The sequence below is a fragment of the Cynocephalus volans genome, chromosome 8, assembly GCF_027409185.1.
Source record: "Cynocephalus volans isolate mCynVol1 chromosome 8, mCynVol1.pri, whole genome shotgun sequence".
NCBI lineage: Eukaryota > Metazoa > Chordata > Mammalia > Dermoptera > Cynocephalidae > Cynocephalus > Cynocephalus volans.
In genome coordinates, this window is record NC_084467.1 from 59,831,872 (window position 1) to 59,976,050 (window position 144,179).

Below are 144,179 nucleotides of genomic sequence, written 5' to 3' on the forward strand. Positions count from 1 at the left end.
ATATTTTCATTTAATCCAATGCAGTATTATGTGGCGGTCGAAACTCATGTTCCAGAATCGGATAGTCCTAGATTTGAATTGCTTGTTTGCCAATTTTTGCTTAAGCAACATTAGTCAAAGTAAGCCTAAATTTCCTCATTTCGATAATTATGGAGCCTACTCAGCAATGTCTCTGAGTGATAAAATGAAGTAATGTGTGTAAAACACTTGGGTTATCCTGATAGGGAGTCAATTGATAAATAAATATTAGCCAGTGTTGTTATTATCATTTACTTCTGAAGCTGTAGTTATTATAAGCCTGATTGTATAGGTAACAAAACCAAGTTTAAAGATTTTCCATAACTTGAAAACATGTGAAATAAAATGTAGAATTCAAAACCTGGTCTAAATCCAGAAATGTCATGTTTTCTTATCACTTTTTTCTTGTTTGTTTTTTGTATCTTCCTCTTTATCAACACCTAAGCAAAATACTGTTGGTTTCAGAATGGTTATTAAGAACAGCCTCTCACTTCCAGGCAGGAGGCTGGTTGGTAATTCTGTATCCTGGGTGGGTTGAAACAGAAAGATAATAATTGCTCTCTCATACATTTTGACTCCTGTTGCTTTTCACATGATATTGTTAGATAGACCAGTGTTTTTATTATTAAGTAGATTTTGTTTTGCAAACCCAGCTGCCTCCTTTCTCTATGTCTTCTCTTTAAGAGAGAGAAGAGGGAGAAGGAACCAAAGTGGGTCAGACAAAAAGCTGAATGTATAGACAGACAGTGGAGGAGCTCTGCACTGGGTCTGAAAAGTCTGGACTGCTTTCTGTCAGACTTCAGAGCTAACATTTTTACTGTACAGGAGTACCCCCTTAAACATTCCAGGACCCTCAGTAGAGGCCTGAAACCATGGAGAGTACCAAACCCTATACATATGATAAAGTGTAATGTATAAATTAGTCACAGTAAGGGACTAACTACAATAAGTAATAATAAAAACGAATAATTATAACAATATGCCAGCATCACTACTCTTGCACTTTGGGGCCATTATTAAGTGAGATGAGGGCTACATGAACACAAGCATTGGAACACCTCAACAGTTGATGTGATAACCTAGACGGCTACTAATCTACTAATAGGATATCATATGCAGCCTGGAGATGCTGGACAAAGAGATGATTCACATTCCAGGCAGTCAGAGAGGGACAACACGAGAAATCATCATGCTATTCACAATGGTGCACAATTCAAAACTTATGAATTGTTTATTTCTGGAATGTTCGATTTACTATTTTTAGACTGCACTTTAGACTGAAACCATGGAAAGCAAAACCACCAATAAGGTACACCTGTACTACTTATGCTGCTGCTTCTTAAGATAAACAATATTTATCATCTACTTAGAAGCAGCATAAGAATTTAAAAGCGGTAAGTAAGTGTTGCACCAAGCAAAGAGTTTAAAGAAAAATTCAGGTTCAGATATCAAAGAGAGAATGTACGAATAGCAAGTTTAAGGGTTAAGGGTCAGCATTCTAATGACCATTCTAGTGACCCAGCTACACTATTTTCCATCCTGTCCTTTGGGAGCAATTTCCAATCCGGCCATAGTTATATTATTCAGATAGATAGATAGGTAGATAGATGCATAGATAAATAGGTAGATAATTTAAATTGAATTGTTTCTAAGGTTTGGCACTTTTTTTTTTTTTAATTAACAGTAAATTTATTTCCTTTATTTATCTCAAGGCATGCCAGTATTTTGGCAAGCATGTTCCACTTCTATATATATCATTTTGTGAAGCCAGGTGAAAAAAACTCTAGCTGATTCCAATGCTATCAGTGCAAGGACCCACTTTTAGAAGCAAAGTTATGGAAGTTGCTCTGTTGAAGGGTAGGATGGGTGGCAGGAAAATTGGAGATAATTGTCATATTCTGAGTGAGGGGTGATGAGAAACTGAATTAAGTGATTGAGAAAAGACAATGTTAAAATACCTGCAAGCATCAGGCTAGATTAATGCTTGGAAGTTAAGAAAAAAAAAAAAAAGAAAAAGAAAAAGAAAGGAAGAAACTTAGGATGAAATCAGAGCTCAGCTTTGATGACAGGTAAACAGGTCTTTAAAAGAAAGGTAAAAATAGTAAGAAGTTGAATTTTAAGGGTTATGAGATCATAAAGGTCATTCAGATGAAAGTGAATTATATATAGTAAACAGAATTTTAAGAAATGCTATTAAAATATTGAAAACATATTTAAGCATTTAAAAACTTTATCACATACCTTCTATGTACCTCATAATAGCTCCTCTCCAGCAACACTTAGAGATATCATTATTATTATTTTTATATTTAATTCATAGTAAAATTTAGTATTAGTATTTTATTTTACTTTTTCCTAACAAGTTACTTTTTTTTTGATTATGAATATATTCATGCGTACAAAGCAGACCATCACAACCCGTGTCCAAGATGTGATGATCAGATCAATACTATCAGTATGCCCATTACCACAAATTGCCATTATTTCCCCTGTCTTCCATCCAACCTCTCCCTGATCTCCCTCCCCCTCCACCCCCAGCTACCCAAGGTATGTTCTCTCCCTCTACAAGTCCAATGTACCATTGTGGTCCTTCTTTCTCTTTCTCTCTGAGTTTCCTTCTTTCTCTCTTAGATCCCACTTATGAGTGAGGACATGTGGTATTTTTCCTTCTGTGCCTGGCTTATTTCACTTAACATAATTTTCTCCAACCTTATCCATGTTGCTGCAAATGGCAGAATTTCATTACTTTTATGGCTAAGTAATATTCCATAGTGTATATATACCACATTTTCCTTGTCCAGTCATCCGTTGATGGACATTTGCGTTGGTTCCATGTCTTGGCTATTGGAAATAGAGCTGCGATGAACATGGGAGTGCAGGTAACCTTTCAACGTTATGATATCCATTCCTTTGGATATATACCTAGAAGTGGGATTGCTGGATTGTATGGTAGCTCCATCTATAGTTGTTTGAGAAAGCTCTATGCTGTTTTCCATACTGGCTGTGCAAATTTACAGTCTCACCAACAGGGTAGGAGCATTCCCTTCTCTCCCCATCCTCACCAGCATTTGCTATTCTCAGTCTTTTTGATTATAGCCAGTCTAAGTGGGGTGAGATGATATCTCAATGTGGTTTTAATTTGCCTTTCCATCATGATAAATGATGTTGAGCAATTTTTAAGTACCTGTTGGTCATTAGAATGTCTTCCAAAGTGTAGCATTTAAAAAAACTTAATTGAAATTGTTAAAACTAGTATTTTGAGTCTGTCTGAAGCTTTTATTTTTATTCAAAGATTTGTTTTGCCTTAATGTAAGGTTGACCACACCAATATAATTATAATTTAGTTTGGTTATTGTTGGAATACTTACAGACCAAAGTTTTATATAATGGGTTATATTTGTTTTAGTTAAAAGGTTGTCCAGAAAAGGATTGAAAAACAACCACCTTAGCTCATTGCTTTGATATTATCATAATCAAGCAGCATTCATTCCACTTAGGCCGTGTCAGGCATCCAGATTGAGGTCAAACATTCAGTTAATTTGGATGAGCCAGGGACATTGCAAATACCACCTCCAATCGCAATTCGATTTTAGCATATTTTTCATCAAAGAAAGTGAATTTTACCCTGATTTCTCATATTTCAGGACACCAGCTGTTCAGTTATTCTAGTTCATCCATTTTTTTTACCAAAATTCAAATGGGAGATTTTAATTATGAATATAAATGAAATATGCACTTTATTTTAATTATGGCATTCTATTGACATAGTCTTAAACAAGGCAGCACAACCTTAATCAACACATTTCCTTATTTCTGTCACAACCACATTTCCAATATTAATCCTACTGAACTGGGAATAGAAAACAGTTTTGCACTGGTTATCAGAGCTTTCTTTACCACTGTTCTCACTTTCCATATGGAGGACCTTAACTACAGACTCTAGGAAGCATTCTAATAAAATGAATTTTCTAATTGATGTAACACTTTTTATGTGTTTTTTCTTGTTGAAAAATTTAACAATTATAGTATATTTGTCTTCCTTGCTAGTCTACAAAGTAAACATGAAAACAAAATTTCATTGCCTCTGATTAAGAAGCCAGGACATTGTTACAAGTTTTGTGACAGTGAACAAGGCATTAAAACTCTCTTATTTTCAGTTCCCTTATCTACAACATCAGAGTAAGACAATCTAATTCTCAATCTAATAATTGAGATATCAAGTAAGATAGTAAGCGTATTTTATAAAACTGTAAAGTCCTGTTAATTATAAGTAGTAACTTGTGCATTTAGCAAACATTAACTAGACACAAACTACATGCCAGACATTGTAGATATGAAGATAAAAAAGGCAAAAGCTCTTCTTGTAAGAATCTCTCAGCCTAGTGAAGACATGAAAATGTAAACAAACACAATATATTTAATGCAATATGACAGGTAACACAATAAGGTGTGCACAGGGCTTTGAGAGTACAGAGATGAGTGCGTAGCTACATCTGCCAAGAGGCTTACTCATGGAGATCACTGAAAGGAAGAGTAAGAGGTGTTCATTGAGTTAACAAGGTAAGATGAACAGGATGTTTAACAGTACAGAAACTTAAAAGGGAATGCTGAGACTTCTGGTTCCACCAAGATGGATCAAGCCCATTCTTCCTGGGTCCATCTCCTTACAATTAAAAATGCTTGGACCTAACAGAGTAAATACACATAGGAAATCTCTGAAAGGTAGAAAGAAGAAGGTGGACAGTCAAGGGAACTTGGGATTTGAGGAACGAATCAGTGATGAGCTCCCTGGATTTCTTCATTGCCTCTCATACATCCCAGAGGGTGCTGCAGACACTTCCAACCCAGATCGACCAATCAGCACAGAGAAAAACAGTATCAAAAAAAGCTGCTTTCCCCTCGTCAATAGACAACAAAAGGGTGGCCTAACAATAGAGAATATTTTTGGCAATTCCTGTCCTGCTCCATCCTAACACCAACTGGTAAAACCACAACTCCCCCTACCCCACATCCCACTCCCTGTTGTTTGAGTGCGACTCCCTGCTTCCACCACGGAAAAAGGCAATGGTCCCATTCCCCTAGCAGATAGTGTCTACAGAACAGAGTGGGAAACTGAACCACATGGTGCTGCAATTCCCTGATCAGGATAGTGTCAGCAGAGCCCAGTGGCCAGCCGAGCCTCTGCTGCCACTCGTCAACAACAAGACTTAACTAGAGGGCATGAGACAGAGCTAGTCTATTAGGCTGACAGAAGACTCAATGGGGAGTCAGTCCTCTACATTCCTCTTCCATGGTTCCAGCAGGGCCCACCAGGGAGTTTTTCTTACAATCTTACTTGGAAACAGTGATGCAGTGCACTATGCTCCACTTTCACTGGGAAGATATCAGCAGGGATGATGGAAGAGTTGAACTTCCACCCCACTCATCTGCAGTAAGACAATGCAAGTCTCCATTTTCACACAATGATCTGAGTTTTTGTGTCAAGTAATTAGAAAAAGAAGAGCAAAATAAATCCAAAAAGAAGAAAGGAAATAAAAAAGATAAGAGAAGAAATCAGTGAAATAGAAAATAGGAATACAATAGAGAAAATCAATGAAACCAAGAGCTGATTCTTTAAAAATATCAATAATACTGATTAACCTATAGCAAGGCAGACAAAAATAAATGGAGAGAAGATACAAGTCACTAATATTAACAATGAAATGGGAGATATCAATACACATATGACAGTCATTAAAAGAATAATAAGGGAATACTATGAACTTCATGCTCATAAATTTGACAACAGAAAAAATGAACCAATTTCTTAACAACTATAAGCCTCCAGACTAAATCAAGATGAAATAAAACAACCTGAATAGACCTGTGACCATTAGATAAACTAAATTTTATTTTAGAATCTCTTGAAGAAAAATATATCCAGGCACATATGGCTTCACTGGAGAATTCTATTGAAGTTTTAAGGAAGAATTAACACCAGTTTTACATAATTTCTTTCAAAAATAGAAGAGGAAAAATTTTCCAACTAATTTGATGAGACTGGTATCACCCTGGTACCAAAACCTGATGAAGACAGTATAACAAGAAAAAAACTACAGACCAATATCTCCTATGAACTCCTTTTAGATGCGTAAATCCTCAAAAGTTTAGTCAACAGAACCTGATAATGTGCAATCTGTATTCTGAAAATCACATGATGGTATCAACCAATGCAGAAAATGCATTTGACAGAATCTTATACCCATTCATAATAGAAAAAACTCTCAGCAAATTAAGAATAGAGGGAAGCTTCCTCATTTGATAAAGAACAATGGCAAAAATCCTGTAGCTAGCATCATATTTCATTATGATAAACACAATCTTTTTCCTTTATAATCAGGAACAAGGTGACGCTGTTCACTCTCACCACTTTGATTAAATACAGTGCTGGAAGTTCTGGTCACTGTAATACGACAAGAAAAAGAAGTAAAAAATGTACAGTTTGGAAAGGAAGAAATAAACCATACCTATTTCCAGATGACATGATTATGTAGGAAATCCCAAAGAATATATAAGAAAAAAAAAAAAAAAACCTCTTAGAACTAATCAGTGAGTTCAGCAAGGCCAAACGTTGATCAATACCAACACTTACAAATCAATAACATTTTGTATTAGTCCATTTCTGTTGCTTATAACAAAATACCTGGAACTAGGTAATTTATAAGAAAACAAAATTTATTGCTTATAGTTTCAGAGGCTGGGAAATCCCAAATCCAGGGAGCACATCTAGTTGAGTACCTTATTCTTCACGGCAAAGCAGGGTGTCACATTGAGGATGGCAGAAGCAGAAAGAGAGCTAACCTCTTCACTGGCTCTCCTTTTAAAGCCCTAAGAAGCACATGCATGACTGCCAGTAAGCCATCAATGGATTAATCCATTTATGAGGGCATGGCCCTCACAATCTAATCACTTATTTAAGGTCTCACCTTTTAATTACCGTAATATGATTTCCTTCCCTCTTAACACTGTCACAGTGGTGGTTAAGCCTCCATGAGTTTGCAGAGACATCCAATCCATAGCACATTTCTATATACTAACAATGAATACGTGGAAACCAACATAAAAACACAATAGCATTTACAACCACTCCAAAGAAAACATTTGGGTACTTTGGTATAAACATAGCTAATCGTGTACAGAGTCTGTACTCTGAAAATTATAAAATGCTTATGAAAGAAATCAAGGAATAACTTAAATTAATGAAGGTTAATACTGTGCTCATGGGTTGAAAGGCTGAACATAGTAAAAATGTCAATTCTCCCCAAACTTGTCTATAAGTTTAATGCAATTTCTACCAAAATGTCAAGAAGGTCTTTTGGAGACATTGACAAGTTTATTCTAAAATGTATATGGAAAGGCACACTCTCTAGAATAATTAAAATAATCCTGACAAAGAAGCATAATGTGGAAGAAAAGGAATCACTCTGATGTTTGGGCCTATTAAATAGCTACCCTGATCAAGACAGTGGGCCATTAGTGAAGAAATATATACTTATATCAATGATATAGGACAGAAAATCCAGAAATGGGCCCACACAAGTACAACAAAATGATTTTTGACAAGAAGTAAAAGCAATTCAATGAGAGATGGAGGGGAAGTTTGATCTGAATCCAATGATATCCAATTTCTTTTCTTTATTGTGTACTCTCATAGTAAATATGTTTAAGTCCCAAGATTTGTGGACTTATTTAATTATTTATAAGTTGGATATGTGTTCTATTGTACAAACATTATGAAGAACATATACAAACTGTACAAGTTTTTAGTATAAGATAAATAAATGCAATCAGGGAATCTGTTATTTTATTTCGTCACCCTAATGGATCATATTGTATACCCTTGAGATGCAATTACCTCAATTTGGTGATGGTCACTGTAAACAGATACCGGTAAAAGGATTCAGTTTTTTTTTTTCTTTTTGTTTTAGTATCACATTTTATTCTATTTTTTCCCCTGAAATCACTGCCCTGAAATAGTACAAAGGACTGAATAATGTAGGTGATATTCTTACATTGTTAGTCAGAGCATACCACTAAGTCTCTAGAGAATATTTTCTGTGTTATTAATAGTGAAAACTTAGCCATTTTCCATAGACATGAGAAATGTTAAGAATCTTGAGCTTGAGTGTGCTTATTATATTTAAAATATGTGTGATAAGTTTTGTAGTGCTAAGAGTGAGGAAAATCAAAATGCACTTTTAAAATTTTCTCCTAACCAATCTTCCCTTACACTATATTCATTGTATTTCCCTGCAAAAAACATTGCGATTGAAAGCTGTAACTTCTTCACAGTGTGCATATATGTGTGTATACTTTTATATTTAGTACTGCTGAAAGATGACGAGGACATGTAATACTAAATATTTTGCCATAAAATGTTTATGTTCTATGTTTCTTTGTTCTTTCTGTAGCTTATGAAAACCACACATAACAAATAATCTAAGAGGTCTTCATAAAGACAGGACAAGCTTGTTTTATTGTATTTCTCCTATGACTTATAGATATACTTTGGCACATAAATGTTAAAAAGAATACTTTGTATGTTGAGTACAACATGGTCAATAACAAATACGCCAAATGTAGAATGGAGAGCACAAAGAAGAATTTCCAACAAACACGGTGAAATTTTTGGAATAAATATGTTACCAAACAACTATCTTTAAAAGCCAAGAATTTTAACAAAAACAAAAAAGTCCAAATAAAGCAAACGTACTGTCTACTGTGAATCCAGTAAGGAGCTTATCCCCTTGCCACAAATTCTGGTGAAAACTCATTTGGTACAGAATTCTGGACAAGAAGGAAGGATGCTGATAACCAATGTACAGCTCAGTTGTTAGTGGGCATGATGCAGTATTATGAGGAATAAGTGAAAATGGTCTACTGACACCTATAGATTTTCACAGATGAAGGCTAAAAACAAGAGTGGGCTTTGGGGTAGAATATGAAGGACCACACTTCAAATCACCAGTACAGGCAGGGCTAGGAGAGAAATCACATTTATTATCTGACCCAAACTTCTTGTCAGAAAAAGTAAGAGATAGAGGTAAACTGATCAAGAGTAACTACCCAGAGGTAAATTATATTTGAGCCATGAAGTAAAAAGCTTTATTAATCATGAAGCATCTTTCTAACTTAAATTTTCAGCGAGGCAACTGGTTCACTCAAAATAAAAAGAAGAAATTGAACTCTAAGGCACTCACCATTGGTGGGAATGAAACACATTCCAAACTTATTGGGACAAGTCTGATGATCACAGCAATGATTTTAGAGAAAAAAATAAGTAATCTAGGCTTCATTGCCCACGGACCCAGCTCCTTAGACCACCAACAGGCAACTGAAGTGCTGAACAATGAATTTATGACATTGGTTTCTGACATTCTCAAGAAAGCCTTACCTAATACTGGAGAAACACCCATCAGCCTTAGCTTCACTACATGCCGTCTTCTCTATAGCACTTATCAGCATTTAAAATTATCTTGTGTATTTATTGTATTGTCTTAAGCCCCACACTAGAATGTATCCTCCTTGAGGGCTAGTCTGCTGCTGTCTTATTAATCTTTTACCTCCAGAGCCAAAATTAGTGCCTGGCACAGAGTAGAAATTAAATAAACATGTTTATTGATTGCACTGATGAACATAAGGAGAGTCAAGGAGATTCTATCTGTATTATTTTGTGACAAATAAACTTCTACTTAAGTAGAAGTTACCTTATTTAAACATAAGTAAACAAAAGAAATAGAACCTAAGCAAAAATTTGACAAAAAAAGTTAAAAGAAATATATACATTGCAATTAAGGAAACTAAAGAAAACACAGATTTTATGAAGTAGAAGTTATAACAAATTAGATGAAAAAACTAAAACAGAATAAGAAAATAAAGAGAACAATAATGATAGTGTAGAACTTATATACAAGCCAAAGAAAAGGAAGAACCAGTCAACTTTTCAGAAGACCAAATTAGTGGCATAATGTGAAGACTACAGAAAATTGCAAATAATACACTAAAAGCAATTAAAAAAAAGATAACAGCTAAGAGACACAACAAATATCCAACACAAAGATTAATGGTATGCCTAAAGTAGAGAACTGAGCTAGTAAACAAGAAAAAAAAATTCAAAGTATAAATGAAAGAAAATTTCCTGAGATAAAAAATGGCATAAATCTACATCTCTAAAGGACTCACTGAATCTACTTGTCATACAAAAATAAAGAGCAAACATTGATCGTTACAAATTCTATTTAAGTTGTAAATTTTGTATTTAAGATTTATATTTTATATTTTATTATTTTATTTAAAATGCTATACTTAAAATTATATTTAAAATATATTTCTTATCTAATAAGCATTTAGCTAGAAGAACTAGATCTCCTATAAAGGAAAAACTAGAAGGCTGACCTCAGATTTCTCTTTGGCAACTTTAGATGTGGACAAAGAAGCAGTGCTCAAAGAAGAGGGGTAAGAGTACACAAACCCCAACCAGACTGTCATTTACACATATTGAAACATTCCAAATATACCAGAACTCTCAAAGCATCACCCATGTATCATCCTTAAAAAAAAAAAAAAAAAGAAAAGCACTTAAAGCAAACCAGTCAAATGAGAAGTGAATCAAAATAAAAAATAAAAAGTTTATAAATAGTAAAATCATTGTCCCAATCTTGACATTTTTAATCTTTGTTTTGAAACTCAAAACTGCTCAATGCCTTCTTTGTTCTTGTCAATCTCTGCCTTCCCTCTGATGCAATGAGTAGTTTGACGGGTAAACAGCCACAGACCAACAAGAAAACACAGAGGGGAAGAGAAGAAAATTCTGCTAACAGTTTCTGAATATCCCACTTCACATGCATTTTGGGGAAAATTTTCTGACTCAGTCTCCCTGTTTACAGTTCTTTAGTTGATCTTTTTCTTCTACTAACTTATCTATTGATTTTTTTTCAGATAGTTAACATTTTGATTTAAAGTATTTCTAGTTTATAAGTTACACACAGTAGCCTCAGAAATACTCTGCTATATCTTCATAAACATTATTTTTTGCTTATTAGTTTTATTAAAATCAATGCTTAGTTTGCTATCACTCTTTCTGGTGACTTTTTTTTTTTTTTTGAATAGTCAGTGATTATTAGTTATCTTCTCATATGTGTATTGAAATTCTCTCTTTGCCTACCTGTGTAGAACTAGTGCTTGTGAAGGATTACCGGGAGAGGCAGGCTAGCAGTTTGTCTTTAGTTTGGGTGCCACCCCTTTCTGCTAGAATTTTTAGCTAATGTGGACACTATCCATTTCCCCAGGTTGCAATGTACACTTTTACTACTTTAAACCCATGAGCAAATATCCCACCTACTCCACTCAGGCAACTGAGAAAAGAAAGGAACAACCAACTGCTTTAAATGTAGCTCACCAAGAGATCAACCTAATGCTCTGAGCTCAGTTTCCCAAAATCAATTCCATCACCTCAGGACTCTATTCCTAATATTCTCTTCTTTCTATCTCAGGAGTACCTCAAAATTTCTGGTCTAGTGTCCTTGCTGACTGCATATAAGCAGAGTAAATAGTTAAAGTAAAATAGGATAATGAGATAAGAGGCATTCAATTTCCCTGGGCTCAGCTTACAGGACATGCCTCTGGGTTACAAGCCATTTCCCCAAGGTTCCAGGCCCCTCTTCTAGGACCATCCCTACAGAAAAGTTACTGTCTAATGACCTATTTTCAGCACCAGCACAAGGAAATTGAAAACTCAGGGGACTGGCTTATGTGGATCCAGCTTCATGGGCATGCTCAGTGGAGAGGGGTTGTATAACCCTGGTAGCTGAATGACCTTTCACTAGGAGTGCTAAATAATAGCACGTAATATTCTTGGGGTTTTTTTAAATCATAATTGATTATACATATTTCTGGGGTTCAATATTGATGTATGTTGATCAAATCAATATTATTAGCATACAAGTTATTACAAATTGTACTTATTCTTTATGCCCCTTATCCAATCTCTCATCATTCCCCTCCTTCCCCCCTCCCACCTCTGATACCTGTAAATTTCTTCTGTCCTCCTGAAAGAGTAATGGTTACTCTGCTGATTTGTTGCCTAGATGATCTGCCCAATGCTGAGAGGTGTGTTCAGGTCCTCCATTACTATTATAGACCACATGCTTCTTCTATCACTCTGGAATGGGCTTTGTGGAGAGAGAAATCCTCTTCTTTTCTTTGGTCTCCACTGGTGACTTTCTTGTCAGTGCACTCAAGTGGCTGGCAGGCCATCTGCATGGTGGTTGTGGCATCTAGCTGCTTTTGTGGCAGCCATGGCTACTGTGGCTGTCATGGGCCACACACTTGAAAGTGGTGTTTTTGGCATGCTCCTTGCCTGGTTGTGGGAGGAGGGGTCAGTCGCAAGATCCACCTGTTCTTACATTCTAAGTTGTTGTTGCAGAACAGTAAGGTGGGAGGGGGTGGGGGGAGGGGGCATGGTTGAGGCCTGTGGCAACCCCCCATTCCTGCAGAGGAGACCAGGAACTTCCTATGGTGGCTTGGTCATTGCTGGGCTGAATGCAGATGTTAGGGGATATGGCTGAAGACTTCGATCCCCACCACCCTGGTTTGGGAGACCAGGGGGTTTCTGGAGGTGGTTCAGTGATCATCACTGGGCTGGTTGCAGATGTTGGAGGGGTGTGGCCATAGCCTTCAGCCCCCACTGCCCAGCTCAGGAGCCAGGGGTGTTTCCTGTGGCAGCTTGGTGGTCATTGCTAGGCTGGTTGCAGGTGTCAGGAGGGTGTGGCCAAGGCCCTCAGCCCCCCACCACCCAATTTGGGAGCCCAGAGCACTACCCGTGGTGGATTGGTGGTCATCACTGGGCTAGTCGTGAGTGTCAGGGGGATATGGCTAAGGCCCCCACTCCTTCCTCCTCCCTGTGTTGGCAGCCCAGGAGGCTTCAGGTCCTTCTAAGATTTTTAGGTATTCTTTGGTGAAGTGAGACCTTTACTAGTTAATATCAAACTTTGTCTCTGGTCTGTGGGTATTTTGTTTTTTCTCTCAGTTCTGTGTTGGATTATTCACTGTTCCTACTACTTAAACTCTGCTCTGGAACTAATTTGTTTTCCCTTGGTTACTTCTAAAATGGGGGAACTTCCTGTGGGGACCAGCACTTGAGCCCTGTGGTTGAGCTAAATTGCTGCTTTGCTACTGATTCCCCAGGGAAGGCTTTTTGTGCAGCTCAGGTTTTAATGGTTGATTTTGTAGGTACTTCTGGGTCTCCTGAGATCTGGTGCACCTGGGTTGTGTAGAAACTCTGATCTGGAACTAAGTCTTTTCGGCAAACTGCACCCCTGCAGTTCTATATTCCTGACCAGTCTACACAGACTGATCCTGCACTATTGGAGGGGGCAGATCAGCTGTTCATCTGTGACCCAATGTTCCCCCAGTGGGCCTGTCTCCTCCACCACCTATGCTCCAAACACTTCCCATGGGACGGGGCATGCACTGGTCACTTGCAATAATTCACCAACCACTGAGTGGCTCCTTTTTCCTGTTGCTGTGACTCCACTTCTATGTGAGTCCATGAGGACCCTATTAGTGGTCTTACTGGCCTGAGGGCCACCAAGGCCCTTTTCTCCCCTGCCACCTCCAAGCAACTTCATACGAAGGGCACAGCTGTGGCTTTTGCAGCTCCTGCTCTATGTGCTCACCAGCTCTAGCCTTGAAGTGGCCAGGGTTCGAAATGGTAGAAGCAACCCTTTCTTCCTCTCATCTTGGCTTCTCCTGCCTTCATGAACTCCATAAGAATCTCCTCCTCTTCCCCTCAGCTCTAGTGGCCCCAGCTTGGCTGTAGTCACTTTTCAATAGTTGTAAATTGATTGATTTGTGTGAGAGAATGAGGCTGGTGACTTGTCTATTCCACCATCTTGAAGAGAAGCAAAAGAGCACAGAATATTCTTGAATGTGTTGGGTGGAAGTGATAAAATTTGACCAAAGAACGTGTGCCAGAAAGAGACCACTGAGCTTGTGCAAGACTAATGTTCTGGAATGGGGAACCACCCCCTTAATTGAATATTCATTAGATAGTGAAACGATAAAAGCTGAATCCCAGCAGAAGGCACAGTTGTTGCTCACTTTCCTGGGGCCATCCCACACCTCACTGGCAGAGGTGTGTATACTTATTTTGTATCAATCTTACTTTATCATGTGGCTGCTCACTCTCTTGAGCCAGCCTGCACTCTGTACTAAACTTTAAGTATGCATTTCTTACTTTTGTGTTAAACTTGATGTGGGCCCTGCTCAGTCTCTGGAGCTATGCCACACTCTCTGTGGAATCTGTATCTCTTAATCATTATAATAAACTTGCTCTCACTTTCCACTGTGACTCTGCTCTTGAAAGATCCCAATCAGAGTCAAGACAGGATGGGTTGAAGTTGACTATTGGGCCCCCAAAATCCCCTCCTCCAGCGTTAGTCAGAGAAGACCTTTGGGGGAGCTGGGATTTGAACAGAGACCTGAATGAAATTAGTTGTAATATCTTATTTAACATTATCTATTATTGTATATCTGGGAGGTTAGTATTCCAGGTAGTGGAAATAGCAAGTTCATAAGCCCTGAGAGAAGAATATGCTTGGCTTGGTCAAGAAATTTAGTGGGTCTGGAGTGCAGTATGATAATTATTTCTTGGTGGAATTGAGGAAGGAAAGACCATGATGGTGTCACAGTGTAATGAAAGTGATGGATATATACCCATATAAAAAGAATACAAAACAGAATAAGATGAAAATAACAGAAGGGCATTAATTACATCCTAAGTGAATATAAGAATGGGAGAGATTAATTCTGATGAGGCAGATCAGGAAAGAATATATGGAAGACCTGGGAAGTGAGCTGACCTTAAAGAAAGGGATTTATTTCTTGTTAATGTGAAAGTGTGTTTGTTTATTGACCTTAGAGCATGACTTAATTAAGGGCTCAAACATTTGTGAAGTGTTACTCGTATCTGAGTAGTCTTAGAGGTCCCACCACCATGAAGGCATTGAAACCAGCAGAAAAGGGTAATGGAAGGTGGTGGACGTTGCCCCTTCCTAATAAGGACAGGACTTGAAAATCACACAAGTCATTTTTACTTACATTCCATTGGCCAAAAATTAGTCACACAGTCAACTTTGGTGCCAATGGAGACTCGGAAATGTAATCTTTATTACATGTCACACTCCACCTAGCTAATATCTCTGTTAATTGGGAAGAGGGAAGAGAAAACATAAAATAAAATTGGCAGTCTATACCACACTTTCTAAAAAGAAACCTTAATAATGTCAATAACAGAAATCTGTTCATTATAACACTGTTTAAAACTCAACTGATATATAAGTTTGAGTTCCATTACCATTTAAAGATACGTTAATCATGGAGTGGTGCTAAGCCCATCTTTTATTATGTTTAGCTTTAGGTATTACATGGAACATCATCTGACTGGTTGAATTGTTGGGCTAATCGATTATAACATAAGTTATTTGAATTAAGTAGACATTCTACGTCTAAACAGCAAATACTTCATAGGTTTCCTGTCAGATTCCATATTACATTGAATGAAATTTTTATTATTCTATTTCTCATCACCCTCTTGGATTTTTATATTTACCATTTATAAGGGTCTCTCTTCTCTTTCAAATTAGATGGATATGCATAGTATATGAAGCAATCTATATTTATATTCCTTGCAAAGGCCAGAAGTTGACTGAACATATCTAGAAACTGCTCCTGCCAAAATGTAGTCGTACACATCATGAATACATTATTGCTGCTGCAGCATCTGCAATGCATTTGGCACAAACTGCTGCAGACTTTCAGCAGACTGCAGCAAATGGCAGATATATGCTGCTCTTTGACTCCAAGGAGAAAATACTGCATATTTTTGTGAAAGCATGGTCTCCAAATTTGTGTCTGCTGCAACAAAACACAAATGCCAGATATTATTTCAACAGTTGTGATTGTTTTTATAGATGGAAGACTAATTTTAATAATTCTACACATATACTAATCTGTAAAATAGTTTATTGTCCTATATTATTAATGATCTCAAAATGTAGATTCTGAATGGACCTTAAATGATGTAAATAACTGCTATTTTCTCCTACTTACATTGTCTATATAACAACAAATAGTCCGATAGTTTAATAAAAATAACAGAATGAAATAGACATTCTATTAATTGAGTAAAAATTTTATTTTTGAAGATGAAAGCTTTACAATTAAAGTTTAGTAGTCAAGAAATGATTACATGGAAATCACTCCTAATTTACAGAGTCCCCTGACCGAGTTTATTTTGAAAAACAAATAAATAAAAGCTATAGTTAAAATCATTGAAAAGATAAAACATTGCACGATAAAAGATAATGCTGGGGATGGAACAATCGAAGAAGAAGTTCTTGAAAATGTGACAACCAAAATAAAAATACTAAAAGAAATAGTTAAAGGTGTTGGGGAATAACATCACCTAGAAGGAGAATGAAAATGAGAAGATATCAAAAATAGGAAGAAAAAGGTAAAAAATTGAACACTGAATGCAGAGAGTCATATTTCTGAATTATAGAAGTTCTTGAAGGAATAGAGATAAAGAAGGAAGATATTTTCAAATAATTAATAAAAGAAGATTTTCCAGAACCAAAGGACATGAATCTCTGCATGTATCAGACCCAACAAGGGTGTAACACATTGAATGAAAATGATTCATATCAAGGAAGCATTATAAAATTATGTTATGGATACTGAGAAGATTCTAAAAACATTTAGACTGGAAAAACAGGTCAGATACAAAAATAAAGAAGAAAAAATGGTGGATTTCTCAAGCGCAATTCCAGCTACTAGAAAAGGAGTTCCAGTGTAAAAGATTATATCTAACCAAACTCTCAATCAATTGTGTGGGCCAAATTTTCATACATGTAAAGAGTAAAAATGTTACCTCTCATGTACTTCTTTAGTGATCAACAAATGGTGTGCTACAGCAAAAAAAAAAGGAAATAAACAAAGAAAGAAAGGTCTGGGCAACAAAGAAGAGAGGCAAAGAGGATTTACAATATAAAGATGAAGAAAATCCCTGGGTGGCAGCTATTCACCAGACCAGAAAGAAATCTGTCCAAATTGAAGCAGAAAAAACTAAGTTGTATGAAGGATGACTGGGGTGGGAAAATGGGAAGGAGTGAAGAATAAAAGCATGAAAATGACAGATCATCTGATGTTTGGCAGTATTTATAACTATTACTGCAAGGCATTTGACATACGTGTTAGAGTATTTAGAAAAATGTAGCAACGGACACATGTGACACTAAGCAAATGAATAAAATGTAAAATTAAATGTTCTTTAAAAAATGAAATATATTCATAGCATACCATTTGGCTCATTTGCATAATCCTAGTGATGTTAATACTGACCACTGATTTCACCAAAAATTATGATGTAAATATATGGGGAAGATGAGAGATGGGATGTTAACTCATCTAAACTCTTAACTACTATCACAAAAAGTTTAATAGATTCTGCCAAAATTAATAAATCAATAAAGAGCATAATATGAACAGTATTTAGAAATATGCTTGTAAATATCAGAACTAGCAGCCTAAAATTGGAAAGTGGCTGCCTCTAGAAAACATGACTAAAAGATGGAGAGCAGGATCTGGACACAGATTTTTTTTTAAACATAAGGGTAACTTTATTATATGGGCAGGATTCAATAATGCACAGGTAGAAAACAAATTGATGCCTTCACTGCACTTTCAAATATTATCCTCAGTCATCTTTTTTTTTTTTTTTTTTTGGAAAACCTTGGGTAAAATTTCTTGGGTAAAAAAAAGTAGGTACTATAACTATTTTAGGTTATTCTCAGGCAATAAAGTATTCTCTGGTCATTTTTCAATCTAAGCATAGTAACTGCATTGTCCAGACTCAGGTCATAATTGCAGAGATCCATAGTTTTTCCTATATAAAAGCTTTCCCCGATCCTGGCTGAAGATAGTTTTAGGCTGGGAAGCCTTCAGTGAAGGCTGAGGGTGGTGGGGGGAGAGCATAGAAGGCTTCTTCTCTATTAGTCCTTTTCCTTTTTCCTAACCCTCGGATTTCTTTCTCTTATGGGTAAAGGCACTTTTGTGGGTTTCTCAAGGATTCTTTTTCTGGGATTTCCTCAATTTAAAGCTTGTTTGCTGAGGACTATAATGACTCTCCACTTGTTTCTCGTCCTTTTAGGATGGTACCTTCAGTTTCTGAATCCAATGACAGCACCTTCATCCTTTAAGATATACTATTTTAACTTAACTCCAGGCCATCTACATCTTACGGGCTCCTGGAGCTCATGGAAAAGACTCACATCCTGCCAGCCAAAGTGGAAACGCAGCGTTTTTACAAGACAGACCCTCTTTTTGCCCTGCTGCCAGGCAGGCAACTCCACTAACTAATTTTCACCTTTAGCCTTCCCAGATGTGAGTCACTATCAGTTCTCATGTCCCTTTAAAACTCAAAGACATGTGCAAGTTATCAGACCCCTCTTATGTGTCTTGACACAAGGGGAGACATCCTTTACCCTCCACTTTGTAGAGGTAAAAACCACATAGCACATGACAACACTCCCCAGGAATCCTTTCTTCCACCTCTTCAGACCCCGTCTTACTGCGGGATGTGGGTGAGCATCAAGGCTGGAAGAATCAGTTGCACCACTGGGTAGTCTGTACACACAGGACTACAGGTGACCAGCTTGAGAATACAGGGGTCTTTGGCAACTATTGTCTTGATCCTGGCCTTTAGGCATCAGCTGAAACTAGAAAAGAAGTTGCATTTTAACACCTGTTGCATTAGCTCTTTGGTATGACTTTTTAAAATATGTGCATTTATTATTTGGATCAAAAAATGGAGGTTAATTTTTCTTAAAAACAGGAAAAGTAATGATAACACCACTATATAAGCTAAATAATAATTTGTAACTCTTAATCTTTTTGGCCAGGTTTCCCGGTAAAGGAAGACTTGGAAATACTACATGTCATCATGTCAGCAAGCTTCAGGTAAGATCCATGGGTCTTATCTGCAAAAGTCACAAACTGAAATGCTCACAAGAACCAGACAGAAAATAAACATACACAGAGTAGGGTAACTGTGCTATAATAGGAAATATATTTGGTCTTTTGTCCCCAGTTCCTGGCACAACGCTACTAAAATCTTTAGAATGGCCTAAGTGACAGGAGTGACTTTTGTTATTCATAACAAGCTCCTTTATATCACGCTTGAGTTTATCGGTGACTTAAAGTGGGATGCCTAGATAACCTCAGGATGGGGCGGGTCACTGGAAAGACGATGTGATTAGCGGTGGGAACTTTCAGCCCCACAGGACCTCAGGGGATTGGAGAGGGCTTGGAGATTGAGCTCTATAAAATCTCTTGAACAAAGAGATTTGAAGAGCTTCCAGGTTGGTGAATGCATACACTTGCCGGGAGGGGGGTGGACCCAGAAAGGTCATGGAAGCTTTGCACTTCACTCCCCCCACCCGATACTTTGACCTACGCATCTCTTCCATTTGAATAGTATCCTGAATAGTATCCTTTTCCTGAATAGTATCCTTTATAATAAAATGGTAAACAGCAGTCAAGTGTTTCCCTGAGTTCCATGAGCCATTCTAGCAAATTATAGAACCCCTAATTTATAGCTGGTGAGTGGCCTGGGACTTGTGACCGGCATCTGAAGTGGGGGCAGTCTTGTGGGACTGAATCTTTAAATCTGTGGAATCTGCCAATAACTCCAGGGAGTTAGTTAGTGTCAGAATTGAATTGCACGGTTGGGCACTCAGCTAGTGCTGGAGAATTGCTTGGTATCAGAAAAGACCCCAGAGTAACCTTAACAAAAACTTCAGTGTGAGAACACTGAGTGGTGGCAGAAAATGGGAGCAGGAGGGTGGGGGCAGATTTGAGAGTCTGCATAGTCTAAAGCAGGCAGCTACTACTGTTTCAGTTGCTTACCACACAATGATTTAAAATATTCCAATTTTAAATAAAAACGAATTTTATGTGGACTTTAAAAAAAACAAACAAACTGGCAACTAATGGAAAAACATCCAAAACATTTTTACATTTTTAAGGCAAATTTGTCTGTAAACTAGATGCAATATATAGACAACCTCTAGACTACAGATTTCTTTGCACAATATCTGTTGTATATCAATGCTGTTAAATAGGGGAATTATTTCCCGTGATACTGTGCACTTTCTCTGAGACTGTTAGCCCTCAATTACAGAACCAACAAAACCAAGGTCAATAACTTAGTCCATTCAATCATTTAACAAATATTTATTGAGTGCCCATTTTATACAAGGTACTATACAACACAAAGAAATAAGACAATATGAAGATCTATGACTATAAAAAACTTCCTTTGTGTAAATATTAGGGTTAGAGTCCTGAGTCAGATAGACAATGTATCATTGATCAAATGTATATAAAAAAAATACCTGTAAGAAATAAAAAGCCCTTTAAAAAGAAGTCACGAATGAAAGTCGAATATAATCTTGACCCAAGTATAGTATAAAAAGACAGTAGATTCTCATACAGAAAAGATCAATCATGCTATTGGTGACAATATTACTACAAGTCTTTAATGCTGTTGGAATTGGGTACACGCAGAGGTACATTTTCTTTTAAAAAGCGGTGGAAATCAAGAGCTTCTTTTATATCTTTTAGAAACCTATCTCTCTCAGCCTCTCAGTTGCGAGAGGCAAAAAAAAAAAATTCTCAAAATGAAGCTGCCTCTGTACCTGGGAACCAACATATATACTTGATACATCAGAGTACCAATTTTAAGTTCTTTGCTTTTCCCTGTATTTCTAGGACTATGGAGACAAATTAAATACAAATCCCTTCAATTCAGATATGCACAAAACACACACATACATCATTTAAAAGACAGTTGTGCGCTTCATAAATATTTTATTGCTGTATCTTTTAATATGTTACTTTCTCATTTGTTCCCATTTTTTCTTCTATGAAGCTCAAATAAAATATGACTAGTTTAAACATCAGAACGTTATTTGTAGATATTCAATACACATCTTCTATTTATAATAGGAGTCTTTTCCAAGTTTACTACCTCAAATCATGTAAATAAATATAACCACCAGAACCTCACTAGACACAAAAGTAATGGATTGTGTGTCTGGTTTACTTCCTCCTTTTCCCCAGCTATTTAGCTTCATCTAATTGCTTTCTAACCTATTGTGACAATGCTCTCAGTGCTCTGCCCATGTTCTCTCACACCTTTTTATCTGTTTTCTATGCCTGATCGCCTGCTGGTATGCTTTCTCTCCCAAGAGCTAGCAGTTAGCACCCATGGATCTGTGTTCACAGGTTAGCCTCTGGCTGCTGGAACCAGCATTGTCTGAGCACAAGCAACACTATATGTGCCCCCTCAGTCCACCACACTCTAGTTTCAGTGGGCAGCCTCTCACCAGTGACAGACATGCACAGGAGTTCAAAACTCCTGCTGTCTTCACTCTGACCAGGATGCCTCCAAGATCATACCTACACTATGAACAGAATTTTCCTGTGAGATTAAACCAAAGTCAACTTTTGTGGAATTTTGCCCCCTTGCTTGACTTTCTTCCCTTACTGGTCCCACTTTGTAAATCACCTAGCAGTTTGTACTATTATTCTAGGTTTGCCATAACAAAGTACCACAAACTGGGTGGCTTAAACAACAGAAATTTGTTGTGTCACAGTTCTGGAAGCTAAAGGTGTATGTACAGTTGCTTCCTTGTGAGGGTTGTAAAAAACATTCTACTCCATGCCTTTTTTCTAGTTTCTGATGTTTAATAGAAATCTTTGGTGTTCCTTGACTTGTGGAAGCATCAATCTGATCTTGGCCTTCTGATCTTGGTGTTTGTATTAGTCCATTTTTGTGTTGCTATAACAGAATACCTGAGACTGGGTAATTTATAAAGAACAGGGTTTGTTTGGCTAACGATTCTGGGACAGCTGCATATGGTGTGGGCCTCGGCTGCTCCTACTCATGGCAGAAAGTAGCAGGCAGCCAGCAGGTACAAGCAGATCACATGGCAAGAGCAAAGCAAGAGAGAGAGGGGAGGTGCCAGGATCTTTTAAACAATCAGCTCTCGTGGGAACTAATAAAGAGAGATCTCACTCACTACCATCACTCCCCAGGGAGAGCATTAATCCATTCATGAGGGATCCACCCCCATGATTCAAGCAGTTCCCAACACTGCCATATTGGGGATATGATTTCTACATGAGTTCTGGGGGGACAACACTTACAAACTGCACCAGCATTCTTCCTGTGTACATGTCTATGTCTAAATTCCCCTTCTTATGAGGACACCAGTCACATTGGATTAAGAACCTAAGTCAATATGATCTCATCTTCACTAATTTTATCTGAAATGACCTTATTTCCAATCAAGGTCACATTCACAGATATTGGTGGTTAGTACTGCAGTATCTTTTGGGGGGACACAATTCAAACCAAAACAAAATTAGTAAGTAAAATAAATACTAATTAAATGATGATAAGGGCTATGAAGGAAAAATTAAGTTGGGAAGGAACCAAGTAGAGTTGGTATGTGTGTGTCTAGGGGTGAGAGAAGATGCTTATAATAACAGTTTGGTCTTGAAAGACCTCACTGAAAAAGTAACATTTGAATAAAGGTCCGGACACAATGTGGGAGTGATCCATGAAAACATCTGAGGGAAGAGCATTACAGGCAGAGGGAGTAAGTAGTGAGAAGACCCTCAGGTAGAAGTTGGCCTGGAATGCTAAGGAGCAGAAAAGAGGCCACTTTGCCCAAGCAGAGTGATGGAGAGTTAAGGTGAAGAGAGATGGGTCTAGAGAGGAAACAGTATTCAGAGCACATAGAGCCTGGTAGGCTATTGTAAGAAGCTATTGTAAGAGTTTATTCTGAATGGGATGGGGATCTACTGAGTGTCACTGAACAGAGAAGATTTATAGGGTAACTAACATAGATCATACACTTCAACAAGTTGCTCTGCTGCTGTGCTGAGAACAGACTGAATGGGGGCAAGGATAGAATAAGCAGTACCAGTCAGAAGGCTATTGCAATAAGCCAGGCAAGAGATGAAGGTGGCTTGGACTAGGGCATAGAAATAAATATGCAAGCTGTTCATAATCTGAAGGTATGTTTGAGATAGAGTCAAAGGATTTGCTAGATCTTTGTTTTTAAAAAAGATTAGATGTCTTCAAAAATGCAACGTTTTTTCTGTTTGGTTCTCTCAACTCTTCCATCCTCAGTGGACTAGCTGCGTCTTCAAACTGCTCTTCTCATGGTAGAAAAAAGATGACTTAATGCTTACTTGGTAACATCCAGGACAGAATGACTGCTTTTCTTTGCCATTGCCAATAATGTCCTAAGATCTCCTTGGAATGAAATAACATAGGTCACGTTCACTATGATCAGGTAAATATTTTTTATCAGATGGCTCAGTCCTGGGTTATAGACCGATCCCTAAACCATTAACTATGGCAGAAAACATAGAATTTCCCAAATTGCTTCAGTATAACTGTTGGTCATGGGGTGGTCAACAACACTGCACTAGCATGGTGGCTATAAAATGCAAAAGAGGTAAAATAGACACTGGCAAAGCAACCACAATGTCTTCTACAAACACAAGTCTGTGGTCTAAGAATGGTTTTCAATCCATTGACCTATTGTTTCCTTAGTAAATATGAGGAAGCCATCACAATAAAGTTCATTAAAATCCCTTGAAATTAAAAATTATTAAAAAAAGTGATAAACATCACAGTGAATAAGCAAGGTATATTCATCTAGATCAATCAATGATATCTTTAAGTCTCTCCTTGGAGAATTTTCAATCCTCCAATTATGAATGTCTTTCTCCCTTGTTGACCACACCTGGAAGAATGAGAAATGAAGAGCCTAATCTGCTCTAATAGTTTAAATGAAGATTTTATTGTTTGTACTTAACAGACCAATAGGCAAAACATCAGAGAAGGCCGATTTAGTAGTAAGCCTTGGCCTTTCCTGGTTATGCTATTTTTGTATTCATAAATTTTGGCCTTACTAAATATTCAAGTTTAAGAGTTACATGAAGCATCAATATCATCTTTGATTGTGTCATTCTTCTTTAAGATGTTGACAGCCACTGTTAACACAAACCTAGAAAATGAGAAGAACTTTAGATAATCCAGAATTACAATATTACAATCCTGTTTTTGACCAAAAACTAAATTTCCATCTGAAAACAGCATCATTTGGTTTGGATACCTAAATTCTACGTTCGTTTAGTTCCTCTGTAAATCTCAGTTACCTAAACAATTCATTATACATTTTTCTACTCCAATTTATCAGGTATCAACTCCTTTTATTCACACAATTGTATTATGATCCTCATAAGCCATCCTGAAGATTCTCCACTGCCAGAGTTACCATAGTGGTTAAGAAAGAATAGCACCACCACTAATAAAAACAGCAATTGCTAACTCATTCACTATTAACAATACACCAGTCACTCTTCTAAAGTCTTAACACATTCAACTCGTTTTATTCTCACAATCATATTATGATCCTCATTCTACAGATGGAACTGAGGCACAAAAAGTTTAAATAACTGGCTCGGAATTGAAGCCAGACAGTCTCACTCCAGAGTCCAAAATTCTAACTGCTATACCAGTGGGGGAAAAAAACCCTTGTATCTATTTTATTATTTATTTCTTTAAAATTTTAAGAGAGTTATCCTAAATGTGGTGTTCCTAATTCCAAATCTAGTATAAAACATCTAAGCAAGAATGCTAAATCTAACATTTTTGAATATTTTAATGTGAGCTTTAAATCACTGACTTAATTGATTTTACCATGTAAAGCAACCACAGCACAAAAAAAGGAATTTTCCAACAAATCCATTTTGTTGTCTAAATAGACACAACTTGATCTAGTCAAATACACAATAATTAAATGTCAGTGGGAGGAGGTGGGACAAGATGGCAGATTAGAGGTGCCCAGGGTCCATTTCTGCCACAGAAAAAGACCAGAACAGCTAACAGACAGCTAAATATTGACAGGAGCATCTGCGGGAGAGCATAGGAGTGCAGCAGGCAACTGGTGAGCACAAAACCCAGGATGGCAGCATAGAGAGGAGAGAGAGGCACATGGCCTCAGCCACCACATCTCCAATGCCAGGATTGGCACAGGAGGAATTTTTCCTTGTGGCAAAAAGTAGGCAGAGGATCCACACCAACCCTTACCCTCACCACAGAGACCCACAGGTCCTTTGGCAGGATAACCCCAGTTCCAAGTTGGGGAGTGGCCTAGAATATACAACACATTCTTCAAGAAGAGTAGAACAAAGTTGTGCACTCTCCACTCCGCAACCTCATGACCTAAACCATGCAGGACTGTGCCATCTTGAAACCAGAGCCAGAATGCACCCTGTCCTGGGGCCAGTAGCCACAGTGCTTCCCCGGCCATAAGGCTCTACCTTCGACCCAGTGCACTCACATGAGAGGCTACAATGCCCTGATCCTAGCAGCTTGAAGCCTGGGTTCATGGCATCTGTGACTCTAGTTCTGCAGTCTGGGAAGGCAACCCTCTGAACTGATGCACACTACATCTGCTGCCCAGAGGTCAGACGGGAAGACCCTCCTCAAGCTGACCACACCCCATTCCTTCCCCTACCCCTATCCTCACCAGCTGACTGAGTTGTCTGCACCTGAGCACCCAACCCAGAAAAACAGCTCACTAGTCTTTACCCTAAAGAAGGCACCCTCGGGCCAGTGGAAATAAAGTTCATCCACCCCTGCAGAGAAGCTGCCAGGTGATTCCTTCTTGAACAGTCCCATCTAGTGGCCTTGCCAATAGTCTCAGAAGTTGTTGCACCAGCCCCCTCACTGCAGGCCTGCCTAGTGTCCCTGCCCACTGCCCAGAAACAGCTGGTAAGGCTACTTAACTGCAGGCTTGCCTAGAGGCCCCGCCCACTGCCCAAAAGTGGCTGGATGGGTCACTTCACTACAGGCTTGCCTGGCAGCCCCACCCACTGCCCCAAAGGAGGTGGACAGGCCCCTTTACTGCAGACCTACCTAGTAGTCCCACCCACCACCCAAAGCAGCTTCACTGCAGGCCTGCCTAGAAGCCCTGCACACCACCAATAAGAACCTGGATAGGCCCTCTTACTTTAGATTAGCCCCACCCAGTGCCCAGAAGCACCGGATTGGGCCCTGTCACTGCAGACTTACCTAACAGCCCCACTAGCCACCCAAAAGCTGCTGGACAAGTTTCTTCACTGCAGCCCTTCCTAGTGGCCCCACCCACTATCCAAAAGCAGCTGTACAGGCCCCCTCACTGTGGCAGTACCTAGTGCATTGCCCATTTCCTGAGAAGTGGCTCACAGCTGTGTCCTTGGCAGACCAGTTGCTGAGCCATCAAGGGAAATACAACCTTACATTGGTCCTCAAGAAGTGGCACAGCAGAAGGGCCACAGGCAGACCCACACTCAGCAATCTGAGCCAAAGAGCATTCATTCCCCAGCTCAGAGAAACAGCTCAGCTATTATGCTCCTGGATGACCTTCCCCTGAGTCTCTGAGCCATCACTTGCACACACATCCAAGTAAAAAAAATACCTTGGCTAATTTGCCCCTGGTGGGTCCATGCCAGGTCTTAGAAGCGGTGTGGTGACCCTGCCACTGGCAAACCAGCCAAGGAGATATTGACACAACATATGTCCACACTCCCAGCCTAAGAATAAATCCAGCAATCACATTCCCGGTGAGCCAGCTCCTGAGACAACTGGCCTACAACATGCACGTGCACACCCCCAACCTGCAAATCAACTCAGTGATACCTCCCCCAGCAAAGCTATGCCACTGCCACCACAAACCTCCAAAGCATAGGTCTCTGTGTCACTTGTGGACATAATGAAAGTGGATTACAGCTGAGAAATTACACAGAGTTTATACTACCACATTCATCCTCACCAAAGCCATTGCACTCTACCCAGTCAACATCCTAGGATATATTTGCAGGTGAAAGTCTTTCCCCACATAAGCACTCTACAAAACTCAAGGAGATGGCTGTTTTACCACATGCACTGATATCAACACAGAGAAATGAAAAACAGAAAAAACAAGGTAGGATCACACTACTAAAAAATCAAACAAATGCTCCAGCAACTGATCTTGAAGAATCAGAAACTGCCAACTTGCCAGAAAAGGAATTCAAATTAATGATCTTAAGGAAACTCAATGAGATACAAGAAAATACAGACAAACAGTTCAATGAAATCAGAAAAACAATTTATGATCTGAATGAAATATTCACCAAAAAGATAGATATCACTTTAAGAAATCAAACAGAAATCTTGGAATTGAAAATACATTAAATGAAATAAAAAATACATCTAAGAGTTTCAACAATGGACTGGAGTAAGCAGAAGAAAGAAGTTCTGATCTTGAATAGCAGTTTTGAAATAACATAGGAAGACTAAAAAAGATATAAAAAAGTGAACAAAGCTTACAAGATCTATGGTATACTACTAAGTGAACAAATATTTGAATTATGGGCATTCTAGAAGGAGAAGAAAACAGAAAAGATTTTGAAAACCTATTTAATGAAATAATAGCTGAAAACTTCCCCAGTCTTGAAAAAGATATGAACATCCAAATCCAGAAAGCTCAAATGTTCCAAGATAGATTCAACTGAAGTAGGTCATCTTCAAAACACAGTGTAGTCAAACTGTTCACAGTAAAGACAAAGAGGGAATTCTAGAAATAGCAAGAGAAAAATGTCAATTATAAAGGAATCCCTATTAGACTAACACCAGACTTCTTGGCAGAAACACTAGAGGCCAGGAGAGAATAGGATAATATATTCAAAGTACTGAAAAAAAAAATGCCAGTGAAGAGTACTATACCCAGCAAAACTATCTTTCAGAAATGAAGGAGAAATAAAGTATTTCCCAGAAGAGCAAAAATTAGGGGAACTCATCACCACCATACTGGCCTGTTGAGGACTATTTAGGGGAGTTCTATATGTAGAAGAAAAGAACAATAAAAACCATCATGAAAACACCTGAAAATATAAAACTTACTGGTAGAGTAGATATGCAAATTAGAAAGAGAAAGGAACCAAACTTTATCAATATAGAAAACTACCAAGCTATGAGGATAAACAATAAGAGAAGAAGAAAGGAACAATGGATACCCAAAACAATCAGAAAACAACCAACAAAATAACAGGAATAAGACCTCACATATTAGTAATAACCTTGAATACAAGTGGATTAAATGCCCCGGTTAAAAGACATAGACTGGCTGAATGGATCAGAAAACATGACCCATCCATATGCTGTCTACAAGAAACACACTTTATATACAAAGATGCACATAGACTGAAAGTGAAGAGATAGAAAAAGATACTCCATGCAAATGGGAAACAAAAGCAAGCAAGAGTAGTTATACTTATATCAGATAAAATAAACTTTAAATCAAAATCTGTACTAAGAGACAAAGAAGGGCACTATATAATGATAAAGATATCAATATAGCAAGAGCATATAACAATTGTAAGTATATATGCACCCAACACCAGAGCACCCAGATAAATAAAGAAGATATTATCAGACCTAAAGAGAGAGAGAGACACCAACACAATAGCAGTTGGAGACTTTAACACTCCACTCTTTGTATTGGACAGATCATCGAGACAGAAAGTCAACAAAGAATCATCAGATTTAAATGGCACCATAGGGCCAGCCCCATGGCTCACTCAGGAGAGTGCGGCACTGGGATCGCCGAGGCTGCGGGTTCGGATCCTATATAGGGATGGCTGGTGTGCTCACTGGCTGAGCGCGGTGCCGGCGACACCAAGCCAAGGGTTACGATCCCCTTACCGGTCACAAAAATAAATAAATAAAATAAAAAATAAATGGCACCAAAGACTAGATGGACCTAACAGACATATACAGAACATTTCATCTAATGGTTGCAGAATAATCTTTTTTTTTTCATCAGAACATGGAACATTCTCCAGGATTGACCATACATGCCTTGTTTTGAAGTGTGTCCCCCAAGGTCCATGTATTGGAAACTTGACCCTCACTATGATAGCATTAAGAGGGTGGGAAATCCTATTCTGGTAATTGAAAGGTGGGTCCTTGAAGAGGTGATTGGATTGTGAGTACTATATGATCATGAACAAATCAATCCAGTCTTGGAATAATTGGAATGGTTCTGGTGGTTTTTAAAGGAGAGTGAATGAGGAGGTTACTCTCTCTCTCTGTTCCACCATTCTGCCATGTGAAATCCCTGTGCCATCATCCCCAAAAACAAGACCTTCACCAGATGTGTTCCTGGGGCTTTGGACTTCCCAGCCTCTGAAACTATAAGCAATGAATTTTGTTTCCTTACAAATTACCCAATTCAAGGTATTTTGTTGTAAACAATAGAAATGGGCTAATACAATATGTTAGGCCACAAAATAAGTCTCAACAAGTTCAAAAAAATCAAAATCATACCAAGTATTTTTTCTGACCATAATGAAATAAAACTAGAAATCAGTAATAAGAGGAACTCGCAAAACTACACATATACGTGGAAATTAAACAACATGCTCTTGAACAGCCAATGGGTCAAAAAGAGATTAAGAAGGAAATAAGAAAAATTTCTTGAAATTAATGAAGACAAAAACAAAACATACCAAAACCTATGGGATATAACCAAAGCAGTATTAAGAGTAACGTTTTTAGCAGTAAAGGCCTACATCCAAAAAAATAAAAAGATTACGAATAAATAGCCTAAAAATTCACCTGAAGTAACTAGAAAAGCAAGAACAAATTAAACCCAAAATAAATAGAAGAAAAGAAATAATTCAAATCCAAGTGGAAATCAATAAAATTGAGAACAGAAATACAAGAGATTAATCAAACTAAAAGTTGGTTCTTTGCAAAGATAAATAACATCAACAAACAATTAGGCAGACTAACAAATAAAAAAGGAGAAAAGACCCAAATAAATAAGACCAGAAATGCAAATGGAGACACTGCAACAGATAGCACCAAAAAAAAAAAAAAAAAGGATTATCAGAAACCATTATGAAAAACTTTATGCCAATAAATACAAAAGCCTGGAAGAAATGAATAAATTCCTGGACACATATGACCTGCCAAAATTGAACTAAGAAGAAACAGAAAATCTAAATAGACCAATACCAAGTAACAAGATAGAATCCGTAATAAAAGTCTCCCAACAAAGAAAAGTACAGAACCAGATGGCTGCACTGCCAAATTTTACCCAACATTTAAGGAAGAACTAATACCAATAAATCTTAAACTATTTCAAAAAATTGAAGTGGACAGAATTCTTCCAAACTCATACTACAAGGCCAGCATTACCCTGTTACTAAAATCAGGCAAGAACACACAACCAAAAAAGAAAACTACAGGCTAATATCCCTGATGAACACAGATAAAAAAAATCTCAATAAGACACTACCAAACTGAATCCAACAGCACATCAAAAAGATTATACACCATGATCAAGTGAGATTTATCCCAGGAATGCAAGGTGCGTTCAACATACACAAATCAATAAACATAATACATTACATCAACAGAATGAAAGAAAATAAAAGTAATTATCTCAATAGATGCAGAAAAAAAATCTGATAAAAGCCAATGTCTCTTCATGATAAAGACTTTCAACAAATTATGTATAGAAGGAAAGTATCTCAATACAATCTCAATATATAAATAATGCTATATATGACAAGCCCAAGTTAACATCATACTGAATGGAGGAAAGCTGAAAGCTTTCCCCCTAAGAACTGGAAGACAAGGATGCCCACTCTCCCCACTTCTACTCAACATAGTACTGGAAGTCCTAGCCAGAGAAATTATACAAGAAGAAAAATGAATAAAGGTCATCCAAATTGGAAAGGAAGAAGTCAAGTTGTTCCTGTTTGCAGATAATATGATTTCATATAAACAAAAACCCAAAGACTCTATCAAAAAACTACTAGACCTGATTTAAAAATTCAGTAAAGTTGCAGGATACAAAATCAACATACAAAAATCAGTAGCACTTCTGTACATCAACAACAAGCAAGAAGAAAAAGAAATCAAGAAAGTATCCCATTTACAATAGCAATAAAAAATAAAATAAAATATCTAGGAATAAATTTAACCAAGGAGGTGAAAGATCTCTATGATGAAAACTATAAAACACTGATTAAAGAAATTTAAGAAGACACACAAAAAATGGAAAGACATCTCATGCTAAAGAATTGGAAGAATCAATGTCACTAAAATGGCCATGCTAACCAAAACATTCTACAGATTCAATATAATCCCCACCAAACTACCAATGACATACTTCACAGAAATAGAAAAAACAAGTCAGAAATTTATATGGAACAACAGGAGACCTTGAATAGCCAAACTAATCCTTAGCAAATAAAAAAATGGGGGAATCACACTCCCTGACTTCAAAGTATACTTCAAAGCTATAGTAATTAAAACAGCATGATCCTAGCACAAAAATATACACATGGACCCATGTAACAGAAGAGAGAATTCAGGGATAAATCCATGTACCTACAGCCAACTGATTTTTTGACAAAGGAGCCAAGAACACACACTGAGGAAAGCATACTCTCTTCAATAAATGGTGCTGGGAAAATTGGAGATCCATATGTAGAAGAAAGAAACTAGACCCCTGTCTCTCACCACTTACCAAAATCAACCCAAAATGTATTAAAGACTTAAACATAAAACCTGAAAGTACAAAACTACTATAAGAAAACATAGGGGAAACATTTCAGGACATAGTATTGGGCAAAGATTTTATAAATAATACTTTGGAAGAAAAGGAAACAAAAGCAAAAATTAACAAATGGGATTATAAAAAATGAAAAAGCTTCTGCCCAAGGAAAGAGGGAAAAGACAACCTACAGAATGGGAGAAAATATTTGCAAACTGTTCATCTGACAAGGGATTACTAATATCCAGAATATACAAAGAACTCAAACAACTCAACAGTAAAATAATAATGATAATGATGATGATGATGATGATGATGATGACAATAATAATAATAATAATAATAAAACAGTACGAGGATTTCTCAAACAACTCCGATTATAACTACCATATGATCCAGAAATCCCACTACTACTATTGCTACTGGAAATCAAAAGGAATAGAAAGGAATCCAAAGGAATAGAAATCAACAAGTCAAAGGGACACCTGCACTTCCATGTTTATCACAGCTCTATTCACAATATCCAAGAGTTCTAACCAACCTGTACATCCTTCAGTGGATGATTGGATAAAGAAAATGTGATGTGTATACACACACACACACACACACACACACACACACACATATGTGTATACATATATATACATATACACACATATATATACACATCACACTTTATCCTGTACATATGTGTGTATGTATACACACACACATACACATACATACATACACACACACACACACAATGGAATATTACTCAGCCATAAAAAAGAATGAAATTTTGCCATTTGCAGCAACATGGATGAGCTTGGAGAAAATTATGTTGAGTGAAATAAGCAAAGCACAGAGAGAAATACTACATGTTCCTACTCATATGTGGAAGCTAAAAAGTTGATCTCGTAGAAGTATAGAGTAGAATAGTGGTTAGCAGAGATTGGTGGGGAAAAGGGGGAGAGAGGGAAGCAGAGAGGGTGGTCAGTGGATACAAAATATTAGAGAGATTGGAAGAATGGTATATAGAGTTCTATAGTGATATAAGGAGACTACAGTCAAACAAAATATTGAGTATCTTTGAATAGCTAGTTGAGATAATGTTGAATGTTCCTAACACTAAGAAGTGACTAATGTTTTTTTTTTTTTTTTTTTTTTTGTCTTTTTCGTGACCGGTACTCACCCCGTGAGCGCACGGGCCAGTCCTATATAGGATCCGAACCCGCAGGCGGGAGCGTCGCTGAGCTCCCAGCGCTGCACTCTCCCAAGTGCACCATGGGCTCAGCCCAAAGTGACTAATGTTTAAGGTGGTCGATATACTAAACACCCTGATATGATCATTGCACACAGTATGAATGACCCAAATATCATATTGTATTCCATAAATACATACTATTATCATGGGACAATTAAGAAAAATAAATTAAACTGATAAAGAGAAAAAAAAGAAAGATAAATAGAGAGTAGAATAGTGATTACCAGAGGCAGGGAAAGGGAGGGAGAAGGGGAGGATGGGGAAATGCTGGTAGAAGTGTAAAAGTTACAAAGGTACAGTTAGTTAGGAAGAATAAGTTCTGGGGCTCTAGGGTCACAATAGCTAATAATATCGTATTATATATTTCAAGATAGGCAGAAAAGAGGATCTTGAATGTTATAACCACAAAGAAATGGTAAATGTTTAGGTGATGGATATGCTAACTATTCTGATTAGATCATTATACAATATATGCATGTATTGAAACAGCAAGCTGTACCCCATAAACATGTACAATTAAAAAATATATAAAAATATATATATATCAGTGGTAATTATTTTGTTAAATTTCAGGACTTTACTTTTTATATTTCAATATGTTGAGTAGAATCAGCGTATTTGAAAAGGTGCTAAGTAATATTTTTGTCTTGGTTCAATGGTTTGAATTTATTTCATCTTTTAAATAAGGAGCAAAAACTAGATTATTTCTAATTTTGCTTCTAGCTCTTATATTCATAAATAGAAAATTGATAAAATATCTGAAAAAAGGTTTTTTCTATAGCTTAATTCTGCATGTAGTTAAAACATGATCATATTAAAAAGTCCAAAGGCATCTGAATTTCTACACTAAGACATTTCTCTCTCTCTCTCTCTCTTTCTCTCACTATATATATATATACACACACACACACATATATATATGTGTGTGTGTGCATACATATGACACACACATACATACATACTGTTTCAGATAATATGATACTTGAACAAATAGCCTTCTCTATCTCAGACAAATGACTACAGGCTAAATTTCCACAGGCAAAGTTAGAGTGAATCTGTTAAAAAACATAGTTTCATTGATATTCTAAAAAGAAGTAATATTAGACAGCTTTATGGTTTTAAATCCCAATTATGGTTCTTCTCTTTGAGTCAAGTCAATTTAAAATATAAAGCAAGTTTAGCTTCTTGACATAGGGCACAAAAACATCAGACATAGTTTTTCTTTTTCTTCTATATAGTTCTTGTGAAAGTAGTTACTTATCATATATTCACTTTGACCCAAGGGCTTTGGTCACATGTTAGATCTCAGAACAGATAAAACAGACATAACACACAAAATAATGACAGAAAATCTGGCTTTCTCTGATATGATTTTCATACATTATAATATTCATTGAGGGTAATGAATCCAAATTTCAATACACAGAATAACACTCAGGTTATCTGGACAGTCTCACCTGAACTTATAAGCAGCCTTTTGAAGGAAAAAAAACTGTATTTGGAATGTCTTGGATAATGATCCTGCTTGTATCGTTGGCCTGTGTGTACTTCATTTAATCTCATCTTTGGTTTCCTTATCTATAAAAACAGGATGCAGATGACGCTTACCAACCAGAGCTGTTGTTATGAAGTCTCTAACAAGCTAAAAATATATGATCTTTTTAGTAAATGAATACAGCAAATGAATACAAATTTCCTTCCTAAGCACTAGATCTGTACATCTATCAGCTGTACAACAATGGAACCAAAAATGATGTTAATTAAGCATTATTATGTACCAAGATTCAAAAAATGAAGACTTCCTACATCATGGAAGACTGAGGTATCATGGAAAGGCATCCTGTTTAAATATATAGAAATATATGATAAAATAAAGCAATTTTATAATTCATAAACTGGAATGGGAGAGATGAAAAACTCAGGTGACAGAAAAGGAGTAGCTAAATGACATTTTTTTTTTTTTTTTTTTTTTTTTTTTTTTTTTTTGTCGTTTTTTCGTGACCGGCACTCAGCCAGTGAGTGCACCGGTCATTCCTATATAGGATCCGAACCCGCGGCGGGAGCGTTGCCGCGCTACCAGCGCAGCACTCTACCGAGTGCGCCACGGGCTCGGCCCTAAATGACATTTTTAATAAGGATATTAGTTGACGCTGTGGGAACTTAGGGAGGCTTGGGGCCAAATATAATTCCTAGCAAATATAATTGCTATCTGTTTGTAATTTTAACAAATAGCAGGAAGTAGGAGATGAGGCCTTGGATCAGGGTAAGGTGAGTATCTGAAACCAAGATGCTTACCCTGTAAGAGCTCACCCTGCACAATAAAATAGGGAAAGAAAAGTTTCTGTGTCACCCTGGGTCTTACACGGTTTGGGGGTTCTTATTGACACTACTTACCTGGAATAGGAATTTTAAGCTTTGAAGTATAAATGTTGGTCCAAGACCAGTAAGCACAGAAGATAAGCATGGAAGAATATTGATAAGCCACTACCACATATAGGAAACAATTCATCACGAGGGAAAACTAGCAGAAAATATAAACAAAAGAATTAGCAACTGAAGAACTCACGATAAAGAAACCTGCAAGAGAAAAAACCATTCCCCTTTAAGGTAACAATAGTGGCTAAGATTTCTTTTATGCTTACTATAAGTCAGGCACTCTTCTACCTGTTTTACACGAATTAAATTATTCACTTTTTACAATTACATGTTCAAAATAAAAACAACTTGAAACAAACTACAGGTTGCCTATGCAACATGTTATTTAAGAATAAGAGTGGCATTTATATGGACAGCAGTAGTCACAGAGACCAAAAAATATTGGTAAATATTCTTTTAAATGCCATAGAACAATAATAAATCAATCTAAAATTTTGTACCCGAATAAACTGTGTACCAAGAGTGAAGAAACAAACACATTTTAGACAAAGCCTAAAACAGTTTGCCGCAATAGACCCCACTTGAAATCACTAAAGTCTATATATTAATACAAAGAAATTCAAATCCAGAAGAAAAGAATGTGAGATAAGAAATAATATTAAGGCTAGTAACTGATATTGGCAAATCTAAATAAACATTGGTTGTGTAAAACAATAATAATGATGATGACTGACTTGAGAGTATAAAATCAAGTTGTAACAAAAATGCTGGATATCAGCATGGAAAACGGAAAGAGGAATTAAAATGTTCTAAGATCTTTGTAGTTTCTGGAATAAGCCAATAATATAGATTAAGAATAAACTTTATTAAATTAAATACTCACAAAAAACATGAAATGCATAAACTTCAAATCAGTAGAGGAGAGGAAAAGAAAATGGTTATGAACACAACTTGACTAATCCAATGGAAAGTAAAAAAGTAGAAAAAAGAAGGTAAAAATATGGGGAAAATAAAGCTCAAGTAAGATGTTAAATATAAGTCAAAATATATCAGTAGTGACAATAGATATAAATGTAACCAACTTGTTCATTAAAAGACTGTTTCAGATTGTATTAAAAATATTAAAATCCAGCTATATGCAATTTAATAGGACATCTACTACTATTTCAAGCATAGATGGAACATGTAGACATAGACAGAAGTTGAAAATAAAGGGTTGGAAGATTCCATGCCAGTCAAATACTAGTAGAAAGATGTGTGGTTTTATTAATACCAAACCAAACTGACCTAGTGACAAAGAAATTATTTGGGTCAAAGAAGATTACTAAATTACTAAATATGTTGAATAACAGCCTCAAATGCATAAAGCAAAAGTTGACAAAATTACAAAAAAAAATTATGATTAATTTATCATCATAGTAAATACAGTTATCTCAGTAATTGATAGATTGCACAAACAAAAAATTAGTGAGGAAATAAAAGAGTTAAACTAAATAATTATTGACTAAAACACTGAACACATCATTTAGAGAATCATTCTTTTCAAGCACATATGAAAGGTGCTCAAAATTTGAGTACTACTAAAGTATAAAGAAAATCCCAACAAAATCAAATAAAAATTATAAATTCAATGATCTCTGGTCATAAAACATTCTTAGAATCAATAACAAAACACCCCCTAATCCTTACATGATTTTTTTAAAAAGGAAACCATATTTCTGAATATCTTTTTGAAATATCTTAAAGAAGAAATCACAATGCAAATTGCACAATGACTATGAATGAATATGAGGGTACTTCTAAAATTTCATGGAAAGATTCATATTTTCTTTCAATTCTATTTTTCCATGAGCATTTATGACAATAGACACTAAAAATAAAACCTTATGAGACATATTACAAAAACCCATAGCATTAAAAAGTAAAGGAATTGAAAATTAATGAGCTAAGAGGTTAATTCAAGAAAATACTAAAAGAACAAAGTAAATGGAAATAATGAGACAAAGAAAATAATTAAGATATATGTGAAAAGTATTGAAATAGAGCATAAAATAATGAAATTAATGAAAGCAAAACCTGGGTATTTAGAAACACCAATAAATAGGAAAGTTGATAAAAACTAGGGCTGGGGGGAAGAGAGGAATAAATGAGAGAGAGAGGGAGATAATTATTAACATTTGGAATAAAAATGGACCCATAAATACAAATCTGATAGACACTATAAAGATTATAATACTATAAAAACAAAAACAAAAAAATCCAATAACAGTAAAACCTCCTTTCTAGATTGCTGTCCCCACAAATACCTACATTGCTTGCTCCCTGACTACATTTGGTCTTTTCTCAAATATGCCTCCCAACCAATTGGTATAGGTTTATAAATGGAAAAAAAAATATTATTTCTAAGTGATATGACTCCATATAGAACTAGTAGAATCTACAAACTCTTCAAATTAATAACTAACTGAACTAATAGCTAATTACTAATTAGCAAATTTCTGGATATGAAATTAATAGCTAGAAGTCAATAATGATTCCCATCCAATACCAACATAAATTGGAAAATATTTTTTAAAGAAATAGTCATGTTCACAATATAAAAATAATCTGTAAAGAAACTAAGAATAAATCTTAATGATAGGCAGTATCATGAAGCACATGAAAGAATATCTAAATTTGTCTAGCAATCTAACCTACTCATCAGTAGGTAGACTCACTCTTGCTAAAAGGTAAATTCTCTCCCAATTGAGCTTGTACATTCAGTATGGTTCCAGTCAAATTTCCACTGGAGTTTTTCAGTGACTTTTGAAAAGTTTAACCAAGAATTTGTATTTAGATGAATGGATAGACCACAATAGCCAGGAATATTTTGAAGTATAATGAAGGAGAACTTGTCCTATAGATATTAAAACTCACTCTATTTATGTTATTATAGATGCATTTGATATAGAGTCACTTGTAAGAGGGGAACAGAAATGGACACAGAAGAACAGGAGAACTTGATTTATAACAAATATTAGAGATCATTAGGAAAAAGATCAAATAGTCAGTATATGGCACTGGGGAAACTGGCTATTGTGAGATAGCAATGAACTATTGCTATTTTCTTCTCATTTCTAGGAAAACTCATCTAGAACAAACTTTGGTCATTTTCAACCATGGTACTCTCTAAGTCTTTCATCATACAGTGCTTCCTCAACTTGTAATTTTTTTTACCTACCAATATAGCTCTTTCTGGATGTCACCAGGCCCTTGACCCTCCCATTTTGGTATCCATTTGATTTGTCCCTTTCTGACCTCAATTTCTTCCCTTGATTTCTTGGTTGATTACATGATACTCTCCCACTAACACACTCAGATCTTTCAAACTCATGTGCTTGTGTGTCTTCCAGGTGGAAAAATCCCAATCTTGCATCAATTCTGCAGCTGGCCTTCTCTGATCCAGGCACTAAGTACTGCTCAGTAAAAATTACGGAACCCTGAACATTGGTGCCACTATAGATTCAAATTTGTGGGCTCCAGTCTCACCACTTGATCACGTTTTGTAGTTAACCAGTACTTTGGTCACCTCCTTTATAGAACTTTTCAGACCTTGACTATTTTCCTCATCGTTTTATCGAACACCCTATCCTAGTTACTTTCAGCAAATATCTTTCCTTCCTGCTTTAACTAATATTTCAGGCAGTCTGGCCTGAAACACCACGTCTTCTCTTCTCTCCACTTGGAAACACTGGGACATTTATGCACATGTGCACTTCCTTTCTACCTGCCTCAGGGGCAGAAGTGGCCCTGATCATTTTCCCTTTAGTAATCTTGATCTGACCCATATTTGTGGCCTTTGGGAACTTGCGCCATTCTCTTTTCTCTTATATCTTCAATAGCTTCCTCTGAATAACTAATTTCCCTCAGTGTAAACATGTCCTTGTCTCACCCACCAAAGCACATGCTTCTCTTCAATCTCCCCCCTACATCCATGGCCTTTTCCCCCTCAATTCTCAATTGAGCTCCTTGGCACAAGCAATGACACTCACTGCTTCCATTTTCTTACATCCCACTCATTTTTCAGCCCTCTCTATCTCCTAAAACAAACAAACAAAAGCTTCTTAATATTTCCAGAAAATTCTCCATTGACCATTAGTGGTGCATCTCAAGTCCTCATCTTTCTAAACTTATCTCCAGTATTTTACCCTGTGGTCCATTTATTCCTTTTTTAAAGTCTCCAGTGTTGACCAAAAGTTGAGCAAATTTATCTCTTGAAATATTCTTCTTGTTAAAAGGTTTCTGTGACCAAGTTTAAGAAGAAAAAATGTATTATAGATCTCTTTCTTGCAGATCCTCATATACATTATCATATTAAACTGTAAGAGGATATATTTTTATTCCTCTATCATAAAAATCATGTCCATTACCATCTTTTCATTATTACAGCCTCAGGGAAGGAAGGATAGGATGAATATTTTTTCTGAAAGGAATATACTATGATTTAGGAAAATTCTTGGCCAAATCCTGGGAAGGTAGAAAATTTGCTTCTTCCAACCTCAGCTGAAAGTTAGAAGGAGAAGAGATCCTGAAGCAGAGGAATTAGGCAATAGATTATGTATGTCCTGATCTTTCATATCCAGCCTAAAGTAGCTATTTGCTTTGTAGATGAAGTTAATTCAGTTGCAGAAAGGCTATTGCCTCACTAGTTTTAGTGAAAAGAACACCCTGCAGAATAATTCTGCACAATCAGAGGCAACCACATTAAGTCAAGCCAATAGCATTGTACATTTAGACAAAGGCTTAACCATGGTTACCCACCAAGAATGTCAACTCCGGCTTGCCCTGCTGTTTAGTAGGTGTCCCTGTGTTCCCAAGTGCCCTTCAAGGGGCACACAAAGCAGCTGGTTAGTGAGCTTACCATACAAGTTGCTGTGAGAGGGGAAAGTAACCCTACAGCTGCAGATTAGAGTTCAGTTAGGGTACATCCAGACCTCAAGTGCCAGGGAGAACTAAGATGAGGCTGAGTTAACAGGGAGGAAAAGAGGACCTGGCCAAGCTCAGAAAAAAACCTAAGCTCACCAGCTGCCAGCTTGGGCACTAAATGTCAGCTACAAGTGTAATGACCAAGTGGACAAGGGAATAATCAGTAGAGTCCAAAACAGACACCCTGTGGATATAAAGCTCCCTTTCTACCATGTGTAGCTTCACAAGAACACAGTAATCTCCCCTAGAAATCCAAATACCATTTTGGGGAAGAGCAGGGGGAAGTTACAGAAACTAATTTAAACTGAAAACTATTATAACTAGGTTTTTATTAATTTTAAAGTTTTTTTTAATATAAAAAGCAACTTTCCAACTACCCTAGTGAGGATGAGTGAGAAGAAATAAATTTGAAAGTATAAAAACGTTACACATTTTACATTTTCATTGATTGTACTGTCAGTAAATTTTAGAAAGCATCAATAAATTCTCAGAAATAAATATGACAGAACTCTCTTTCTTTCTTTTTTTTTCTTTTTTAATGCCCATTAGCATGCAGTCAAAGAGATGCTCTGAAAAGCATATTTGGTTATTTTCTGCCCCACAACTTTGTTTTCATGATAATGTATTCACAGTTTCTGAATTACTCAGGTTTCTCTAGAGAAACAAAACAAATAGGATATACACGTCTCTCTCTCTCTCTCTCTCTCTCTCTCTCTCTCTCTCTCCATACACACACACACAAGTGTACTTCAAAAAGTTCATGGAAAGATTTGTATATTGGTATTATCTTTCAATTCTATTCTTCCACACACTTTTTGAAGTTCCCTCGTGTGTGTGTGTGTGTGTGTGTGTGTGTGTGTGTGCGCGCGCGCGCGCGCACGCGCACGCGCGCTCTACCCCTTCCTTCTGCTTCTCTATCAGTAGAGCACCTACAACACTGTGAGGCAGTCATCTGCTCAAAATTCTACTTCTGGGCCTAGAATGATTCTAGAATGTTCCTGCTTTTTGAGAGCAAGAATATTATTACAGTTTTTAGTCTTAGCATCTATCACAATGCCAAGAAGAGAATGAGGTTACAAATTTTTTTTAAAGCTACACTGAATGTGCAAGTTGAACTGGCTGACTTTATAAAGTTTCAATAGAGCAGCAGTTCTCAGATTGTGGTCTGTGGACCCCTGCATGTCTACAGGAATCAACAAGGCCAGAACTATTTTCATAATAATACCAAGACATTATATGCTTTATTCTTTATTTTGTAATTTCTACTGGTGGTGCAAAAGCAATGGTGGGTAAAATTGCTGGCTTTTTAGCAAGAATCAAGGCAGTGGCACCAAACTGTACTGTCAGACATTGTATTTCACTACACACTCTCATTTTAAAAAATAAAATAAAATGATAATAATGGAATGTCAATTTTACTTAAGAGTGTCCTTGACGAAAAAATAAAAATTATGAATTTTATTAAATATCAACCTTTGAATACACTCCTTTTTAATATATCCTGTGTGACAAAAATGGGAAGTATGCCAAAACATTTCTACTGCATAACAAAAAGTATTTGAATCAAAAAAATAACTTGTGTTATTGTTTAACTTGCAAGCTGAAATAACCACTTTTTTTCACAGAATACCATTTTAATTTGAAAGAATAATAGATATGTAAACTGTATTTATTCATACTTGAAAATTTGGCATACAGTTTCTCAAAAATGAATAAAGTAAGACTGACATCTCAAGGACAATAACTGACAGTATTGTTGCCTGTGATAAAAATTAAGCTTTCAAGTAAAAATTAGAATTTTGGAAAACTTACGTTGGCCTTCATGAGCTTGACAGCTTCCCAATACTTAAAGACTTTTTTGATAAGATCAGTGGCAATATTAATAAATATTTCATAATGAAATATGCCAACATTTGGAAGGTCAGAATAAGTTAGTGAGCCAATATTTTCAAATGAACATGCATGATGGGACAGAGTCATGCCTGGGTAGAAGATCCATTCAAAATTCAAGAGAGACCAATGGATTTTGTCATAACAGAACACATTGACATGGTTCAATTCTGTATTGCAACTACTTTTTATAAAACTACCACTTCTCAAATTTTAGTGTAGTATCAAGGAAGACTATGCAAAGTTAACTTAAAATACTCCTCCTTTTTCTGCTACGTATGTATGTAAGAATTTTATGTTTATATACTTCAATCAAATAACATTTAATACAGATATAGCAAATATAATAACCTAGCTGTCTTCTATTAAATCAGATTAAAGAGATTTACAATAAGGTAAAACAATGACTCTTCTTACTGAATATTTTAATTTGAAATATATAATTATTTCTAATAAAAATATGCTATTTATGTTAACATGCAATGGACTTATCTGCATGATTTGAATAATTAATAATTTTTTTAGTTGTAATTTCTAATATGATAAATATGGATAAGTGTAACCTACATTATAAGGGCTCCTTATGGTTCTCAACAATTTTTTTAAAGTGTTAAGGGTCCCTGAGACCAAAATGCTTGCAAACCACTGCTATAGTGGTTGCAAACAACTGACATAGAATTATTTTTAAGATTTTTAAGTTGATAAAATAATTTAATTATTCATTTAAAACTATATTTAAGGTAATTGATCCTGTATCCCTTCATAGTCAATTAGGCCACTGATTAGAGAGGGGCATGTAGTTATTTAGACCAGTGGTCAAATCCTGGCTCTATCATGGAGATACAGTAGGAGCAAGAAAGAAGGGAGGATATAGATGTCTGTTAAGGATGATAGAGTGCATTATTATTCCCAATTATTAGTTGCCTGTGAGAGGATTTGACTTCCCTGCCTCATTGACATCCGGATTGATCATGAAATCTGCTTTACCCAATGAAACGTGAGTAGAAGTGATATGTGCCAATTCTGACCAAAAGTTTTAACTGACATCATGAAGTTCTGACATCTCCTTTATTCCTTTTCCACAAAGAACCACAGGTCTCATACAGTGCTACTCCTTCAACTTGGGTCCTAGAATGAGGAGGAGATAAAACAAAGCTATATGAGCAATGTAACATAAGCAAGAAACAAAGCATTGTTCTTATGACAGAACAACCTAGCAAAAGCTGATCGATACACCAGGTCACTAATAGTGCTCACCACAATATTCACTGTTGATATAGGCAATTTGATAATTAAATATTCTAATGAATAAGAAAAATCATACTATCATATTTTAATGTAGTAGGCTCTTGGTGAATAAGAGATGCAATTGACTTTCTTACTCATCCTTGCCTATCCACTTCTTCCTTCTTTTTATTGGAACCTCATTTTTATTTAGGTGTAATAATCCTTACCATGCAGCTCAAACAGTTCAGGAAAAATATTCTTATTTCTTTGCTCTGGGATAGCCCTCATTGCTCTAAGAGTCTCATTCCTCCTTGTCTGGAATTGGTCAAAGAATGGGCAAGTGTCAGTCAGTTCGGATTGCTGTAACAACGTGTGATAGACTGGGTGGCTTATAAACAACAGAAATTTATTTCTCACTGTTCAGGAGACTGCAAGTCCAAGATCAAGGTGCTAGTATGGTCGGGTTCTGGTGAGAGCCCTTTTCCAGGTTGCAGATTGCAATCTTCTCGTTGTCTCCTCGCATGGTGGAAAGAGGGTGAGATGGCTCTCTGTTTCCTTTTATAAGAGCATTAATTCCATTCAGGAGGGCTCCTGCCTCATAACTTAATTATCACCCAATAGCCCCACCTCCTAATACTGTAACATTGAGGATTAGAGTTTCAACATGAGAATTTGGGGGGAACACAAACATTCAAACATTTAGTCCATTGGATCCAATTTCATCCAATAAGAACCATAAAAATGTTTGGTAAAAGCTTCTAGAAAATTGCTCATAACATTTAAAAGAGAGTTATAAAAAGTATTTCTTCCTCTCATACCACATGCCTATATATGAATAAGAGAGACTATGGTTTTAATTGCTACTAGCAACCTCCCAATAATCTCGGTGCCTGTGAGTATGGATATAGGAAGAACCTGTGTCTTTGATGACATTGTCATATTTTTGATCTCTGAAGCCAAAAGCATCCTAAGTGCCATAAGAAAGGGATAATGCCTGTATATAGACAATCAACAATATCTGCCCCTTACCATCTCCTATATGAGATGTAATCTAACCCTGTTTCTCCTAAACATCTCCAATAATGGAATTCTAGTAAGCAGAATCTACACTCACCACTTCGGTTAATAAGAATTGCTTCCACCTACTTCAGAAGACAAGCAGGTCATTAGTGCCAACTAAGGGGAACAGGAAAACTAGTATAAAAATTGGTGTCTCTACAAATCTGTCACCTGGGCATAATATAAAAGGTGACCTAACTCAGTGATTTGACACTTGGTTACTTAACAAATAGTGCACATTTTTTAAAAATGACATTTTAGCATAAAGAATTAGAAATGACACACTACCAAAATGAAAGGTAGTTCTAATGAAGAGTAGTGCAGTTGTAAACCTACATTGGTAATGGATATATAGATAAATAGATAGACTTTTTAAATGTTTTAATTTCCCTCTGGACTAGCACTGGTCTTCATTCCAAGAGTTTAAGAAGTAATATATGAACAAACTGAGGCACTGGAGAGCAAGATTTAAAAGAAATACAAATCTCTTTGTACAAGTTATTGAATCATTTCTCTCTCAATTTCACTCCTGGTCCCCAATTAAAATAATCCAACTTCAGTGGTCTCATCTTCTAAGTATCTTTTAATCTGTTATGTTGTCTTGCTCTCAAAACTTATTTATTTAGTCTATTAGCATTTATTGAGAATGTATTGCATGTAAAGCACAGTGAGAGATGTTTTAGGAACAAAACAATGTGTAGAACCAGGTCTGTTCTGTCAATTACTCTCCTCATTTTCCAATTCTGTTCCTCAGGTTTTCAAGGTATTAAAACATCTTGTTTAAAACTTATCAGAGAAAAGGAGAAATTTTCATCTTAATTTTCTTGTTTGTGTTCTCTGTGAATTTCTCTTTGTTCTAACAGTGGGCATCTTCTTTGCCACATTTTAATTTTTTTAACTTATAATGGTGGCTTTACAATTCCTTCTGTTATTTGTTTTCATAGCGTTTCCTCCTTCATAGCACTGATGATAAGAATAGGTAAATTATGGCTTGGTGTCTGTCTTTCCCATTAGCCTAAAATCTGCATCAGGACACAGTCAGGTACCTGCTAGTTCATCATTGTATTCCCAGTACCAGGAACAGTTTCTCAAACATTATTAGACCTTGGCCTTTTGTTGAAGGAATAAGTGAATGAATTCATAATGCTATTCCATTTTTAACTTAATTCTCCACTCATCAGTGGTTGATCAATATTAATGCAACAAATGTCTATTAAGCAAAGATAAAATGAGCACATACTACATGCCAGGCAATGGAGAGAAAAAGGCTGTGATCTCAAGAAGTTTGCAGTAAAGTGAACCCTATTTAATCACATTTGAAAACTTGATTCTGATATTTAAAACTAGCAATAAGGGTGCCTAATGTTGTTAACCACTCATTCATACTACTCCCCAGACATTATTTTTCTGTCAGTATTTGAACAGAATGAAATTGCTTTATGTCAAAGTTATATAACACTTTCCTGTTAAAACGTCAGGCAGGGAATTGAGAAGCTGGAGGGAAAAGTTTGAAAGAGGAAAGAGTCATGCAAATGGTGTTCAGGGCCATTTATGATGTCAGGTGCTCATGGAGTGGAAGTTGGGGAATTGAAAGCAAACATACATGAAAAACACACCTGAACTATCAAAATAATCACAGTTACATAGATAATATTTCTTTCTACTCAAATATTAAGATTGATGAGAATTTTTAACTAATGTTTTACATTTGGAAATGTATTTTTGATATTCTTCTATTATCCTACCTATGCTTTAAGCACCATCTCTCCTAAGAAGTCTTCAGAAATTCCTATAGCTAAAAGTAATCTTACCTACTTTACAGAATTGTTAGGAAGAGCAAAGGAAAAACATATGCCAATGTACTTTCTGAAATGTAAAGATTTAAACAACCATTAGTTCTTTCATTCCTCAATTCAACAAGTATTTATGGATCACATACCATGTGTCAATATTCTTCCAGGCAGTAGTTAAGTAAAAGACAAAAATCTCTCATGAGGTTTAATTTACAATGGAATAAACCAACAATAAACAAGACAAGTAAAATATATTTAGAGTTAAGTTTTTAAGAGAATTTAAGCAGAAGAGGGTGATATGAAGTTGTTCATGTGGTTAAAATTTACATAGGATGACTATGAAAGGTTAAATTAAGAATGTGATCTTTGATTAACAACCAGTTAATAAGAAGAAGAGCATTATGGAAATTTAGCAAAGAAGCAATCCAGGCAGAGGGAAGAGAAAATACAAAATTCCCTGAAAAGGAATTGTGTTTGGAATGTTGGAGGAATGGTGAGGAGACCAGTGTGTCTATAGCAAGTGAGTGAGAAAAGATACGTGGATCATATAAGCAATTAGTTACCAAATATAACAATCTATATTAGTATTTAATTTTATAGTTAATAAATACATATTTTCTTCTTGAGCCCTCACAGTGCACTTTAAGGGTACTTCCTTAATGATCCTTATCATTCTTTCCTTTGTAATGATGGCTTTTCTTCTTTATTAGGTCATAGTCATCATTTTGTACCTTATAACACTGTATTAAACAAATTGCTGTGCATGAAAATATGAGAATAAAATCAAAATCACTGAATTGACTTTTATTGCTGTTTTCATCACAGACAAATGGCACAAACTTGGCTCCACCTCATGTCAGCCACAGCAGGATTCAGTGAAATTTTACAGGTTTTCTTTAGTTGGAGTCCAAATACCTGATGAGTGACCGTGTGTGGATATGTACTTTTCCAAATTTTGTTTGGGACAATTAATGTTCTGTATAAGTTCCTCAGAGGGTACTTATTCATCGAATAAGTCAACAAATGCAACTCAATGACTATACGTGCCAAGCATTGTGGGGATGCAGAGGTGAACATGATAGCCATTATCTCCGCCCACATAAAGCTTATACTCTAGTGGTATAAACAGTTGTTATCTGTAGTTGTGGTGCTTCTGATATGAACATGATTGTTTGTGCTTCTAGATTAAATTAACATTTAAATATGAAGTATAAATAAATATGAAGTATATAAATAACATATAGATAACTATCATTTACAGAGCCCTTATGATGTGCCAAACATATGTGAAGCACTTTATGGGTATTATTTTATTTAATATTTATATAATCTAGAGAAGTAGGTATCATTTCTATTTTATAGATGAAGACATTAAGGCACGGCCAGTTTTAAAAAAATGCTAAAATTCACAGTGTTTAGCAGAACCAGGATTTGAACTTAGATCTGCCTGACTTCAATGCCTTATTCTTAACCTCATAGACAGTGTGTTCCCAGCTGGTTACCTCTTTAGTGTGTCATCTGAAGTTTTGCATTTATTAATTAATTTTGTATAGCAAAATATGGCAGGGAGAAGTATGAGTTAATTTCGGACTTGTCATATGAGTTTCCCAACAATATCTAAGGACTATAAATGTCTTACAACATCCACATTACCAGGTATATTGAAATAAGCTGTGATATTGAAAATGCGTATGTGAGTAACCATAGTTAAAGAGGGCAATGAAGATTGTAAGTAGGACCTAGGGATCTGCAAAGAAACCCCAAGGATATTAAATTTTAGTGAGGGTAATACCTAATTATTCCAATTAGCTGTTCTTTCAAGGCTCTTTATACATTCCTTCATAAATACTTTTTAGTTGATTGGATTAATTTTCAGACTGTAGTTTAAAGCAATGTGTTATAAATTGACAACATATCTTTTTTAGAACTACAAAAAACTCAATGTGCTCTTCTGTCTCATGAAGCAGACGAGAACTGCCAAAAAATGTTAAAGGAAATGTTTATGTCAAAGTCTTATGAGAAGGTTAATAATTCAGTTTCTCAGATATGCACTTTGTCCCATGTACAACAAACATAATCTAGTCTCCATTCCCAGGCGGAGGACAAGGATGGAGCATATTCTCATAGTCTCTAGAACACAGAGTCACATTCTGATATGAGTATTCTCCACAGGTGCACATGCACATAGGAGCTTTGAGATTTCCTGAGCTTTGTGAGATATATAGAAAACTGCTGCTTGGATTACTAGACAGTGGGTAACTTTCAACATAAATTGGCAAAGACTTAGATATGTCGCCTCCTTTATTAAAATTTCCTTACTACCCACTTTTGAACTTATAAAATACTTCCTGTTAATGTATTCATATAGAACTGGTCATGTTCTGCCATAAATTATTACTATTTTTTCATATGTACAACCCACGTGTAAGTTGATCATAGTCACAGGCTGATTTTTCTCAGCCATCCAAAAGCTAGTATATAGTCTGTTCAGCCTTCATTGCTCACAATAAGAAGTCTAAACACAATCAACATTTCCTCAATTTATTCCCTTTTGCAAAGATTTGATGAAATCATGGGGCAGAATCACATTTTGGTATTTAACTCCCACAGTCTTAACTATGTGATTTTCTTCCATAAACTGACTCATTCCCTGAGATCTCTTCTATAATTCTGTACCAAATAGTATCCAGAATCCTAGGTCTCTACTTTTTTGATTTTGTTTTCATGTCTATTGTCAGCAATTACCACTGCCCACTTTATTTTGCAAAATAGTGTACCCAGTGTCACCTTCTAACCTCAATTCTGATATCCATGCCCATTCCAGTCCTCAGGAAAAAAGTAATAATAATAAGCAATTCCAGTTGCTATAAACAATCACATCCTAGAAAACAGTGATAGTTACAAATAATTTTCAGAGATTTGTATATATTTTACTCCCCTTACCGGTGTGAACATACTTCAAGGGTTTGCACTATACTTCATGTCATCCATAGTTTTTTTTACTAGGTAAACACACTAATAAATGTTGTTTGGCTTATTTTGCTACCGTAGATCATCTATGAAAATAAATTAGTAAAAGGAAGATTTCCTTATCTCCAAAACTTCTAGAAATAGGTATATCATTGGGTTTTTATATTACTGAATAAATAGAACCCAGTCCCCATTTTTGTCAGGAGTTTCTCAAAAACATCTCTGTGAAATCACTGGACTTCATCTATGTGAAGCTCCTGGAGGTGAGTGACTTGGTCTATTTCATCTTCATTGTGAAAGGTCATGGAATTGAGAAGTATGAATCAATAGACAGTAATGGATGAGTTTTATGAAATATATGATAAAGATAAGCAAACATGCACAAGTGCTCTGCTATGTTGTGAGGAAAGTAGGATGGGGGGGGGAAACAGGAAACAGGAGTAGTAAGGGGACCTGCACATGTTCTGCCCATGTTTATGAGCTTGTCCATGTTGCACTTTGATTTCTCTTGCCTGAGAGATAAGTTATGCAAGTTTGAGGCATAAAACCTTTGGCTCTTATGATAATATCTTCAGAAAACAGCTGTACTGGAAACAGTACATCAGAGAGCAGCTGACTGGAGGTAGAAATAATGGACTCCTTTTTGGAAAAAAAAAAAAATTTAAATGGAGTCTACCTTCTGAATGCAAAGAAATCTCAGCATCACTGGGGCAACATACCAGATATTTGCATCAACTGTATAGATTGCTGAATAAATCTCACCATGTGGCTGGAGGTTTTTATCTTCCTTCTATCCTTTTTTTTTTTTTTTTTTTGTCTTTTTGTGACCGGCCGCACTGCGCTCAGCCAGTGAGCGCACCGGCCATCCGGCCATCCTTATACCCGCGGCGGGAGCGCTATTGCGCTCCCAGCGCCGCACTCTCCAGAGTGCGCCACTGGGTGGGCCCCCTTCTATCCTTTAGAAGACTCAAATGACCAAGCCAGTCACTAGATAGTCAGGTAGTCTTAATATTATAATTTATATTCTCTATCACACTTAAGATGTTTTGCACTTAATGAATCAAACATCATTTTATACAATTAACCATACACTCAGTAGAAGTAGAGTTTGAAAACAGAACTCAAAAAAGCTGAAGTTTTATAGTCAATCAAAACTTCAAGAACTATAGTTAGTTTTGTAGGAATCAGGGAATGGCCTGTAATTTCAAAGAAAAAAATTAGGCATACTAGTGAGTGAAGGAAAAAACAATGGTGAAAATATAAACAAAAAGGAATTTTTACTTAAATCATTTTTGTGTAAGTTAAAGTTACAAAGACATTTTTTTCCTTCCTGATCTACTAGTTTCTTTTATTTTTATTTTTATTTTTATTTTTTTTAAATTTTATTTTGTCGATATACAATGAGGTTGATTATTGTGGCCCCCCTTTACCGAAACTCCCCTCCTCCCTCCACCCCCTCCCACCCAACAATGTCCCCTCTGTTTGCTTGTCGTATCAACTTCAAGGACTTGTAGTTGTTATGTCTTCTCCCCCGCCCCCCCCTGGTTTTTTTGTGTGTGTGTGTGTGTGTGAATTTATTTATTTATTTTTAGCTCCCACCAATAAGTGAGAACATGTGGTATTTCTCTTTCTGTGCCTGACTTGTTTCACTTAATATAATTCTCTCAAGGTCCATCCATGTTGTTGCAAATGGAAGTATTTCATTCGTTTTTACAGCTGAGTAGTATTCCATTGTGTAGATGTACCACATTTTCCGTATCCACTCATCCGATGATGGACATTTGAATACACATTGTGGGTAATATATGCAGGCAGTTCAATTTTAAACTAAGGAGTTTTTAATGTAATAACTCTGCTACCTTTATAAAATTTTGATTTATTTTTGGAGAATTGAAATAATCTCTTTAAATTTAATGTTAGGATAAGTATGGAAATCTTAAATTAACCAGATATGTACTTTAGAGAAACAGGAATATCCCTAGACATATTTAGAGATATTCAATACCTAAAGGTTAAAAATGAATGGTAAAATCATCCTGGTCTTTTTAGATATGCTTTTAACATTATAAAGTACTATGTTAAGCTTTAGAAAATAGTGTCTGCATCCTGATCCAGTATCTATTTAGATAATAAAAGTAAAAACCACTTCCACTAGATTAATACTGTAAATAAATTGCATTCATAATTATTTTCATATTACCTATTCATTCTCAAAACTATCAGATTCTTATTATTTTAAAATACTTTTTAGTACATAAACAACTAAAGAGAAACAAATACTATTCATTTTTAATTGAAATCAAATATCAAGCTGAAAATAAAATGACTGACAGTGAACTGTATTTAATTTTCTTTTATGCAGAAGCAAACACACTAAGTAACCCAAGCTCAGAGAAACTGATCTATGTCATTTTCAAGCAATGCAACTAAGAAAATGATATTGAGTTGAAGATTATACTATGTGCACTGTCAGTGTCTGATGGGAAGAATAAGACCCTTTAGGTGTATCTCTGTAATGCCAAATTCCTATCTGAACACAAAAAACATTCTTTTAACTTAGCTGAGTGAAAGTTAGTTTATTGATGTGGTTTAAATTCTGGAGGATATCAGAGAATCTCAGATCTGTGACCTTTTATTGGGAGAAATTAGGAGAAGAAGCTAGGTGTTGGAATAGTGGGAATATGTAAATGAATAGGGGAAATTTAACATATTTTCTTTTTACTACTAAAGTCTCATGGGCCTTTACTAAAAACTGATTTTCTATATGGAAGATTTTGATATTTATATTGATACCTTATTTCGTGTTATTTTTTGCCACAGGTAGAAAATATGAGGAAACAACAAAATCTTGTCCATTTATAGATAATAAGGCAAATCCTCTGCATTTCAAACTTTCATTATGTTGACATAGAGATTAAATAAATGAAATGTGTTTGTTTATTAGATTGGAAAAATTTAAATGATGATCGTTACCCTGAATCCACAGTCACATGAAAACAGGAATTCTGATACACAATTGGTGAGGACATAAATTGGTGTAACACATTGGGAAGGGAAGGTACCACCCATCACATTTTTAAAAATGTATAGTTTTTATAATGTCAATAATATTTCTAAAAATATATGCAATAAAAGTCTTACATAAGAATGCAAAGACATGCAAGCATATGCAAGGATATTCACTGCAAAACTGTTGCAATGGTGAAAAATTTAGAATGCACCCAATGGCCATTAATAAGAAAGAGTTTACATAAATTATGGTATCTCCATGTAATGGAGTTCTCTGAAGTCTATAAAAAGAATGGGATATCACTGCATTAGTACATTTTTCCCTCAGTATCTATAAGTGATTAATTCCAGAACCCTCTTTGGATACCAAAATCCACATAAGCTCAAGTCAGTGATATAAAATGATCTAGTATTTGCATATAACCTATGCATATCCCCACCTTGTAAATTATAAATCATCTTGAGATTACTTGTAATTCCTAATACAATGTAAATGCTATGTAAACAGTTGTTACGCTGTATTGCTTAGGAATAATGACAAGAGAAAAGTCTGCAGATATTTAGTACAGATGTAACAATCTTTTTTTTAAAAAATATTTTTGATCCATGTTTTGCTGAATCCATGGACACAGAACCTATGGATATGGAGGGCCAACTGTACTAAAATAGAAGGATATTTCACAATCCTTTGTTTAGCAAAAAGTAAATTATAAGGTAGCATATATAGCAAGAATACATTTCTGGGGGCTAAAATTCATAGTATAGCTCTATGTTACTATATACTGAGAAAAATTCAGAAAACACCACCACATTAATAACCATGCTTACTTCAAGGAAAGGAATTTCAAGGAAGAATACTTTCATATTTTACCTTATAAAGTTTCTGCATTGCTTGATATTTTAACAATAAACATATATTACTTCTGTGTTCAGAAAAAAATGAAAATATAAAAAATGTTCCACAAAGAAACAATTAGGTAATTTTCAATATTTTCTTTAACAATGCCATATTGCTATTCTTTTTTATCCATAATTTTCTAGCTTATTGAATTCTCTTTCATGTCTTTACCAAAGAGTCCCAAAAGAGCTAAATTTGCTTAGTTTTCTACCTTGCAGATTTCAGATTTAAACTCTTAATTGTCATATGAATGTTCAGAACACCTTTTATGATTCAAGATGTTTATGCATACTGCTATCTGGAGAGAAGATTTTAATTAAATAATAATCATTAGTGCCATCCATTAGTGTACCCTATAATAAAAAATAACACATTTTGTGTTCATCATCTAACTGATGGAGATAACTGATATTTGAAAGAGATTTTTGCTTATGATGACCCTGAAAATATATTAAGGGCACAAAAACCCCCCCAAATATGATTTTGTTGTTGTTGTTTCACTTAGAAGCTATCAGTCAGTAAAGTTACCATTATGTCCTTTGTTACAACATCATGATGACAGGGCTTTTTCCACTGCCACCTCTTATAATAGCATGCTCTACAGAAAGGAAATATACAAAATGCTACTTAACCTAACTTCAACATTTTGACACCAAAAAAATTACCTCAAAAATTATAATGTAAATGGATAAAATAATCTACTTTAAAAGTGTGGAAAGCTAAATATCATGAAAATACCTCTAGGATAAAACATATAGAAATACGGGATGAAGTAACAAACTTACATTTTTTTAGTTTTATGGGCAATAAACTTCCAAAAAAAGAAGAGGAATCCTTTGAGGTCACCAGTTAAGAGAAAACAGGAAACCACAATAGCAAGAAGGATTAAATATGCAACTCCCCTAAAGGAATTTGCCAATTTCAGTAATCTAGAATTTGTCTATGAACAGGCAGCTGAACAGGATACCAGAACTCTAGCCTAGGAAAGATGAGAATTGAGTGAGACTTTACTTGAAGGCAAGGCCCTTGAAGGGTTACATTTTCACTAAATGGTTAATTTAGAAAATATCTATCCTCCTGGAAAATAGAGATTATAAGGCACATTGTCTGGTTCAACCTTGGTCCTGGGTGGGGAAGGCCTTTTCTAAGGATTCATAATAATGGGCATGCCCTTTTCAATGCTTGGGGCTTATTCATGCGATCTGGGACATCCACAGCTAAAAGTTGAAATGACGTGGGTAGCTAGCTCCCTGGAGCACCTGGAAGAAACAAAAACAAATCCTTACTGGAGAGAAAAAAAAAATAAGGGTTCACATGATTCCCATAGGTAAATCCAACTGAAAATGAGCTCAAAACCCATGAAATTATGCCACCATGAGCAAAAGTCAGGAGAAAATTAACCAGCACATGAAATTAGGCCCAATGAACTTCAGATTTTGAAATTAGATGCAGCATGTAATATAAAGAATGAATCAAAAACACGAGCAAGAAACATGATGCTTTCAGAAAATATCAGAAAATATTGATATATAACTAAATAGAACTTCTTGAAATTATAAATGTAATTAGTGACATTAAAAACTCAACGATGTTTAGATAGCACATTAGATAGTTAAGGGAGAATTAATTAGTCAACTGGAAGATAAAGGCCACAAATTTACAAAAAATATAGCACAGAAACAGAGAGGAAACTATAAAAGATAAGAGATATGGAAGGTAAAATGAGATGAAGACAATATAGAGAATGGGAGGAAACAAAATATAATGAGATAGAGGCCAAATTTTTATCCTCTAGTGGCATAAAAAAATAAATTAAAATAACAGGAAATAAAAGGAAAGGAAATCCTATGTCTAAATACATAATATTTCAAAGACAAAGAGAAAAGACTATCTCACCAACCACCAGAATGAAGGAATGATTTGCTACAAAGAAATGACAGGCTGACAGCAGATATTTCAACAGCAATAGTGAAAATAGAACCCATGAAATAATATCTTCAATAAGTTGTCAACTACCAAGTTTGAACTGTACAGCAGGTAACTTAGTATTCAAAAGCAAGGTTAAGAATAGACATTTCCACCTAGCCTGAAATTTTGAAATTTTAAGTTTGTATAGATTATAAGCTATTGGGTGAAAATCATAGGGGAGAAAACTTAACTGAAATAAAATGTTATTCTGAACCCAAGTGAACATCTACTTGTTTTATACTAACCAAACACTGCTTTTTCTAATGACAAAATTGAAATGTTTTCAAAGAAATAAACTAATGGCAAGTAGTACAGTTTCGCATCAATTATTTTTATTATACAACAGTATGAAGTCTTTATCCTGAGCTTTGATTAGATTCTATGCTAAACATTACAATTTTGGAACATATTCTGGTGGGATTTATATACTGAAAAGCATTTCTCTGGCCTTGAAGTGATCAAAATAGTGACAACTAACCAAAAAGTGCGGGGCTCCTCACTACAATAATGTCCAAATTACCCTATCCTGTTTTTACATAAATAAGTCATTTAATAAACTCATCAAATTGGAAAGACACTCTTTCCTAGGAATTCTCTTTCTGTACCAAAGCAATTTCCTGACACTCTAATTGAAGTCCCAAGACTTGAATTATGAAAGAAAACAATTATAGATGAGCCAATGTGACATTATGATATTTTCCAAAACAAGGCACCACTCCAGCAGTGATTTTAAAAAGTAGAACCATTAGAAGAATTTAATTATAGCTAATTTTTTAGTTATGCATCTGGAGGGACGACAAGCACAAAGCAAGGAAAAAAGCAATAAATATTCTTTTGTCGTAACTTCTAAGAAAAAGATCGTTGATGTGTCTATTCTGACTGGTTTAGCACAGAAACAAATGAATATTTACAATGTACAGATTCTTGGATTAAAGGATTATGTTATCTAAGGGAAGGAGAGTGCTGTATACATTCTGGAATACGTGCACATGTTGTAATATGAACTTTGGTCAGTTGTGCAGTTTGGATTCATATGAGTATATCTGCATACCACTGGAAGTTTATCTGTAGTCGCTCTCATTTAAAAAAAGTCTCTAGAAATAAACACCCATTTCTCACTTTTAAAAATAATTCCTAACTCCTCAAATTATAATATACTATATTAAATTTTAAGAATATGAGATAATACAATTTTAGAATTAGAAAAACTTCAAGTTGCTTTAACTACTCAATATTAGTTTTAGAATGAAGAAATGTTTTAAAACACTTTATATAGCTATGAAACTCCCTAGATATGATAAAAATATTTTCAGAAAATTTTTACACTGTTGGTGAACTTATTTACATTATTTTCTTAAAGATATTTCATTCTTCTTGTCTAGTCTTTTGTACTCAGATTTTATCTAAGATTACCTTCATGTTGGAGTACTGTCATGATAAATTTAGTCTGAAGTTCTTGTGAGAGAGAATTGCCAATTGTTATAGCAGTACACAGAACAAGGTCTGGTGTGATCCAATGACTTTTTAAGAGATCTGTGATGTGAGAAAAACTAAACCAGCTATCATGAATCTTCACCATCTTAAGAATTAATAGCATAAAAACAAGGATTAAAAAAGTCAAAGACATTTTAACAAACAATAAGATGACCCTTCTTGCTCTCCCTGTATAGCAATACTCATTATGAAGTTACAATAATCAGGACAGTTTTCAATTTGTATAGGATAGAGAGACCAATAGGAGCAATTACACAGTACAAAAATAAACCAATGAATTGTTATATGATAGACTATACAGCAGTACTATCACTTATCATATGGGGAAAAATTGGAAAAATAAACAAAATTAATCCGTACCTCACACCATATGGATAATTAATTTCAGATGTTTTGAAGTCTAAAAGGAAAAAAATTAAGTTATATAGCTTTAAGGATACAATATAGAAAAATATATTTATAACCTTGAGGTAGTAAAGATTTTCTTAAACTAGATACAAAGCATGCACCATAAAGTACTGATAAAGTTAACACTATTAAATTAAAGCTTCCTTTCATAAAAATACACCATATAGAATCAAAACCAAAGATGAGACATAACAAAAGATTCAAATACAGGACACATGCACATATACACAGATCAAGAAAACCCAACTGAAAATGAATACAATATATAATTAACTAATTCATAATGGAAATGTGAATGGTAAACAAACCTATGAAAATGTGCTCAACCTCATAAGTAAGCAGGAACATATGAATTTAAACCATAATAAAGTACCATTTCACACCCCTCAGAGTGGACAACATAAAAATGTCTAATAATATCAAATATTACCAGGGTGTAGATCAGGAAAACTCTCACAAATACTAGTAGGAATGTAAACTGAAAAACTATTTAGTATTGAAGTTATTATACTCTTCAACCCAGAAATCCACTCCTAGGTGGTATATATACACTAGAAAAACTCTTATACAAATACATAAAGAAATAGGAACAAACATGTTCATTAACAGCATTACTTATAATTGCAAAAATTGTCATCAAAATGTGAATATGATAAGTTCCTACAATTGACTATCATAAGGCAGTAAAAATTAGTGAACCAGAGTGACATACATCAGATGAATTGTTCTCTCAAACTTAATGTTGATTTTTTAATAATTAAAAGCAACTTGCAAAATAATACATACTGTATTATATCATTTATGTAAGGATTAAATACGCAAAGCAGTACAAAAAATATTGTTAGCAGTACAAGTGTACAAAGTTTATGAATGTACAAAAGTACAAATAAATACAAAATTTATAAATGAGGTTACCTGGGGGTACGGGGAGCGTTAGAAATATAGGAGAGGAGGCTTCAATAATATCCATAATGCTTTCCTTTTTACGGTGCCTGGTGAATCCATCAGTGTTCATTGTATTTTTTTGCACATGTTAAATATGGAAATTAATTTTAAAAAATCATTATCTAAATTAATTAAAATGCACAATAAAGAAGCATCTCTTTAGCTAGAACAGATTGTTAGTCTGAGAGGTCAGTTTCACAGTAAAGGCCATCTAACAAATTCATTTGAAGAAAAATCTTATTGACCTACTCCCACTTCCTATTCAGAACTTCTCCCTTGCTTTTTGAAAGCTAACTGCAAGAAAGCTGCACTCTCTACCCTTATGATACCCTGTCCTACCAAGCTCTGACGGGCCTGAGCTTTTCAGACCTGTATCTTCATACATCAAAATGTAACAATGTTTTCTATTACCCCAATTACCATACATACCTAAATAAGCCAATCCTTTTAAGATATTAACAACTCTACGTGTTATCCTTTCTATAAGTAGTTTTATTTTAATCAGGAATTGCAGAAGAGGATACCTTTTAAGACAAAAGTGACATTTCAGGTATCTAAAGAGAACTATTAGAAAAATATTTGAAACCTGATTGTTTAATATCACCACATCTTTTATTTTCAAATAAGGTTTGTCCTGCTTATCCTCAAAGCAGATTATCATTTCAAATATTTTAATAGGAGAGTCAAAGGAATTGACTAATAACTTACAAAATTGTATAGCCTTAATGTCTGACCATGTATAGAAGTAATCTGAACAGCTAATCTGTTAAAACTGCCTTGATCTAATTTTTAAAATTGTGATTGTTTTTGGTGTTGGACCTCTGCTCAAACAGCAGTTGAAGGATACTTAGCGAATGCTTTCTCCAGTTTTCAGACAATCAAATGCATTTCCAGAAGGCTGATGACAGGGCAACTTGGAGTTTAAAGACAGCATCTACATTTGCATTTCAATAGTTCTGTAATTCTATGAAACCACTGAAATCTCTTCAATATGCCTCATTGTTTAAAATGAGTGAAGGTGGCCAAATTTTGTTCAAGATTCACAAATTTGGGGGGAAAAAATTAGGCCATTGTGTCCTGAGCCTATTCTAAAGAGAATGTCCTTCTCTCTTATTTTTTTCATGCTAGAATCATGTTATTAAAACCCATCACATCTGAATATATTTAAAACCTTTTTTCCATTTGGATTTTTGTAGTCCAATGTCAAGATTCTAGGATAAGATAAACTGCGAAAGAGGACATGTGTTCCTCTATACTATATTATAATGTATAATATATTCTTAATCAATTTTTAATTCGGGGTTCCAAAAAGTATCTTTTTGCTTATTGGAAAGGAACAAATTTGTTTTCACTTAGGAAAACAGTTCCACATTAACACTGAGAAGGTAAATTCGTTGGTAGGTATATTGCCTGTTTGCAGGGATCTGCAGTTACTCATAATTGGCAGTGATTTTAAACAGAAGTTTTGTCAGATCATTTGATACAAGAGAATGAATCCTGGAGTTAAAATAAAAACTTCTGAATTCAAGTTCAGAGCAAGATAACTTTCTGAGATGAGCCTTTGCTCCCTTCCTATAAGTGTGGATAAAATTATCCACCATATAGATTTTAGGAAAGGATTAAATGAAAGAGTATATGTGAAAGTACTGTGTAAATTGTATTAGAAGGAAATGGAAACCTATAAAGGATTGCTATAATTGTATAATTGTTGTCAGGTTATTTAACAGACATTCAATCAGTACCTAAAATTTTTCACATCACTCCATCCAGCTGAGACACTGAGATGTGGCAAAATGCTCACGAGGATAAAAGCATGGGTGAAAAAATAGAGCTCAACAGAGGTCAATTTTTAAAAAATGTCTTCTAACATTTCTTTTTCCGTTTCTTTGTCATTTTAAGAATCCTTTCTCGTGGTGTTTTGTAATACTTAAAAAAAAAAAAAAAGACCTGGCATTTCATACATACTCTCACTCCTTTTCTACATGTTAATGATATGAAATACTAGAGAGTTGTCCTTAAAAGTCAGCTCACCTTCTTAGCCCAGATGAGGTAGGCAATAATCCTTCTCCTTGGTATTCTGCAGATGAAATGTCAGTCTCCAGAGTCACTTCCTAGACAATCCCTAGCAGTCAGGAAAGATGATTTTTGACCTTGAAAACTTAAGCATTCCAAATCTCAGGATGTGAGTAAACTGTGGCCTTACATACACCTCAGCGTGGCATTTAGATGACATGCACAGTCTGACAGTAATAGCGATTAGAGAACTAAAGGGAAGCTTCTTTCTCTCCTGTAATGAAGAAATTTTTTAAAAAACTTAAAGCCTATATTCGACAAAAGAATGATTCCAGGATAATAAATCATTTTGAAAGAGGAAATTCATCAGATGCGTTTAGCGAATAAAAGCCTAAATAGAGTACTAGTTTCATCAATATGTTTTTTAACATATTGTTGATTATGAGAGTTTAAAGAGATGTGAGAAGACAGTGTGTGTATATGTGTGTGTGTGTTCATGGCAGGAGGAGGGGCGGTGAATAGATAAAGGGAAGTTGGGAAACCCCTTCTCTTTCTGCACTCTCCTAGGGCAGCAACCCCAGCTCCAGAATGAGGAGGATCAGGGGACCTGAGAGCAGGTGCAAGGGTCGCTGCCGTGACTGACATGACGCGAATGGACCCGCAAGCAGAGACTTTTCTCCTTTGCAGCCAACAACCTGCAGCAGGCAAGGCGGGCGGGGGAGGAAACCCCGAGGAGGCCCTGGCAGCCTCTTTGCTGAGATAGCAGGAGCGGCAGCCTGCGGAGCCACGAGCGCAGCGTCACGGAGCTGTTGTGGGTGCAGGGGCGCGCAGGCGGGCGCACAGACCGGGAGCCGCTCCTGCCGCCCAGTCGCCCGCGCTGCAGGGCGCCGCGCCGAGCTGCCCGAGCGCCCCGGCTTGTCCACGAACGGGAGGAGCCCGCGGCCGCGCGCTGCCGGGCGCCGCGCCTCGTGCCACCTGCCTCGCGCACCGCGGGCGGCAGGCGGAACCCAGAGAGCTCGGCCTGTTGTCCCGTTCTCGAAAAGCAGCCTGTGCTGACGGAGCCGGGAGAAGGCGAGCATTTCAATTCTCCACCGGACTGGAATTTTTCTTCTCAAAATTTGGGGGAGCCCGAGTAGAGGTCAGAGGGGCAGGCGAGGATCTAAAAAAAGGGGGCCGGGACCGTGAACATGGTTACCCCCTCCTATCATTGGAAAATCTCCTTGACATTTTTCACACTTTGAAGCAGCTGCAGCTGGTGTCGTCGGAAAAGGGGGTGGGAAAAAAGAGAGAGGGGGCGGGGAGAGCAGGGAGACACAGCCAAGAGCCGTGAGCAGCGCCTCCTCGTCTGCCAATCCTGGCACCTGTGAGCCGAGCCACTGCACCGAGGAGCACCCCACTCCGGGCGAACCCCGGGCTTGAAGCCACGGACAGGCAGCCTCTGGGCAGCGGGTTCTCGCCGGCGGGACCTGCAGCCTCCCGCTCGGACCACCGCCGCCGCCTGCAGCCGCGGGAGCGCACAGCCCTGCCGAGCCGCCCGCTGCGCCCGGCCCCCGGGGATTCTCGCTCGGCAGAGGCGCGGCAGCGGGCGGAGGGGGGGTCACGGAGTTGGGTGCACGATTCGCCTTTCCTGCTGGTCTCTTCTCCGCCTAGGATTTATTGTCTGTGGAGCCTTCTGGGGGTGGGGAGGGAGCTGCTCCTCCACCGCCGCCGCCGCTGCTGCTGCTGCGGTCGCTAGCGCGGCGCTCAGGGCAGGCGGAGGCTGGGGAGTGGACGCGCTCCTGTCTCCCCCGCCGGAGCTTCGGGCTTCCCCTCGACCGCTTCCCGCGGGAAACTGTACAGACGTCCACTTGAAGGGCACCGGCATCATGGTCTAACGGGGCACCTGCCTGGAATCCCCTCTTTCTCCTCCTACTTCTTCCGTCCTCCGAGAACCCTGGCACCCACTCCACTGCGGACCCCCGACCACTTTAAGGAATAACCCTTGTCCGCTGCACGGCTCACGCTCTCCGGAACCTTATGGGCAGTTTCTCCCGCTGGCGATGTGAGTAGGGCACTGTCAGTTCGTGGCCGAGGGGGCTGCGGGGGCCTCGCCGCCTGTGGCCGCGGCGACCCTGGGCGCGCGAGGTGTAAGACCCAAGCGGCCGGCCGGGGGCGGGGGCGGGGGCGGGAGGGCAGGAGACTTGGGCACTAGCTGGGAGCTGCCCGTGCAGTGGCCCGCGGAGGCGGCGGTGAGGTGGTAGGTTGCGGGGATTTTGAAATGGGGTGCTAGCTGGGCGGGTGCATGGGAGCACAGAGTGGCCTGAGCTGGCGAGAGACCCTAAAGGGTTACATTCTGCGAAAAGGACAGGTAAAGAGAGAGTGCTGGGCGCTGGTGCTGGGACCAGAGGCTAGGCTTAGCTCCTTTTTATTATCTTGGGCATCTCCAGTCAGCTTTCCCCCAACCCCCAGGTGTCTGCGGGATGAAGCCGTGTTTGATTGCCAGACACACACACACACACACACACACACACACACACACACACACACACACACACACACGCACACACTTGTGGCAGGTCGCACTTGCCCCTTTATCTTGGAAGGTGGTGTTGTACTACTGTCCTGCTGTCTATTTGTTTGAAAAATACCGAGGATCTTTATGTCATTGGGATTGAAGGGAAAGGGTGGGGTTTGGGGAGATGGAGGGGACGAAGGAGCATGAAAGACTAGAGGACGGAAAGAAGTGGAGAGCGATGGAGTGAAAGCTTTCCCTGGGAGTCAGAGAGAACGGTGCCTCCTTCCCCCCTAAGCCAGACAACTCCTGCCCACACATCTCCTTTGTGTGGCACCGAGAAGCTGGTGAACCTGCCACATTCCCAATCCAGCGCTGGGTCCCTTCAGCATCTTGTGTCCTCCTCTCCGAGTCATCAAGGATGCAGGACGTGTTTCGGATCCTATGGGAAAGAAGGAGGGAAGCACATTAGCATTAGGCATTAGGGTAATCATGGCACCCGGGCACACGGACGAATAGATTGGCAACCGGAGGTCTCTAATCACTGTTTGCAGAGTCAAAAACGGGGGCTAAGGGCGGGGGTTGTACAGATGGCCTTTAAAAATAGTGTGACTTCATAATAACGGAGATAGCTGCAAAATTGCTTCATTCCACTACTTCTCGGCCATCAGGGCCGAATAAAGAACCCGCCTCCGCCCTCTCCTTCCTCTCCCCTGTCGCTTTCTCCTCCCCGCCAAGTCATGAAGCGAGCAGGAAGGGGTCACTTTCACAACTCCTGGGAATCGGCTCCAGAAAGGAACCATCTGTGACTCCCACGTTCCTTTGGAAGTTCTCTTTCAAAAGGAATTACAAAAAGCGGGGGCTGGGAGTGGAAATCGGTGAGACACAGAGGTCCTCCACCTTGCTTTTTTCCATTACTTTCTCCATACATTTTCAATACATAGAATTACCTGCACTCGGCAGGTTAATATGTGTACCTGTATATGATGAGTTGTGTCCCTCCCGATGGATGAACAGCATATTGTATGTGAGCATTTTTTAATCTTGGCAAAAATTCTAAGCACAATAGAGATTTTATAGCGTGGGCGAGAAGAGTGCATTCCAGCGAAAGCAAGACACGTGATCCCTCCAACGGGAGAGATACAGTATTAGGAACTCGATTCTCTTTGTTCCAGGCTGAGCCTATGAGATGTTCAGCAGCCCGGTTGCTCAAGTCCTCCTATGAAAGGAAATATATATATATATATATTTATATATTAAAGTTGATCAGAGGCGAGAATAGAGAGAAAAGTAGCACAGGTAGAAAGATACCTGTGAAGGGCTAGAAACCTCCTTTGCCATTTCTTTTTAACCGCCCACTCGCCACCTCCACCGCTCGCCCCAGCTAGCCCCCTATTTTAAAATGAGGCATTCCCTCTGGGAGAGGCTGTGGAAAAGTTCTCCAGCCCCTGCACACGTGGGTTCTCCAGCGCCTCAGAAGCTGATGCTATTAGCAACAGATTCCGCCACCTCCCCAGTTTAAGTGTCACGCCTCCATCCAGGCATCACTAAGCTGACTTCCTCGACTCCAAGGGAACCACCATGAGATCTTTCTGCAAAAGACAGTAAAGCAGTCAAGTCTCTGCTTCTTGGAAACCACTGATGGTACTGGGGAAAGAATGAGAAAGTAGGGATGTAGGAATGATTTTATTTTTCCTGAAGAGTCATAGGACTAAAGTGCATTGGGGGTGTGTTTAGCTGTGACTGCGTTTGGACTCCTGGGGTGTCTCAGGCCTGTGGAATGTCCTGAGGCCTGATTATTTATTAATTTACTGGAAATAGAACTTGTTCTCCAGCCAACATTTAATTAGGGTTACCTGACTTGGAGATTTCTTATTTCATTTTCACTCCATGTTTTATAAGCCATCTTAATGGGCTAAAGTTTTAAAAATCTGGGCTATTTTGGTCTTATGCTGCATTACATCATACTAATATGTGGTGGTAGGGAAAGCAAAGTCAATTTCCATGGCACATTATGGGGTGAGAGTTCTTTATAAATTTTTTTCTTTTAAATTTGACTATCCAAGAAAAGATGTGTACTTAACCATGGCAACCCTTACGTTCTACATCACTCCATCACTTGTGCCTGCACATATGCAGCTTCAGAATTAGAAACAACTTCGTAAAGAAACAAATCCGGTCCAATTACAGGAGCCATGTTTTATTCAGAATTTGAGTGCAGCTTTAGGCTGGCTCAAATTAAAATTTTCTTAATTAAAATCTCATTCCACTTTCTTTTATAAGCTTTTAATTTTACTAATTCTCTGTGAAATACAGAACACAAGCTTAATGTGGTTTTTTGTGTGTGTGTTCTGCGTTTTTGTTTGCTTTGGATTTTTAAAAACTATGAAGATATAAATTAATATTATAAATTTTTACTGCCTATGAATGTCATTAACTATACTGTCTACATGGTGTTAATTCCAAGGGGAATTTCTTAGATCTCTCTTATTTCAGTACATGCAACATAACAATATTTGATATAAAAACCAGGCCTTCTTAATTATGACTTCAAATATCCACTTTTTAGGGCAGTTGAAAAGTTGAAGATGTTGGATTTTAATTGATGTATCAATATTACATTTATTGATTTTATTTTTTGAATGGCTGTGGCATCAATGTAAGAATGAATTACACTTTCCATGATATTATAACTTCATTCCATACCAAAATTAAGAGTACGCAAAGAATAATCAACTATTTATTAATTGCTGTCTGATTTATTTCTGGATTCTTATTACATTTTCTTTCATAAATTATTTTATAATTTTTCAGAGAATTTTTAAAACATATGCTATTCATTGAGCACCACAATGATGATAACCACACCATCAAAAAAGACATGATGGTAGTATTTTGTTGTCTCCAGTGACAATGACTGCTTTGTAGAGTATCATCTAAACTGTTTTGAGGGGGGTGAGTGTGGTTAGTCATGTGAATCTGCAAGATGAGGGAACTGTTCGTTCAAATCTGTGACACAGACAGACCTTTGGTTTGTGAAAAGCCAACTGACCATTAAGTAATTTCTGTCTCCAAGGACTGATACATTGAAGATGATTCTAGGATATTTTGAGAACTCTGAAGTTTTCACTTTAAATTTCTTCAGTCTAAGGGTCTCAATCTTCAATGAAAAATGTTCGATGTTTCAATATTTAAAAAAGGAATTTTAATATTAAAATAGCAATTTAAACCTATAGTGTAGCAATTATATGAGTGTACTTCAAAAAGTTTGGGGAAAATAGAATTAAAAGATAATATAAATCCATAAACTTTTTGAAGCATCCTGGTATTCTATTCTGAGGAAGCACAAAAGCAGAAAGGAGATTCATAGATTGTCTTCACATATATTTTAAAATGCTGAATTGTGAATTGTTAATGAAAACTCAAAATTAGAGGTGGCCCTATAGATCAACAATGTTTGGAAGATGGTAGCCAGAAATCAATAATATTTTTTCTTTATGAAGTTTTTAACCATTGTCTGTGAATCAGGTATGAATCATTAGAAATATTCATGTTTTATGTAAACTACTATAGGGAATTTCTATGAGATAGTGAAAGAGGAATAAGAAAACTTTAGATATTTCCAGAAGCAACATGTAATCTTGAGTAACACACAACAGCCTCTTTTAACACTGTAAAATAGATATAGTAATAATAGCCAATATATAAGTGTAGGACATTTCAAATAATAAGGCAAAGTTATATATGAAATGTAGTTTGGACATCTTAGAAAAGTGTAGCATAAACTTTTTGGTTACAAATAGTAGTGTGTGTGTGTGTGTGTGTGTGTGTGTGTGTGTGTGTGTGTGTGTGTGTGGTTGTATATAGTGATGGCATAGTATATTTTAAAAGCATGCCATTTAAATAGTGAAATATATCTCTATTTCTTATCTTGGAATTAAGTGATTATGCTCAGAAATCCATGAGCAGCACTTACTCATCTTGCTACCCTTACCATAGTGCCTGAAATGTAAATAACTATAACAACAGCTACCAGTTACTGAACACCTACTATGACTCAAGGTTTTTACTTCAAAATAATCCCATAAGTGGCTTTATTCTCACCATCTTAAAGATTAGAAAATTGAGATTCAAAGACAGCAACTGGCATGTCTATGCCACATAGTTAGCAAGTGATGGGCCAAGATTTAATTCCAGATTTGACTCCTGTGCCTTTTTACCCATACCGTGTTCTCTCTTCCACAGGCAAACATTGAAGTTTGTTAAATAACTGAAATCTGGGGAACATAGATTTTTTTTCCCTGATGTATAAAGAAAAATTAAGATTTTGAGCCAGCCTCTCAGTGTTATCTACATATTTGGCAATAATGCACCATATTACTTTTCTCACCATCATTTAATAGCTCTATAGAAGATACTATTGCTTAGTTTCCTGGAATAATTAATTCATGAGTGAAACATTTAATAACCTATTAGCATCTGTCATATAAAAGTACATTAAGGAAGTTTTCGATAAAGCAAGTTTTGAGTCAATAGTTGTCATCTCTTCCTTAAAACTATGATGCTATAGTTGATAAATAAGCTTCTGGAGAGGTGTCATATATGCTATTTAAATTGTTAATCATAATAAAAAATTATCACTTGTCATTCAAAGACATATGGAGAAAATATTAAATAAATTTAATAACCCAAAGGATTCCCTTGATATAATCATTTTCATTACATTGTTCATTGCTTGGTAATCTACTTAAAATCTCTATACAAAATATTATTTTACTTAAAAGGAATAATAGTTGCCAGGGATGAAGTATTGAAATTTATATTAACATTGACATGATCTGTTTAAATATTTTAACAGTGGAGGAGATGTTTGCATTGTTTAAAGAATTTATTTATTGATTTCTTAGAGATGTGATTTCTTCAGTTTCACCAGGGTATTTTTGGTCTAAATGAACTTCAGTAAGGTTGAAAGCATATTTAACACCAGGGAATGGTTATAGTATGCCTGAGGTAGTATCCTAACAAATTTGAAATTTGTTGTTTAAGACAAGGGGACTGTAAATTGGTAAAGAGACATGAAAATCAACTACATTGTATATTGATAAAATTAAAAAAAAAAAAACAAGGGAACAGTAGAATGTATGTCTAAGTGTGTGTGTGTGTGTGTGTGTGTGTGTGTGTGTGTGTGTGTGTGTGTGTGTGTGTATGATCAGATGAAGGAGAGAATTAAATTTCGTGGTATTCAAGAGGTAAAGTAGTGTGAGAACAAGCCTAATAAAACAAACAAATATATTGATAGCGTAAGTACCGTCACTATCATTATGAGATTTTCCTGAGGAGAAAGAATAGATAGTACCGTGAAAAACAGAAAAACAGAGCTACCAAAGGAAAATAGGGGACAAACAGTTGAAAAAGAGCTGTTTGACTTAATTCACCAAGAAAAAAAATTACAGGATTTTAATGCTATTATCATATTGAAAGAGATAAAGATACTTAACGTGTACTGGCAAAATATTTTATAGATGCCTGGCTGCATTATCAAGTTATTTGATAATGGAAGGAAAGGCAAGAAATGAACCTGACTGAAACAGTGCCTAAGTGTCATGAAGACTTTTGTTGCACTAAAAGGGTGAGTAAATGGGCACAAATCTAAAATATGCCAGCTGGATTTAAAGAATTAACATGACACAGATGGTTAATTAAAATAATTAAAAAGTAGAAATAATTAGACTTCTTGAGTAGTAACAGCTTAAGTGTTCTGCGTCTAATTCATTGACCAGTGTAGTTCTTACCACCAGTAGGTACTTTACAGAGTCATGTAGGATGGAGATGTACCTTGGACCACATATTTTGAGCACTCATAGAACACTGAATATTTACTGTCCACTGTTACTCTGAGTCAGTGAATTCAAGACATGAAAAACTTTTCTTCCCTATTTCAAGTGTGATTAATTTCTTAAGACAATTATAAAAGCTATTGTAATTAAATCAAATACCTAGTTAAACTTCAAGTGATTGTTAAATATTAGCAATGTCCTTAGGGTAATACTGTATTGTTGAACACTGGGCATACTGCACACATGCACATACAGCTGTAATTGTTCTATTTCACAACACACACATACACACATAACTGTACTCTTACTATTTCATGAGTTAACAACACTTCAGAGCTGGAAAGAACTGTAGAGTGCCTCATTTTATAAAAGAGGAAATCAAGGCCCAGCTAAGTTTACTTTCTTGTTGAAGATCATACAACTGTTAATGGGAAAAACAGCAATAGAACAAGATCTCTTAGCTCCCACCCTCTGCCAATAAAACCACACCCTTGAAATTATTGAAGTCCTTTGTGCCTGAGCAAAGTGAAACATAAAAAGAAAATTATTCAATGGATTCAATTAATGTAGACAGCCAATATGATGACACCATCCAAAATTCATTTTTTTTTTTCATATAATTTATGGCCTAAATTTTTCCCTGAGTTTCTATTTGGCTTAAGGTTTTGGATAATTACCTTATCTTTCCACTTTGATTTGACTGTCTAGGCAAACTCTAATGCTATAAATTTAACCGCTATTAAGTATTCTATTTTTTAAAAGATATTTTGATTTAAAAAATATGGAATTAATTTTCATTAATATTGAAGCATTGTACATGCTATACTTACTCTATACTTTCTTGATGAATATTGAAATGTTCTTTTAAATTATTGATCTTTCTATAATAATGCCAGCTATATGAATATTGAATAATGATTCAATTCATTTTAAATAAGTGAATTTTCTTCTAAATTTGCTAATTTCATTAAGTGCCGATTAATGAGTGCTTTTTTAAAAACAAAAAACAAGAATAATTTAAAGTCATGTTAGGCCTTTCTACAAAATATTGCCTTAAATATTGATTAGGAAAGCATTCTAACCAGGAAGATAAAATATGACACAGTTGGAATTTGTAAAACAGACTCATATCTGTGATTTTTTTTTGAGTTATATAATTACATTTTGAAGGGTCCTTTGAAATAATAAGCTCCCTCTTACTACTAAATATCTGTTTATATATCTGTTATGACTTGCTTCTTCTTTCACAAGACAAATTTGAAATAAATATTTCTCATGAAATGTTTTTTCTAATGCTAAAATTGTCAGTCCACATTACCTTGAAGCTTTGGTTACTGGGAAACTTAAGGTGAGATGTTTTTAACCTACCAACAAAACATATTAGCAACAATTATAAAGCATTTTTGAAATTATGATGTGTATCTTTTAAAATATGTATTTGGGTTATAAACAATGAAATATAGAAATATTTACAAACAAAGTGTAGATTAAATAAGGTACACCTACACGGTCCCATCTAACAACGCTCTTAAAAAGGCAAATTAAAACTTCATGGTACAGAAATAATGTTTAAAATTGAAGAAACACCATGATGACTAAATTAGTTCATTATATATCAGCATATTAGCTATGCTTTTCATTTGTAGAATGGTTCTTACTCATGCCAGCTTTCAGTGTACTCTTCTGAAACTTGTGGGTGTGATAGAACGGAACATATTTCTGCATCTGTGAATATAATCCCACACACCCTTCTACATGACAAAATCTGAGTATCCTAAAAGTAGATGTTAACAGTAAAACAAGATATCAACCTCTGCCGGATCAGGATTTAAATTACCCCCATAATAATACCTGTTTTATCTTTCAAAATAATCTAATTTTATTTAATGAGATGTTATTTAGACACATAATATAAGGGGAAAGTGTGTGTTATGTTTGTTTTCTCGTTTGCTTTTTTCTACCGTGACATATCTAAGTTTTGCTTCCTCCCGACAAAAAGCAAGCCACTGGAACTCAAACACAGTAGACACCAAAGTGGAAGATGAACAGAGGGGGCTGGGAGTGCAGGTGATGTGCTTTTGGACTTTGATACAGGAAGAAACTACTAGAACTGCTATGCATGTTTATTTTCCATATAAAAATCATAAAATAAGCTTTATTATGTATGGGATAACAGAATTACATTCCATATTGAGATGCAGTGCATACTTATGTAGGAAAACAGTGTATTATAAAAACGAGGAAGACAACAGGTAACTGAGAATGCATTTACCTTTAAGTAAAATGTGCTGGTGAGTAAAAAGTTTAAAGCAAGGTTTGTGTAAACAGGGTTTAAGGTCTAATTTTCTTAAATATAAATGTATGTATGTCAACCTCTTAGTGCCAGGAATTCACTCTTTATACATCTCACCCTAAATATACTCCATGACCCAGACGAAGGGCACTTGTCTTCTTTAGAAATTGGCAAGGCATATATCTTCTCTACTGTTCATTAACCAGTGTAAGTTCAGCCCTGAAGACATGGTATAATGGTGACTGCTGAAAGATGTGTCAGTCTTTCTGCTACCAGACTTAGGGATGCAGTTGTCACTCCTTTGGTCTCTGCATGTGACCAAGACAACCCCAGGCCTCATATGTACATCTCTTCTTGCATGTATAAAGTTATGTATAATTTGTAGAAAAGAATATTTTCTTAATTTCTTTCTCCCTTTTCCTTGTAGAATTTATTTGTTTGATCAGTGTGAAAAATATATATAGAAATGCAGAAAAAAACAAAGTTTTCCTTGGGTTCTGGGAATATGGATGAATAAGGTCGTGTTTTAAATGTCACTTAATTGTTTTAATATTGTTGTCTAATAATGGACAAAATAGCAGATTTTTTAGTATAGAAGATAGAACATTTTATTGGGAGTCAAGAGTTATATGTAGTTCAGTAAGCTCACATTATAAGAAGTCATATGACAGCATCTAGCATTCACATTGAAAAGGAAGACAACAAAATACCCTAAGATGTTACTTTAAGGGTTTTGCACTCTTTCCTTCTGGATGTGAATCAAGTGAGAAATTTACCCTTAACCTGAGTAAAGATCACTGTTATGTCGCTAAATTATTTTTAGACTGTTTAATTGAATAAAAAATATATTGAATACAAATATACTTTAGTGAAACTTCAGAGTTCCATGATTACATTTTCTAAATATCTTTTTAAAATAATCAAACCTTTTAATTGTGTGATTTGTATGATCACCCAAAGATCTCTTTCAGTTGGTCTTTTCAGGATGCTTCCATTTGGGGGCTATTTATTCTTAGCATTGTTGTTTAAATAATTGTTTTTTTAAATGAGTTCTCTGGTACCAGCACATATACAGGGACTCACTTCATTGTTTTATTTCTTAGCAAACTAGCATACGGCATATGCATGCTGTATGAATGAATGATTGAATGAATGAATCATTTCACTTACGCTTCTGAGTGCCTCTAAGTGACTCTCACGGCCATTAATATGGCTCTCCTCCATATCTTCTTCTCTTCCCTTTCTGAGAATATCATAGGATTGTACTTTCTAGACCTGCTTTGAAGTTAGGCATGGCCATGAGACTTGCTCTCGCCAATGCAATAGGAATAAAAAGTGAGAAGTGTCTCCTCTGAGTAGTAGTATTTATGACCCATCACACTATTTGCTCTTTTCTTGATTTAACAATTGTAGAAGAATGTGTCCTGATGGAGCTTCCATCAGCCTTGCTCTGAACAACTACACTAAATGAAGTCTTTCCTGCACACGTGTATTTGATATGTAGTATGAGCAAGGAATAGTGTTATATTGAGATTTGGGGGATTGTTCATTACTGGACAATAACCTAGCCTTTCCTTCCTTTTAAATTCATTGGATCTGAGAGACAAAGTGAAATTCTAGTAGAGGTGGATCCTGACATCCAGTTTATGGTGTCATAACTACAGAAATGTTATATGAGCATGCTTTAATTAGATCTTAATTATAAAAACGTACTATATTTTATGACTGATTAAAGTGATAAGAATTAACAAAGCTATTATTTAGAAGATATAAAGATCAATCCACTGGGGAAAATTTCATAGATGTGAAGCACTTTGACTTTCTCAATTTTTAATTTTGTGCACAAGCATATTTTGATACACCAGAAGTCTGAGAGCTATTCTACTGTTTTTGTACTACTCAGTAATGGCCCCACTGATTTGTAAACAAATCGAAGAAACCATGGTGATATATATTTTTAATCCTGTATATTTTGGGGACAACTTTTATAATAAAAATGTATACTATCTACAGGAATCTGCAACTTTTTCTGTTTAATAAATTTTATTCAAGTTAACACATACATTCATTTATTCTAAATATTTATTGTATTACTTTGTGCCAGATCTATGCGAGGCAAAGCTGAGTACAAATGTGGTCCCTGGCTTCATGGATCTTACAGTCTAACGAGATAGGCCTTAAACAAATAATCATTACAGGAATGTATAATTACAAATTATGGTAAAAGCTAAGAAGGAGAAGACTCAGGTACTGAAAGTGAGTATAATGAGGATCTAAGCAAGAGAAGTAGCATCTCTGATGAACTGTTATTTAAAACCTCTGAGATGACAGCAGTTAGCCAGGCAAAGAGAGAATTCCAGGCAGGGCAAATGGCAAATGCAAAAACTATATGTCAGGAGAGTATGGTTCATTGGAGGGGAATGTGACTGGAAAGAGGTCAGTGTGGTTGGAAATGAAGGAGCATGGGGAGACTGGCATGATATGAGCCCAGCATGAGCCAGACATCAAAGGACTTATTGACCAAATTAAAAATATGAGATTTTTATCCTACATTCTATGCAAAGTCATTAAGCATTTTTAAACAGAAAAGTTCTGTGAACTGCTTGACATTTTTAAATGATCACTTGGGCTTCTGTGCTTACAATACATTTGAAGAAGGTTAGAATTCAAACAGGGAATCATAAATTAGAAGATGTATTTACAGTAAGTTGGTTAAGGTACAGTAAGAGATTAAGGTATCCTTGGCTAGGATTTTGGTAGAGGAAATGGAAAGTGGGAGATAGAACTGAGATATGTTTTATAGAAGCTATTGGATTAATTGCTGAATTGAAATGTTTACTATCAAGGATTATTCCGAGATTTCTGGCATGAAAAATTGGAAACGTGGAGGTACAGTTTGTTGACTGCAGAATCCTAGAGAGGGAGCTAAACTATTCAAGTATAAATAGAACAATGACATCAATATGAAGAAAACAGAATAACTATTGGCTGACATATCGATGAAGCATGAACCAAAGCATCGATTTATAAAAATTAAACACCTCTATAAAAAATTACTGGAAATATATTGAATACTTTTGTGGGGAAAATAATTAGAGCCTCTTTTTTTATTATACATCCATGTGGGACACAACGCCGATTTTCAACAATTGTATAGAATGTTTGATGGTTAGATCCGTATAGTTAGCTTATTCATTATTACAATACACAATCATTCTTTATGTCCTTTGACCAATTTCTCATTAGTCCCCCTCCCTCTCCCCCATTACACCTCTACCTTTCTAGAAGTTCAACATACCACTGTGATTGTTGTTTCTTTCTGTCTTTCTTTCTTTCTGTCTGTCTGTCTCTCTCTCTTTATTGTTCATTTGTTTGTTTGTGGATTCAGTTCCTGGTTATGAGTGAGGACATGTGGTATTTCTCTTTCTGTACCTGGGTTGTTTCACTTAGAATAATTTTCTCCAGCCTCATCCATGCTGCTGCAAATGGTAGAATTTCATTCTTTTTTATGTCTGAGTACTATTCCATAGTGTATATATACCACAATTTCCTTATCCAGTCATCCATTGATGGGAATTTAGGTCGGTTCCATTGCCTGGTTATTGTAAATAGAGCTGCAATAAACATGGGAGTGCAGGTATCCCTTTGACCTGATGTTTTCCAATCCTCTGGATATATCCCCAGTAGTGGGATTGCTGGGTCATATGGAAGTTCTACCTGTAGATGTTTAAGGAACCTCAGTACTGTTCTCCATAATGTCCGAACTAATTTACAGTCCCACCAACAGTGCAGAAGGGCCCCTCTTTCTCCACATCCTCACCAGCATTTGTTATTCTCTGTCTTTTTTATAAAAGTCAGTCTCATTGGGGTGAGGTGATATCTCAAAGTGGTTTTGATTTGCATTTTCCTGATGATTGGTGATGCTGAGCATTTTTTCGTATACCTGTTGGCCATTTGTATGTCTTCCTTTGAGAGATGTCTGTTCAGCTCTTTTGCCCATTTTTAAATTGGATTATTTGTTTTTTTGCTGTAAAGTTGTCTGAGCTCTTTGTATATTCTGGATATTAACCCCTTGTCAGATGCATAGTTTGCAAATATTTTCTCCCATTTTGCAGGATGTCTTTTCATTCTGTTGATTACTTTGCTGTGCAGAAGATTTTTAGTTTGATATAATCCCATTTGTTTATTTTTCCTTTTGTCACCTATGCTTTTGGGGTGTTATTCATAAAGCCATTGCCCAGTCTTAAATCCTAGAGAGTTTCCCCTATGTTTTCTTCTAGGAGTTTAAAAGTTTCGAGCCTTATATTTACGTTTCTAATCCATTTTGAGTTGCTTTTGTTATATGGTGAGAGGTATGGATCAAGTTTCATTCTTCTACAAATGTATATCGTTTTCCCTGCACCATTTATTGAAGAGGCAGTTTTTTCCCCAATGTATGTTCTTGGTGCCTTTGTTGAAGATCAGTTGGCTGTAACTATGTGGGTTGACTTCTTACACTTCCTGACTTCAAATTATATTACAAATCTATAGTAAGAAAAACAACAATGGTACTGACATAAAAAACAGACACATGGACCAATGTAACAGAATAGAGAACTCAGAAAGCCTCTTAAGAAAAAGTTTTCAAATAAATGAAAAGTGAGTATGCATTAGAGTGAATCATTTTATATTAATATCTTGGTTTTCTTTTAATTATTCTTTGGCACGAAAACATGAATGCATACCCATTCCTTCTGAATACTAAGTTCTTCCATTTTTTTCCATTACACTTTGCAGTTTGGAAAGTACAGTTTACTCCTGGTCCTTTTGCACTTGGTTTTCTGAGATGAGCGTAAGTGTAGAAACCATTCATTGATAGTGGGTTTTTTTGTTTGTTTGTTTTTTGTCTTTTTGTGACCGGTAAGGGGATCGCAACCCTTGGCTTGGTGTCACCCAAACTGCGCTCAGCCAGTGAGCGCACCAGCCATTCCCATATAGGATCCGAACCAGTGGTGGGAGCGCCACTGCGCTTCCAAGCGCTGCACTCTCCCGAGTGCACCACGGGGCCGGCCTGATAGTGTTTGTTTTAAACAACTCATCTCAAGCACATTCTAGCCTCTTTTAGCCTTTTATCTACCCAGGGATCCATACTGTGGAGTTCTCTGGGAAAGGCTACATCCATTTGCATGTTTTTCCATATGTGGTCCCTTTTCTAGAGCCCCCTGTCTTCAAAACGTTCTAGTGCTGAATTCTGTGAGTTAAGACACACTGTAAATTGCTGTCCAACAAGAAAACACATAAGTAAAATGATAATCCTTTATTCATGGATACATTATTTAGGAATGTATTCAGCTGCAAGTTTAAAAAATACCAACATTAATGGCTTAACATCAATGAGTAAGATAAATATTTTACCCCATCTTCCAGCTAGCTTTTGCAATGGTAACTACAATCCCAAAACATCTCAGTAGTTACACCACAAACATTTATTTCTCACTTACAGACCTGTGGGACAGCAGCGACTCTACTCAACTCTTTTCACCCAGTCTTCTCACTCTAGGAACCAGGCTGAAGGGGCAGCCTTTATCTGGAACGTGTTGTTCTCCTGCTGGAGGGCAGTAGCAAGAGGCCAATTATCATGGGTCAATTAAGAAAAATCAAAAAGAAAAAAAAGTAAACAGATTAGATCATGTTTCTACTTCGTTAGTAGTTCTTTTGAAAGAAGTTGGACCCCTACTTTGAGGGGTAACATGATCACCACTAAATCAGTGATTTTCAAACATTTTTATAATTGCAGGATGCTTTTATCAAGTGAAATATCACAAAGAACTCCAATACATAAAACAAAGACAAGTTAAGACCGCTGTGTTTAAAATGACTGTATTTGATGTCCAAGAATTGTCATGCCAAGCTATAATTATTTTATAATTTCTCACTTCCTATTTTAACAGAAATAATATTTTACCACCAATTGGGAAATCATATAAAAACATAGGCATTATTTGTTATATTCAGCTATAGATTGCCAACAAACTTAGGGTTGAGCAAAGTCACTTGAGTTGTCCTACACAGGGTTGCATTGCGTTAGCTCTCAATTTTTTTTCTTTGATTGACAAAGGGTAACATTAATCACACAAAGACTCTCAGAGGGATTCACTTTACCACACCAATTATCAGTGTGTGTGCAAGGCCTTCTCAAGACAGAAAGGTATTTGGGACTGTCAGTTCTGCCCCTTAATGAATATCTTCTGTGCCCACTAAATAAGCAAAATGGCAGAGAAAACACAACTCCATAGTAATCTGAGGCAGATGAAAAGACTATTCATTTTAATGAATATGTCTTACTAGGATGACTTGGTTTTTGTGCTTGTCAGGGTTAGGGACTGCTTACTTCCCTCATCATAAATATCCTGTTAAAATTGGCTACAGTTTTTGCCAAAGTGGACCCCAGCCTGTTCAGCAAAAAATAGCTTCAGAGGCAAAGGTGAACAGAATGATTATTTCTTCAGAGTTTTATCTCTCTGTTTTCCAATAATACAGAAATATTTGAGGGTATTTGGAAGGTCTTCTATTTTAGAAGACACAGAATTCTTATTACTCCTTGTTACCTAACCTATAATACTCTCTTGTCATCTGCCACTCTGGACTTGAAATTTTTATTTTATCAAATATCTGTCAAAATTGTGGTAAGCTGGCATCTGTGGCTTAGTGACATGCATAGTCAAATTGCCATCAGACTGGATGGGGTTTAAATTTTTTTCTGACACTTTCTCTGACCTTGGGAAAGTTATTTTAACCCTCTACATCATAATTTACTCATCCTTGAAGTGAACATAATAGTGCCTATTTCATATAGATGTTGTGATGATTAATTTAATTGCAAAAAACAATCTAGCACACTGTTGCCTTAATTATGCTTTCGACATCGAATTAAATCATTTTACCCACTTCCTGATTAAAACAATTTATTGACTTATTTCTTTTGTGATAAGAACCAAAATTCATAATTTTTCCTACAAGCCCTCCAGTCCAGCTATTATCTACACTCCAGCTTCACTTCCTACATGTCCAACAACTTTGGTCTTCTTTCAGTCTTGAAAAGGCCTTGTTTTCTACAACCTCAGGGCATTTACACGTGCTGTCCTCTCTTTACCTGGTTAACTCCTCTTTTATTTTTCTATTTCAACTGAGTGATCACTTCCTGGGTGAAGCTTCTATATCATATCCTCTTTTGGCACCATACATATAGCAGAATGCTATGCAGGGTGTTCCATACATATTCATTGACTGTGAACTGCTGTATTGATTCACGGTTGTATCTTTCTGATCCTTTGAAATTCTCTCTCAAGCATCTACATATGAATCTATGGACAGATGGAATAAAGGGAGAAGAAAGGAGCTAATATTTTGGGGGGACTTACTATCGTTTCAGGAACTTATCTAGGCATGGTATATAGTTTTTCCCTCAGGGAATCCTTACCAGCTCTGTCAGAAAATATGATTTTTAGAAAAAGAATAAGAATATTTAATCATTAAAGGTCTTTTTGCCAATTCAAAGGGAGAAAAGTAAGCATGTACAACTTATAAGCTAGTAACTTTCTCTTTTGTTGAAAAGCTAGAGACTTACAGGAAAGCTTTATTATGTCAGGAAATTCCATGTTGTAGAATATTATAATCTTTTTTTCAGGATACCTTTACCATTTGCATAGATCAGGCTAGATGAAAGCTTTTAAAAAGACCATAAATAGTGTATATCTTGGACATAATATATTTATAAATTCAGTAACTAGCATGAAAACATAATTCCCATTGCGTGTGGAAGTATCTATGATGCTGATATTTATTTGCACCCTAAACACACACAAAAAAGATTTGAAAGAGCCTGCAGGTGTCAAGAATAAGTTGTGGGCTATCACACTCAACATTTCTTGGAAGCATAACATGTGATAAAACACTTGCAGCCAGTTAAATGAGGGCCACTGACCTTGTCAGAGTGACACAGCCAGCCACCAGTGAGTTCAGAAAGAACTACATAAACTATTACCAAGAAATATATCCTTCTAAGGTTTTTAATTAGCAAACTGTTCCATTGTTTATCTTAAACGTTTTACAAGATAATGCCTTTGGTTCCTTTGTACTACAGATGAATATCAACTACCAAAAAGCTTTGCTCACAAAAATGATTCCTAAAATGGAAGGACGGCAGATTCTTACATAAATCTGTAAAGAATGGAGATTTGTAGTAGAATGAAATGTCCTATTGTTAAATATTGGAGGTACTAAGAGTTTGTTTGACGCCCAGCCAGCCTTGCTATCTCCAACTATGTTAAAGAATAGGTCAAAATTCTGAAATAAAATTAAATTTTTGTCAATTTAAAATATTGACCCACTTAAAGGGTTTTTCTTTCCTTCTCCCTCTTTCCTTATGTGTTAGAACTTAATCATTACTGTCATTGGTCTTTCTGACTTTAGTCTTCCTCATCCATCTGTCAAATTAATCTTTGTGAGTGCCTTCTTTGCAGAATTAGTTTTCCTTTTTGGAGTTGCCCAGTAGTTCTCCCTGGTTGTAAAAAGCCTCAGTTTCTTATGTTGATGCTCACAACACTTCAAATTCCACTGACAGCTTTCTCAAATGTGTTCTCTGATTCTTCTTTATGCATATATTCCACTCCATTTAAATTGAGCTGAGTTTTCCAAAGAGACCTTGTATATTTCTCCAAAGAGACATTTGGGTGCAGTGAGCAGGACACTGGCTATAAAGTCCTAAGGATTTCCATTCTACAATTTACCAGTTTAAGTTGTGAGATTTTAAGCCAAATGCTTCCTCCATTTCGCTCTGATCTTCAGCTTCCCCTTTGTAAAAGAGAGATACCTGCAATCATAATTATAAATTCCCTCATAGGATTGTTTTGAAGGCTAGGTGGTATAATATGTATAAAGCAACCAGTAAAGAGCCTAGCTCTACTGGTTGAGAATTACTAAATGCTAGTCCTCATACCACTTGCTTTGTTGAATTCCTGCTTCCCCTGAAAGTACTAGTGAATTGCTAGTCACAGTGAAATATATGTCCTATTGATTATAAAGACAGAAAGTGAAGAGAGGCAGTGCAGACTTTGTGATCAGAGGCCAGGGCTTAGCTTCAGCTGAGTCTAGAACAGTCTCCCTCTGCCACTGTCCAGCTGTGAGGATATGGACAAGGTAGTCTTTGTAAGCTTCAGTTTTCTTATCTGTAAAATACACAGAGTAATCTCATTCCTATAGTGAATTCAGGGGGAAGACTCAAAGAGAAAAAGTAGACCATTTCCTTAAAATAATTTTGGTAACTGTTGATAACTGTTATTTTTTATTATTGTAATTTAAAAATAAAATACATTTTCTTCAGTTTAGTAGATGCCAATGTAGGTTTTTTTTTAGTTAAACTGTTAATCTAAAAAAAGTATTTTGGGCCGGCCCGTGGCTCACTCGGGAGAGTGTGGTGCTGATAAAAAAAGTATTTTGCCTAACGTTAATCTTAGTATTTTGAGTGTTATTTGAGTCTGTAATACTTGTTTCTTATTTCTCTAAAATACTGTCCTCTTGCTCATTTCTAAGCAACAAAATCTAAAATCCCAGGAAAATTCATTTATTGGTAAGCCTTGAATTTTCTGTTTCCTGAATTCTGAGGAACAAAATTGAAACCAAGCAACTGTAGCAACTCCTAACACGATCATGCTCTTTTCACAGCTGTATCTAAATAATGTCATTTGTAGGAGATATTCTTTTCTTGCCTTCAGTATACTTACCAGAAGAAATATATTGTACATGTTTGTGTATCTAGATGTCTGTTGTCTCCAAGAGATATTTTTAAGTATGTAAGTGGTAAAATATGGTATAATATCATAGTGTTCTTACTGATAGATATAAAATGTCTTCCTTCTTAAATCATCCCTTGTTGATTATTGCTGCTTTGTGTTGCTTCACCCCCCATGGATATATCACCCCACTTCCCCTGGGTGATGGAGACACAAAGGATTACTCAAAGCCCATCTCTTCTGAGCAGTGAGAAGCCCCGAAGTGGTTAACTTCCCTGGAAATGCTCCAGCGAGAGGCAACCCTTCCTCAGGAAATTAACCCCAAATTGGGGTTCTTTTCCTGCATTTATTCTCCAGACCAGGAAGTTACAGGAAGGGAACATAGGTGAGGTTATAGTTTAACAATATAGGCTGGTAACTTTCAGAGAAACAAGTCAGATGACATTCCATTAGACAGATAAGTGATCCACCAACAAAGACTTGATCTTAGCAAACTTTCCTTATCCATCCAGCAATTTTCCAGTATCTTTATATAAGAATCAGTAACTAGTGTGTCCTTGAGCCAGCAACCTTGCTGTGCCACAAATCTTTATCTTACAACAGGGACTTATAGCCTGGGGAAAATTTTCAGTCCTCCACAAGGTCAATATTTGAAACTGCAAGGCTTTGGAAAACCAGGCCCTGTGAAGTACATATGCTTTATAGTATATTCCACAGATTATTGTTTATATTACCTGCTCACTCAAATTTAAAATATCCCACTTCTTTCCTGCCTTATTAGCATATGCTATTTCTTCTGGTTTTATGATCTCTAATTTCTAAGTAGTTTTCAAATTCCTTTATCCTCCTTGTTTCCACTATTGCTCCACCAGTTCAAGATTTCTTAACATCTCCTCTGCCCTACTCCAGTGGCCCCCAACTAGCCCTCACTGACCACTCATTTTCTTTGGACTCTTCTTCCTCCAATACCCCTTCCATACGACTTCTCTGACCTTTAGACTTTATGAAATACAGGTCTGCTTAGCACACTTCTCCAGATTCCACCATCGCTAACTCCCTGTTCCCAAACTCTTTGGCATGGATTGCATATACACACAGTGACTTCTGCTCTAACACTCCTCTCATATACATTCAATATTCTGGCCATACTGAGCTTTGAGAAGCTCTAAAAATATCCCTTGTCTTGCCCAAGCTTTGTTATCTGCCAGAAATACTGGCAAACTCCTTCTACTCATTCTTTAGAATTTAGTTCCAAATGTCACTTTCTCCACAAAGCCTTTCTATACCTTTCTCCTTCTTCTGTCCCAGGAAAAGTTAGTGGTTTTCCCCCCTGTGTTTTGAAAGTAATTTGCATATGTCCCTACTTTAAGACTAATCATATTATACTTTAATTGTTTATGTGTCTGTCTTTTCCACTAGGATGAGCATTATGTTATCAGAAAGAGCATCTTATTCTTTTTAGCACAGGGTACCTATTCAATAAATATTTGAGGAATAAATTAATAGCAAAAAAACATATGAACCTGATATGAAATTAACAAACCTGTGTATACATATTACTTACTCCATGAGGAATGATGTGATCAGCCTATGTCTATTTCTTCTTGTTGTTAGATGCATATGAAAGAATATACTACACATAGTTTTATTAACTGAATATTTAAATAATAAATAAAATAAAACCAATGCAGTGTAGTAGAGAAGGCATGAGTATGAGCTTTAGCATTTTAAAATCTCGATTGGGATTCTAGCTGTACCAAGAAATAGTTTGGAAATTTGGAAAAGGCTGCATAACTTTTGTAAGCCTCGGTTTTTTCAATCTGTATAAAGAAAATAATAATATTAATATCCACCTCACCATTTGGTCATGAGAATAAAATGAGATAAAAACATGAAAATGTTTTGTAAACTGTTAAAGATTAGGTGTTTTTAATTTAATATTTTAGTAGGTTTAAATTTATAAACAAACTCTGATTGCCAAAATATAACTTTTAAAATCTATAACAAGATATCAAGCTCTCTCACAAACACTCATTTTTGGTTTTGTTAAGTTTATATTTCCTTGACAAATTTATCAAGTTATTTATAATCTAAAACATTCTCTTTCCTTTCCTTCTCTTTCCTATTCTCTTTCCTTCTTCACCATGCTGTTCCTGCTGCTAGTGTGTGTGTATGTGCGATGTGTGTGTGTGAGAGAGAGACATATTGCAGGACAGGTACATATTCCCTGTGTTGTCTTCTTTCTCTGCTTCCCAGCCTCTTCTGAGGCATCCAGCCACTGTGTCAATTGCTCCCACTTCAACTGTCCTTAAAATTTCTGCACCTCCCACCAGGATTCCTAATTGCCCTGGTATCTGTTTTTTTCTGTTCTCCTCATCCCAACTCCTTATCATTTCAGATCCACATATTTCATGCTCACCTCAGAAGCTCTGAGCTCAGAAACTTTCACATCTCACTAGGGTATGAAGACCCCACTGGGGTATGGTCTGTGAGCCCATGTGTGTAGAGCCCTCCCTCCGTTTCCTAAATGGACTCCCTGTTGCTGAGATACCAGTTTGGGTCCATGGTGTTCTAAGAGGCTTGTAGACTTCCAGGGTTATATTTTGGGAAGAAAAGTGCAAGACTTATGTAAGGGATGCCATTAAAGCTATTTGGATGTTTCTGTCACAACCACCCTGAGCTTTTAATCCTAATAATTGGCCCATTATTAGGCACCCACTTGTATCCATATTCCTGTTTTGTTCATTTTGAATAATTTCCTCTTCCTATATGGTCAAACACCCTGTTTCCTTTGGGGTGGGAAGTCAGATATCAAATCAAGTACTCTTTTGTATTCTGCAGCTGGTGGTCACGATCTATGCCCCTTTTTCCTTGCTTGATACTTAATGTCCAGCTTCTGAAACTACAAGAAAAACCTCTCTCTCAGCAACTGTTTGGTTTTCAACTATTGTATTAGATAAAGACTTTGAACATTGTATTTGAAATCCAAGGCTAAGCAATAAATTCTTTGCTCTCAACTGTGTTCATCCTATCCTCTGCAGTGAAGGCCACTGGCTCCACAGTTGTTAAGGAACACACAGAGTAGAGGAAGAAAACATAGGAATGAAGATTATCTATGAAATATTTCTGAATATCTGGTCATAATATTATTAGTATAATCATCTGCAATTTGGAGATTCTACTGTATATTTAAATAAGCTACTGATTGTATCCTAAGATTTCCCCCAAAGGTAGATAACAAATTTGCTTTTGGTGTGTTCCATATCCCCAACTAGATTACAAATTGGAGAACGGAGCTATGCTTAAGTTCCTCATGTATGAACTGGGGCTAATAATGTTTATCTTATCTAGCTATTTTTAGTATTAAATGTGACAATGTAAATAGAATACCCAATAAATTCTTAGCACATGGTAGGTGCTAAATAAAGTTAAATTTCTACTCTTTATCTTGAGGTTTTCTGTTGTATTCCTTCATAGCACTTAAAAGATTTAGTCAGCTACCAGAATCAACAAGGTCTAATAATGTCAATAATAAGTACAACAGTTCGCAATTATTAGTTTGTCAACCAGCTTTAGTAGACTTTTGCAATCTTTGCAGAAACCTAAGGATATTCTATGCTAAGGAAGCCCTGCCGTACTCTAGAAATTGAAAGCAATAGTGGAGATTGGAAAGCCACTACCATAACAAGTGACACACTAATATAAAAAGACTGCGATGTCACATAAAGATAGCTTTTCATGTCTTTGGGGCATTTAGGAAGTAGTAGATACCATGTTATAAGTTTTTAACTTGGTGTATCCAAGTAATTCTGACAATGCCAGCTATGGACTAATTGTATCTGCCTGTATTATATTGTTAAGCTATTAGGTCGTGTCCAGTTCTAGCCAGTTTATTAGTCCAGCCTTAATATCAGTATGAGCTATAGACATCAAAATACATACAGGATATGAGCTTTGTAGAAATTTAGTCTTTCTGAATTCTGTTAATCTCACAGAGATGTAAGGATTGAGAGAGAATAAATGTGACAACTTTTTTTAAAATATAAGGAGCGATAAAATGTCATGAACAATTATTATTATTATTACTGTTATTACATAAAGAAGAGGTGGTTAGAAACTATAACGATTTTGCTTAAATAAAGAAAATATTAGCCAAGCATAAACTGAAGTTTAATTTTCAATAGATGAGGATAATAATGATTAATTGAAATGGGAAAATAAATTCTAAAAAATCCTCTGAAAATTTTAGGTTATAATTATTGATAATTGATTCTGGATAACATACCAGAGGAAGATGCCATGTCCATCCAGTTATAGGAGTTCAATTTTTTTTATCCCTTGAAACTTTCCAAAGATTTCCTCAAAATAAACAGGCAGAAACAAAAACATTGATAATCAGTACCAAACAAAGGTGGGATGTTCATCTGTGAAAGAACTTCCACTTTACAAATTTTAGTTCCGTTAGTTCACATCAGTATTTAAAGTTTCTGGAAAATTTTATGTTGCTACCTTATAAAAAAAGTGGAGGGTAAGAAGCTATTCGGCAGTGGTTTCCTCACAGATGTCAAGAGGAAAAATTTCTCTGCCCAGCAAACATAAATCATACATGCTTTGAAGTAAAACCATCTGATCCTCAAATAAGCTCCCTATAGAAAAGCATAATAAAAACAATAGCTTCCATGATGGATTTACTCTAAGGGCGTTTATAAATCCGATTTTTAGCATTTTGAAAACTCCCTATGATTCCAGTTTTTCATAACCCAATATCACCAAGATAAATATTTTTATTTTTCTATATTATCTGGAAATTCACCAGAAATCTAATCTGTGATTCAGGATTAATGATCAGTTGAGTATTTACCTATCCCCTTCTTCATCCAATTAGAATAAACAGGAATCAGATGAAGTAAGGAATAGCCATTTTTCATTCTTATTCATAAGTCATTAGCAAGATTAACACATCCATCTATACAATATCTCTTTAAAGTCGGTCTACCATCTTACTTCAGTAATACAAAAACTCCTTCTCTCCCTTTATTCTCATTTTTCCTTTATTTCTTTTTTTTCATTTTTTTTCTCCTTCTTGCCTTGCAGACACTTATTCAAAAATATATTAATCTAATCATGTTCCCTATACGCAAAGCACTATGTCAAGTACTGGGGATGGACGTATTCCCTACTCTCACTCACCTTATGATCTACAGGGGAATAAAAACAATTGCATTTCTTTGTGCCACATGCTATAGGGTAGTATAGGGTATCTTGCCTCTCTCCTATTATCTTTCCCCTCTCCTTTCCTTCACACACACACACACACACACACACACACACACCACCACCACCACCACCCACACTTACCATGTCTCTTCAGTCTGTAAAAAAGAACAGATGTTTCCATTTAATGAAAGTTTTAAATGAAATTAAATCATTATATGAAATCTGCTTATTCAAAAGAGCATAAGAACATCACCTGAAAGGGACCAAGAATCAAAAAATTCAGAGACTATATTATAATTCAGAGAGAATAATTTATCCCAAACAAAAGAATAAAAAAGAGAAAGAGCAAGTAATTTATTTTTTCCTCAAAAAAGCTGACTTTTTGGAAACACTTGAGCATTTTCATAACTTTTGAGTTTTAAGTCATTACATTATGCATGCCTAATGCTAGCCAAACACCACTGTAAAATTTCTATCTAGTGGGCTAAGATTGCCCAATTTGGGTACAAGCCTAAAATTATGGCAGTTTCCTATCTACTAAGATTTTGGCTGAAGCACAGCCCAGTATTTAGGGAGCACTGTAGAAATTTAAGAACTTATCTTAACGACAGAAATGTCAAGCATCTTACTTTTTAGATTTACCAGTAACAGCTAATATTTCCACTTATTATAGTACTTTGATGAATGTCTGACTTGTATTTAAGCTTCACAACATCTCTAGGAGAAAGAAAATTTTATATTCTTAATTTTACAAGTGAGGGAAGTGTGGATTGGGGAAGATGAATGATTTTCTTAAGGTGTTAAGAGGCAGATCAAGAATCCAAACCAGGAATCCTGACACTTTAATACATTTTAATGCCTCACAAAAGATTTTAGCTTTTCCTTTTCACACAAATATTTTTTTTTTAAATGCACACAATGCAAGTTTATTTCTCATCCATTATAAAAGTTTAAACATAGCTGATCTTGGCCAGGAAGCTCACTTCCAAATAAATATTTCTAATTAATATGATATTGACTCTGTATACAGATTTTTCAAAGAACTAATTTTTTCAGAGAATTAAATTTGTTTGACTTTGTAGTACGTGGCATAAAAGACAAGCTGAGTAATGAAACATAAAAATGAGAATTCCATAGTTTGGATTATTTAGAAATTGGACTATTATTAGAATTTAGTTAATTGAGAAATAATCATATTCTATCATAAGCAAATTAATGAAAAATAAGGTAAGTTCATGAAAAGCCCACAGTAGAATCCAGGTGGTTTTAATAATAACGATAAAACTATTTTGATATCTAACATATGCTTAATATTTTATATTTTTATGTTGTTTTGCTTTTAGAACCAACTCACACATGGTAGAATAAATATTTCAGATTTATTCTTAAGCAAATAGGAGATAGTACATAAATATTCTTGGAATGATTTCAAAAATGTACTGACAGTTTGAGATGTCAGCAAGAGACTTGGGTGTGTAAGATATACCATAAAAGATTTTCTCTTAACCTTAATATCCACTTGTTTTTACATGCCTTTTCTTCCCAAAGATGAATTGCAATATCTAAGGAAATTTTTAAAACTTACAAAACACAACAGTTTTTATTTTTCCTGTATCTTTCATTTATTTACCTTTTAGGTGTACACGTTTACTGTTGACGAAGAAACTGGGCATAATTTTTATCTTTTCTCATTTAAACATGACTTTGTAAGCCTGGTGTTCAGAGTTCAGGCTTTGTAGTCACATGAACCCGACCTGAGTTTGAATCTGTGTTCTGTTATTTCCCAGCTGTGGAAGCAGAGGCTGGGAGCTTCTTACAGCCATGAACACACACAAATGACCCTAAACCTCTTAACACATCCCATCCCCAGGCAATATGGCTAACCCATTTGCCACTCACTATCTTGGTGATCTTGGGAAATTAATTCTCTGCAGATTAATTTTTTTCTTTGAAAATAGGGATAATAATACTTACTATTGAGGATTGTGATGGTTAAATGCAATAATCTATACAGTGTCTAGTAAATGAACAGTCAGTGGTAGAAGATGTTTAAATGTGTAAATCTCATTGTTTGTATGACATTCTATGACATTGATATACTACATAACCAATCAGACTATAAAGACATTTTCCCTATTATCAATAATGTCCAAATTACATCTTTGTGTGCACGGTTCTTTATCCCTGTATGGACTAAACTCATTGAAGTAGTTTATTAGAAGTGAAACTATAGTATGATAGATTATGACCAGTTTTATGGCTTTTCATGTGTACCATCAGTTTATTTTCCAAGAGGATTACACTAATTTTTGGCGTTTACTGAGACCGTTTTATTTGGCAAGTGTTCCAGAATACAAATCACCACACAATTGTTCTCATGCTCTCTTCTTCAAAGTAGCCCCTAGGAAGGCTCTGCTCTGAAGCTGGCAATTCTGCTACAGCTTCTAACCGTTCTGAAATGCCTTTGGAATTACTTTTATAGCCTGCTTCTCGGGGCTTGATATTGAATTCTCCCTCTCCTTCCATGCCTATAACCTATTTATTGCTGAATCCTGTCCGTACTCTATCCATACAGATGTTCATGCCCACCCCAGTTTTTCTCACCTTATTATCAGTGCCTTAGTCCCAAAACTCATAATCTCCGACCTGAAATATTCCAATAGCATCTTAACTGGTCTACCACCCATATTTTCCCCTCCAAGACACCATTTCTGGTGCCAACAGGTATCTTTCTTAAACCTAGATCTGGTCCAATCCTAATCTTGCATTTAATTCGCACATTATACAATTTCTCTTCTCGTGCCTTTTCTCCCCATTTGCTTCACTCACTCTTATTCAACCTAGGAGAGGTGTCACCTGAACTATCTTAAAGGATGAGAAGGAGTCTGTCCTCAGTTCTTTTTACTATCAACATGCACAGAAGATGATGTCATTGTACCTAAAGAGAGTTTGGTAAAAATGATCATTGTTACTTTTTTCATGTGTCTACCACATACCAAGCACTACTTTAAACATTTCATATGGATTAATTCATTTAAACCTCACAACTGCCTTAGGAGATGGGCACTGTCATGTAGTCCACTCTTCAGACAAAGAAAGTAAGGCACTAAAAGGTTTAAGTAACTCGCTCAAGGTGCACAGCTGGTAACTGATAGGGCTGGTTGTAAACCCAGAAAGTCTGGCTTTTAACCATTACTGAACTAACAGCTGCCTGGTAACTCTCATATTTCTTTCGATAGTAATTAATCCGCGGCGACTACTGACTTGACCACGTTATTTTTCCTAGGTTGGCTTTGCTGCTCTCACTGTGCAATGGGCACTACACGTAGTAAAGTTCAAACTGTACTGACTTCACAACGTGTCAGGTGCGGTGAAATGATGTATCACGTTACTCATGCCATCAACAATTAACTCTGCCAGATGGCGCTTCAATAATATGTCATGATGGGTTATGAAGTCTGTTCAGATATCCCATCATTTGCCTCTTGAAAATACTTAACTGCAATTATACCACTTAAGTCTCCAGTAATTTTTATTTAACTTCCTCAGCTTTTACAATAAAGCAGATATTTTTATTTTTAAAAAAATAAGATTTAATAATATATCTAGTAAGTCACTGCCCGCTCTTAGGTTGTAAACTGTCTTATACAGACTAGATTGTATGATTTGATGTGAGAATTTAATTACCTTTTAGGTGCATCTTCTATGTAGTTATCCTTAATCATATACAAATGGACTATGATACCTGTGAGTCTACATCTGTAGGAGAAAGACTGTCTGGGTCCTGTAAAGTACAAGACTTCTTGTTTTCTGTTCTCAGGCAAGTCCTTTAAAATAAGAGCTCTTAATTGGTGCCAAGCCTTTTTCTAACTACTTTATTAAGATTATCTCCTGTGATCTTCACGAAAGCACTAGTGTTTGTACCATTTTAGGATAAAAAGTTTAAAAGCCAGAGAGGTTGTGTAACTTGTTCAAGGTCACACAGCACATTAAGTGGTGAAACCAGAACAAAATCTCTGGAAATTTGTCTCCAGAGGCATTACTGTTAAATGTGCAACAGCTGTCCGGTATAATGTCCCCGTGCCTGTATTCCTGCATATAATGTAATCATACTTACCTCTTCACAGAGGTCAGTAAAGGCACAAACAAATTGGCACACAGCAAGATGCTTTAAATTCTGGAGATAAACCAACTGATGCAGACAATAGTATTCATTGAAGTGTCTTAGTAAAATAACTTGTTTTATAACTAAATGGTAGTTATAAATACATTTTCAGGTTTAATTGGAACATTTTTTTTTTCATTTCAAATGAACAGGAAGTCAATCATTTGGATCTGTGAAAAATTTGTCACTAGGTTTAGCTAAAAGCTGGAGCACTTATATTCTCATTTGGGATTAAAACTTAACTTTTAAACATTTCTTAGCATCTATTTTAAGAACAGAAATGGATGGCAGATGCTATCAAATGAGTGTCCACAAGTTTACCCACAAGTGCACTTTGGATCTTTTATAGAGTGGGTGATTATAATGTGAGCAGCATTGCTCTCTCTCCCCTCTTTCGCTGGTTCTAAGAGTCGCACACAGTCTACAGGGAGCTAGTAACAGTATATCAATTGAGAACAATGTGGTGTCAGTCACCTGCTGTGTTGGTGAGGCTGGCAGTGAATGATTGACTTCAGAAATTAATTCAAATTTTAATTGAATGTCTTACAAAATTAAAAAATGAAAGCCAATAAATATCTATTTTCTAAATTTCCATTTTCTAATACCTTTTCTCCTTTATTAGAGCAATAGTTAGATGAATAATAATTAAAATTTAAAAACTTATTTTCCTTTAGGTTTATTTTCCAATGTTTAAAATAGTGTCTGTGTCTATATCAATTGAGAGGTGGTATAGGGAAAGGAGAGAAAGATAGAAGTTAGCAGGCCTGGGCATTAATCTTATTCCCCCACTTGCTAGCCAACTTTGGATGGGTTATTTATTTTTGCTGAGTCTCAGGTTCTTAGAATCAGGTTCTGTATATCAATAGAACAGGGATAGCTCCCTGAAGAATTATTACATGAATGAGAGATAATATTGTAAAAAACTAATGTGTTGCCTAAAACAAAATAAAAAATCAATAAATAATATCTACTGTCACTGTCTTTCCCATCTTTTCTAGCCTTTGTCTCTTTCTTCCACATGCTACAAATAAAAATTTTCCATTAGATGAGACTGGTCTTATTGGCTATAATTTGAGTAATACATCTTCCAGATTGAATTTGAATCCCAGCATCAAGCACATTGTCTCCAGCACCTAGGAACATGCCTGACCCATAATAAATGTTCAATAATTTGCTGTTGACTGCAAAATTTATTGATTTGAAACCCCAAAGTGGCCAGGTTTCATAATGAGTGTGAAGATAATACAAAGTAGAGATATCTGAGGGGAAGTCTGTGAGGCAGACTTATCTACTTCACATGATGTCCATTTACCCTTAACTTCAAAATATACTACTAGGACGCTAATGTAAACAATTAACACCATGCAATAACACAGAAATATGATCACTTTCTCCGCAGTTCTCACTTTTAGAAATCCTTTTGTGACTCAGTCAGCTCATTTAAATCATAGTCACAGAAAATAGGGAGAGACAAAACAAAAAAGAATAATCTCCCCCCCCCCCCAAAAAAAACTGTTGCTAGTGAATGTTCTGTGAGGGACTACAACCAAACGGAATTTTTATAAGTTACATAAATTGATATGTGGAGCAAAATTTTGTTAATATACCATGCGAATATATTTAAATCTGAATGCATTGACCTATAGGCTAATGCTTATCTGGAAAGATGCATTTACTCACAGTTAACTAAATTATAGCTTTTTAATGAAGTGTGAGCTTTCCTTACTCTGATGCTATAGAATGTCAGGTTGCTAAGTTTCATTCACCTGTGCTCCTGAGACTAAACTTTAAGGAATACAGTCTATGGTAAAATACAAGTGGCTGTGTCTTGACCTTGTTTAAGTAAAATAAAATATATAGTAATGGCAATATCTTGGGCAAACACAGCACTACAATTATTGGCTGATAATCTTTGCAAAGGCCATCTTGAACAGGAAGTTGGCATATGGTAGGAACAAGGGCAAGGTGATAATTATTCTCAGAAGTTATGAAATATTTCTTTACAGTGGAATTTTTTTCCTAAGAATTTTCCAGAAGACAAGTTTAGATTTTTGAAGCATAAGCTGTGCTTCTCTGGGGAACAGACCCTTGTCTCCATCAGACAGTGGACCTTTTTCTAGAAGACTCTGAATAATGACAATGTGGTAAGATTAATTATAATTACTAATATTATACTTTGTAATTAGAAAATACCTTTCACATACGTTTATATTCATAGCTATGCTGTGAGATAGATGTGATTACCCCATATGCTAAATGTAGAAAATGGAAGCCCAAGAGATTAAAGGAACTGACTAAAAAGCAACCAAGGGAACTTGAGAATTAGGAAATCCAGAGCTCAGGTCTTTTACTCTATTATATGTACCTTTTCACTATATCATGAAAAGTGTAAGGCAGTCCCAGGCTACATACTGTGTTACTTAGGGTTCCCCAGAGAAACAGAACCAACAAGGTGTGCAGGGTGCAGGTGGGGGGGGGATTCAAAAATTTCAGGGAAAAATTTGTTTTATCTTTTAATTTTATTTTCCGCAAACTTTTGAAGTACTTTCATATGTATATTTTAAGGAATTGGCTCATGTGATTGTGGAGATTTGGCAAGTCTAAAATCTGATGGGGTGGGACAGCAGACTGGAGGTTCAAGGAAGAGTTGCAATTTGAGTTCAAAGGCAGGCTGCTTGCAGAATTCCTTCTTACTAAGGGGAGTTCAATCTTTTTCTATTAAGACCTTCAACTGATTGAGGGCCACCCACATTTGGAGGGTATTTTGCTTTACTGAAAGTCCATTGACTTTAAATGTTAATCTCATCCAAAAAACACTTCACAGAATAAGGTTTAACCAAATATATGGGCACCGTGGTCCAGCCAGCCGACACATAAATTTAACCATCACACACTCTAAAGTGTTTCCAGCCAAAATGTACAAAGGGATATTGGATGCAGTTAGTTAAATCAAGGATGCCATTAGCAAAGTCAATGATGCAACATTCTACAGATTTCATGTTCCAAGTATTTCCACTGAACATTATTAACTTTGGTCTCATTTGAGGCTCTTACTCTCTGTTATATCCACGTGCTTCAGACTACTTCAGGTCACAATGGAATTCATATACTTTGTTCACACATTTCTTAGCTGACCTGGCACAGTAAATGAAGCATAGTAATGGGCTCAAATGTGTCTGAAGCTGTAGGAAGAGTCTCTGTAGACAAAGTAGCAAAAAGAAAAACAGCATGTATTGCTTGTTTCTTACCTCTAGCTGATGTGTAGCACACAGGGATGAGGTTGACATTGTCTCATTTTTACCAATGAAGAAACAAAGGACCAGAAGGGGTAAGTAATAGGCCTAGGATTACACAGATAGAATGGAGTGCAGCTGGGGTTCACACCATTTCTCTCTGGCATATGTTTTCTTTTTGTGTTGTTACATGTGCCAGAAATTCTTCTGCACTGGTAGCTTTATCTTGTTGCAGTTCTTCTTTAACCTGTGAGTATGCATGCAGACTAAATTTTCATTGGAAACATTATTGAAATGTTTGGTACCTTCTAGTCCCATTAGGTAATTTATGGAATTTATTACATGGGATTAAAGAGAATATAGGATGAACTCTCGTTTTTGTGTCCTAAACCATGTTGTAAGCTATTTGCCAGGTTTTTTATTTTTATTCAGTACAATAAGATCAGTAATAAGACCTTTGATTATATAAACTTTAGAAAATAATATTTCATTCCTCAGGAAGTCATATTTGACAAATTAGAAGCAATGTACTGTATATGACATGAAAACTAATGGGAGTTGATGCCTGGAATTTAGCCTTGGCTCTCCATTCACGTGGTTGTGGGATGGCCACAGACATGGCTGGTGATCTACTTGGCATCCAGTACCTTTCTCTTCCTTGTTGGAAGAACTTCAATTTTATTTGGGTATCTGCCCTCCACCACAAGTCTTGAGGAAAGCAGGTATCTATTTCCAGTTCTGAGATAACACATGATTGATTAACTTTAGCCCCATTACAGCCATTACAATCTCTTTGTCAATGATTGGTTTAGACTCAGTTCTGAGACATAAAAGGAGGTCTGCAAAAAATGTTTACTCACTCCGTAGAAGATACACAGAAAATCAACTACATTTTTTGGCAGAATGGGAAGACAGAAACTACCTAGTTCCTTGTGATACTTTGAGACACTGATTAGACTAAGTCTAGAGCAACATCTAGTCTTTACCTTATTTGTCAGGCTAAAACATTTTCTATTTTTTATAAAACTTTTTATTTTTAGAATATGTTTAGGTTTATAGAAAAATTGTGAATATAGTGCAAGAAGGTCCTGTATATCCCCACACCCTCTTTCCCTTTTATTATCTTGCATTAGTATGATACATTTGTCACAATATTGACTGAATATTGGTAAATTATTATTAACTAAAGTCCATACTTTATTTGGATTTCCTTAGTTTTTCCCTATTGTTCTTTTTCTTGTTCCAGGATATCACCCAGGATACATTGCACTTAAACATCATGCCTCCATAGAGTCCTCTTGGCTGTGACAGCTTTTCAGATTCTCCTTGTTTTTAATGATTTAGACAGTTTTGATGTGTACAAGTCAGGTATTTTTTAGAATGTCCTTCAAGTGGGACTTGTGTTATGTTTTTCTCACGATTAGAGTAAGACTATGGCATTTTGAGAGGAAGACCACAGAGGGAAAGTGCCATTTATATCAATTTGAACTCATGGATGTCTATTTTATATTTTGAGTTATAATCCAATACTACTTTATTTTACTGCTAAAATTGTTCCAGCTTTGACTGTTAGGGGCTCTTTCATTTGGCTCCTGTGTCCCTTTGACTACCCCCATGCTTTTCTCTTTTCTTTTATCACTTCCTTACTTTGTGACACTAGAAGATGGTCTATGCTCATCTTACATGAGGGTACTTCAAAGAATTCATGGAAAAAATTGTATTATCTTTCAATTCTATTTTTCCACAAACATTTTGAAGTACCCTGGCATATTTCCAGCCGCAGTCTTAGAATCAGCCATTTCTCCAAGGATCTCTGGTTCCTTTTATTAAAGGATGATATTAGGAGCCAAGATTGGAATGCTACGTGTGTGATTGCCACAGGGGTGTCATTGCTTCCAGGTCCTCTTAGCTGACAGAGCAATGAAATATATGTACTAACATGTATATACACATATCCAAAAAGATATCTATATGTAACTGTATGTATCTGTATTAAGCCAAACAGGATTTTATACTGGCTCCAACTTTAATCCGTTACTGTATAGATCATTTGAGCCTCTTCCTCTTGTTTCTCTATAGCCTTCTATTCCAAGCGTGAGAAAACTGGTTTCCACATTTACCATCCATTTATTTAATTGTCCAATTCAGTATACATGTATAATGGTTTCAGAAATGTTCGATCATATGCCTGTGGGAAACAACTTTATCAGCTAGAGGACAGTGCATATGTGCCATTACTTCTGCCTTTAGTGTTATAGACTCCTTTCATTTACAGAGTTACTTAGGTCAGAATTTTCCCCCTGACAGTATAGTCATTTGTAAATAACAATGTAATCTTCAAACTGTTAATGATAAATAGTTTTGAAACAAATATCAATATACAAAACTTTTGCCAGGCCATAAGAAAATAAAATACTGGGTTATGCTACTAACTTCTTCTATACTATTTTTTTAATAGTTTTCAATAAGAATAAAATGAATATACATGTTCTTTTGAGGCATAAAGTGTTTTCAAATTTAAAATGTATCAGTCCAATGTATTACTTTTGTACCTTTATAAAAAGTTGCTGCTTTGGATGGCTGAAATTAGTTTTGTAAAGGTACTTCCATTGGTTCACAAATATATGTTCCTTGCAGTTTTTTTTATAATCAAAAGCATTACTTAAATAAGAAAACTTTGTAGTATGTAACCCCAACAACGTATAAAACATTTTCATATACCTGTAATTTGATTTAAAAGATAATCTTAAGGAGTTGGAAGAGCAAATTCTGTCAGTTTTAATTTACAAATAAAGAAAATTAGATTTAGTTAATTTTATATACATGCAACTTTAAAATGCCAGAGCAAGAAACGGAACCCAGATATTTGTCCTTCTGTCTCTTTGTTCAATTACAAATTTTCTAACATCTTTCTGTCATCTCCAGGTGGGTTCACTCAGATACATACATTTAATCTTCTTTTTTAAATATATATTTCACAATCAACTGATGGTATTAATGACAAAAGTGACATTCCTATTCAGCAGTGCAAGATTGACGGTAGTGCTGAATAATTAAATAATTTGTACACAAAGTAACCTACAAGAGAGTAAACATCCTTTGAAATTGACTGATGATTCTTCCAAGTGTTCCATAGCTAGATGTTATGATACTTCATTATTTTATAAAGTCTTAAAATGAAACATTTAAAATAAAATCAATTTTAGTAAAATAAATTAAAATTGATTTTTAAATTATCGAGATTTATTATTAATTTCAAGCCTTTCTTCCATGGTATTGTATTGGTTTCCTAGGGCTGTCATAACAAGTTACCACAGATTGGGTAACTTAAAAAATTATAAATTTATTCTCTTGCAGTTATGGAAACCAAAAGTTTGAGATCAAGGTCTTAGCAGATTGATACCTTTTGGAGGCTCTGAAGGAGAATCAATCTGTTCTACGTATCTCTTCTAGCTTTTGGTGGCTCAGGCAATCCTTAGCAATCACTGGTTTATGTATTCACATCATTCTAATCTCTAACTGTCTTCACATGGCTTTCCCCGTGTGTCTCTGTCTTTTTTCTCTTTTTCTGTCTTTCTTATTTGTATATTCATGATTAGATTCAGGACCTCATCTCAAGATCCAAAGACCCTATTTCCACATGAAATCATATTCACAGATACCAGAGGTTAGTATTTGGACATATTTTTTGAGACTACTATTCAATTCACTATAGATGTATAGCTTAGATAGTAGAATTCAGATTATTGAGCAATAACATAATCAAAATCAATAAATTTTTGTTATTTATATGACCCTGGTGAAATTTGATAATGGTGATGATGGTTGTGATAAATGCAAGAGCTCCCTTGCATGTAAGAAAAAAGAGTTTAAATGTGTTACAAATAATTTGGGATGTTATAGCAGTTATATTTTATAACATTTTTCGTTACATAAAAAAATAATTCCTACACTTACTGTTATTCATACTAATTATGTTTCATTACTGAAATAGCATTCTGCTAGATATTTTCTACACATTATACATTCTGTTTGACTAATATCTTAATCCAGAAGGCTAATGGAAGCATAAGTTTTTAAGAAAAAAAATAAGTAGAAATTCTTGCTTCATTAAGTGCTTTTTAGATCCTAGGAGCTAGATGTTTGGTATCCTACAGCTCAAAAGCCATTTTATTCTTTTGTAATAACTCTTTAATAACATTCAAGTTTCTTTTTTTGTTGTTTTCATTTAAATGGATGCTATATTATTTGGAATTCCAGAATGTGGATGACGAATTAGGAAGCATCATAAGTACTTTCTTTTGTAGTTGCTTTGCTTGTGCCTTTTTCTTCCTTTATTCTTAATAAGTTTATACATTTGTGATATTAAAAGATGACTCTGGATTTCATTCCCAAAGATTTGGTTAGAAAATAAGTGAATTGTTTTTCCAACGCGTGAATAGTGTAAAAACTGCAAATACCAGCTTTCTAAGTTGTTTTCTTTTTTACCTTATCGAACTTTGAATATTTTAGGGTTTTTTTCTTTTCTTTGTACCAGGGGAAATGAATTGTGTATTTGGGATATATTTTTCTTTAGAAGAGTAGATTTTATTTATTGCTTTTTTTATTATTTTAACTTCTCAATATACATTGTAGTTGATTTTTGTGTCCCTTTACCCATTCCTCTTTCACACCTCCCTCTCCCCCTGCCCCACTACATCATATCTGTTCACTTGTCTTAAAAAGTTCAAGGAATTGTTGTGATTGTTGTGTCTTCTTCCCCCCAACCCTTTATTTGTTTGTATATTTATTTAAGTATTTATCTTTATCTCCCACAAATAAGTGAGAATATGTGGTATTTCTCTTTCTATGCCTGACTTGTTTCACTTACCATAATTTTCTCTAAGTCCGTCCTTGTTGCTGTGAATTGTAATATTTCATTATTTTCTATAGCAGAGTAGTATTCCATTGTGTAGATACACCACAGTTTCCTTAGCACTCATCTGATGATGGACATCTGGGCTGGTTCCAACTGTTGAGTATTGTAAATAGTGCTGCAATAAACATGTGAGTACAGGTTTCCCTTTGGCATGATGATTTCCTTTCCTCTGTATATCCCCAGCAGTGGAATAGCTGGGTTATATGGTAGATCTATATGTAACTGTTTGAGGAACCTCCATACCATTTTCCATAGAGGCTTTACCATTTTGCAGTCCCACCAACAGTGCAGGAGGGTTCCTTTTCTCTGCAACCTCACCAGCATTTATCACTCTCAATCTTTTGTATATTAGCCTTCCTAACTGAAGTGAGATGGTATCTCAGTTGGTTTTGATTTGCGTTTCCTGGATGCTGAGTGATGTTGAGCATTTTTTTATGTGTCTGTTGGCCATTCATATAACTTCCTTTGAGAAATGGCTGTTCAGCTCTTTTGCCCTTTTCTTAATTGGGTTATTTGATTTTTTGCTGTAAAGTCCTTGGAGTTCCTTGTATATTCTAGATATTAATCCTTTGTCAGATGTATATTTTACAAATATCTTCTCCCACTCTGTTGGTTGTATTTTCACTCTGTTGATTGTTTCTTTTGCTGTGCAAAAACTTTTTAATTTGATATAATCCCATTTGTTTATTTTTCCTTTGGTTGCCTGTGCTTTGGGGGTCACATTCATGAAGTCTATACCCACTCCTACTTCCTGGAGTGTTTCCCCTAAGTTTTCTGTAAGGAGTTTTATTGTTTCAGGATGTATATTTAATTCTATAAACTGTTTTGAGTTGATACGGTCTAGTTTCATTCTCCTAAATATGAATATCCAGTTTTCCCAACACCATTTGCTGAAGAGGCAGTCTCTTCCCCAGTATGTAGACTTGGTGCCTTTGTCAAAGATCAGGTGCCTGTAGGTGTATGGGTCAATTTCTGGGTTTTCTATTCTATTCCATTGATCCATGTGTCTGTTTTTATGTAACTACCATGCTGTTTTGGCTATTATAGCTTTGTAATATATTTTAAGGTCCAGTAGCATTATGCCTCCAGCTTTATTTTTTTGCTCAGTATTGCTTTGGCTATGTATGTTCCTTTGTTATTTCACATAAATGTCTGGATAGTTTTTCCATTTCTGAGAAAAATGTCATTTGAATTTTGATGGTGATTGCACTGAATCTTTAGACCACTTTGAGTAATATGGAAATTTTCACAATGTTAATTCTTCCAATCCAAGAGCATGGGATATCTTTCCATCTTCTTGTGTCCTCTTTAATTTCTCTCAACAGTGGTTTGTAGTTCTCGTCATAGAGATTTTTCACATCCTTGGTTAACTTTATTCCTAAGTATTTTATTATTTTGGTGGCTATTATAAATGGCCTAAATTTCTTGATTTTTTTCTGCATGTTCACTGTTGGAGTATAGAAATGCTACTCATTTTTGTGTGTTGATTTTGTATCTTGCAACTTTGCTGAAATCATTTATCAACTCTAAGAGTTTTTTTTGTAGAGGCTTTAGGCTGTTCAATATAAGATCATATCTGCAAACAGGGGCAGTTTGACTTCATCTTTTCCAATCTGGATGCCCTTTATTTCCTTCTCATCTCTGATTTTTCTGGCTAATACTTCCAACATGATGTTGAATAGGAGTGGTGAGAGTGGGCATCCTTGTCTAGTTCCTGTTCAGGATGATATTGGCAGTGGGCTTATCATACATGGCTTGAATTGTATTGTGATACTTTTCATCTATACCTAACTTGTAGAGAATCTTTATCATGAATGAATGTTGAATTTTGTCAAATGCATTTCCAGCATCTCTAGAGATGTTCATTTGTTTTTTTGTCTTTGCTTTTATTGGTGTGGTGTATCACATTTATTGATTTGTGTATGTTGAACCAACCTTGCATCCCTGGGATGAATCCCACTTGATCATGGTGGATAATTTTGTGTATTCTGTTAGCTGTATTTTTTAATGAGGATTTTTGCATCTATATTCATCAAGGATAGTGTTTTGTTTTCTATTTTTGATGTATCTTTGTCTGGTTTTGGTGTCAGAATGATCTTTGCCTTGTAGAATGAGTTTGGGAGAATGGCCTGAGTTTCAATTTTTGGAATAGATTGTAGAGAATTGGTATCAATTCCTCTTTGAAGGTTTGGTAGAACTCTGCAGTGAACCCATTTGGTCCTGGACTTTTTTTTGTTGGGAGCCTTTGGTAACAGCTTCCATCTCTTTTACTGTTATTGGTCTGTTCAGATTTTCTATATCTTCTTGGTTCAGTTTTGGTAGTTTGTATGTGTCCAAAAATTTATTGATTTCCTCCAGATTTTCAAATTTGTTGGTATATAGTTGTTTATAGTAGTCTCTAATGATTCCTTGTATTTCTGAGGTACTAGTTGTAATATCACCATTTTCATTTCTAATTTTGTTATTTGGGTCTTCCCTCTTCATAGTTAGCCTTGGTAAAGGTTTGTCAATTTTATTTATCCTTTCAAAAAAACAACTTTTTGTTCCATTGATCTTTGTATTATGTGTGTGTGGGGGGGGGAGGGGGTTCTATTTCATTTACTTCTGCCCCGATCTTACTAATTTCTTTCCATCTACTAACTTTGGGTTTGGATTGTTCTTGTTTTTCTGGTTCTTCAAAGAGAAGTGTTAGGTTGTTTATTTGCCATCTTTCCTTTCTTCTAAAATATGCATTTAATGTGATAAATTTCCCCCTTAGTACTGCTTTTGCAGTATCTCACAGGTTTTGGTATGATGTGTCATTAGTTTCATTAGTTTAAAGAAATTTTTTGATTTCCTGTTTAATTTCTACTTGGACCCATATGTCATTAAGTAGAATGTGGTTTAATTTCCATGTTTTTGTGTAGTTTCCAGAGTTTCATTTGTTATTGATTTCTAATTTTATTCCATTGTGATTGGAAAAAATACATGGGATAATTCCAATTTTTTTGAATTTATTGAGACTTGATTTGTGACCTAACATGTGGTCTATCTTGGAGAATGTTCCATATGCTGATGAAAAGAATGAATATTCTGAGGTTGTTGGATGGAACATTCTGTAGATATCTGCCACATCCAGTTGGTCTAAAGTTTTGTTTAGATCTTGTGTTTCTCTATTGATTTTTTGCCTAGATGATCTGTCCAATATTGAACATGGGGTATTCAGGTCCCCCACTATTATGGTGTTAGTGTCTAGCTCATTCTTTAGGTCTAATAGTGTTTGCTTTATAAATCTGGCTTCTCCAACATTGGGTATATATATATTTATGATTGTTATGTCTTCTTGATGGATAGATCCTTTTATCATTATATAGTAGGCTTCTTTATCTCTTTTTACGGTTTTTACTTTGAAGTCTATTTTATCTGATATAAGAATAGCTACTCCAGCTTGTTTTTCATTTCTATTTGCATGGTATATCTTTTTCCATCCTTTCACTCTTTGTCTATGTGTGTCTTTACAGATGAGGTGAGTTTCTTGAAGGCAGCATATTGTTGGGTCCATCTTTTTAATCCAGTCAGTCAGTCTGTGTCTTTTGAGTGGGTAATTTAATCCCTTTACATTTACAGTTATTATTGAAAGGTTTTGATTTGCTCCTAGCAGTTTATTGATTTTTGTTTAGATTTCTTAGGTATCTTTTTTTCCTTTCTGATTTTCTGTTTGTCTTCTGTGTTTGTTGGTTTCTTGGGGTGGTAGATAAACTACTTTTTCTCTTTATTGTTAGCATTTTTGCTTTACCAGTAGGTTTTGTTCTTTCTTGAGTATTCATGGGAGTGATGGTTGCTTTTGAAGTATCAAACCCAGTATTCCCTTGAGAATTTCTTGTAAGGCTGGTCGTATGGTAGTGAACTCCCACAGTTTTTTTTTGTCTGAGAAATATACTATTTGTCCTTCATATCAGAAGAATAGCCTTTCTGGGTAAAGTATTCTTGGCTGGCAATTTTTGTCCTTTAGTATTTTGAATATACCATCCTGTTCTTTTCTGGCTTTTAGGGTTTCTAATGAAAAGTCTGATGTTAGTCTGATTGGGTTCCCTTATAGGTGACTTGCCACTTCTCTCTTTCAGCTTTTAAGATTTTCTCTTTGTCTTTGAGATTTGCCAGTTTGACTATAACATGTTTTGGAGAGGACCTTTTTGGGTTGAGTATGTTTGGGGATCTTTGGGCCTCCTGAATCTGAAGATTGATGGCTTTCCCTACACTTGGAAGTTTTCTGCTATTATTCTGTTGAATATGTTTTCAATGACATTTCCTTTTTCCTCCCCTCCTGGAATACTCGTGACTCAGATGTTTGAGTGCTTAAGGTTGTCTGTTATCTCTCTTAGGTTTTCTTCACTTTTTAAATTATTTTTTCTTTTTTCTGTTCTGCCTGTTTTAATTCAAACAGCTTGTCTTCAAGGTCAGAAATTCCCTCTTCTGCTTTTTCTAGCCTGCTGGTTAGACTCTCTGTTGTGTTTTTTATTTCATTGAATGAATCCTTCAGATCTTCTTTCAGGTCCAGTATATTTTTTTTCATTTCATTGTGTGGTCTAACTGGGTTTTCCTGTATCTTATTTAGTGTCCTTATAATTGTTGCTCAAAATTCCTTGTCAGTCATTTCATCGACTTCCAGTTCTATAGGATCTAGAGCTTGAGAGTTATTATTTTCCTTTGGTGGTGATATAGTTTCTTGATTTTTCATATTTCTGGTGTCTTTCCTTTGGTGTTTAGTCATTTTGGCAGGGGGTATCATGGTCCACCCATTCCAGCCTGAGGTCTGACCTGGATCCTGAAGGAACTGCCAATTCTGGCAATGGAGACTAGCCTGGGCTTGGGGTTCTGTGGCACCTGCCTGTTCTGGCATGGCTGACTCTGCGCATGTGGGTCACTTAGCTTGCAGTACTCTCTGGGCAGCAGGGAGTGGCCTGGGCTGGGGGTCCTGTGGCAATTGTCTGTTCCAGCATGGCTGACTCAGGGCATGTGGGCCCAATGGCTCATGGGCCTCTCTAAGTGTCAGGGACTCATATTTGGGATATTTTTTTTTTTTTTTTTTTGTCTTTTTTCGTGACTGGCACTCAGCCAGTGAGTGTACCAGCCAGTCCTATATAGGATCCGAACCCGCGGCGGGAGTGTCGCTGCGCTCCCAGCACTGCATTCTCCCAAGCGCGCCACGGGCTCAGCCCATATTTGGGATATTTTTAAAGGGCAAGTTCTGACTTCTATGTTGTTGTTTTTATTTTATTTATTTATTTATTATTTTTTTTTTTTTCCATGAAATACTAATTTTACTTGAAAGAATGAATGACAAACAATAGTTATTCAGGCTTGGGCATTTAACAGACATTTCTTTGAAAATGAGCAAAGTGAGCCTTTTGTTTCAAGAAAAATAATGACAGTGTTTACTGCCAATGATAAAACTTGAGCATTGGAGCAAAACTTAGAATTTTCTTTTTTTTTTTTTAAATTTTATTTTGTCGATATACAATGTGGCTGATTATTGTTGCCCATCACCAAAACCTCCCTTCCTCCTCCCTCCCCCTTCCCCCCACCGATGTCCCCTCTGTTTGCTTGTCATGTCAACTTCAAGTAATTGTGGTTGTTATATCTTCTTCCCCCCACCCCCGGTTTTGTGTGTGTGTGTGTGTGTGTGTGTGTGTGTGTGTGTGAATTTATATATTAATTTTTAGCTCCCACCAATAAGTGAGAACATGTGGTATTTCTCTTTCTGTGCCTGACTTGTTTCACTTAATATAATTCTCTCAAGGTCCATCCATGTTGTTGCAAATGGCAGTATTTCATTCATTTTTATAGCTGAGTAGTATTCCATTGTGTAGATGTACCATATTTTCCGTATCCACTCATCTGATGATGGACATTTGGGCTGGTTCCAACTCTTGGCATTGTAAAGAGTGCTGCGATGAACACTGGGGAACAGGTATACCTTCGACTTGATGATTTCCATTCCTCTGGGTATATTCCCAACAGTGGGATAGCTGGGTCGTATGGTAGATCTATCTGCAATTGTTTGAGAAACCTCCATACCATTTTCCATAGAGGCTGCACCATTTTGCAGTCCCACCAACAATGTATGAGAGTTCCTTTTTCTCCACAACCTCGCCAGCATTTATCGTTCAGAGTCTTTTGGATTTTAGCCATCCTAACTGGGGTTAGATGGTATCTCAGTGTAGTTTTGATTTGCATTTCCCGGATGCTGAGTGATGTTGAGTTGTTGTTTTTAGAGTTTTACATAAGTGGACATACTATTTTCAAATTCAAAATCTAAAACCCCAGATCTCTAAAAACAATTATTTTCTTTGGCCAAGCTGTTCCAGATTTTATCCTGGCCCACAGAACTCAATACTGGCCTTTTATTTTTGGTTTTCAGAACAAAATTATTTTTCATTTTAAGGAAGTGCCAGTAAAAAAATAATGTGATTTTTCTGTATTGATCCTTTAAAATAATTTACAGCTTGCAAAATCCCTAAATAATCCTCTCAATTGGTGAGATGCAGATGAATTATAGGAGTCTTCTGTTAAGATTCAAAATGTGGAACTAGAAAAACATAAAGTCATTAATACATTAACTTGATTTAGTGACTTGGTTTATTGGATTAGCTTCAGCGGAGGGCAAGATCCCAAGAGACACACAGATTTTAGGTTTTGATGAAGGACTATGATTTGGAGGGCATCACTTTTTATTGTTTTATAGGTTTTTCTGTATTTATACATAGTTCTACATCTACTATTTTTTTAATCATAATCCCCTGGGTTTGCTTGCATTAGGTTATACCTGGTAGCAGGTATTAGAATGGCTCTCAGGAACTTTCTGCCACTTTAGGATTTATGAGATAATACAAATTTGAAAGTGTCCACTCTGTTAAAGAAAGTCAAGCTATTGACTTACTAATGACATTACACAAATAAAGTAGAAAATATAAGTCATGCATGTGTAACAAAATATTAAAAACAAGTCATTCAACAAATGTGTGAGAGCAATCTGGTTTTGACATATGGCACCCCATTGAACATCAGTGTGATTTTCTGTGCTGGCTGGCTAGGCAGGTATCTTCTCACCTTAGCGAGGGTAATTGTCCTGATTGGACTGGAAAATTCTATTAATGTCATAGAGTGCATTCAACAAAGCTGTTGAGATCTTGCTTTGTGCAGGGCACTTGACTACATGTCATTTAAGATGCCAAAATTAATGACACGCTCTCATCTTTGGAAGAAGTTAGGTCTAGTAGGGACATCAATTGAGGTGACTGGGTAAGTACTATGTGGCAGTAGTTTTGATTAGATGGCGACAACTACTGTGTGAATTACTTAAAGATACTTTCTAGAAAAGGGAAGATTTGATTTGGGTCTTAAAAGATGGAAAGTATTTCAATAAACCAAGATGAGGTGCAGATATAGTATGGAAAACATACACACACAAGTAGGAGGGCACAAGTTATTTACTTATTTATTTATTTATTTAGAATGAAAATCTACTTTAATTAGAATGTAGACTTTAGGGCTCTATGAGAGTTATAGCAGGAAAAATAAATGTGCAAGATATAGGGAATGATTCCAGTGGTAGGCCTAAGTGTTAGGTTGATATGATACTTCAAGAAGTTCATGGAAAGATTCACATTATCTTTCAATTGTATTTTTTTCTCAACCTTTTGTAGTACCCTCATATCCTCTAAAAACTTTAAATCAAAGTTAAAGTACCTTTTTATCTTGTAAAGAATTTGTGATATCCTCATAATAAGATAAGGTGATTGAAGAGTTTCAGTTGATGCAGTGATAAGAATGTTTGTGGATTTGGAATCCTCACTCTATTTTTCATTGGTATGTTTTAGTGCTCTTCTAGATGGAGGCATGGTGATTGGCTCCTATCTGATTTATTGGTGAGATTTCTAACTTGCTTGCAGTGTTTTGGGAAGGCAAATAAAAGTCATCATAATCATCTCCTGGACTTGATTCACTAGAGCTTATTTCAGACTCATTTCTACTTTCTTCTTTAGAATCATTTCTTATTTTATATCATCAGAAAGGAGTGATATAAAAATAAATTAAAATCATGAACATTACTAAAACTGGCAAAGCCATCCAAATACTTTTTAGGAACAGTTTTTAAAGTTTTACTTTTGCTCCCTTTGTACCTTGATGTACACGTTGCTTTTCTCTTCCTGTTAGCTTTTCTTCTCTCTTTTTTTCTTCCTCTGAATCTCTAAACTTTGTTTTAGCTTATTTAGATTTAGGCTCAAAAATGACTTCTTTTGATTAAGTAAGCCTTCCTAGGTGAATCAGCCTTCATAATAAGTTAATTTTATCCTTGTTCTATTGACAAACATTTTGTTTACATTTTCAGGTATGTGCGTGTTCCCTTGAGGTCACTTGACTACCTGCTATTTAGGATGCCAAAATTAATAAGACATGATCTTGTCTTTGGAAGAAGTTAGGTCTAGTAGCTCTAGTAGGTGACCTCAATCTATTTCTTTCCCATGCAAAAGATTTGCCCACCAAATGACTGGTTTCAATTCCATATGAGATATCAAATTTACCAAGATTGTTAACCTTTTCTTTAAACTGCAATGGACGCATACAGTTCTATCAAAAGCATTGTCAGTAGATTATGTTCACTTGAATGAGAATATTCAAAATCTATTCTCAGTCTGTCTTGAAGAACAGGAGGCATTGGCTCTTCTATTTGGAATGATTCTCCTTATCCTAGAAGATCAGCTTTCTGAAGAAGAACTTGTGTTAACCTGTCACAAATAAGTCCTTGGAATCCTCCTCATTGTTGGAGTCCACTCCAAAGGGACATACTTTCTGGTTTTGTTTTTTCTAAGCAAATAACTGACATGTGAGGTAGTAATATTTTTTTTTCAGTGTAGGATGATATCTTGGGTTTCTCTCACTTAGGTTTTTTATTCTTCAAATTTAAAACTAACATTCTATTGTTGTCCAGCTAATTTTTCAATAGCATACAAGTGTTGGTGATTGTTTGGTATGGCATAGCTACAAAAGACTTGGCGTTTGCCAATCTCTGCCAAGTTTTTATTCTTTTTCTCTTTTGTTTGTTTTTTTATGTATTCATAATTAATCTGAAAGGGCTTTTAGGCACCTTTCCTTAGCCATGTTCTGCCGCAGACCTTCTGCTCATATTCCAAGGCTCCACAAGGCTGTTGGTGTAGCCCTAGGCCTCCAAGACTGTGGCTCATCCCCTGTCACCTATGAATTCTGTAACCACATTTTAAATTTTCTGCTGTCCTCACCCATTGGCTACCTGAGAGCCCAGCTTAACCAGTCAGTATCCCATAACCCCTTAATAAAAACTACCACAGAGAGGAATGGAAATCATGTTGAAGAGATACCTGCACTCCCATGTTCATTGCAGCTCTATTCACAATAGCCAAGACATGGAACCAACCTAAATGTCCATTGATGGGTGATTCGATAAGGGAACTGTGGTATATATACACTATGGAATATTACTCTGCCATAAAAAAGAATGAAATTCTCCCACTTGCAGCAACATGGATGAGCTTGGAGAAACTTATATTGAATGAAATAAGTGAAGCACAGAAGGATAAATACCATATGTACTCACTGATAAGTGGGAGCTAAGAGAGAAAGAAGGAAGGAAAGAATGACCACAGTAGGGTGTTGGACTTGCAGAGGGAGAGAGCACATCTAGGGATACAAAGTGGAGTGGGAAAAGGGGGATGGGGAGGGAGGTTCAGGATAATTGAGGAGATAATTGGGTGGGGGACAGGGACATAATCACAATTCGTGGTAATTGGCATGCTGCCAGTATGGATCTGGCCATCACGTCTTAAGCAGAAGTGGTGATAATTTCCTCTGTACCCCATGAATATTCATAACCAATAAACAAATAAATAAAAGTATCACAAACCAGTCACCTTACCATATTCTATTCCTAATGTAGTTTCTTTTTTAATTTTGAAAAATTCAGTAAATGTTTATTAAGTGCTTACAATAGGCTGGACATTTTGCTGGGTGATGGAGATACAGAAGTGAGTAAGACATAAAAACTCTGCCCTCAAATGTCATATATCGTACCAGATATTTTTCCTAAGTAGCTTTAAAGTAAGAACTGGTATCTCTTCTAAGTTGCCATATATATCTAACTTTACATATAAAAATATGATAAATTTAACAGAAAATAGTAATCTAATACAATATGATTTTATAAAATTGGTATTTCTCCATAAGAAAAATGTCCAGACAATGGAATATCTGAAGGACAAACAGGCAGCTTGAAAACATTAGGCTTTGCAGTGTGAATGGGAGAGAACTAGTCTGTAAAAACAAAGATAAAGGATGGAGGGAAATTATGGATTTCACAATTTGACCTTGGGCCAACCTTGGCTTTGGATATATAGTTCTTAGAATGTTGCCTTTAGTCTGTACATTCAGCCAGATAGTATGATATTTTGTCCTCTGGTTATTCGAATCTGTCTTACTTCTATGTGCTTATAAAGGTGAATAATTAGAACAATAGTAGAAAATGATTTAATGTGTGAATCTTTACATTATTTCAATCTCAGCTGACAGAAAGTTTTATTGTATGACATCAAGAGATTAAATAAGTTTATTAGTCTATCTTATTATATTACATGTATGCTTATACATATATACAAACAGAGGACAGAAAAGAAACTAAAACTATAAGGAAAAAAGGAAAAAATCAACAGTGATCCCACCACCCAGAAATAAACATTGAAAACACTGAACCCTGAAAACATCTTGTTAATATGTGTACTATTATGATTACTATGATATGGATAAAAAATGTGATGCTTAAATGATTTAAGTAATATATATTGTGGTGCTCAGTTAGTAACCGGCATAGATGATATTTGAACCTATCTACTTCAAAGCCCGATTTTGCCAATGTGAGTAGTAATTCTTTTAAGTTATGATTTCTGTGAAGATATATGTATATTGAGTTTTGGATATTGAGGTTTTTTTTTTTTCTTATACGATGCTACAATAAACATCTAAAATTCTTGCCCATTCTACATAGAATAATGCCTAGAAATGAAATGACTTATACAACTGGCATTTTACAAACTTCCATCCGTAATTATTTTCCACTTGTTTTTATACCCACACAAAAAAGCGGAAAGAATGTTAAAATGGACACAATATATCCCATCAATCAACTCCAATGGTGGTCATCATTTCACTGTTCTTGTTTCATCCACACTGGCGTATGTTTTGTTTATTATAATACTGTAAAGTATAAATCCTAATAATATATCATTTCACCCAGAAGTGTTTCAGTGTGTATCTATAACAGATAAGATAATATAATATCTTATATAATCTAGATATATCTAGACATATCTTATATGTCTAATATAATATAATAACATTATATCTATAATGGTTTCCTGTTTCTCTATTGCAATTTATTTGTTGCAGAAACAGATCATTTTCCCTCAAATGTTTTCTGTGACCTAGTTTTGACTAATCCCTTGTGGTGTCATTTAACCTGTTCCTTTATCCCTCTTTATTTCCTGTATTCTGTGCTCTGATGGTTAGATCTAAAGTCTTGATGAGAATCAGAGTATATAATTTCGTGTTGCCCCATTTTCAGTAAAGACAAGATTGTCATTGGGTTCAGTCACATGTGTTTTAGTACGTATTTTTCCCCTCCCCTCCTTTCTTCCCCCTTATTCCATAGCCTGAAGTTGGTAACCAGTTGTTTTCCATTTCTATGACTACTAGTAATGTTGATTTTTTTTTAAAAAAAAACATGCTTATTGGCCTTTGAACTGCCTTAGTAAATTGCCTCTTTTTCTCTTGTCCATTATAGTATTTGCCATTGTGGAAGAATGAACAATTTTTCATTGTATTTTAATATAATTAGATTAGTGACATGTTTAATATTTTACACATAACATTTTAAAAAATGTTTCTAACCTAACTAGAAAACACATTTTTTATGTACTGGCTTAATTAATTATAACATATAGTCAGTGGTTAACTATTAAAAGACTGCTGAGTATATTCAATCTCCAAGGCAAAAGTATTTTACAAATTTAAGGAAAAACATTTTTCTGCACCAAATTTTTTTGAATTAATAGACTTTATTTTTTAAACAGTTTTAGGTTTAGAAAAATTGAGTTAAAGTGCAGAGTTCCCATATATCCCTCAACACCACCCCACAAACAGTTTCCTCTGTTATTATCTTGCCTTGGTGACATTTGTTACAACTTATGAGACAATATTTTTACATTAGTATTAACTAAAGTGCATAGTTTACAGTAAGCTTCAGACTTTGTGTGGTACATTCTATGGGTTTTGGCGATGTGTAATGACATGTATGCACTATTACAATGTCCTACAGGATAGTTTCACTGCCCTAAAAATCTCCTATGCTCCACCTGTTCATCTCTCACTTCCTTCTAAATGCCTGGTAAGCACTGATTCCTTTTCTGTCTCCATAGTTTTGCCTTTTCCATAATGTCATATAGTTGGAATCATATAGTGTACAGCCTTTTCAGACCAGCTTCTCTAAGCAATATGCACTTAATGTTTCCTCTATGGCTTCTCATACATGTATAGCTTATTTCTTTTTATCACTGAATTAAATTTCATTGTATGAGCACCACAGTTTGTTTATACATTCACCTACTGAAGGACATCTTGGTTGCTTCCAAATTTTGGCAGTTATTAATAAGCTGCTGTGAACACTTGTGTGCAGTTTTTATACATACATAAGTTTTCATTTCATTTGGGTAAATACCCAGCAGTGTAATCGCTGCATCACATGGTAAAACTATGTTTAGTTTTATAAGAAACAGCCAAACTGTCTTCCAAAGTGATTGTACTGTTTTGCGTTTCCTCCACCAGCAGTAAATGAGAGTTCCTGTTGCTAGACATCCTTATCGTATCAAATGCTTATATCAAAAACATTTTCATTTTGTCTTAGAGTTATCCAAGCTTGGCATTATTAGCCTGCACTGTGGGTAATCCTGCATTGATGGAGATATATGCTGTCCTTTAATAGTACACACTATCCTTTGGGGGTTCATTTTGTCCTTCTGGGGTATGTTCTGTCCTTTGGGGATGCATGCTGTTCTTTTGGGGGTACATATCCTTTGGAAGATTCTTGCACCATTTTAAGCGATCTCTGGTCCCACTGTTTCTCCTGGGTTTGAACATAGGTTGATTCCTCTGTTCTTCTGGTGGGTACTTGGAGACTTTGGCGCCTGCCTCATCATTGGTGTAAACAAAGAGCTCTTGCTCTCATGACCAAGAGCAATGAAAAAAAAAAAAAAAAAAACTCCTTTCCAGCTGTCCTCAGCTGCCCCAGAAGGGAGCCAAAGATGATACTAGTGTGATGAGTGTGTGCTTCTGCACATGGGTATCTGCTGTGCACATCAGACTGGAATTTCCTCCTCAGATAAGCTTTCTACTGCAGAGTTTAGAAAAGTGCTGTGAAGTGCTCTAGTGGACTTTGCAGGGAGGAGTTGCAGCATCTCAGAAGGGGTCTGGCTTTTCTGTGACAAAGAGCACATACTTGGACAAGGTCGTTAGGAGGCTTGGAGGAAATGAAAGCGGATTCCTTGAGCACTTCACAGGTTTACCATTATTCATAAATTAATCCAGCCATAAACTTTTCTAGTCTTACAGTGAAATGGTGGACCTGAGCCACTTGGCTGGTGATGCTTCCCTCCATCCCATCTCCCATCTTAACTCCCAAATGCAGTCACTGGAACCCAGGACCAGGCATTCCTTCCTTCCCTGGCTGTCACAGAGCCTGGCTCCAGGGGAAGAATCTGAGATGCATTCTGAATGTGTGGTGGCTGAACAGTGAATCACGAGGGGACGAGGAATTCAAATGTGTTCTTTCTGCACTTTTTCCTGGAGCTTTTCTACACTGAAAGCTCTTCTTCAACCTTTCAGGTTGGTGAACATTTTCTTTATCCTGCAGGGAGAAGTCCTCTCAGGTCCCTGCTGCTCCTGGCTGGAGGACAGGGTGGTGGAGTCCAGGTGTTTCATTCTCTATGTGGCTATTCCAAGTTTCTGCGCTCACAGTGTTTCTGTTACCCCTTTGATGTGCTCTGGTGCTCTCCTGTAGTTATTTTCATCCAAGTACAGTTGTTTATTTGTGGTTTTATCTGTCGTTGTCTACACCAGATTTTTTAACAAAAATTGTTTTCTATAACAAAAATCCTCAGACACATCAATGTCTTTGAATTCTTTACTAAATCTGTTATAAGAAAGCTCACTATTGTTCTTATTAAACACACTTAGACAGATTAGGCAGAATTAACTTTATGATGAAATGATACAGAATTTGTGTAAATGTAATCAAATTATTGTGGTAAATGTATATAAATATTTTCTTAATTTATTTTCAAATAATAGTAAGGAATAACATGGTACTTTTTTTCCTCAAAACACTTACATCAGCTTTTTTTACTTAAAGTTTCTCATTAATACTGTTGAAAGTTTTGACCAATGATTTTAACTATAACTTAAGAAAACCTAAGTTAAAGTCACTTTGCTTTTAATATATTTTATTTTCTCCACTTTTTCTTATCTTTTTGGTTTTTTTCTTATATTATCAATACTAAACCTTTGCTCTTCTAAGTACTGTATTTTTCCTAGGTTATCATTGCCTTCTACATTATTTATCTTATTTTGGATTTATAGTAATTTTTAAATTGTATGAGGTAAAATATGTCATGCAGTCAATTCTTATAATTCATGGTACTAATATTCTATAAATTTGCCACTATACACCCTAAATTAGCAAATTCTGAATCATTGTTCTTAGGGAAAGTACAAGTTTAGGTTCAAGCTTCTGATTATATTTCATTAACTGATCAATACATAACTTTGCTGTATGCTTGTTTCTATTTAAAGACACTTCAGTTAATAAGTACTGTTGATTCATTAATATTGAACTCATGGCCAGCAGCTCTATAACTCATTCCTGCATGAAGCTTACCTAACACACATATTTTCTCCATAAGCACATCACAGCCTCACTACGCAGCACATCAGCACAATACCTGGGGGCCATTTTAGTGAAATCACTAGAAAAAAAGTACAAGAAGTGAAAATGTAGCACTAAAAATCACAAAAAGGACATTCGTTTACAGTATGAGAGATGAAACAATAAAGCAAAGCATCGTCTGAGCCAACCTCAGCTGGGAACATGCATACTGAGCAGCTCAAATTTTTGCCACTTTGCACGCACATGTCCATAACTGACCATGAAACTGACACAAGCATTGATTTTGAGGTTACAAATATATTTCTGCAAGTAGGAAGTTTCAGAAATCTTTAATCTGTGAAAATGAGGATCAACTGTGTTTTCCTTTGTGATTTTTTCTTTGCTTTTCTGTGTCACCCACATGTCTTGGACTAATTTCTATGCTATCCATGGTATTGACTTACGTTCTATTAAAAGTAAATAAATTTATTTCAGCAAACTGAAATTAAGATAATATACCAAACCAGTATTTTCTGCAATAAAATAGTGTACTATAGATCTTTAAGACTTTAAGAGTTAAAACTACCACATCAAAACTTGATCTGATATGAGATCAAAAAATGATCATTCATGCTTTTTTCAATGAATACCAAAGATTATATTTCATATAATTTTATACATTGTTTTGCTGGATTTCATATCATGATATCTGGAAGATATTTTAATACTATTAAATTAAGTTTGTGTGAAGCTTAATAATTAGGTTAGTGGACAGTCTGCTATGTGCTTTTATATACTGGGTTTAATTACTAAAAAGTGGCCACAGCCTGGCTTGAACATCAACCATTATGGAATATTTTTAATGGAAAGATTAGGTTTATTCTAAAACTCCTAATACTAGCATAGAAGCTTCCTTTTGACTAAAGGGAATACCCAGAATGGTGAAGAAACGTGTCAGAAATGTTTGAGTGTTGGTTTGAGGAGCTGTTTTCTTAAATTAGTTTGTATATTTTACACCATGTAAGGTAATTTACCTAAAACTTTTCTAATGTTATAAACTTAATTTTATAGATTAAACATAAGTACAAACACATACAGTCATTTTTTCAATAACTCTGTATTGAGGGTATTATTATATCTGCTATACAAATGAGGAGACTGAGGCTCGGGGGTTTAAATAACTTACCTAAGTCAAGTAACTTGCCCAAGATCACATAGCAAATAAGTGCTAAAGCCAAAGTCATCTTTCCACTCCTCACATTATAAGCTCTAGCTATATTAAACAATTTCAGGTTCTCTAATATAAAATATTCTTTTCTCGCTTATTTGCCTTTTTATATACTAGTTCAACTTCCTGAAACAATCTTACCTATCCCACCCATCTTCACTTAATAAACTTTTCAGTCATTATGTTAGCTAGTTTAGGCTGCTGTAACAAATATACCATAGACTGGGTGGCTTAAATAGGAAGCATTTCTCACAGTTCTGGGAGGCTGGGAAGCCCAAGATCCAGGTGCAAACCGATTTGGTGTCTGGTGAGGGCCTACTTCCTGGTTTGCAGAAGGTCATCTTCTCATTGTATCTTCATGTAGCAGAGATCAGAGAGAAAAAGCAAGCTTTTCCAAATCTCTTCTTATAAGAGCACTAATTCCATTCATGAGGGGTCCACTCTTATGAACTAATTACCTCTCAAAGGCCCTCACTCCAAATACCATCACATTGGTGGTTGGGATTTCAACATATGAATTCTGGGGCCACACAGACATTCAATCCATAGCACTCATCCTTCAGTTTTCACCTCAAACATCATCTTTCAGTCTGCATGAGGTGTCTCTTAAATGCAATCACTGAATACTCACTACATATTATTTACCACAGTGTATTATTATATTTGCTGCCTTCTTTGTTTGTGTTTCCAATTGGTGAGGTCAAGGAGAGTATGCCTCCTTTACTGTTATATTCTCAGCCTCCAGCAAACCAACTAGTATATAGTGAGTACATTTGATTTGAAATATTTGCTGCTTAAGAGGATGTGTATTTCCAAATGTTGAGCCAAGCAACATGTTTCTATGTTTGGCGAATGGCAGCATTTTGGTAGCTTCTGTGAGTTGCCCAAAACCAACATAATTGACCTATGGGAAGAAGCTAGGAAGTGGAATTATTCTGGAAATATGTCTTCCTATTGTCATTGTTACAGCTAAAAGATAATTGGCAGGAAAAAATATATATCCAGGAGGAAGAAATAATGAAAGACAATTATGAATTTTCATTAAATGCCCAGAAACAGTAAGGACTGAGAAAACTATAAGAATATTTATCTAATGTATGATAGTGAGAACACAATAATTATCATTCATAAAGTTTCAGAAATTTAAAAACATTTTTTTTTTACCAATAAGGGGATTGCAACCCTTGGCTTGGTGTCATCTGCACCACACTCAGCCAGTGAGCGCACTGGCCATCCCTATATAGGATCTGAACCCACGGCCTCAGCACTAACAGCACCGCACTCACCCGAGTGAGCCACGGGGCCGGCCCAAAATTTGAAAACATTTATTGAATCATACTTCTAGTAGTTCTTTTGACAAATCTATTTACTTTTTATTTCATATGAATTAGGATATATACATGAATGGATACATCATATACATACACAATCTCTTCATTAAAAAAATTTTATTGACCTACTGACACTGTCAAGAGCATTTGTTAATGACCTTCGTGACTGAAGTGACACATAGGATACCAATGTAAAATGAGTGTGACAGACACAGGTCCTCTTTTCAGACTGTATTATAAAGACAAACACCCAGAAGCATAATAATAAACTGTTTATTATGACAAATAATTTCCAAGCCCAATCCCATTGTCAACTTATTTTGAGCAATATTAAATCCAATTGGAATACAACCCTGGAGTATGTGATAACTGTGTACCATTCTTTTCTGCAACACTAAAACTGAATGAAAATCAGCTGGAGAATGTGTTCATTTTTACCTATTAGCACTGTAGCCAAATAAAACTCTCATTTGTCCTGCCTTCTGTGGCATGGTGATATCACTGACCAAACACCAATTTGCACTGTGTTCTTTTGTGCGGAAAGGAACAAGAGCATTTAAAGTTACTCTTAGGCAATTTTCATTGTCTTCATTCATGTTCCCTTTGTTGGCACTGATTACTTATCTTTACTCTCCTATTAACTTCTGTGTGACTTGAGGGATACAGAAATTGAACAATGTGTGTGATCTGTCTGATGCACAAAATGCAACTAATCTACTTACTGTGCTAATGTGAGAAATTCCTAATAACACCAGGCAACTCTAATTACTTGACTGATCAGAAACAGTTTGCTGCAAATTGGGAGGCTAGATATTCGTTATATAAAAATTTCTCAGTATGACATATAGATACTGCCACAACCTATCCCACTAGGCATGATAAAAACAAGCTGTGGTATATTATATTTGTGTCTTTGCAAGAGCTTGGGGTAGTTTTCTTCTACATTTCCCAACTTTGAGGGAAATATTTGAAATAAAACAATTAGACTAAATATACATATAATGAACTATAGATCCATCTGATTAATTTTCCTGCCTTAAAATCATTGTTAGCCCTGCACCCCAAACCAGTGCCATGCAGGTGAGCCCACCAGCGATGGCTAGCAGCAGCACCAGCCGGCAGAACCATGTGGCTGGACATGGCTCCTCTCCCTGCCTCAGACCCAGGAGGGAGAACCAGCCTATGGATCTGACCCACCATGTTTGGCCCAGCAGAACTCCATGGTGCTAGGGGCTCATTCTGTGACAACAGAATCTCAAACGGGAAGCAATGTGGTTTAACATAACCACCAGCACTCCTACTGTCAAGAAAAGATAATTCACCCCCCACAGTAGCAACCAGGGCCACTCCACAGCCAACCTGAGTGTAATAGAAGAAGCAACCCCCCTACCAAATGACCAAGCGTCAGTGAAAAAATACTAGAAGTACAAACAATCAAGAAGAAATTACACCACCAAAAGGACACTGTAATGTTCCAAAGTCAGACTCCATGGAACAGGGAATCCTTGAAATATCTGAAAAAAAATTTTGAGCAATGCTCTAAGAAAACATGAAGAAATAAAAGAAGACTCAATTAGAGAACAAAATGAAACAAGAAAAAACATCTGGAATATGAAGGAGGAAATCTACTAGGAAATTAATACCATAAAAAAGAGTGTGAGATAACTTCTAGAAATGAAAGACTCAGTCAATGTGATAAAAAACACAAATGAGAGGTTGAGCAGCAGGGTGGAGCAAGGAGAAGAAAGAATTTCAGAGCTTGAAGATGGTCTTTTTGAAATAATTCAGGCAGACAAAAATAAAAGGAAAAAAGGATTAAAAATAATGAGGAAAATCTAAGAGAGATAGCAGACAACCTCAAGTGCTCTAACATCTGAATTGTTGGTATTACTGAAGGGCAGCAGAAAGGAAAATGTATCTAAAATCTACTCAAGGAAATAGTAACAGAAAGCTTCCCTGTTGTACAGCAGGATACAAACCTTAAGATCCAGGAAGCTCAATGTTCCCCAAACAGATTCAATCCAAAAAGGTCCTCCCCAAGACATATTATAATTAAATTCGCAAAGCTTAAAGACAAAGAGAGAATTCTGCAAGCAGAAAGAGAAAACCTTCAGGTCACTTATAGGGGATCCCCCATCAAACTAACAGCAGACTTCTCAACTGAAACCCTACAGGCCAGAAGAAAGTGGAACGATATATTCAAAATACTAAAAGAAAAAAAACTGGCAGCCAAGAATTCTTTACCCAGCATGGCTCTCCTTCAGAAATGAGGGAGAAATAGTGTATTTCCCAGACAAACAAAAGTTGTGGGAGTCACCACCAATCCTGCAAGAAATTCTCAAGGGAGTCATTCATCTGGAATCTGAATAATGGTGACCACCATCACAAATACACAAGAAAGGGCAAAACCCACAGTTAAAACAAAAATGCCAGCAAGAAAGAGAAAGAAGCTAAATCATTTTGCCTTAAATTCACTGAAGAAGAGAAATAAAAGGAGAAATAATGACAGGATTTAAACAACACTTCTCAATAACTACTATAAATATGAATGGACCAAACTCCCCATTCAAAAGACACAGACTAAATGACTGGATTAAAAAGCTAGACCCAAGTATATGCTGTCTTCAAGAGAACCACCTCACCTGTAAAGACACACATAGACTAAAAGTGAAGGAGTGGAAAAAGATATACCATGCAAATAGAAACCAAAAACAAGCAGGAGTAGCTATTCTTATATTAGACAAAATAGACTTTAAAACAAAAAACATTAAAAAAGATAAGGAAGTCCATTATATAATGATAAAGGTAACCATCCAGCTGGAAGACATAACAATCATAAACATGTATGCACCCAATACTGGAGCACCCAGATATATCAAGCAAACACTCTTAACACCCCTCTCTCAATATGGGACAGGGCTTCCTGGAAACAAGTTAACAAAGAGACACAAGATTTAATCTACATTCTAGACAAACTGGATTTGGCAGATATATACAGAACATTTCACCCAACAGCTAAAGAATACTTTCTTTTCATCAACTCACAGTACATTGTCCAGGATAGACCATATAGTAGGTCACAAATCTAGTCACAGCAATTTTTTTAAAAATGAAATCATTCCAACAATCTTTTCAGACCACAATGGACTAAAACTGGAAATAAACAATGAGCAAAATCCTGGAAGATATACAAATACATGGAAAATAATAATAGGCTCCTGAATGACCTATGGATCCAAGAAGAAATTAAACAAGAAATCAAAAAATACCTAGAAACTAATGAAAATAAAGATATATCATACCAAAACTTCTGGGATACTGCACAAGCAGTACTAAGAGGAAAATTTATTGCAGTAAATGCTTATATCAAAAAATGGAAAGACTTCAAATAAACAACCTAACACTATGCCTCAAAGAATTTGAAAAACAACAGCAATCCAAACCTAAAAGCTGTAGATGGAAAGAAATAATTAAGAGCAGATCAGAACTAAATGAAATAGAGACCCAAAAACAATAGAAAAGATTAACAAAACTAAAAGTTGGTTTTTTGAGAAGATAAACAAAATAGATACACCATTAGCTAGATTAACAAAAAATAATAAAAGAGAGAGAGAGAGAAGACTCGAATAACAAAAAATTAGAAATAAAAAGGGACACATTATAACTGATACCACAGAAATACAAAGAATCATTACAGACTATTATAAACTGTATGATAACAAATTTGAAAATCTGGAAGATATGGGTAAGTTTTTAAACACACATAAATTACAAAGATAGAACCAAGAAGAGATGGAAAACCTGAACAGATCACTAACAACCAAGGATATTGAAGTGGTAATTAGCAATCTTCCTACAAAAAAAAAAAAAAAATATGGGTCTGGATGTTTTTACAGCTGAATTCTATCAAACTTTTAAACAGGAGTTAATGCCAATTCTCCTCAAACTATTCTAAATAATTGAAACCGACACTACTCTCCCAAACTCATTCTATGAGGCCAACAGAACTCTGATACCAAAACCAGATAAAGAAACAACAAAAAAAGGAAATTATAGGCCAATATCCTTGATGAACCTAGATGCTAAAATCCCCAATGAAATATTAGCAATCAGAATATAGCAACATATTTAAAAAATTATACACTATGATCTAGTGGGATTCATCCCAGGGATGCAAGGATGGTTCAACATACAAAAGTCAATAAATGTGATACATCACATCAACAAGCTCAAGGACAAAGACCATATGATTATCTCAATAGATGCTGAAAAAGCATTTGACAAAATTCAGCATTCCCTCATAATAAAAACTCTCAAAAAATTATGTATAGATGGAAAATATCTTAACACAATAAAGGCCATTTATGACAAGCCCACTGCCAATATTATTCTGAATAGGGAAAAACTGAAGTCCTTCCCCTTATGGACAGGACCAAGACAAGGATGTCCACTCTCACCACTTCTATTCAACATAGTACTGGAAATACTAGCTAGAACAATCAAGCAAGAGAAAGAAATAAAAGGAATCCAGATTGGAAAAGATGAAGTCAAACTTCCCCTATTTGCAGATGGCATGATACTATATATAGAAAAACCTAAATACTCTATCAAAAAACTCCTAGAGCTGGTTAATTCTTCAGTAACATTGCAGGATACAAAATAAATGCCAAAAAAAATCAGTAGCATTTATATACTCAAATAATGAATTAACAGAAAGAGAAATAAAGAAAGTAATCCCATTTACAGTTGTCACCAACAAAATACGATACCTAGGGATCAAATTAACCAAGGTGGTGAAAGACCTCTACAATAAGAATTACAAACCATGTCTGAAAGAAATTAAAGAAGACACAAAAAGATGGAAAGATATTCCATGCTCTTGGATTGGAAGAATTAACATTGGGAAAAGGTCTACACTACCCAAAGTGATCTACAGATTCAATGCAATCCCCCTCAAAATACCAATGACATTCTTCACAGAAATGGAAAAAAACATCTTACCTTTCATATGGAAAAACAAAAGACCCTGAATACCCAAAGCAATCCTGAGCCAAAAAAAAAAAACAAAAACAAAAAACAAATCTAGAGGCATAACTCTGCCTGCCTTCAAAATATTCTACAAAGAGACCATGTGCCCCATGGTGCCAGTGCATGACCCAGGAAGTAGGCCTCACCACTGCCAGACTCCATCCCCAGCCTGGCTGAGCACATGCCAAACAGAGACTTGCCTCCCCAGAGAGGCCCAAGACCCAAGTTGACCACACACCCGAGGTGCTAGTGGATGACCGAGCAGAAACTGAGGCAACCATGCCAAATTGGCAGCCCCAGCAGCATCCAAGGCAGACAATAGGGTCAAATGAGTGAACCATGAAATCCCCTGCCACAATGACTAAACATCAAAGGAAAGATACCAGAAATATGAAAAATCAAGAAAGTACGCCATCAAAGGGTAATAATTCTCAATCTCTAGATCCTGTAGAATAAGAAGCACTTGAAATGTCAGACAAGGAATTTCAACTGATAATTCTAAGGAATCTAAATGAGACACAAGAGAACTCAGCTAGACAACAAGATGAAAAGAGGAAAAGTATACAGGACCTGAAAGAAGAAATGTACAAGGAAATCAATGCCCTGAAAAAGCATGTGGCAGAGTTTGCCAAACTGAAGAATTCACTCAACAAACTAAAAAACACAACACAGAGTTTAACCAGCAGGCTTGCAGAAGCAGAAGAGAGAACTTCTGACCTTGAAGATGGGCTGTTTGAAATAACACAGGCAGACAAAGAAAAAGAAAAAAGAGTTAAAACCATTGAAGAAAATCTAAGAGAGATAAAAGTCAACCTTAAATGCTCAAATATCCAAGTAATGGGTATTCCAGAAGGGGAGGAAAAAGGAGATTGCATTGAAAATATATTCAACAAAATAGTGGCAGAAAACTTCCCAGGTATAGGAAAAGACACAGATCTTCAGATTCAGGAAGCTCAAAGATCCCCAAATGTATTCAACCCAAAAAGATCTTCTCCAAGACATGTTATAGTCAAATGGGCGAAACTCAAAGACAAAAAGAGAATCTTAAAAGCTGCAAGAGAGAAGCATCAAATCACATATAAGGGAGCCCCAATCAGACTAACATCAGACTTTTCATCACAAATGCGAAAAGCCAGAAAACAATGGGATGATAAATTCAAGATACTAAAAGGCAGAGATTGCCAGCCAAGAATACTCTACCCAACAAAGCTATCCTTCCGAAATGAAGGGCAAATAGTATATTTCTCAGACAAGCAAAAGCTGTGGGAGTTCACTACCACATGACCACCCTTACGAGAAATTCTCAAGGGAGTACTGGGTTTGGTACCTGAAAATAACTACCACTGCCATAAAAACTCAAGAAAAATCAAAACCCACTAGTAAAATTAAAATGCCAACAATGAAGAGAAAAAATAATTATCTAAAACCCAAGGAACCAACAAATGTAGAAGACAAACAGTAAACCAGAAAGAAAGGAGCAAAAGACACTTAAGACATCCAAACGAAAGTCAATAAAATACTAGGAGTAAATCAAGATTTTTCAGTAAGAACTCTTAATGTAAAAGGATTAAATTCCCCAATCAAAAACACAGACTGGCTGCCTGAATTAAAAAGGAGAACCCAACCATATGCTGCCTTCAAGAGACCCACCTCACCTATAAAGACTCACATAGACCAAGAGTGAAAGGATGGTAAAAGATTTACCATGCAAACAGAAATGAAAAATAAGCTGGAGTAGATATCCTTATATCTGATAAAATAGATTTTAAACTAAAAACCATCAAAAGAGATAATGAGGGCCACTACATAATGATAAAACTTTTGATCCATCAAAAATACATAACAATCATAAATATATATGCACACAATGTTGGAGGAGCCAGATTTATAAAACAAACTCTATTAAACCTAAAGAAGGAAATAGACACTAATACCATAATAGCAGGGGACCTGAACACCCCTCTATCAATAGTGAACAGATCATCTAGGCAAAGAATTAACAGAGAAACACAAGGTCTAAACAACATTCTAGACCAATTGGACTCGGCAGATATCTGCAGAACATTCAATCCAACAACCTCAGAATATTCATTCTTCTCATCAGCACATGGATCATTCTTCAGGATAGATCACATGTTAGGTCACAAATCAAGTCTCAACAAATTCAAAAAAAACTGGAATAATCCTATGTATTATTTCAGACCACAATGGATTAAAATTAGAAATCAATAACAAATGAAATTATGGAAACTATACAAACACATGGAAATTAAACACCATTCTACTTAATGACATATGGGTCCAAGAAGAAATCAAAAAATGTATTGAAATGAATGAAAACAATGATACGTAATACCAAAACCTGTGGAATACTGCAAAAGCAGGACTAAGGGGGAAATTTATCGCATTAAATGTTTAACTCAAGAGAATGGAAAGATGGCAAGTGAACAACCTAATACTTCACAGTAAAGAACTAGAAAAACAAGAACAATCCAAACCCAAAGTTAGCAGATGGAAAGAAATCATTAAGATCAGAGCAGAGCTTAATGAAATTGAAACACTGAAAATGATACAAAAGATCAATGAATCAAAGAGTTGGTTTTTTTGAAAGATAAATAAAATTGACAAACCATTAGCATGGCTAACTAAAAAAGGAAGAGAGAAGATCCAAATAACAAAAATTAGAAATGAAAAAGGTGATATTACAACTGATACTTCCAAAATACCAAGGAATCATTTGAGACTACTATAAACAACTATGTGCCAACAAATTTGAAAATCTGGGGGAAATCAATAAATTTCTGGACACATACAAACTACCAAAACTGAGCCAAGAAGATGTATAAAATCTGAACAGACCAATAACAATAAAAGAGATTGAAGCTGTTATCAGAAGACTCCCAACAAAGAAAACCTCAGGACCAGATGGATTCACAGCAGAATCTACCAAACATTCAGAGTGGAATTGACCTCAATTCTCTACAAACTCTTCCAAAAGTTTGAAACAAAGATAATTCTCACAAACTCATTCTATGAAGCAAACATCACCCTGATGCCAAAACCAGGTAAAGATACAACCCAAAAAGAAAACTACAGGCCATTATCCTTGAATATAGAAGCAAAAATCCTCAATAAAATACTAGCTAACAGAATACAGCAGCACATATGCAAAATTATATATCATGATCAAGTGGGATTGGTTCAACATATGCAAATCAAACAATGATACACCATATCAATAACATCAAACACAAGGACCATATGATCATCTCTATAGATGCTGAAAAAGCATTTGATAAAATTCAAAACTCATTCATGATAAAGACTCTCTAAAATTTAGGTATAGATGGAAAGTATCTCAACATCATTAAAGGCATATATGATAAACACACTGCCAGCATCATCCTGAAAGGGGAGAAGCTGAAAGCTTTTCTTTTAAGAACAGGACCTGGATAAGGATGCCCACTCTCACCACTCCTATTCAACATAGTGTTGGGAGTACTAGCCAGAGCAGCCAGAGAAGAGAAGGAAATAAAGGACATCCAGATTGGAAAAGATGAAGTCAAACTGTGCCTGTTTGCAGATGACATGATCGTATATATTGAACAGCCTAAAGCCTCTACCAAAAAACTCCTGGAGTTGATAAATGATTTCAGCAAAGTTGTAGGATACAAAATTAACACACAAAAATCAGTAGCATTTCTATTCTCCAATAGTGAACATGCAGAAAGAGAAATCAAGAAAGCTTGTCCATTTACAATATCCAACAACAAAAAAAAAAATACTTAGGAATTGAGTTAACCAAGGATGTGAAAAATCTCTATAATGAGAACTACAATCCACTGCTGAGAGAAATTAAAGAGGACACAAGAAGGTAGAAAGATGTCCCATGCTCTTGGATCGGAAGAACCGACATTGTGAAAATGTCCATACTACCCAAAATGATATACAAATTCAATGCCAACCCTATCAAAACTCCAATAACATTTTTCTCAGAAATGGAAAAAAACTATCCAGACATTTATATGGAATAATAAACAACCACTCATAGCCAAAGCAATTCCGAGAAAAAAAATTAAAGCTGGAAACATAGCACTACCTATCTTTAAACTATACTAAAAAGCTATAATAACCAAAACAGCATGGTACTGGCATAAAAACAGACACACTGATTAAAGGAACAGAATAGAGAATCCAGAAATCAACCCACACATCTACAGCCATCTGATCTTTGACAAAGGCACTAAGCCTATACATTGGGGAAGAGATTGCCTTTTCAACAAATGGTGCTGGGATAACTGGCTATCCATATGCAGGAGAATGAAACTAGACCCATACCTCTCACCATATACAGAAATCAACTCAAAATGGATTAAAGAATTAAATATACACCCTGAAACAATAAAACTTCTTAAAGAAAACATAGGAGAAACAATTCAGGTAGTAGGACTAGGCACAGACTTCATAAATATGACCCCCAAACCACAGGCAACCAAAGGAAAAATAAATAAATGCAACTATATAAAACTAAAAACCTTCTGCACAGCAAAAGAAACAATTAACAGAGTTAAAAGACAACCAACAGAGTGGGAGATAATATTTGCAAAATATACACCTGACAAAGAATTAATATCCAGAATATACAAGGTACTGAAACAACATTACAACAAAAAAGCAAGTAACCCAATAAAAAAATAGGCAAAAGAGATAAATAGGCATTTCTTAAAGGAATATATATGAATGGCCAACAGACACATGAAAAAATGCTCAACATCACTCAGCATTCAGGAAATGCAAATCAAAACCACACTGAGATACCATCTCATCTCAGTTAGGATGGCTAATATCCAAAAGACTGTGAATGATAAATGCTGGCGAGATTGTGGAGAAAAAGGAACTTTCATACATTGTTGGTGGGACTGCAAAATGGTGCAGCCTCTATGAAAATGGTTTGGAGGTTCGTCAAACAATTGCAGATAGATCTACCATATGACCCAGCTATCCCACTGCTGGGAATATACCCAGAGGAATCAAAATCATCAAGTTGAAGGTATATCTGTTCCCCAATGTTCATTGCAGCACTCTTTACAATAGCTAAGAGTTGGAACCAGCCCAAATGTCTGTTATCAGATGAGTGGATACAGAAAATGTGGTATATCTACACAATGGAATACTACTCTGCTATAAAAAAGAATGAAATACTGCCACTTGCAACAACATGGATGGACCAAGAGAGAATTATATTAAGTGAAACGAGTCAGGCACAGAATGAGAAATATCACATGTTCTCACTTATTTGTGTGAGCTAAAAATAAATAAATAACTACACAAATAAACTGGAGTGGGTGGGATAAGAAGTAAGAAGACACAACAATTACAATTCCTTGAAGTTGATATGACAAGTGAACAGATATGAGGTTGTTGGGAGGGATGGGGGATAGGGAGGAGGGAGGGAGGTTTAGGTAATGGGCCACAATAATCAACCACATTGTATGTCAACAAAATAAAATTAAATTTAAAAATATGTATATACTACAAAGCTGTTGTAACCAAAATAGCATGGTACTGGTATAAAAGTAGACATTCACACCAGTGGAGTAGAATAGAGAACCCAGAAATCACTCCTCAGGCTTATAGCCATCTGATATTTGACAAAGGCAACAAAAATCTACATTGGGGAAAAGACTGCCTCTTCAACAAGTGGTGCTGGGAAAATTGGATATTCATATGCAGAAGAATGAAACTAGATATGCATCTCTCACCATACACTAAAATCAATTCAAAATGTATGAAAGACCTAGGTATAAAACCATAAACTGTAAAATTACTAAGGGAGAATATAGGTGAAACATGTCAGCAATTAGGTCAGGACACAGGCTTTATGAACATGAGCCCAAAAGTACAAGCAGCAAAAGAAAAAAAATGAACAAATAGGACTATATCAAACTAAAAAGTTTCTGCACAGCAAAAGAAACAATCAATACAGTGAAAAGACAGCCTACAGAGTGGGAGGAAATTTCTGCTAACTATGCATCTAACAAGGGACTAATATCCAGAATATACAAAGAACTCAAGCAATTACACAGTAAAAAAATTAATGACCCAATTAAAAACTGGGCAAAGGGGTTGAATGGAAATTTTTCAAAGGAAGACATACAAATGGGTAACAGATATATGAAAAAATGTTCAACATCACTAGTCATCAGGGAAATGCAAATTAAAACCACACTGAGATACTTCCTAACTCCAGGTAGACTGGCTATAATCAAAAAGATGGTGAATAACATATGCTGGCGAGGGTGTGGAGAGAAGGGAACGCTACTGCACTGTTGGTGGGACTCTAAATTCGTACAACCACTTTGGGAAAAAATATGGAGGTTTCTTAAACAACTACAGATAGATCTTCTATATGATCCAGCCATCCCTCTTCTGGGTACATATCCAGAGGAATAGAAATCATCAAGTCAAAGAGATACCTGCGCTCCCATGTTCATTGCAGCTCTGTCTGCAATAGCCAAGATATGGAACCAACCTAAATGTCCGTCAATGGATAATTGGATAAGGAAACTATGGTATATATACACCATGGAATACTTCTCTGCCATAAAAAAAGAATGAAATACTCCCATTTGCAACAGCATGGATGGACCTGGAGAAACTTATGTTGAGTGAAACAAGCAAAGCACAGAGGGATAAATACCTCATGTCCTCACTCATACGTGGGAGCTAAGAGAGAAAGGAAGGAAGGAAAGAAAGAACACAGTAGGGCCATGGTCTAACAGAGGGAGGGAGCATTCTTAGTTCTACAAATAGGAGTGGAGGGGAAAGGGGGAGGGGCAGGGAGGTTGGGGGATAATTGGGAGGGGACAAAGGGTGAAAAGTAATTTGTGATAATGGGCATGCCCCCAGTATGAATCTAGCCCTCACATCATGGGCAGGAAGGGGGACAATTAGCTTTGTATCTCATGAATATTCTTAATAAATAAATAATTTAAAAAATGAATAAATAAAATAAAATCAATTTAGATTTTATTACCAATAAGCCATTCTACAAAGAACTTATAAACACTTTTGTAGCAAACACTTTTAATCCCCTTCTCCTTTGTTACTTATATCTGTAGGGGTTGAAAATTAATTTCTCCTTTTCCCTTGCAGCTAGGGTTGGCCTTGTGACAATAGTTCTGGTGAATGAAACTTCAGCAGAAGACTGCTGGGGGCTTTTTAAAATGCTTTTACTTTCCTGGTAAAATAAGCAGAGGCTGCTGATACTGTTCCTTCTCCCTTATTCTCAGGTTGAAACAATGCTTTGGTAGCCATATTGAGGAAAAGACCAGCATAATAACAGAGAAGCTGACATTGTTGAGCTACTAAATACATGCCAACAACTTCCTGCATTCAGAATTCTAATAATGTGAGAAAAATAAATCTTTTTTTTTTAAAATTAAACCTCTGTAAATGGATTTGTTTTAAGTTCAGTACATACATTCTTGAAACAAGATGGAAAAGTATACATATACATGCAATTTTATATACCAGTACCAAGGTACTTCAGAAAATTTGTGGAAAAATGGAATTGAAAGATAATACAAATTATTCCATGAACTTTTTGAAGTACCTTTGTATATATGTTTGTAATTGTATATATCTTTGTAAGTACCTTTGTAATTATTAATGAAGCAAGAAATTTGAGATGGGAGGATCCAAAAACTTCAGTTGTATAAAATTCAGGTTTGTGTTATGTGAGGTTAATGAAAATCACTATTTTGTCATAAATAGCATGATTGTGAAGATATAAAAGAACCCAAAAACCTTATACTGTTCATTATTAACCACATACTAAATTGAGAAAATCCCAAATGATCAGGAAGCAATCACTTCCTAACGTCTTAACCCCCTATTCAAACCCACATCATAGAAAAGACAAGAATTTTAGCTCCCTGGGGCTGGTAAGAGGATGGGACTTAATCACCAGTTACATATCACCCAGATTCCTATTAATGAAACAACAATTACTATAATGAAAAAGACAAAGAAAAATGTAAATATGATTATTGGAGGAATTCAGTAAGTAGTTCTTAATTCCCATCTATGAAAACAGTGATGTGTTAGCATTGCAAGGTATACAAAAAAAGTACAATTCTTACTGCCTTTAATCAGCTTACAAAAAATATTGCATGCATATAAAATAACCTTCAGGATAGTAATTATACCACAATAAATAAAATTTAATGTTAAATTTAGATACCTGGAAATGAATTTTCATTAGTAAAACTCAGGTATTTTTGGTTATTATAAACAAATATGCCTAACTTTTGTACTTACATTTGAAAACGATTAATAGATTGTCTGTTAAAACAAAAATCTTTAGTAGTACTATACATATACAAATCCATAACAGCACCCTCATAATTGAATGTTCAGTAAAATAAAAATACTCTGTAAAATAGCACAGTAAAGTCTTCAAGTCCTAAGTGAGTTTGTTTCCTCATTTAATTCAGCAATCTTTTATTTAAAGTTATCATTATTGCAATATAGAAAGCTTAGTAGAAAAGTCTTTTTCCAAAGGCTTGCTGACTTGATAAATTCACAGATTCTACAATAAAGGAAAATAATAATCTAAAGCCCAGGAAGACCAACTGAAAATAAACTTCACTGGAAATATTCTACATTGCTAATGAGCAATCATGCTTATTTTCAGTTCTGCCTTAAAGATATGATGTCGAAAATGTCAAATTTTCCAAGGTTGCAGCAAAATGAAATGGAATATATTTCAAAGGAGAAAGGACATATTCAAAATGGCAAGGGATAGGCCAGAGTAGGGCCAATGAAAGTGACTTAGAAATTGTCCCATAGTGAACTTCTTCATAACCAGTCAAACTACTAAGCTCAGAATATACTGCTGGAAAGTGAAAGGAATGTGTTCCCCAAAAAACTTCTGTCAGAGCTCATGGCTAACTTTACATCACTGGATAATATTTAAATATTGGAAGTCAAGGTTTTCATTGTCCTTTGAGAAGAACATAATGTCCATATGGTATTTTTGTCTTTAAAATCTATTTATCCCAAGCTACATGACAAAGAATTAAAATTTCTAATCAGCAACATGACCAGAAATTGTAATGGTCAGTTTCGTTGTTAGTGTTCTTCCATTTTTTTATACATTTTACTCTTAGCTGTGATAATCGCATGGGAATGCCCATTATGTTGGAATATGAGTGGCAGCATCTAGAGTTTGGAGTTCAGTACTAAGCAGGACTACAATTGCTTCTAACATAGCCAAGTCAAATGCAAGTAAGTCAGCAACAGCAAGCACATCATTCTGATGAGGGGAGGGACCACATCTGACTTGCTTACCATTGTATCACCAGTACCGACTGCAATGCCTGGGGCATAGTAGTTTCCCAATTAAGAGTTATTGAATCTCCAGTAAAAAGCAGATAAATAAATAAATAAGTTCCAAATCTTCTTGGAGTGTTATTTATATGATTCAACTTACCAAGGTTGAATCATGAAGAAACAGATAACCTAAACAGACCAATAACAAGTAATGAGATTGAAGTAGTAATAAAGTCTCCCAACAAAGACAACCCCAGGACCAGATGGCTTTGCCACCAAATTCTACCAAACATTTAAAGAAGAACTAATACCAATTCTTCTCAAACTCTTCCATAAAAAATGAAGGGGAGGGAATACTCCCAAACTCATGGGAGGCCAATATAAACCTCATACCAAAACTGGTAAAAGACAAAACAAACAAACAAAAAACTACACCCCAGTATCCCTAATGAACACAGATGTGAATTGAAGATTCTCAATCACATACTAACAAACAGAATCCAACACACATTAAAAAGTTTATTCAACATGATCAAGTGGGAGCCACCCCAGGGATGCAAGGATGGTAGAACATATGCAAATCAATAAACATGATACATCACATCAAAACAATGAAGAAAAAAAAGCTTGATCATTTCAATAGATGCAGAAAAAGCATTAGATAAAATCCAACCCCTCTTTACCTCACACTCAACAAATTAGGTTTAGAAGGAATGTACCTCAACAAAGTAAAGGCTATATATGATACACCCACAGATAATATACTGAATGGACAAAAATTGGAAGCTTTTCTCTAAGATCTGGGAAAAGACAAATGCCCATTTCTTCCCCTATTGTTCAACATAGTACTAGAAGTTCTAGCCAGCACAGTAAGCCAAGAGAAAGCTATAAAGGGCATCCAAGGAGGAAGTGGTCCTATTTGCAAACTATCCCTATTTGCAGAGGACATGATCGATACATAGAAAACCCTAGAGACTCCACCAAACCATTACTAGAACTAATAAATGAATTCAGTGAAGTGGTAGGATACAAAATCAACACACAAAAATCAACAGCCTTCCTATACTCCAACAATGAAATAACCAAAGAAGAAATCAAGAAAGTAATCCCATTCACAATAGCTATCAAAAAATGAAATACTTAAGACTAAATTTAAAAAAAGGAGGCGAAAGACCTCTACAATGAAAACCATAAAGCATTGGTGAAAAAAATTGAAGAGGACACAAATAAATGGAAAGATATCCCATATTATTTGATTAGGAGAAGTAACATCATCAAAATGTCCATAGTACCCAAAGCAATCTACACATTCAACACAACTCCCAATCAAAACACCAATGACATTCTTCACACAAATAAAAAAATCTTAAAGTTTATATGGAACCACAAAAGACCCACTATAGCAAAAGAAATCTTCAACTAAATGAACAAAGTTGGAGGCATCACACTTCCTGATTTCAAATATGTTATAAAGCTATAGTAATCAAAACAGCATGGTAATGGCATAAAAATAGATAAACCAAAAGAATAGAATAGAGAGCACCAAAATAGACTGCACACTTACAGCCAACTGATTTTCAATGAAGGTGTCAAGAATACACAGTGGGAAAAGGACAGCCTCTTCAATAAATGGTGCTGGGAAAACCAGATATCTGCATATAGAAGATTGAAACTAGACCTCTATCTCTCACCATACACAAAAATCAAATCAAAGTTGATCAAAGCTCTAAATTTAAGACCTGAAACTGTGAAACTAATAGAAGAAAACATCAGGGAAATGCTACATGAAATGGGAGTGGGCAGCACTTTTATGAGTGAGGCTACAAAGGCCCAGGCAACTAAAGCAAAAATACATAAATAGGACTACATCAAACTGAAAAGCTTCTGCACAACAAGGGATGCTATCAACAAAGTGATGAAACAACCAATAGAATGGGAGAAGTTTTTCCAAACTACACATCAGACAAAGGGCTTATATCCAGAACATAGACTATATAAGGAACTCAACAGCAAAAAAAAAAAAAACCAAGTAAAACAATTATGGGCAAAGGATATGAACAGACATTTCTCAAAAGAAGATACTCAAATGGCCAAGAGACATATGAAAAAAATGCTCACCATCACTAATCATCAGGGAAATGCAAATTAAAACCACAATGAGATGTCACCTAATCACCATTAGAATGGCTAGTATCAACAAGACAGAAAATAGCAAACGCTGGTGAGGATGCAGAGAAAGGAAACCCTCATACATTGTTGGTGGGAATGTAAATTGGTACAGCCATTGTGGAAAACAATGTGGTTCCTCAGAGAACTCAAAATAGATCTATCGTACAACCCAGTCATCCCACTACTGGGTATATACCCAAAGGAAATAAAATGAATATATCAAAAAGACACCAGCATTCCCATGTTCAGAGCAATGCTATTCACAATAACCAAGTGATTAAATTAACCTAAATGCTCATCGATGGATGAAGGGATTTAAAAACCATGGTATATATATATATACAATGGAATTCTACTCAGCTATAAAAAGAAATGATATCCTATCATTTGCAGCAACATGGATGGAACAAACCTGATATTATGTTAAGTGAAGTAAGACAGTCATAGAAAGACAAATACAGCACGATCTCACTCATATGCTGAATCTAAAAATAACTACAAAAAGTGGTTCTTATAGAAGCAGAGAGTAGAATAATGGTTACCAAGAAGCCAGGAGGGGAGAGGGATGAGGGGGAGGAGAAGTGGTTGACTAACAGGTACAAAACTATGCTATCTACTCTAAGTGAATCATTGTGAAGTATATGCATATATTGAAAAAACACACTGTAGCCCATAAATATGTACAAGTAAACATTAAAAGAAAAAGAAAAGAATGCACCACTGCACCACTCAGGTTAAAATAAATAAATAAAAATAAAATAAATAATAAAAATCAGGGAAAAAAGAACACATTAGTAATATGGATAGAGTGTGGTACAAAAAGCTTTGGGAGTTGAAGGTTGTTATATACCTAATGTAAAAAAACCAGAACTACTCTGAGACAGTTGAAGGAAGTGATTTGTCTGCAGGACTCAGCATCTGATTTCTTATGATAGTCAGTTAGTACAAGGGCTAGCAGTGTCTGATACTGTCCATTCTTCTGAACATCACATATCTGTTGTTTCACTCTTCTTCCCACACATAGGACATACTCACTCTTCTCCAGAAAGAACAAAATCACATTTAGTCACTGGATCCAGGTGAAAGTACAGACACTTGGACAGCCCTCTTCATGGGATCTATACATAGTTCCTTGTGGAACAGTAGCCTAAAAACTAAAAAGAAAAGTAATCCACAACTCCATACATACCAATAATATACAATGGTAGAGCATAATCAGAAAATCATAATAGGAACTCTCTTCCAGATAGAGAGAGAATGGCCCATAACAGTTACGGAATCTGACTAGGCAAGATGTGAAGACTCCTGCTGTAGTGGTGGTGGTTTGGGGTGCTCCACAGTTAGACTCCAGTTCTAATGTTTAAGAGTAACACACTTATGCATTTTTTCCCAAGATGCCCCCCTCCAGCCTCTGGGAAGTTCTCCATTTTCTGTCGTCCTTCACTTCCAGAGCTCATGTGAGCACTGGGGGATTTGCCTTTCTTGGGGGCTGCCCAATATTCGTAGCCTACTTCTGGCACATGCTAGTTTGTGGCCAGAGAGGTATTTTAAATACCAGACAGTTTCTTTGGTCCTAGTTTCTTTGGCTGTACAATTTCCTAGGAAACTTAGTAAGCTATTGATGTATTTGATTCCAGTCAATTCTGTGTCAGTAACTATAGCCGAAGTTCTTTCATGTATATGCCAGATTCTATTTAATGGTTGTTACATTGAGGCCATCAGACGTGGTTGAAGAAGTCATATCTTTAATCCAATCTTTCCATAAGGGCTAAGTCTGAGTAGACCTTTGACTCTCAGAGAGTTTTTTTGTTCTTTGGAGCCTAGATATATAAATTCCACATTAATGATTTTATTTTTCAAGAAGCTGTTTTACATTATTTTTTTCTCTTTTATATCTGTTTGTACTCTATGGACTTTCTCTTCTCTATCATTTCTGCTAACAAATTTGTCAATTCTTGCTTGAGCTCATCTCTTTCTTATAATATTCTACTGAAAACAGTGATAGCATTCAACAGACGTGATCATATTTGTTCTTACTAATCGTTATAGGCTCTGTGAGCAGATGCCTGCTTCCTAAGTTATCACTGGTGATAGTTTTACCACATATTTGGAAAGGCAGAATAGCGTTTTCTATCTTTATAGCTTCCATCTCCTTGCCACCTATATTAGTCTGTTTCTGTTGCTTATAACAGAAAAACCTGAAACTGGGTAATTTGTAAAGAAACACTACTTATTGCTACAGTTTTGGAGGCAGGGCACTACCAAGTCCAGGGAATATATGTGTTGAAGGCTTTCTTTGGTTGTGACTTCAGCAATGCAGGGTATCATGTTGTGAGGTGGCAGATGGCTTGAGCAGAGAGAGATATCCTGATGTGCTCCATTTAAAGCCTTCAGAACCATGCCCATGACCACCACTAAACCATCAACTTATTAATCCACTTACTGGAGCATGGTCCTCACAACCTAATCACCTCTTCAAGGCCCCACCTTTCAGTGACCATGATAGGATTTCCCACTCTCTTAACACCATCACAGTGGAGGTTGAGTTTCTAATACATAGACTTTGGGGAACACAATTCAATGCACGGCACCACGTATGACCCAAACGTCTAGCATTGGCTTAATGTTCCATATTTTAGTTTTGTGTGATAGCAGCACCCAACTTCAAAGTATCAATTTCCGTACTCGGAGAGGTTTTCTGCTGCAATAAACAACCTCAACAGTAAGTGGTTTAAACAACAAAAGTTTTTTTCTTACTTATGTCACAGTACAGTGTAGATCTGCGATTGGTGGAGGGGGACGTCATGTGTGCAGGCTCTGCTCCAGTCCTTCAAAGATCCATGTCCCATTCATATGTAACTCCACTTCCTCTACATCAGCATTCTTAAACTGGGGACCATGGACCTTGGGGGAGGTTGTGGCCTTCCTGGTCAAAACTATTTTCTTAATATTTGAACATTATGTGTTTTTTTTGTTGTTGTTGTTGTTGTTGTTTTTTGTCTTTTTCGTGACCGGCACTCAGCCAGTGAGTGCACCGGCCATTCCTATATAATCCCGCGGCGGGAGTGTAGCTGCACTCCCAGTGCCGTACTCTCCTGAGTGCACCACAGGCTTGGCCCCATTATGTGTGTTTTTAAGTATTTTGTCATTTGCACTGATGGGAAAGGGGGAAAAAAAGCAATGGTGAATAAAACTGCTGTTGTCTTAGCACAAATCAAAACAGTGGCATCAAACTGTAATAGTAGTTGTCTGCTCCACTGCCAGTCACTTGCAATCAAAACACCACCAGTTTCTCTTAAGAATGTCCTTGATGAAGGAGGAATAATTATTCGTTTTAATACTGCTTAATCTTTGAGTGCAAATCTTTTTTATATTCTGCATGAAGCACTTCTACTGCACACCAAAATACAAAGCTTATCTCAAAGAAAAGTCCTTGTGTTATTGTTCGAGTTTCAAGCTAAACTTGTCTTCCCCCTACTCTGTTTTTGCTTAAAAGAGCAGATGATTCTAACTTGGGTATTTGGCATAAATTTCCTCCAAAATTAAAATAGTGAGCTGATTACTGTAAGGACAAAAAACAATGGTATTTGTGGTAAATGGTAAAATTTGAGGTTTCAAGTAAATATTAGAATTTTGGTAAACTTTTATCTGCCACTGTGAGCTTAAAGCTTTTCTTTATATAAAAACTTCTCTGATGATACTGGTGGTGACATTGATATTGTGTAATGAAATTTATCAACATTTGGAGGATATGTACAAGGGAACTTCAAAAAGTTCATGAAAAGACTTGTATTATCTTTTAATTCTATTTTTCAACAAACTTTTTGAACTACCCTCTTCTAACTCAGTAAATTAATGATATTACAAAATTATATATTAGTTAACAGTTCATATAAAATGCAGACTTTATTGTAACAGAAAATGAAAAGTTCATTGATATGGTTTCAGATTCTATATTGCAGAAGACTTTAAGAAACAATGAGCTTTAATGTAGTATCAAAGAAGAATATCCAAAATAATCATAAAAAATACTTCTTCCTTTTCCAACTATTCATCTGTGTGAGGCTGGATTTTTCATATGCAGAAGTAGATAGTAGACTCCAGCTATCTTATGTTGAGCCAACCTTAAAGAAATTTGCAAAATGTGAAGTAATAACATTCTTTTTGTTTGTTTATAGAAATTATAGCAATTTTGTTTAAAATATGCTGAAGTTAACATGTAATGACTTTATTATCATTATTTTTATGGGGATAAATAAATAAATACTTGCATATTTTTTCACGTTTTACATTTTCAATTCAGTAAATGTCATTAGACATAATCTACATTTAAAAAAAGCCCCTGAACAGACCAGTAACAAGCAATGAGATTGAAGCAGTAATCAACAATCCCAAAGAATGATAAGCCCAGGACTGGATGGCTTTTCTGATGAATTCTACCAAACCTTAAAAGAGGAATTAATATATTTCTCTTAAGTTATTCCAAAAAATTGAAACAGAGGCCACTCTCCAAAATGCTTTCTATGTGGACAGCATCACCTTGATACCAAAACCAGACAAAGATACAATAAAAAAAGAAAATTACAGACCAACATCTCTGATGAACTTAGATGCAAAACTCTTCAATAAAATACTAGCAATCAGAATGCAATGAGACATCCAAAAAATTATAGACCACATTCAAGTGGGATTCATCCCAGAAATGCAAGGATGGTTCAACACATGCAAGTCAATAAATGTGATACATCAATCAACAAAATCAAGAACAAAAAACATATGATTATCTCAATAAATGCAGAAAAAGCATTTGACAAAATTCAATATCCCTTCATTTTAAAGACTCTCAAAAAAATTAGGTCTAGAAGAAAAGTATCTCAATAGAATACAGGCCGTCTATGACAAGCCCACTGCCAACATCATCCTGAATAGGGAAAAACTGAAGGCTTTTCCCTTAAGAGCAGGAATAAGACACGGATGCCCACTCTCACCACTCCTATTTTTTTTTTTTTTTTTTTTTTTAAATTTTATTTTGTCGATATACATTATAGCTGATTAATGCTCCCCATCACCAAAACCTCCCTCCCTTCTCCCTCCCCCCCTCCCCCCCAACCATGTCCTTTCTGTTTGTTTGTTGTATCAACTTCAAATAATTGTGGTTGTTATATCTTCTTCCCCCCCCCCCCCGGGTTTGTGAGTGTATGTGTGTATGTGTGTGTGTGAATTTATATATTAATTTTTAGCTCCCACCAATAAGTGAGAACATGTGGTATTTCTCTTTCTGTGCCTGACTTGTTTCACTTAATATAATTCTCTCGAGGTCCATCCATGTTGTTGCAAATGGCAGTATTTCATTCGTTTTTATAGCTGAGTAGTATTCCATTGTGTAGATGTACCACATTTTCCGTATCCACTCATCTGATGATGGGCATTTGGGCTGGTTCCAACTCTTGGCTATTGTAAAGAGTGCTGCGATGAACATTGGGGAACAGGTATACCTTCGACTTGATGATTTCCATTCCTCTGGGTATATTCCCAACAGTGGGATGGCTGGGTCGTATGGTAGATCTATTTGCAATTGTTTAAGGAACCTCCATACCATTTTCCATAGAGGCTGCACCATTTTGCAGTCCCACCAACAATGTATGAGAGTTCCTTTTTCTCCGCAGCCTCGCCAGCATTTATCGTTCATAGTCTTTTGGATTTTAGCCATCCTAACTGGGGTTAGATGGTATCTCAATGTGGTTTTGATTTGCATTTCCCGGATGCTGAGTGATGTTGAGCATTTTTTCATATGTCTGTTGGCCATTTGGATATCTTCCTTAGAGAAATGCCTACTTAGCTCTTTTGCCCATTTTTTAATTGGGTTGCTTGTTTTCTTCTTGTAAAGTTGTTTGAGTTCCTTATATATTCTGGATATTAATCCTTTGTCAGATGTATATTTTGCAAATATTTTCTCCCACTCTGTTGGTTGTCTTTTAACTCTTTTAATTGTTTCTTTTGCTGTGCAGAAGCTTTTTAGTTTGATATAATCCCATTTGTTTATTTTTCCTTTGGTTGCCCGTGCTTTTGGGGTCGTATTCATGAAGTCTGTGTCCAGTCCTATTTCCTGAAGTGTTTCCCCTATGTTTTCTTTAAGAAGTTTTATTGTCTCAGGGTGTATATTTAAATCCTTAATCCATTTTGAGTTGATTTTAGTATACGGTGAGAGGTATGGATCTAGTTTCATTCTCCTGCATAACGATATCCAGTTATCCCAGCACCACTTGCTGAAGAGGCAGTCCCTTCCCCAGTGAATAGGCTTGGTGCCTTTGTCAAAGATCAGATGGCAGTAAGTGTGAGGGTTGATTTCTGGATTCTCTATTCTATTCCATTGGTCAGTGTGTCTGTTTTTATGCCAGTACCATACTGTTTTGGTTATTATAGCTTTGTAGTATAGCTTAAAGTCAGGTAGTGTTATGCCTCCAGCTTTATTTTTTTGGCTGAGCATTGCTTTGGCTATTCGTGGTCTTTTATTGTTCCATATAAATGTCTGAATAGTTTTTTCCATTTCTGAGAAAAATGTCCTTGGAATTTTGATGGGGATTGCATTGAATTTGTATATCACTTTGGGTAGTATGGACATTTTCACTATGTTGATTCTTCCAATCCAAGAGCATGGGATATCTTTCCATCTTCTTGTATCCTCTCTAATTTCTCTCAGCAGTGGTTTGTAGTTCTCATTATAGAGATTTTTCACCTCCTTGGTTAACTCAATTCCTAAGTATTTTATTTTTTTGGTGGCTATTGTAAATGGGCAGGCTTTCTTGATTTCTCCTTCTGCATGTTCACTATTGGAGAAAGGAAATGCTACTGATTTTTGTGTGTTGATTTTGTATCCTGCTACTGTGCTGAAATCATTTATCAATTCCAACAGTTTTTTTGTAGAGGTTTTAGGCTGTTCGATATATAGGATCATGTCATCTGCAAACAGGGACAGTTTGACTTCATCTTTTCCAATCTGGATGCCCTTTATTTCCTTCTCTTCTCTGATTGCTCTGGCTAGTACTTCCAACACTATGTTGAATAGGAGTGGTGAGAGTGGGCATCCTTGTCTAGTGCCTGTTCTTAAAGGAAAAGCTTTCAGCTTTTCCCCATTCAGGATGATATTGGCAGTGGGATTGGCATATATGGCTTTAATTATGTTGAGATACTTTCCCTCTATACCTAACTTATAGAGGGTCTTTGTCATGAATGAGTGCTGAACTTTATCAAATGCTTTTTCAGCATCTATAGAGATGATCATATGGTCCTTGTGTTTGAGTTTATTAATATGGTGTATCACATTTATTGATTTGCGTATGTTGAACCAACCTTGCATCCCTGGGATGAATCCCACTTGATCGTGATGAATAATTTTTCGTATGTGTTGCTGTATTCTGTTTGCTAGTATTTTAGTGAGGATTTTTGCATCTATATTCATCCCAAAACTGAACCGTGAAGACGTAGAAAATTTGAACAGACCAATAACAATAAAGGAGATTGAAGCTGTTATCAGAAGGCTCCCAACAAAGAAAAGCCCAGGACCAGATGGATTCACAGCAGAATTTTATCAAATATTCAAAGAGGAATTGACACCGATTCTTTACAAACTATTCCAAAAGATTGAAACGGACGCAAATCTCCCAAACTCATTCTATGAAGCAAACATCATCCTGATACCAAAACCAGGTAAAGATATAACCAAAAAAGAAAACTACTCACCACTCCTATTTAACATAGTACTGGACATATTAGCCAGAACAATCATGCAAGAGAAAGAAATAAAGGGCATCCACACTGGAAAAAACGAAGTCAAACTGTCCCTATTTGCAGATTACAAGATCCTATATAGAGAGAAAATCCTAAAGATTCTATCAAAGAACTCTGAGAGCTGGTTAATAATTTCAGTAATGTTGCAGGATACAAAATCAGCACCCATAAATCACTTGCATCTATATTTTCCAATAATTAGCTAACAGAAAGGGAAATCAAGAAAGAAAGCCCATTTACAATAGTCACCAAAAAAAAAAAAAAATAGCAAAGAATCAATTTAACCAAGGAGCTGAAAGATCTCTGCAATGAGAACTACAAACAACTACTAAAAGAAATTAAAGAAGGCATAGAAAGATATTCCATGCTCTTGGATTGGAAGAATTAAGATATGAAAATGCCCATACTACCCAAAGCTATCAACAGATTCAATGTAATCCCCATCCAAATACCAATGACATTCTTCACAGAAATAGAAAAAAGCAATCCTAACATTCATATGGAACAAAAAAAGACCCTGAATAGCCAAAGCAATCCTGAGCAAAAACAATTAAGCCTGAGCCATAACACTACCTGACTTCAAATTGTACTGTAAAGCTATAGTAACCAAAACAGCATGGTGCTGGCATAAAAATAGACCCTTGGGCCAGTGGAACAGTATAAAGAACCCAGAAATCAACCCACAGACTGACAGCCTATTAATATTTGACAAAAACAACAAAAACATACATTAGGGCAAGACTGCCTCTTCAATATGTGGTGCTGGAAAAATTGAATATCCATATGCAGGAGAATGAAACTAGACCTATACCTCCCACCATTTACCAAAATCAAACCAAAATGGTTTAAAGACTTACGTATAAGACCTGAAACTGTAAAACTGCAAAGGGAAAATATAGGGGAAGCACTTCAGGAACTAGGACTGGGCACAGACTTTATGAGAAAGAGCCCAAAAGCACAATCAACAAAAGAAAAAAATAAACAAATGAAACTATATCAAGCTAAAAAGCTTCTGCATAGCAAGGGAAACAATCAACAGAGTGAAATGACACCCTACAGAGTGGGAGAAAATTTTTGTGAACTATACATCCAACAAGGGTTTAATATCCAGAAAATACAAGGAACTCAAGTAATTACACATTTAAAAAATAAATAAATAACCCAATCTAAAAATGGGCAAAGGAGCTGAATAGACATTTTTCAAAGGAAGACATACAAATGGCTAACAAGCACTTTAAAAAATACTCAACATCACTAATCATCAGGGAAATGCACATTGAAACCCCTGTGCGATATCACCTCACCCCAGTTAGACTCGCTGTAATCAAAAAGACAGAGAATAACAAATGTTGGCTAGGATGTGGAGAAAGGGGACCCTTCTACACTGTTGGTGGGACTATAAATTAGTACAGCCATTATGGAAAACAGTGTTGAGGTTTCTCAAACTATGACAAATAGAACTACCTTATGATGCAGCAATCCTACTTCTAGTTATGTACCCAAAGGAATGGAAATCATCAAGTTGAAGGAATACCTGCACTCCCATTCCATCACAACTCTGTTTACAACCAGGATGTGGAACCAACCCAAGTGTTCATCAACAGATGACTGGATAAGGAAAATGATGTGTATATACACCATGGAATACTACTCAGCCATAAAAAAGAATGAAATTCTGCCATTCGCAGAAACATGGATGAGCTTGGAGAAAATTATGTTGAATGAAATAAGCCAGGCACAGAGAAAAAAAATACCCCATGTCCTCACTCACAAGTGGCAGATAAGAGAGAAAGAAGGAAGGGAAGAAAGACCACAGCGGTGTGTTGACCTGCAGAGGGAGAGAGCATACCTAGCATGTGGAGTAGGGTGGAAGGGGATGGGGAATGCAGGTTAGGGATTAATTGTGTGGGGGACATAGCAGCATAATCTAAATTTGTGGGCATGCTGATAGTATTTATCTGGCCATCACATCTTGGGCACAAGTAGTGATTGTCAACTTTGTACCCCATGAATATGTATAACTATTAAAATATATAAATAAATAAAGATAAAGCTCCTTGGGCTCCTTGGATTATCCTATGATTATGAGTACAAAGGAATTTTGAAACCAAGAATTTTGAGAACTGTTGATGGGGAAGAAGAATAGGAATTACAAACACAGATTTTAATAGTTTAGCTCCAAAGTGACAGACATCACTCTTACTTATATTCCATTAGCTCGACTTTACTCATACAGACATACCTTGCTGCAAGTGAGCTGGACAGGTCTAACTGTGCACCCAGTCGGGAGAGGAATATTAGTGAGCACTGACAGTCTCTGACATAGCACTGAAAACTTGGAATGACTATATTTTTCATGTGACCGTAATTGGGAAGTTTTTGATAATGTTCCTTCCATTACAGGAGATTATTTTCATCTTTCCCTATTCATTTCTACTTGATGTTTGCCTGTCTTGTAAATATGTGTTCTCCGTTCCTGTAATTACCATTTATTGAAGCCCTAACCATGAGTTGGCCTTGACAAGTTGTTCTATTTATATTCCTTAAAGTAACACAAAAATTTTGTGAAAGTAGCGATGTTATCACCATTTTACAGGAGAGGAAATCTACGTGCAGTGAGGTTACTACCCAACATCCTCTGGAATCAGAATTAAAACCTAAATTTATCTGACCACATTTTCTCTGTTCTTTCTACTTATTTATACTTCTTTATAGAAAAATGACTGTCCCAAATCAAAGTGCGTCCATTTGATTTTCTTTCAGATTCTGTCAGTTCTTGTAAAGTCTCTGCTCTTCACCTGGCTGGTTAGCTCAGCTGGTTAGAGCACATTGCTGATAACACCAAGGTTCAGGATTCAATTCCTGTACTGGCCAGCCAACAAAAGTAAATAAATGAGTGAATGAATGAATACATAAATAAATTTCTCTATTCTAATTCAGATTGTTTGGGATCTTAGGATTTTAGCAAATCTTTAGAACTAAATTTACATTATGCTCTTGACTCAGACACATACAGGAGATTTTCTCTCACTAGAAAATTTCCTGGTTGAAAAATCATAATTGTTTAATAATTACACTGAATCTTTTTAATAGAATAAGGTGTTTATTTTTCTGCCCTCAAAGTGTTAGCTTGTAAATTACCTTGTCAGACTCTATCACTTTTATTTGTAAAGATATGTCTGTGCCAGACTTTTCAGTTAGGCTAGTAGCAACTACTGCAGCAAATTCAGTCTCTAAAAGGGGTAAATTTAGCACCACCCTCCATTTAATTGCTACTGTTCTGCCTGTAGAGGATGTAAATACTGTCCTTTGGAACTGTAGCAATAAATATGCTGGATGAGACCTCTGCTTTTTATCCTTCCTTCCATTTCCTTCAATCCAGCTCTTCTATACATTGCTCACTGATGGAACCACTCCCACAGTTCAAACATTCAATGCTTTTCTGGTGCTTGCTGAATTAAGTAAAATATCTGACTTGTAATTGTATTCAAACCTCTTCCTATGCCTTACATTTTTTTCCTTACTTCCACGTACCTGCTCTAAGCCCTTACTTGAATGGACCACTCTTGTTCTAACTGCACTCTCTCAGCCCTTTATCTTCCTGTGCCTTTTTTTTTATCAGTAATATCCCTTTCATCCTAATCATGCCTTGCTAATTGTTTTTGATTCTTCAATGTCCCTCTGAATCATGATCTTTTCCTAAAGCTTTACCAGTTTATTATATATAATCTTTTCCTTCTCTGAACTCCAAGTTTTCTATTTGTATTTTTCTCAGAACCTGTATTGTTATTTTTTTACCTATGTCTACTTGTGTACTTGACTTACTCTGAATTAGATTAGTAATTTCCTTAAACAAAGAAACGCTGCCTTATTCATCTTCTATCTTAATAATACCATATAAATCAGCTGTTCATTCCGTATGACTAAGGGTGAATATTCTTTCTATCCTTCTCAGTTTAATAATTATCCAATAATAAGTGTGAATTCTGTGAGACTGAACGTCACATAGAAAGTAAATGGTTTTACAAATCATTATTCTCTTGGCACTAGTTATGGAACAGAAACTTTGTGGTCTACATGTGGCTCACACTTTCATTATAATTTTTCTCCAAATGACTTAGTTTACATATGGCTTTTCAATTAGTTCAGGACAATTTCCTGCATGTTAGTCTATTCAGAAAGGTCTTGAAAAGATAAGAATTGTTCCTGAAGATAATCCATTATTTTGGACCCAGCAGCTCTCACATGGACTTCAGAACAACCTACAGTTATTCTATGACTGGAAGAAGAAATAATGGACTTTATACAACAATATCCAAAGATGTGGAACTCCTAGGA

General features: G+C 35.9%; 2 pseudogenes; both read right to left on the reverse strand.

Annotated features, from left to right (window-relative positions):
- Nucleotides 1-5,506: 5,506 nt before the first annotated feature.
- Nucleotides 5,507-5,752, reverse strand: LOC134384165 (KANTR integral membrane protein-like; annotated as a pseudogene).
- Nucleotides 5,753-62,110: 56,358 nt separating this feature from the next.
- On the reverse strand, nucleotides 62,111-107,119 carry LOC134384166 (shugoshin 1-like; annotated as a pseudogene).
- Between the last annotated feature and the right edge of the window lie 37,060 nt (nucleotides 107,120-144,179).